General features: G+C 39.0%; 3 protein-coding genes and 1 non-coding gene across 17 annotated transcripts in view; 1 reads left to right on the top strand and 3 right to left on the bottom strand.

The window, feature by feature from the left end:
- The window catches only part of mark3.L (microtubule affinity regulating kinase 3 L homeolog), a 46,131-nt gene extending 18,059 nt beyond the window's left edge, over positions 1 to 28,072 (bottom strand). For 3 of the 10 annotated variants that reach the window (XM_041571969.1, XM_041571970.1, XM_041571977.1), the window contains exons 1-15: positions 27,385 to 28,072; positions 18,960 to 19,151; positions 18,327 to 18,380; positions 14,041 to 14,089; positions 13,231 to 13,296; positions 10,059 to 10,129; positions 9,703 to 9,759; positions 8,929 to 9,165; positions 6,642 to 6,761; positions 5,702 to 5,801; positions 5,417 to 5,529; positions 3,582 to 3,732; positions 2,758 to 2,966; positions 1,245 to 1,348; positions 224 to 385 (exon numbers count right to left, since the gene is read on the bottom strand). In XM_041571969.1, the coding sequence (XP_041427903.1) occupies positions 224 to 385; positions 1,245 to 1,348; positions 2,758 to 2,966; positions 3,582 to 3,732; positions 5,417 to 5,529; positions 5,702 to 5,801; positions 6,642 to 6,761; positions 8,929 to 9,165; positions 9,703 to 9,759; positions 10,059 to 10,129; positions 13,231 to 13,296; positions 14,041 to 14,089; positions 18,327 to 18,380; positions 18,960 to 19,151; positions 27,385 to 27,435 (1,736 nt within the window). In that variant the 5' untranslated portion in view covers positions 27,436 to 28,072. 10 annotated transcript variants of the gene reach the window in all.
- A 14,992-nt stretch (positions 28,073 to 43,064) lies between these two features.
- Positions 43,065 to 51,393, bottom strand: eif5.L (eukaryotic translation initiation factor 5 L homeolog). 3 transcript variants are annotated; one of them, XM_018230579.2, is made up of 12 exons: positions 51,260 to 51,393; positions 50,878 to 51,089; positions 48,655 to 48,934; positions 48,484 to 48,565; positions 47,998 to 48,170; positions 47,256 to 47,367; positions 46,262 to 46,386; positions 45,984 to 46,151; positions 45,334 to 45,495; positions 45,057 to 45,221; positions 44,729 to 44,869; positions 43,065 to 44,173 (listed from the first exon to the last, which is right to left on the bottom strand). In XM_018230579.2, exons 3-12 carry the CDS (start codon positions 48,724 to 48,726, stop codon positions 44,081 to 44,083), a joined length of 1,293 nt encoding a protein of 430 aa, XP_018086068.1. In that variant the 5' UTR covers positions 48,727 to 48,934; positions 50,878 to 51,089; positions 51,260 to 51,393; the 3' UTR covers positions 43,065 to 44,080. The 3 variants fall into 3 exon arrangements, with proteins under 3 accessions (XP_018086068.1, XP_018086070.1, XP_018086069.1); XM_018230581.2 differs by lacking the exons at positions 50,878 to 51,089; positions 51,260 to 51,393 and adding an exon at positions 50,478 to 50,616; XM_018230580.2 differs by lacking the exons at positions 50,878 to 51,089; positions 51,260 to 51,393 and adding an exon at positions 50,303 to 50,452.
- LOC121397462 lies at positions 46,431 to 46,553 on the bottom strand. The gene has a single exon (XR_005963687.1). It is a non-coding gene; the product is annotated as a small nucleolar RNA SNORA28 (small nucleolar RNA).
- A 25,765-nt stretch (positions 51,394 to 77,158) lies between the features above and the next one.
- LOC108698791 lies at positions 77,159 to 111,339 on the top strand. Of its 3 annotated transcripts, XM_018230577.2 has the most exons (12): positions 77,159 to 77,824; positions 79,131 to 79,407; positions 82,108 to 82,660; positions 89,179 to 89,275; positions 90,744 to 90,845; positions 93,898 to 93,998; positions 95,175 to 95,270; positions 96,410 to 96,542; positions 97,861 to 97,962; positions 99,506 to 99,631; positions 106,664 to 106,785; positions 110,051 to 111,339. In XM_018230577.2, exons 2-12 carry the CDS (start codon positions 79,230 to 79,232, stop codon positions 110,232 to 110,234), a joined length of 1,794 nt encoding a protein of 597 aa, XP_018086066.1. In that variant the 5' UTR covers positions 77,159 to 77,824; positions 79,131 to 79,229; the 3' UTR covers positions 110,235 to 111,339. The 3 variants fall into 3 exon arrangements, with proteins under 3 accessions (XP_018086066.1, XP_041429017.1, XP_041429018.1); XM_041573083.1 differs by lacking the exon at positions 77,159 to 77,824 and having other exon boundaries at positions 78,979 to 79,407; XM_041573084.1 differs by lacking the exons at positions 77,159 to 77,824; positions 79,131 to 79,407 and adding an exon at positions 80,080 to 80,231 and having other exon boundaries at positions 110,051 to 111,338.
- The last annotated feature ends 18,765 nt before the right edge of the window (positions 111,340 to 130,104 follow it).

Here is a 130,104-nt window from a genome sequence, read left to right as displayed (position 1 = left end):
ATAGTAGTGGCATTATTACATAAGAATATATCTAGTATGACATTTTAGATTTCACAACGGAAAGTATTACTATGGAGGACATACATTAACTTCAATTACAAAAATAAAACAAACAAATGAACCTTGAGAGCGATAAGACATTGGACTTTTTTTGGCACAACTGGTGACAGTACAACATTGAAGAGCGGGAGGGGGTACATGTGAATTCCACAGTTTTTCTTACTCAGGGCCGAAGTTATCCCCTTCACTGGCTATTGGTGGTAACATCTCGGAGTGCCTGGAGGCTGACATGGACATCGACTTCGGATGCCGCAGCCGAGCAAAGATGGAAGATATGGCACAAACTGATGCAGGACTAGTTGCATAAGTGAAAATTCCTGTCAGGCTGTGATGGGAGGGTTGGGGGAAAATAGGTTTGGGCAGACAGAACAGTATAATGCACCAATAACAGAGATGCAAACTACAAGTTAGAGCAAAATCTGTTAATGAATAATCCCTGTGAGTGCCAGTTGGATTTGAAATCATTAAGAGACTTGCTAATTAGAACTGTTGTCTGACATTCTAAAAACTCATTACTAAACAAGTATAAAAATATATATATATATAATTGCTCCTAAACAAAACCCAAACATCTATTTTTCGGATGTTCTAAAATCTCATAAAAGCACAGCAATTGTATCTAACTAGAACTTGAATGAGAAAGTTTAATGCCTGTTTCAATAACACCACTGTGCAATATCAAATGGCATGATAATTTTTTTTTTTTTACTTTACTATGCACTTGGATCAATAACATTTAAAAAAAAAAAAATGACTTGCCAAAGAAAAAAAAAAATGACTTGCCAAAAACCTGGCATAAGGAGACTAAATTATATGGGGAAGTTCACAGCTTTACATTAAATACACAAATAAAAGTTATCATTTGGAATAAAAAAAAATCCCAACTTTTCCAAAATGGTTTGCAATAATAAAGCACACAATACCTCCACTCAGCCTGATGAAGGTCTGATTATGCTTTTCAGTTGCTAGGGTCTGTGCCCAATAAAAGGCCACAGAGTGCACAGCTCTGTCCAGCAGTTTGTGTGTGATATTTCAGGGAAAGGATGATACACACATCTCTATTCACTCACAGCCAAATCAGATTTTCTGTAAAATATGTCACTCACCATGCTGTACAGAGTTTCAAATTAACTTTTTTTTTTTTTACATGTGGCTTTGAAAAAAAAATAAATCATGTTTTGTACCTATTTTCTTTGCCATTCTGAATCACTGAATGGCGGTCTGTAGGGGCTCGCTCATTGCAAACATATGTATTCCGACGAGTCATACCACTGGATGTAGAATTAGTCTGCAACAAAAACATCCCAAACAGTATTTTACAGCTTTATCTGCACATATGGTAGCATTTAAAAAATTTGGAAAATTGTTCTGAGCCTTGTTGAACAGTAATGCTTTGCTAGAATTCCTCATGAAGTTAGCTAGCTTTTCACCCTTGACATTTACAGTTTAGAAAACAGACATATTCAGAAACAATTAAGAGAAGCATATGGGTACCACCTAAAATCCTTAAAGGAGAAGGAAAAGCTAAAATGTACTAAGCTTTATCAGAAAGGTCTATATAAATACACCAGTAAACCCTCAACGTAATGCTGCTCCAAGTCTTCTGTCAAATGAAACACAGCATTTCTTTCCTTCTATCATGTACACATGGGCTTCTGTATCAGACTTCCTGTTTTCAGCTTAAACCTCAAGGGCTAGGGCTTAAGCATGCTCAGTTTGTTCCTCTCTCCCCTCCCTTTCCCTCCTCCCTGCTGTAATCTGAGCCTAGAGCTATGAGTGAACAGGGAGAGACTCAGGCAGGAATGTCACAACAAGCTAATATGGCAGCTGCTATCCTAAACAAACCACTTCTAGAGCTGCTTACTCAGATATGGTAAAGCATTCTGCAGAATAAATATAGTGTTATAGCTTGCATTATTGTGGCTAATCTATTGGCAATAAACTGCTTCAGTAGCTTTCCTTCTCCTTTAAGGCCATATCAATTTGTAAAGGTTTAGGGCAGCTGCATGCAATTACTTTAGGAACTACAGAACAGCTTAGTTATAAAAACTGTATCAAATGAATTTAGAGATAAATGTGTACAGTAAAAACATATGGTCATGATAGATAACCACAGGCAGAGCTCCAAAGAGGCTGACCCTTTTGATTATAAATATACCAGAATATATGGCAATATAATGTTACTAATATTTGTACAGAGATGGCTATTGAACATTATTAAATACCGTAAATCAAAATGTTATATGAACTGCACATAGACCAGAAGTAAACTCCTAAAGAAAAGAGTGCGTGTCCATTGTGCTGGTATCTTCATTGGATAATAGCCTCTGGGCTCAGTGATACAAGTGAGTCAATTTGTCATTTTTGGCTAAATGTTCATCATATTATCACCTTGAGTTTGTGTCTGTCAGATGGTTACAGTAGGGAAAAATGTCAGGTTAAGGGCACATGAGAGTCACTGATTATCCCTTAGACAACAAATAAACTGCAGGAAGCAGAGTAGTAAAAGAAAGAAATAATGTATGTTTCATAATTAATACACACACCCAAAATGTACCTGTGCAAACTGCAACACTACAATTTAGCTCTCTGTGCAAGGGTCAGTGTAGACCACAACTTCTCAAGCCTTCTACATCCTACCAATTTTACATACAGGTTCCAGTGATCACAAAAGTTAACTCGTTTAAGCGCACTTACTGTGGGAACAACAGAACTCTTCTTTCGATCTGGAATATCTGCCTTATTTGGATTGTTAGCATTTCCAAGCATAGGACTTGGTGGTGTCACTCCTCTTCCAATGCTACTTGATTTTCGAGACTGCCCAACTTCTTCTTTGAGATCGTTGTCTGTTGTACTAGTTTGACTTCTTTTTGGGTAGGCGGTAACTGCAGGAACTGCGGGACCAGCTAAAACAACATACATGTTTGGGTCTTTTTTTTACGGCAGTGTACCAGGCTAGTTTTAAATATGCTACTTTGTAATAAACACTATTAAAAAGCAGGGTTATCTTCTATTTGAAAGTGAAGTAGGAGTACATAATGGTATCTTGCCTACATAGGATTTTAAGCTTCAACAAGAAAGTCAGTATTAGTTTAACACCATGCCAACTACTCATTACTTACCTGTGTGATTCTCCAGACAAAAACATGCTTGCTGCAATAGTGACCATGGGTTTGAGGGTGGGCCATCAGCCCTAGCCCAAGAGGTTGCAGTAATTGCCGTAGTGTTACTGACATGATTCGCATCATTACAGAAGCAAGTAAAACAAATGACTTGAGACTACTATAATACAACATAAATTATTGGTAATGATGGAGGAACATGTTCTATTAATTAAATGTCTGTTAACATGAGCACTATAACTGTTCTTAAGGCTTCTGAGCCCAATCATAACCAGGAATTATTACAACACTTTAATAGGTAGCACCAATTTAAATTCAAGGATCATTATGATAATGCCTAAAATACATTAATATCATGTTTGAAAGCCATTTTTTTTTTTTAACTAAAAAAACACTTACCATGGTCACTGTACCGTCTCTGTTTTTGGCTAGATGAAATACTGCGTCCTTTGTGATGAGGGGATTGTCCACTGCTGTTGTTCAAATCGCTGTTCGGTCTGACTTTTGCAAGTGACAGGTTACTACTAGAACTTGAATCACTTGCGTCCAGCTGCATTAAAGTCAAAACAGTTTACATCACCATTACTATTGTATTTATTTTGATAGAACCACAAAATGTACTCTGTGCTTTACAAGGTGTAAGCACAAATTGGTATACATATTATAAATTATACACATACATAAATAAGAGCTAGGTGTTTCAATACACAGTTGGGATAAGTTCCATGCCTCAAAGAGTTTACTATCTACTCTACTATATAAAATACTTGTTCAACAGCTAACCAGAGTATTATGCTGCATGAACAGGGACAGCTGCCAATAACCATTACTAGTCCCAAAAAAACTGACTTTGCTGGGTTCTTGGTTTTCAGTGTCATGTCTAGCATTAAATCATGCTTTGACAACTATGATTCAAGCGACTACTACTGCTTATTTTTATGAAAGCTGATGGCATAGTTGTGCTAAAAAAAATCACAAGACCCCTGTCTCAATAGCTACTAGTTTAGCTTCAGTCATTTTTGTCTACCCCAGAAAATCTTATTGAAGATGGCTCATTTTCCACAATTTATACCTTCATTTGCTATAGAACTACATAGGAAAGCTATGTATTTTTCAAATAAATAGCTAGTTTGGCCAATCTGTTCCCCGGAACCTGCAAATTAGCAATATCTGCTGATGGTTTGGAACAGCTGCCATCTTTCCCACTGCTATACTAGACCACCATTATGTGTATTGCTGTACTTGTGTATTGCAATGGGGGTTTTAGCCGTTTCTTTCATGGTTTTCAAATGTAAAATGTGGAATGGTGCAATAAGGGCTTCCTTATCACATATACTTGTGTTGCAAAGACTCGAAATCTCAAACATCATTTATTTCCTTCCGACCACCACTGTAATTGATAGAATGTCAATCATTACGCAGCACAAATCTTATTTTATATAAAAATAAGTTTTCACGCAATATAAGTTGAGTCATGAACTATATTTATCCATTCAGCAAGTACACAATGCATGGAATTCTGAATAGCTAATGCTAATAGCTAATGCTAATGCAGCATTCTCCCTTACAGCCCTACGTAGCTCCCTTCAGTGCTGTAAAGAAAACACAATTCTCTTGATAAGATCAGGTTAATAGCACTTTATTTTCAAATGTATAATGAGGGTGCTTTTTGCTGCTACTGGCACTTTAAAAAAAACAAAAAAAACAACAACTTCAAATTTCAAGTTAAACTTGTATTGTCTAATGGAAATATGGAGTAGTAAATATGCAGCAATTCGCACTTCATTTTTTATATCCCTAACTTATATGAATTGTTACTGGCTCAATTTGCAGTGTTAGGATAATGGCACATCAGGTGTTTTCTCTGAGAGAGCATTTAGACTAAAGGAGAAACACTGGATATCCCTGTGCTGCCTGCAAAGGACTTACATAAAAATCCCATCAGTCATAATTGACCATTATTCCTCTCTCTCGGGTTGGTTAGCCACAACCTTTCTTATGATTTTGTTTAACAGCTACAATCCACTAAAAAGTCAGAAAGAGGCATGGTATGATAAGTGGAAAATCAACCAGCAGAACAGGCCATAACATGTACAACAACTTTTTAATTGTATGGAGCAAAAAACTTAAGGTGCAGGTGTTACCAGGTGCAAAGGAAAGCAATATATATTCCAATATATACACGTGCTGACAATTTGACATGTATAACACACTTGTAGTCTTTCAATACATACCTCTGATGATTTCCTCCCAAGAAGCAAATATGTTGCAGTGATTTCATCATATTTCATCTTGCTAAGGGATTCTTGGATTTCTTCTTTAGAATATCCCATTCCTATCATAATGTCTACAAACAAAAAAATGTAAACAATTATTCATTATCCAATTTATTTTCGCATTGGCATCCCAACTAGTCAAAGCCAAATGCTAAATTCCGAAAAATCAAACAACTTGCGAACAGGTTAGAAATGCAAAACTGAAGACTTTTTTTTAAATAACCACTTAATATATATCTTTACCAATTCTCTTCTGATCTGCAATATCTAGTTCAGGCTCCAAAAATGGTTTCAGTTCATCCTCTTCATGTCCTGCATTGATCCATCTGTCCTTCATAATTTGCTTTAGCAAAAATAAAATTAAAAAAAAAAAACAATTGGATTCAATGGGCAACAGCATTTTCGTTAAAAATAATAATAATAATAATGCAATAATATAGGTTGAATACATAAATTAAAAGAAATTATTCAAAAACGAACTTTATAAATGAAATGTCAATAGCCATTTCTCCTAAAATGTTTATGGCAACCCACACGCAAGGTCATAATGTTGACTAAACACTGCTTCCCCCAACAATTCAGCTCTCTCCATTCCCACTCAATTCATCCTACTTTCTTGCAGGATATGCCCCTTTGTACTTTACATACTGTAGATACATACTTTACATACACATACTTTACATACTGTAGATACATACAAGTAGCCCATTTTTTTAAAAGAAGGGAAACATCTGCTCCAACATCCATTAAAACCAATACGACAAATAAGTGAAAAACAGAGACAACATTTTAGAATTATTCCTACATATTCTTCAGCACTTTACAGATATCCTACATGATCACACTAGTTCCTGGAGGAGTGGGATTAATAATCTACGGTCACCATCATTCACATAGAGCAGTCAATGTTATCAGTAGTGAATTAACTACGGTATGCTGTGAGGAAACCAAACAAAGCACATAGTAATGACGCAGTGTGTAGACAGACCCATATAAACTAAACCTATACTGACCTCACTGCTGTAACTAGATGTATATAGAAATCAGCAGTGCAAATTTAATAAGGGCAGTCCTAATATAGCTCCTTATCTCAACTGCAGCCTGCACAAGAGCAGCAACAACATACATTTTTACGAAATGTAATAGCCAAGTCAAGGTTAGTGAACATATTAGAAAAGCATACCTCTAGAGTGCCTCTTTTGCTTGGGTTCAGAACTAGGAAGCGCTTGAGAAGGTTTTCACAGTCTGTTGACATGTAAAAAGGAATTCTGTATTTCCCCCTTAATACACGTTCCCTTAATTCCTAGAAAAAGAAAACAGATTTGAACTGATTTTCATATACAACACAAATAAAAAGTGTCAAATAAATATATAGTATATTTCAATTACCTAGTACAGTGTTGGTTCCCTCTTTAAAACAGAACAATTTTACTCTTTTTGTGCAGCTATCAAATAAGTTCTGATGGTAAAAAAGTGGTAAATAAACCAAGTAGATGATGGGATGGCAAAAAACAAATCTGCTTGAGAACTTCCCACAGATGTGCTGACTTGGAGGCCATCAAATATCAGATCACAAGGATAAGCCTTTTCACCAGAGTGCACCTAGCTCCGTAGGAGGGCCTAACATTTCTTTGCCACGTCACTAAATGTAACCATTGAGAGCAACCACCAAAACTTAACATTATTGTTCTGCTGCCATGTTTGACCATAAGCAACAAAGTCTGGAGGCTGGGTGTGACACAGACCTGATGAAAGATCAATGGGGACCCAAATGACATTTGCTACATGCACATTAGAATAAAACACATTTTGGAAATAAAAAGTTTTGGGTGATGAACATCTTAGAAGTTCAAATGGTTTCAATTTCAGAGTTGGCTAGATTCTTATATTTTATACAAATTTGCATTTTGTTCTTAGGAGGGTTGGAATACAGAATACAGAATATATTTGAAATGCTTGCGACCTGGGGTTTTACAGATAATGGCTCTTTCTTTAATTTGGTTATCCATTCATTAAGCCTGCTAAAAATCATTTGAACATTAAAGGAAAACTAACACTGTTCCTTCAATGAAACATGTTTTAAAGCCATTAAAATATAATGTACTGTTGCCCAGCACTGGTAAAAAGCATGTTTGCTTTACAAAGCCTACAATAGTTTACAACAACAAGCTGTTGAACAGTCAACTGAGAAAAGGCACAGGAAATTTGCACTTTTTTGGTGTTACGTTTTTTTTTTAAATAAGCCCAAAAGGATTCATGCAGCTTTGTTACCCACAAGTACAAAATACTGCTATTATTACAAGGAAAAAGGACATTGTTTTTCAAAATTAGAATTATTTGTTTAAAACTGACTTTCTGGAAGATCGCCCTCCAGTATTTTAGAGCTTTCTGGATAATGGATTTCCAGATAGCTGTTTCACATTCTTCCAGTTTGACATTTCTATAGTAATTTGGGCGCCATCTATTAACTTATTACAATTGCCAAGTTGCTATATGAATTCTCATTTTGCATCATTTCTTGTAAACTAGCATGCGCTTTTTCTTTGGTGTTCATTACAAAATTTCCTTTACTCAAAGTGATACAAAATACTACTTTCAAAATATTAATGTACATTAAAAGTTACCTATAGGTCATGTTGATCAATTTTCTGTGATAGGTCTGCTTCTGTAAGTGTTACCTGAAGTTCCTAAGACTGACAGTTTTGCCAACCTGACTGTCCATTTACAACCGGTCAGTTTCTAATGGTAACAGTATTATGCTGAGCCCCCTCACTGATTAACTTGGAGGATCAGATAGGTAATTTAAAAGTTTTGCACAAAAACTTATGGTAAAATTATAAACAGCATGCAAAGCCAATTCTATGATCTATGTAAAAAAAATTAAATTTCTGGTGTCTGTATCTTTTGTAATGGCATCTGTTACCCCTGTTGACTACAAAACACTTAATGACTCTAAGCTTTAGAGAAGGTTAAAAAAAGTTTGCTTACAGCTTCTGCTGTCAAGTGATGGCAGGTCAGACTGCCTTGTTAATTTTGTCTCTGCTAGAGGGCGTCCAGACACCTCCATATGACATTAGAATTTTAGGAGGAGTAAAGCAAACTACCAGACCAGCATTTTATTAAAAGATTAAGAATCTCTACATCCCCCCCCATGTTTTTCATCGCAACTGAGCTGAATGTTTAAATTGTTATTGAAATGTTTATATTTGATATCATAATCACTACAATCTCTGCTCCGTGAAAACATGTCAGAATATATCTTGTGATTTTGCTTTATCACCTCAAATAAAAACAAGTTATAAAAAAAAAAAAAAAAAAAAAAAAAAAAGATTAAGAATCTGAAACTTCACATTTGTATAACTTCTAACAACAGGTAAAACCATATGATACATACTGAGCAACAGTAATTCTTTTCTTTTTGCAATCCAGTAATACGGAAGAGGTGTGTAAGCTTTAGAATAGAAACTCACCTTTAAATTTTGTCCATCGAAGGGTAAAGACCCACTTACTAGGGTATACAGAATAACACCAAGACTCCAAACATCTACTTCGGGACCATCATATTTCTTTCCTTGGAAGAGCTCTGGAGCAGCATATGGAGGGCTACCACAAAAAGTGTCCAGTTTGTTGCCAACAGTAAATTCATTGCTAAAGCCAAAATCGGCTATTTTAATGTTCATATCTGCATCCAGTAGAAGATTTTCTGCCTGCAGAGTTCATTGGAAAATTGTAAAGGGACATGATCAGCACATAATATTCTCTGTAAATGTGCATTAAAAATATACAACATTAAAAAGTAAATCTACAGTACAGATTCTCCCGTTTGCACCAGATTGGTCATACGCTAGTCACTATTAGCAGCTTAATTGCCCTAGTATGAGGTCAATGGTAGATGCTCTTGTGAGCAAGGCCCCCATATCCCATTTTTATTCTGTAATCCTTGTATGTTAAATTATTCTAAGATTCTTGTTTGTTGAAAATTAAAGTAAATAGCTGCGTAAGTTGCTGGCGCTAGATCAATAAGTGATAACAGATCATCTGCCCAATTAAGATCTGTGTTGAGATCAGATGTCTACAGGACAGGTTTAAAAACCCATTCATGCAAGGAAAAGGAAGACCTTTTGTTAACTATTTACTAATAAAGTCACCAAACAAGTAAATGTTTAAAATAAACTTATACAAGGAGTTTCCTTTGCTTTTACATTCACTGGCATTCAGTTGATAAAAATAACTTTCTTGCTTACCTTGAGGTCTCTGTGAACAATGTGTTTCTGGTGACAATACTGCACAGCAGACACAATCTAAAAATTAAAAAAAAAAAAAAATATGGTTAGCTGAAGATATGCTTCTGCATTACCTACATTTTATAGGTGAAACATAAATATATATGAATTCAGAGATTTCTCACCATTTCTACAAGAGTTACAAATTCTTTTAAAAATCTTGACATTTATGTAAAAAAAAAAAAAAGTATGAAATTGTACTTTACTAATGCACTGTTAAAAATACTTTAAGATGTTTTTAAGAAGAGATTCCTGTATTAATCCCTATTACATTATTGCAGACTCCGATGTTTATAATTGTTTACATCAGTTCTCACCTGTCGAAATTTAGCTCTTGCTTCTTTTTCCTTCATTCGTCCATGTGCAACCAAGTAGTCAAAAACCTCACCTAAAAAAAACAAGTTAAAGGAACTGTGTGACTCAGAGAACTAAAAAGTTCAAAGTAACTAGTAAAAATAACCAGACATCTAGTAATTTTACATCAGAAGGTTGCTGTGCTGGAAGAGTCCTCAGGGCAGCCATAACATACCTTCTAGTTTCAACCGGAAAAGTATGTTTCCTCCCATTTTTGTTCCACTTCTATGAGTGATAACAGATGCACACAGACGATGCATATCATGTACCCCAAATCCTGAAGCAGCACACAGTCCGTCCACTAAGTCTAAAACTTGGAAGAGGAATGCTGCAAAGGGGGCTCTATGATATGCAGCATATGGCTGTTGGATGTGGGGAAACTAAACAACAGTGCAATTACTTTAATACTAGCTAAGAAAGATAATTCGGGACTTTAATTCACAAAGCTATGTTCTTAATATTTTTAGAAGTCTTATTTTATAAAAACAACCTATCTAGACCCTTATTTTGCTGTGTATAATTTAGCATTTGTTTTATGAAAGAGAACCAACTATTTTCAAATGTGTTGCTGGCATCACATTAAAACTTGGTACATTTTACAGAAAAGAATAACATTTATCAATTCAACACTTGTTACGTTGTCTTTGTGATATTTGCAATTAGTATCTAGGGTGTATAGGGTGATTTGCAAATCTCTTTACATTTTACACAGAGAGACAAGGGGCAGAGGTGGTGGTTTCAATAGTAATAATAAAGCTAAATAATCTGAATGGACACATCTCACATAGCTACATGAATATGTTGTCATAGTAATGGATATACTATGTGTAATCAAAGTATACATGCTACTATGCATTGCCCACTCAAGTGGCTCTTAGTATGTGCTAGTTAGCACAGTAAGACATGAAATGACATTAAAAAAAAAAAAGGTGAATACAACACAAATTCAGAATATCACTCATTTATAGAAAGGGTGTACTCATACAAGTTTCTGATTTACAAATACAAGAATGAATAGAGACCTCTTGGGAATCACATTGGGGTATATTTATCAAAGAGTGATAGAGATCACCTTTAAAAATCCCATAGAAATGAAAGGAGAGAGGCGGTATTTAACTCTAGAGGACTGTGCCAATCTCTAACTTCACTCTTTGATAAATATACCCCATTGACTGGATGTTTTTGAAATAAATACACCTTCTATGGTTAATTGTTCAATGTACAGAACATATTTATTATGTTTTTTGTAATGTAATAGCCATGTTTTATTGTTCTGGACCATGCAGTACATAATCAATAAGGAAGGGTGGAGCTGGTGAGAAGTCACTAACTACCACTCTGTTGCAGAATCTGTCACCTTGCTCTACAGACTTATAGCTACCAGACAAGCCCTGAAACAACGTGGGAAAACCATGCAGCCACATACTAATAGACAAGACTACTTTTAATTTGAAACAGACCAATAATTATTTGCAGTCTCTCTCAAGCAAAGACAAGCATTTCTGTTGTCTTTTTTTCTCCCTGTAACACGGTTGGGATGAAAATGTCCTGCAAAAAGTTCCCGAACAATTCCTTAAGATATGTTGCTGCTACTTTTCTCATGTCATGTTGTAGGGATACGTCATGAGCCTTACAGATAACCTGCAGTGGTCTGATATTATAACAAAATACCAGAACTGTAGAGAAGGGCAGTGACGTAACTAGAGGGGGGCGGGCCCTGGCGCGGGACGCACTGCCGGGCCCCCTGCCCCCTCCGTACACCCGGAGTTTTGGTTACTAGGAGTTGTCTGCAAAAATTTACCAAATTCTAATAAATTTGGATATAATAAAGTAAATCTCTGCTGTATAGTATCTTGTACTTGATACAAACCAGGATATAAATGAATCCTTATTGGAAGTAAAACAAGTCTTTTGGGGTTATTTAATGTTTACATGATTTTCTAGGTATAAAAAGCCAAATTATGGAAAGATCCATAAGAATTAAAATGAATCGGTTAATAGTGCTGCTCCAGCAGAATTCTGCACTGAAATCCATTTCTCAAAAGAGCAAACAGATTTTTTTATATTCAATTTTGAAATCTGACATGGGGCTAGACATATTGTCAATTTCCCAGCTGCCCCAAGTCATGTGACTTGTGCTCTGATAAACTTCAATCACTCTTTACTGCTGTACTGCAAGTTGGAGTGATATCACCCCGTCCCTTTCCCCCTCAGCAGCCAAACAAAAGAACAATGGGAAGGTAACCAGATAACAGCTCCCTAATACAAGATAACAGCTGCCTGGTAGATCTAAGAACAACACTCAATAGTAAAAACCCATGTCCCACTGAGACACATTCAGTTACATTGAGAAGGAAAAACAGCAGCCTGCCAGAAAGCATTTCTCTCCTAAAGTGCAGGCACAAGTCACATGACATGGGGCAGCTGGGAAACTGATAAAATGTCTAGCCCCATGTCAGATTTCAAAATTGAATATTAAAAAAATCTGTTTGCTCTTTTGAGAAATGGATTTCAGTGCAGAATTCTGCTCGAATAGCACTATTAACTGATGCATTTTAAAAAAAAAACATGTTTTCCGATGACAGGATCCCTTTAAGGAGGAGTTGAAGGTACCCTAAACTGAGGAGTTTGTGTCGAAGAATTTATGCAACGAGTCCACAGCACTACTAAATATGGTGACAGAGATTAGATAAAGTAAAGTGTTTTGATACCATCAAATGGGGCCAACTAACCAGGGTTATGTCAGTGAACAACCTTGGCCCTAAATATCTATAAAATAAAAAATATTTTTATACAATATAAAAAATTAATGCCTATAAGTAATTAAACACACCTAAAACAGGCAAAAGGCATGTTTTATTGAACTTGGGCTAAAAAGGGGGTATACAGCCCCTTTATTCACTCTTCTTCTGAAATCAACTTAAAACAGCCCCCTCTTTTTTTTTTTTTTAAACATCTCTTCTGCAGGCCTTTTTGTTCCTTGGCAACTAACTGCCTTATTAGCTATCTGTTTTGCTTGCAACATCCATCTACTGTATATCTAAATGTTTTGATGTTTTAAGAATTTAAATTTGCCAATAAAAAACAAAATTACTGTATATGACGGGTTTTTAAATTTACAAAATAAATACTTACCTCCACTTGCATACTCCATTATCAAATAGAGTGTTTTTTCGGTTTCAATTACTTCAAATAATTTAACTGCAGAGAAAAAAAAAATGTAATTTAAAAAAAAAATTGCAGTTGTGTTCCTTAATACCATCAGTTTCATACAAATTACAGATCTGGAATAGGACACACAATATCTGAATATTCTAAAATGGTAAGGTCACGTCTAGAGGGGCATATTTATAATTCATCAATATTTATTAAAAGGGCACAATCTGAAAAATTGAGTAGGGATTCCCACCGTTACTCTAAATGCTTCTGCTCTCGGACCTTGAAACATGGCTTTCTTTCAACCTTTGGAGTGACTAACATGCAGTCATCATAGGAAGTCCAGCATTGGACAGCCGTCAATCCATAACGATCATCACTTTCGGCATTTAAATTTCATGAAAAAAAATCGGACACATTCTGCTTTTAACAGTGATCACCTGAGAAGCTGACATTTGCAACAGGGCCTCCCCTCAGCTATTCAGTGATTTACAATAACAAAAAGTCTGCCTATAAAGTCAGTGAAAGGCAGAGGAGGTGGGTGATCTGGTTATAAATGACAAGGGATTAGAACAAAAAACAAACTGCAGCTGTTGGTGGAGTACCACAGGGCTGAAAATAACTAACTGCTTCACCCCCAAAATGTTCATATAAATATTCTTAAAATAACTTTTTTTTAGCAAACAATCAAAAAGTTAGAAAACGGATATTTTTAGTTAATGCTGCAGAAGTTAATAGTTGATCTTCACATATCTTGGTAATAATATTGTCTATCTGATAATTAATTACCTATATTTGGATGATTCAAAATCTTCATTATTCTTACTTCCCTGAAAAGCTGAAAGATAATTAAGATTAAAATAAGAAATATCATATACACAAAACAGTGCTTAAAAGCCCTGCCCATTAAGGATTTTACATCAAACATTATATATATATATATATATATATATATATATATATATATATATATATATATATATATATATATATATATATATATATATATATATATATATATATATATATTTTTTTTTTTAAGATAGGCAAACACTATAAATACTTGAGACATGTAGAAAATGAATTTGTAAGTTTAAAAAAAAAAATGCATAGTAAACAAGAATTCTATAAATTTTGAACGTAGGGCTGACAACCAAAGGAATATTTAAACAGCTTGTACTAAATACACAGTTATTCCGTTGGTAGGGCCATAGTTTTGCTCTGTACACTGACCAATAAGTCGACAATGGGAGTTTTGATTACCAGCTACTACTGAAAGGAAGGGTTAGAAAAAATAAACCCTATATTTGTAGGGAAAAAAAAGTAGATTAAAAAAATAAAATAAAGTACAGCAATGCTCACGCAGGGACTTGTCTCTTGTTTAATTAAATCAAATACCTTTTTCCTTTTTAACAAAAGGAACAGGATGTTAATCCAAGGCACTGCTGAGCAAGCAGAAAATGTTACATTATAAACAAGCTTTCTGTAACAAGTCATAGGGGGTGTTCATACTGTATGTAACGAGACACTAAAAAGTTTGTTAAATGGCCTTAGGCACCAGCATGACAAAATCAGCCTGTGGTTAGATGGAGCGGATATTACTTTAGAAAAAGGGTACGAGAAAATACATAAATCAGTTACAATGTGTAATATAAAATGTTTATGTTGAGGTTTTTCACCTTTCAACACTTTTTCAGTTCAGCTGGTTTCTATTTTCTATGTGTGAAATATTTTCTAGTAGGGTAGGACTGCACCGGCGATTTCCGCGCGATCCGACGCACTGTGCAAAAATGCAGGCATCACGTCGGATGCGACCAGAATAAGGTAAGTAATAGCATTGTCGGATGGTGTCGTAGCGTTGATCCGACGCAACACGACTGTTGATGCAGACGCTGCATCTGCATCGACAGTCGTGTTGCGTCGGATCAACGCTACACCATCCAACAATGCTATTACTTACCTTATTCTGGTCGCATCCGATGTGATGCCTGCGTTTTTGCGCAGCGTGTCGGATCGCGTGGAAATCGCCCGTGGCATCCTACCCATATTGAAGTGTAAAGTGTAATTTTCACCTTCTAAAGCAGCTCTGGGAAAGGGCGGTCGCCGACCCTGTAAACTGTTCTAAATTGATACATTTGGTGGATACATTTTTTATCTTTGTCCCTGCCGAGCAGAATCCCTGAGTTTCATTAAAGGCAGCTGTTGAATTGCTGCAAATATTCCAGACATGCTGTGAAAAATGTATCCACTACCAGTAAATGTTGCAAAATTGTAACAGATAAGAGTCTGCACCTGAATTACTGAGCTGCCAGACTGAAACACCAGAGACAGGGACATTAAACTTAGATTTTGGAATAACGGTAAAAAATAAAAAAAGCAATTGAAAAGTCTATTTCTGGAGAACAATCTGAAAACGTGTTAGGAAGATGAACAACCCTTTTAAAATGTCCATGTTTTAAAAAAAATATTTGCATTGCTTTCAAAGAGATACTAAGCTCAATAAATTTATCATAAAAAATGTGGCCACTGTATGACAATGTAATTTTATGTATACTGGTCTGTACACTCAGTATGAAAGCCTGTGTATTACTAAAAATATATGTTACCAAATTGTGGGTCTCCCTGTTGAGGAAGACTGTGGAAAGGGGACACAGCTTGAAAGTAACAAATGGGGTGCGTACAGATCAGCCTATTAAGAGGCTTCTTGAATTTTGAAAGTTGTCACATATTAGTAACCTTCTTATGATCTTGGTGGGATGCCTTTTTGTATAACAAAGTTGCTTATTCAACTCCAGAGCAATACCCAATATCTTTAAATACTTGAATAAATAATTGAATACACCTACTTATAAATAAAGAGCATGTTCAGTGCAAGTATAAAAATACCAAATAATTGTTTTAACCAATTAACATGATTCATTTTAATAACCGTTATCGCAAAGTATGATGTTGCTTATTGGTGCAGTGGCTCAGAAAAATGTTTTGTTCAATGACTTGTTGCATTTCTCCCAGCATTCCACTACAACTTAAAAGTATATGTACTGTTGCCCTAAGTTGGTAAAAGTTGTGTGTTTGCTTCAGAAAGAGTGCTACAATTTATATAAACCAGCTGCTGTGTAGCCACAGGAGCAGCCATTCAAGCTAGAAAAAAGGACAAAAAAGGCACAGGTTACATAGGAGATAACAGATAAGGTCTGTAGAACACCATTGTCTGTATGAACTTTATTAGAGTTCTGAAGTAATCACACAACTTTTACCAATGTAGGACTGTCCATAATACTGTAATTACTTTTTGACGCTGCTGTTCTTTTAAAATGCAAGAACTAGTTATGTATGTAATGTCTATTTCAAAGGGCTTGAAGATCTGTCTGATCTGAAGATTTGTCACATTACTTTACAAATTAAATGCAAATAGATCAGAACAATATTTTAAGCATTGTTCACAATTCAATAAAAACGAAAGCCTGAGAAGAACCCTATCCCCCTTCGTTGGCATGCCTCCCACACTTTGCCTCCAGACACTCCCCCCAAACAGCAGCTGTATCTTTTCCCAGCTACAAAAATCATATATAGAGCAGCAGGGGCTGTTGAGCACATCTAGCTCTACTTTGCCTCCTCTCCTAAGCAATATTCCTACTGGAGCATGCACAATTACAGAAACATCAAAAAATGAAAATGTTTTAAAGGAACGACAATATAATGTACTGGTGAGCTGCACTGTTAAAACTGGTGTGTGCTTCAGAAAGACAACCATAGTTTATATAAATAAGCTGCTGTGCAGCCATAGGGGCAGCCATTCAAGCACAGAACACATAGTACATAGCAGAGAAGTTCTGAAGAATCCTATTGTATACTAAAGTTTCTGTATCTGTTGTATATCCTGTGCTTTTTCTCCTTTTTCAGCTTTCAATGGCTACCCCCATGGCTACACAGCAGCTTGTTTATATAAACTATAGTAGTCTTTCTGAAGCAAACACGCCAGTTTTACCAGTGTAGCACAACAGTACATTATATTTTCATTACTTAAGGATAGTTTAATTTTTTGGGGTTAGTGTTCCTCTAAATCCAATCAAGGACTGGGTTCAACTGAAGATGCTCTGTGTTGGCATTCTGTGTAGCAAAGTGGCAAAAAACAGCACTTGCAAATCCTGCTGTGCTACTGTGGAGCATACTGGGGTTCTACATAGGCATTGGTTCTCCTCTAACATTTTTCCAAGCATATTGAAATGCTGCAAACAATCATCATCATCAAAAGCAATGTAGTTCAATAACAATAGTTCTTTTAATCTGTGCTTACAAATAAACCCTGTTTTTTATCCATAGCAACTCCTATACAGACTATTGCCCTCCATTACTCTGTATAATTCTATGCAACTCCAACTTAACTGTTCACAATAAAATATAAAGTATATAATTTGCTCCTTGCTAAATAGTGAAAAATGTCTGGTCATCTGGAAACATTTTTAGGGTACACTGGGAGCAGTTGTTATTGGGCCACGGCATAAACAATGAGGCATTAAAAATTAGTAAAGTGACACATTTTAGGTACCACCCACTGCATCAGCCATGAAAAACAAAAACAACCCCTATTCAGGCATCCTCAGCTTGGCCAAACGCAGTAAAGTTTCCAATTTTTCCTGAATTGATCTTTTTAATATTTCCACATCATACATGCTACTGTAACTGTAAGGGGATTTAAACCACTATAATCATTGATGTAAACATTGTACAGACTTTACAATGTTTTCTGTTTTTAGCAGTTTAAGATTAGACGGTTTTTCACTGCTAATACCAAGCTTTTTGCAGATCTCTGAAAGTCAGAAAACTGGTTGCAAGTATTGCAATTTCATTATATTAGTGGTGTAAAAATTGCGAATATCTTGAAATCTGGAAAAAAAACTATGTAAATTGCAAAAGAGCTTAGAAGCGTACTCCGACCATTTTTAAATACATTTGTTTTAAGGGTTTACATTTCATTTTAAAAAATCCATTATATTAAATAAATAACAGCAAACTTTAAGGACATGCCGGATATCTCGACTAATTATAAACAAAGAACAAGAGTCTGGTCTTACCTTTTGTAGACTAGTGGGGTTTAACTGAGTTTTGTCAATAATCTTTATTGCCACCTACAGAAAAAGATTAGGATATTCTATGTTAAAATATGCTGTCCAATTTTGACCCAAACATAAAATACAAAGCGACGAAACAATAAACTTTGTGTTTAATGGCAATGATAGATAACTGTGGTACTATTGTGGCTTGTAATTGACAAAAATGAATGTTATGGGGCAGGGTTTAACTAAAAAAAAGTTTCAAATATTTGGTTGAGGCATCACACTTTTTTTTTGTTTCTTAAACTGCAAAGCTTACTCTTTGATAAATCTCCTTTACACAATAATTTCTGTGACCTTATTAATTGTGGCCATATTTACATTATCACTGTTAAAAAGGCCCTATTTCTAAGTTATACATGGTCAAGCGAGGCTGGACCACCGCACAAAGGTTTTATTCCATATTGCTGCTTTAATAAGTGGAATAAGATAGCTGTGTGCAGGATGGCTGTCTGCACATTATATTTGGTTGTTGCTGGTAGCCCGACCTACCCTTGGTGATTTGTAACTTTTATACTGATTGGAAGCATACAGGACACCACAAAGCAAGAGCTAGGAATTATAAAAAGCTGCAGATTTTGGAAAATGTCATACCTCTCTGCCTGTAAGGATGTGCCGAGCAAGTTTAACTTTCGCAAAGTTTCCTTTGCCTATTGTTTTAAGAAGTCGATAATTCCCAATATGTGGTTGTTCATCAGCACATGATGCAATTGAATTTCTAGCGCGTGCTCCCTGACGCCCAGAGCGGGTGGGTACATCTTGCCGTCCATCTCCATGAGAAGTGTGCTATATTACAAGAAAGAATGGAAGACGTATTAAACACCTGTGCAAAGCCCAAACAACAAGACATCAATAGATATTTATGGTGTCTGCACTGAAACACAAGACTACACTATTTACCACTGGCTTGTAAGAAGGAAATAGTAAAGTCGCAAAGAATAATCACTGCTACCAAGTGTTCATACAATTTTATCAAATACAAAATGTATTTAAATCAGACAAGAACAAGCTATTTGTGGTTTTTAACCTTCACCCACACAACTATGTTTTGGGGATAACAAAGATGAATACTCTTTGAGACTACCTTCTGGTAGTGATGCCACAATTTGCTAAAAGAACTAGGAGGCATTGCTTACAGTCAGTTATGCCATGGAGTTCTTTGACACTCCAGGGATGAAAAATGTAGTTATACATGACAACAAGTACCATCATTAGTTAGATCCCTGAATAAAACAGGTTTGCAGTTAAATATGGCATTTAATTTACAGAGATAAAGGATATGAAGCTGAAAATATATATGGTTGCATAACAATCCTCTCTCATTTAACTCTCATTGCTTTGGGTTACGTTACAAGTGACTACTTTAATTCATTGGGGCCTATTACCAAACTGTTTGCATAACCCTCATTGAATGAGTTGGCCATCAGCATCAACCCTTTTCGAATTACAAATGGAGGTTAACTCAAAATCCTGAAAGCCTCTGTACGAAGCCATCATCAGACGTCGTTTTAAGAAAAACAAAAACTCATCATGTCTGGAAGCACTATGACTATCATATTCCATTATCTATGTTTTAAAGAGAATCATGCTGCTGATGAAAATGGCGAAATCATCCTTTTTACGGATATCATTGCTCCAGAGTGCCTTAAGTGAAATGAGATCTCAATACAAAAGCATATGAAACACACAAGATAAATGATTTGCAGCGCTCCAAATACCTTGTGCAACAGTAACTGGATGTCTGTTGCTGCCTGCAGCAGAATTTAAATTACTAGCAGCTTTGTCCCTGTCGTGGTCTGACTGTTCCAAAACATGAGTCAAATGTGTTATAAGCAATGGATCTGCTTTTTTTCCTCTCTTAACAAATCTCCCAAACATTATAAGCAAACCGTCATCTTTCCACAAAGAGAGAAGTTTTCCAGTAGAGTTCAACAACTACCCCCATTATTATTGCATCTGCAGTATGATATTAGTAAATTTGCCAGTCCCAAAAGCAACTATCAACAGGTTTGCTGAAAGGAATCTTTTTCTGGTCGTGTAATAAAGCAGCAGCCCCTGACTACAATGCATACAGCCTCAGGTTGAAAGCAAAGCCATCTCAGATTTACCATTTTACTGAAATGACTGCTTGTCTTAAGCAAATTGAAATCTAGAAAGAAGTATTGGAAAAGCAAAATATAATGCAGACTGATGGAAGAGAAAGGTTTTCACAGGACCACAACATGTCAGGTACATGATGAGTGTAATGAAAGTGTGTCCACAAAAGTTTGAGGTTAAAGCAAAAAACATTGATAGGATCTCAGTACACCTCCTAAAGCAGTAGGACCCACAAAATCCATTGGGCTTTCTGGCTTTTGCAGAAGTTTTTTTGTGGGCTGACGATGTATTTATATATGATATGTTGTGATTCTATCAACCTTGAGCATTTTTGATGGTTGTTATAAACAGCACTTCCCTATGTAAGGATATCCATGTTTACCTGCTACCACATCACCAATGGGGATCCCAATGATGAGTTTCTGGAGTTGCTTCAGGAATGTCTATAAATTCCTGTTAGATGCACGGGTACCCTTTATCACTTGTGAGCACCCACTTTGCCCACATGTGGTTTACCAACACACACAACTTAGGTGTTTATGTTGCATTTGGGCTTCTGAGGGCCTGGAGAAGTATATTTTATATTGGCCTTTCTTGTGCTTCTTCAGTGATGTTATGTGAATAGTGGATTTCAGAGAATGAGCTACCTTGGAAGCAGGACTATGACATCTTCCTTGTGTTTTGCGCTTGCTCTAAGGGACTACTTTTTCAATCTCTTGATAAAAAGAGTATAATACTCCTTTATATATGACATTACTCATGAGAAGTACATGCCAGATGAAGACTAGCCCCCAAGGTAGGAATGATCTAGACCGATTATAAGAATATATTAACATTTCCTATTCGTTTTTATTTCTACAAGAGGACATTCCTATACAAATTACCCTGCAGAGTAGATTTGAAACTGAAATTATGATTGGCTGCTGTATGATTACTGCATTCCATGCTGTTAAGGATACTACAAATTGAAAGCTACAGATTCACTCATGTGACTGGATCACAAACAGTGGGCTATGCGTATATAAGTGAATATACTTCATGCTTTTGCTTAGTTTCTGCCAAATATGAAATGGAGTCATGCGTATCTGTTCTCATATTAATTGCATAATAAACCTTTAGGTTATTAATGCCTTCTGGTTTTGTCTCCTATGCACCCGAGTTATAGGGTAGGGGCTGCTTGTTTTCATTGCGGAAACACAATGTTTGTATACAGTCTTTATGTGAAATTTTATAAAACATCTTTATTTAATTGATAAAGACAAACAAGCATTCTTCCATTTACTTAAATAATTGTCTATAGTTAAAAAAATAGGTAAAAGTGCTGCATTCACCGATGGGAAACGGCGCTTTCCCATTCATTAAAAAAATGCAAATTCCAAAGGCTCTCTGTGTAGAACAACAAAAACCATTACCTGTTGCTAAACATTTTTAGAAAGCGTGGAATGTAAACTTTGCAGTCAACTCTATACTTACAAATAAGAGGATTTCATTTTTGACAGCCTGAACTTTATTTACCGAAAACCAAATTCACTGTTGCAAATTCAACAACACGAGTGACTTTCAAATGTCACTGTTTGGAATGTCATTAAAGGGGAACTACTACAAATATGTAAATTTAATACAAGTTTAGTCTCATGGCAATAACAAACCATCCAAATATAATCAATTATTAACGGTTTCTGAAATAATCAAGTTATACCCCTTAGGCCTAACAATCGGTGGAGGGGGACCCCTAGGCCTAGAATATGTATTAGAGCTCAGACTTTTAAAATAATAGACTCCGACATAAATCCTTCATGTAGGGAGAGATAGGATTTGAGCCAGGCAGTTATCTGAAAGTGTTAATTCTTATATATTTTCTAGGTAATGTGAGTCTCCCCTCCCACTGATTGTTTTGGGGATTTGACCTGCCAACTTAAATTGACAAATTATTATATTTACAAAGGTTCTTATATCTCAAAGATGAAGGTGACACTGTTTTTTTCATTTTCATTCTCAGTTCCCCTTTAAGTCTTCACATAATAAACATATTTGTTGTGGCAGAAGAGCTTCATCTAGCTTCCATGACTTCCGTTCTTTTATAGCTTTCCTCTACAGCGGGCTCTCATTGACTGCTAGTCTGTCTGAAGCACATGCTGTGAAACAAAGCAGGGTGGGGGAGAACATTATTAAACCCGTGCTTACTTTAGACTGCATGAAGCATAACCGACATTGTCATCTGCATTGCTCTACCCACAAAACATTTTTTGCATTTCCTGTCAGCTCTTGTGAAATACAGGACATTAGCAACTAGAGATCTCTGTAAAGCACCCACACCAGAAAAAAGCAATCTTACTAGTCATATTACTCTAGCAGTACTGTACATGCCATTATAGGCATATTTATAAATGGGAGAAGAAAACCAATCTCCCCTGAGTTCTCCAAAACACAAGTCTGATTAAAGGGGCAGTGCACAGTTAAATGAACTAGTAGGATTTATTTTTCAGTTCGCTTTTACTTCAGCCGCTGTCCCATTTGGTATTTCAGTCGCTATCTGGTTGCTAGTATCTTATTTATCCAAGCAACAAGGCCATGGTTTGAATGACTGGAATATGAAATGACAATGTTAATTAACAAAGTGCCACTCCAGGAGTGTATGTGTGTTTCCGTCACGTCAAGTAAACCAGTTCAAGTACAAAGGATTATAACAATGGCTTCTGAAACTTAACTTTTATTAAATATTTCTATTAAAAGCCAAAGAGCACCTCACTTTTAAATCAAACTGCGGTTACTGAAGTTCAACCTTCCATGCAGTGTGAGAAATTGCACTTAAAAGCATTTTAGAATTGCATTTGGTAGACTTTAGGTTAGTGTGGCTGTCTCCTTGACACACAGTGTGCATGGACACAAACTATACTAGTTTTCAGAACCACTACTCAAGGCCGCCACCCTTCTGCATTCCCCACTTTGGCAACTTCTACCTGCCTACATAGGGAGCGGATTAATGTTAGCCACATCACCGCATGACAGTTTATGTCCTACAATTATGGGAGGAGAGGTAGGCAAATGTAACTTCCTTATTTTGATATGTGTACTCAGTAAAACCAAGGAGATGGATCAAGTGTTAAATGGAGGTACTCATGTCACGGCTGTGCTGTCTAGCTAAACAAACTATAGCAAATTTTAATTAAAATGCGCAGATTTATTTCAACAAACGTTCTATGCATTTTGCTTACACTGAATACAATAGCATACTGACCCCTTTAAGAATTAATTGGGGGGGGAGCAAATGCATATAGTAATGTAATATTCTCCATCTGCATTATAGCCAAGTTGTACTAACAATACACAGAGTATAGTACTAAACTAAATTTGTACAAAACAGACTGCAAGCACCAATGTTATATATGTACATACACATCAGCTAAAGAAAAGCCACAAACTAAAAGCTGCAGTTTGAAGAAAACATAATTCTAAGCAACTTTCCAATACACATTTATTAAAAAATGTCAGTACTTTTCAAGTTTTGTAAAAACGTTGCAATTGAAAGCAGCATTTGCTTAACTTCTGCTTGCTTCTTTTTAAACAATGTTGCAAAAGTATTGGTTCCCCAGCAAAGTCAGGTCTGTCAATCACCAGTGTGATGCTCCCCAATTGGCTCCAGACAACCATGTGGACAAAATCCTGCTCCCTGGCAACGGAGCCTCCTCAGAACATTTCCAATAAACGATTATCTTAGCTCGTGTAATCGTGATTAATAAAAGTTACTTTATTTTGTATATTTTATTAATAGCATGCCAGGTATGGCTTAGTGCATAAAGTCACTACCGACGCGTTTCGTGCCCCATGGCACACTTAGGGTTTATATTTTTCCTCTATTAATAACATTGGGATCAACCCTCATTTGTACCGGCTAGGCCGGTAAAATACCGACCAGGTGGCAACCCTAGGCACGATGGGGCATGAAACGCGTCAGTAGCAACTTTATGCACTGAGCCATAGCGGACATTCTATTAAAATATATGAAATAAAGTAATTTTATCCATCACGATTACACGAGTCAAGATAATAGTTTATTGGAAATGTTCTGTTAATCAGCTGCTTGTCTTACATTGTATCAACAGTCTTAAACATAAGGATAGAAAACGACAAACACCGATTTCAACAGCAATACATATACAAATAAATTAAAAACCATAGAAAATTTGTAATGAATGTATACTGCAAAATTGCTTAGAATAATATTTTCTTTTAGTAGGCAAATTTTTATTTTGGGGTTGACTTGCCCTTTAAGTACTTTAAATCTTTACAGCTGCCAAAAAATCAAAGCACAATATTGAGAAATAATCAACACAAACCTTTAGACTAGTCTTTTTACACAATTCAGTTGTAAACTCCCAATGACCTACTGATGCAAGAAGACTACCCACCAAAAAGGAGCCTTCTTTTCTAAATTTACATTGAGGCATTACAAACAGGTCAGATAACAGATAATGAATTCTCATGAAGGCAAAAGTGATTCAAAGCAAGGAAATGTTTCCAAAACATGCAGAATACCACTACGCCAACAAAGCAATCAACATTTGTCTTGAAATTATGCCATTAAGATTAAGGATTCAAGGACATTTAAGGTTTCAGATTAAAGAGCAACCAAAACCCTACTGCATGTTTTAATTAAGGCACAGTGTTACTGTACCATTCCCCATGGACAGCAGGCCCTGTGCAGCTTATGTTTCAGTCATTTTGAGTACCTCTGGTGAAACCAGAAACAGAAGTGCAGTGCATTGTCACAGGGTGCAAGATTCAGATGCACATGCATTGGCACATGACATTTTGTTACTTGGAAAATACTGGGTTTTAATTGCAGTGAAGCCACGTGAGTAGGCTCGACCAAATACTGCCTCAAATTTGTGTAAATGCCTTTCATGGCTCACAGCATACACAGTGCAAAGGATACTCAATACTTTTCATTGCTGTCAACAGAAACAGGTACATGCCAGCTTCTTGCCTATTTTTTTGTTAGTCAATACTGAGAGAGTGGAAGCAACCACAAGGTCTTGTCCATAAGCATTAGACAGAATGATCGAGTATAACACTAGATTTCACTGAACATACATACAGCCTTAGCCATTAAGCATGGATGCTTTAGGTTGCATGTAGAGATTGACTTTGATGGGCAATTTGTGCAGTTTTCTGATATAACAGTAATTACCATTAGAAATGTATATATAGCATTGAAAGTCAACAGACCAGTGGTGGGGGCACTGTAATGCACTGCACGTTTGAGTGCCCTAATATACAGTACTTATATTTGTGCCTATATAAAAACATGCAAAACATGTACAAGAAAGCTACAAACTAACACAACACTTAATAATAGAACGCAAATGGCCATATTTGACATATTAATTGGCTGGGTCTTCCCCGTGCTAAAGAGCCCACAAATAATAAAGCCCAGATGTTTGACTTAAAAATCTACTATAATGATCACATTCCACACATGGGAATATCCATAGCAATGAGCTAACTAAACTGGAACACATTAAAAATAAAAAAAAATATTTAAAAATCAACAAATCACACTGGTGCAGTAACCAATAAAACACCTTAATCTGGTCAGCCCTGAGACATGACATTTTATATACATTATTCTTACAAAAGGGATGTCCAATGATTGCCCTCCATCTGCTCTTTATTTTAATTTACTGCCTCCTGAGTGCTGCTTCCCACCCCCTCCAATAATGACACAAAAGGCAAGGGCATTCAGTTTTGTTGCTTCAGGCTGTATCACTGGGGAAAAAAGGCAACACAACATTAGCAACTACCTCCAATCCCTTCTCATTTTAGATAGCAGTGCTTATTTCTCATTACCAACTGTATTCAATCGCAGTTGCTCCTGGAGTACAATACTATCCCCCAACAGCCTGTTCCTTTTCAGAGACACAAAAACCTACTAAAATCAAGTTACTCAGTAGCTCCTAAACTGTATGGCTGGGCTGGGGGGCTGAAAGTAAAGCTGGCCATAGACGCAAAGATCCGATCGTTCGAATCGTCAAACGATTGGTCTTCCCCATCTCCCGACCTGCCACTAACCATTCGGATCAAATAAAGTAGAAAAGAACAGATCAGCCAATGTTCTGCCACAGTAATCGTACAAAAGTTATGTCCGACAAAGCTGGAGACAGTCTCCCACTGAAAATCGTATGATCGGCAATGCATGCAGAGATATTATCGGCAGCCGACAGAAATCTTTTAACTAAACGACCGATCTCCGCCAGATGAAAAATGTCGGGACTCTCCACACACTGTCCGAAAATCGTAGAAATCGGGGATTCGTACGATCGGATTTTTGCGTCTATGGACAGCTTATGTATGACTGATAATTGGGAATGAAAACGTTACTGCCCTACGTATTCCTGAGAATGTGACTGAATGGGGGATGGAGTGATATTCACTTTGGTTATTAAAGATGAATTTAACCCTTAATTTAAAAAAAAAAAACCCTACCCCCAAGCCTGCATAGACCCCCCTCCCCATGGAATTTGCCTTAGTGAAGGAATACCTGAAGATTACCTAAGTGCCGGAAGATGATGCCCGTGAAATCTGATGCCCTGAATGTGCACTGAGGGGTAAGTAAAGAGTTAGGGCATTTACCAGGGGTAGCAGCTAGGCTGGGGGAGCAGGGGTGGGGTCTATGTAGGGTAGGGGCAGTAGGGTTTTTTTTTTTCAATAAGAGTTTAGTTCTTCTTTAAGGGAACCCCAAACAAATATTTCATCTCAAAGTGAAAAAAATCTGAAAAGAACTAGATGAGTTTCTGACAGGCTCTGTTCATGTCTCTGGTGAAAAAGGCTTCTTTCCCAGGGTGCATGATGGTAGTGTAAGTGTCCTGCTGAGAGAACAAGCAACACATCCCAATGCTACTCAGGCTGAAGGCACACTTACGTTCTCCGTGTCCCGTTCATTCACTGTGGGGAGTGGGGTTCGCGTGGACATGGTCCCCTCGTGCAAGAACCCTATTAGTCACAGAGGAAGAGGGCAGGATCTAGATGCAGGCCGGATCTAGCGGCTGGGGCGATAGCCAATCCTTATATGGGATATTAAGAGTTCGTATTCCAGTCTCATTTACCACTGCAAAGCCCCACAGCAGCCCGCTTGCTTCATTATAAACAGATAGCTTATGGTTCCTTCTGGGGGGTAGCAAAGGGCTCAAATAACGGTCTCCATTCTCTAAATAAAGTGCAAACATGTAACCAAAAAGAAACGAGCAGAGGGCTACGAAAGATGCGTACAGCAGCGCGGCAACGGACGCTGAAAGACAAGAGCCACCGATCAGCCCGTCACACAGGCCCCGAGTGGGAAGAGATGTCACCGGGGCGAGGCTCACAGACGAGAGACGCTTCACTTTCTCCGCCTGTGCCGCTCCCGTGGCCCGCAGCTACCGTTAGAGATTGTGGCCGGCGACTTGGCAGGACTCCGTTTAGCATCTGGGAGGTTTTGAGGTGTCTTTTCACCCCCTCTCGCTCACCAATAGCGCTCTACCCCCTCCGTAATGCTCCTACACCATCCAAGATGGCCGACCCGCTTCCTCCGGACGGATCCTAATAGCCTAGCCCCTCCAGCCGCCGGACATGACGTCATCACAGCCAGTGGGTCTGATTGGGGCGGAGAGAAAGCAGGCAGTGGTTGTTGTTGCTAAGGGCGATTTGAACTCCGGATACGAGTTGATTCTTTGCCGGGGCTTCTGTAATTCGCAGCAGGGCAGGTACATAAGCGCTGATAAGGCCTTTACTTTAACTCATTTGGGTATTGCTCTGGGGTAGTTCTTTTAAAGGACCAGTAACATAAAAAATGTAATTGTTTTAAAGTAATAAAAATGTAATGCAGTGTTGCCCTGCACTAGTAAAACTGCTGTGTTTGCTTCAGAAACACTACTATTGTTTATATAAATAAGCTGCTGTGTAGCAATGGGGGCAGCCATTCAAAGGAGAAAAGGCTCAGGTTACACAGCAGATAGCAAATAAGCTCTGTAGAACATAATGGTGTTATCTGTTATCCACTATTTAACCTGTGCCATACAGCCTCTTTTCCATTTCCGCCATTGCTACTCAGCAGCTTCTTTATATGAACTATAGTAGTGTTTCTGAAGCAAACACACCAGTTTTACCAGTGCAGGGCAACATTACATGATATTTTCATTGCTTTAAAACACTTTCAGTTTTTGGTGTTACTGTTCCTTTAATAATGTAAGCTCTTTTGAGCCGGGCTCAAACTTATATACATCATCGGTAGTATTTCTGTACAGCGCTGCCCAATGTGATGTTGCTTAGATGTAATCATAATAAAGAAGCTCTAGTGTGACTGATTCTTTAGTACCTACTCGTCATAATGCTCTGTTTGTTGATGTGATTGATATATATATGTATAGATATATATGTGTGTGTGTATATATAGATAAAGATGTAGATATATAAATATAGATGTAGATATATATGTGTGCTCTCTCTCTCTCCCCCCTCCGGCACTCACGATAATGGAGTCAAGTATGCCTGGGTGCAGTCCTCGATGAAAATGAATGTAAAATAGATGACAGAGATCGCACTCGCAGGTCTTAGAAGAAATAAATGTATTTTTATTAGTGGACAATTAGCGATTGTTATTATATATTAGTATCATATATTAGTATATATATTAGTATCGTTCTTTGAGTCATGTTTAGAATGAACAGGGACCTATCCTTACCAATTTTTATGTTACAAGATGATTCTTGTATGCAACATTAACCCCACAGCATGGCTTAGTTTCCCCTTATGTATGTTTTTTAAAACTCCTGGAACTTTTCTGTATCACGCTAGCAGCTGTTGGTCACACCAATACCACATATCCAGCATCGTCTGCACCCTATCACTGCTCTTTCGGTAACACCCTGTCAGCACCTCTCCATGACACTAGTCACTGAATATACACATGTATAGCTCTGCAAACTTTGGTTACCCACCCATAATCACTCATAAGAATGTTCTAATAATGGTGAATGAACTAATTAACCAAAACTAAGTTTGGTAACTACATACCTACTTAACTAATTAACCCCCTTAATAGTACAAATCAATAAATATATAAGTGCACAAAAAACTATATATACAATATCTCAGTAAGAACATGTACAATTCAAGCTTGGTAGTAGTATTATACTAGCAGATCTGTTAGTGTTTAGTCACTATGATGAAATCACTGTATGCAGTACTGTATTTAGGTCCAGTGCCACTCTAGGACCTCACTACACCCCCATCAGCTTTTTACAGGCAGGTGTGCTCATACTTTTGCCCATATTGTGTATATTTAAATACACAAAACACGTACACACATACAAAGCCATGAACTAAACCGAAGCTATGTTAAGACTCGAAGATCTGAATAGGGATGCACTGAATCCACAATGTTGGATTAGCCAAACGCCCGAATCGTTCGCTATAGATTAGAATGAATACTGAACTAAATCTGAATCCTGATTTGCATATGCTAATTAAGGGCGGAAAGGGGAAAAACATTTTTACTTCCTTGTATTATGTGACAAAAAGTCACGAGATTTCCCTCCCCGTCCCTAATTTGCATATGCAAATTTGGATTCGGTTCGGCCGGGCAGAAGGATTCGGCTTTATCCGAATCCTGCTGAAAAAGGCAGAATTCCGAACCGAATCCTGGATTCGGTGCATCCCTAGTCCTGAAGCCATGAAAAGACCCAAAGCCACAAAACGAGGCTAAGGTAAGTTCCAGTGAACGCCAATGTGTTTTTTTTATTTAAACCCCTGGCCACCAATGTAATATTTTTATACTATATAGGCCCTATAAATATTCTATGGGGCCCCTGGCACCAATGTTTTTTCTTTTAATTTATAGGGGGGGGGCCTAGCCACCAATGTTTTTTTGTAAACATTTATGGGGGGGCCATGGTGCCAACTTTTTTTTAACTTTTAGAAGGCCCTTATCACCAGTGATTTTTTTTAACTTGTATGGGGGCCCTGACCTAAGCTTACCATTTGTCCCCATTTCACAGGGACCAACCCTGTTTCAGGAGTTAGGTCCCCATGAAGAAATGACGCTAGGAACCGTCCCCACCTTGTGCATTCACAGTTAAAAGTCCCCGTGAGTTTGTGTGCAGAGCGTGGAGAAGTTCGTAAAGCAGGGCCCGTAATAAAGCTTTCTACCACTAGGGGGAGCAAGGGCACAGCAGCAGAATTGAGCCGGAAGCTTAAAGGGATCCTGTCATCGGAAAACATGCTTTTTTTCAAAACACATCAGTTAATAGTGCTACTCCAGCAGAATTCTGCACTGAAATCCATTTCTCAAAAGAGCAAACAGATTTTTTTTATATTCAATTTAGAAATCTGACATGGGGCTAGACATTTTGTCAATTTCCCAGCTGCCCCCAGTCATGTGACTTGTGCCTGCACTTTAGGAGAAAAATGCTTTCTGGCAGGCTGGTGTTTTTCCTTCTCAATGTAACTGAATGTGTCTCAGTGGAACAGTGGGTTTTTACTATTGAGTGCTGGTCTTAGATCTACCTGGCAGCTTTTATCTTGTGTTAGGGAGCTGCTATCTGGTTACCTTCCCATTGTTCTTTTGTTTGGCTGCTGGGGGGAAAAGGGAGGGGGGTGATATCACTCTAACTTGCAGTACAGCAGTAAAGAGTGATTGAAGTTTATCAGAGCACAAGTCACATGACATGACTATTTAATTGTTCGATCGAACGATTTTTATTTTATCGTAGGATTGCCAAATTCAGTGAAAAAACGTTGAATTCGATATTCGAAGTTTTTCAATTCAATGGTCGAATTTCAAAGTGTCTATCACTCAAAATAATTTACTTAGTCAGTTCTGTCTTGGAACATTATAAATGAAATTAACATGGTGCCATCCTACTATATGAGTTCTGGTGGTATTTATACATGAAATAATCTCTGTGCCAACCTACTATGAATTCTGGGCTATTTATACATAGAATTTTCTTCTGTGCCATCTTGCTATGAATTCTTGTGGTATTTATACATGAAATAATCTTTGTGCCAACCTACTATGAATTCTGGGCTATTTATACATGGAATTTTCTTCTGTGCCATCTTGCTATGAATTCTGGTGGTATATTTACATGAAATAATCTCTGTGCCAACCTACTATGAGTTCTGGGCTATTTATACATGGAATTTTCTTCTGTGCCATCTTGCTATGAATTCTGGTGGTATTTATACATGGAATTCCCTCTGTCCCATCTTGCTATGAGTTCTGCGGTATTTTTACATGAAATAATCTCTGTGCCAACCTATTATGAGTTCTGTGGTATTATACACAGAATTGCCATTGCATAATTTATATATTCACAGAGGGTGTAATTGTAAAATGGGGAGTGGTTAGTGGAGGGGTGTCTTGCACAGTGGGCATGGTCAGTGGGGGGGCAGAAAATTAGTTGTACAGGGCCCCATGATTTCATTGCCCTAAACTGCACTGTATATTCTAAGTTAGTCCTTACCAATGATGTATAGGTTCTGAAATCTCTAAGTTTAATGTTCATAAATTACTGGACACAAAATTAAAATTTGGCTCAGTTTAAATGAAAACAAAGACACTGACTGTAATGAAAGTTCTGAATTATGGAAAGGCAGTCTCACATAGACTCCATTATAATCTAACAATTCAAATTTGTTTAAATTATTTCTTTTTTCTCTGTAGTAATGAAACTACTTTGTACTGGATCCCAACTAAGATATAATTTATCCTACTTGGATGCAAAAAAATACTATTGGGTTTAATGTGCAAATAATTTTTTAGTTAAGTTAAGGTATGGGGATCCAAATTACAGAAATATCCCATATCTGGAAAACCCCAGGTCCCGAGCATTCTGGATAACAGGTCCCATACCTGTACTGTTTAGCCAGGTGTGTAAAACCCTGGTCGCAACTCACCGGTCAGCAATCACTCAAGAAATTCAAAATTGCTCACCTGCTCACCCTTGGTCCCATTTTTTTTGGCCAACCAAGGCTTGATATAGGACCCATCATCATGCATTTGTCCAACTAATGTGAAATTACGTGAACTCCCAAAGGAAGAAACCACACTCACCAATTTCTCCAAGTGGCCCAGGTGCAGTGCCCCAAACATGTAGCTTGAGTATGTGTAAGATAAAGATGACATACACTCCTTTTGCCACTACTGACTTTAAAACACATGTCCTGACACATTTTGTATAAGAGTCTTCTATACTGCTTAAAAGTATTAGAGTTGAAGCTACAGTTGAAGTGTAATGGCTGCATGAACCTGCTAATAAAGCAGCGTTATACTCTACTCATCCTCGTCTACCAAAACATAACACCCTTTGAACATTTTTGTTAGGGGGCCCTAAGGTGTTTAATCATGGGGGGTGTTTAAATAACTGGGGGGTGCTGTGTTATCCACAGGGGAGGAGGCATATGGATTTAAGGGTAGGTCTTAAAGGAACAGTTCGATGTAAAAATAAAAACAGGGAAAATAGGCTGTGCAAAATAAAACATGTTTCTAATATAGTCAGTTAGCCAAAATGTAATGGATAAAGGCTGGAGTGAGTGGATGTCTAACAGACACAGAACACTACTTCCTGCTTTTCAGATTTCTAACTCTGAATTAGTCAGTGATTATAAGGGAGGCCACATGGGACATAACTGTTCAGTGAGTTTGAAATTGACCCTCAGCATTCAGCTCGGATTTAAAAGCAACAGTTATGACCCATGTGGCCCCCATCAAGTCACTGATTGATTAATGCCTTGTAACCAATCAGTGGAAACCAAGAGAGCTGCAAAGTAGTGTTCTGGCTATTATGTTACACATCCAGCCACTCCAGCCTTTATACATTACATTTTTGGCTAACTAACTATATTAGAATTTTTTTTATTTTGTATAGCCTATCTCTTTGCCCAGTTTTTATTTTTATACTGAACAATTCCTTTAATATGACAACTTTTTTCTCATATGAGTGATAAATGATATCCCTTCAGTGAGCACCAATAATTTGGTCTTTTGTGTGCTACCACCATTAATGTGGACACGGTCTTGTGGTAACATGGGTGTAGTTTAAAATGGATGTGGTTTAAAAACGGAATGGTCATCACTGGCTTCCATTATCGGCCCTCGGTACCACAGAAGTTGGACAGCACTGCCCTAAACCATGATATTGAACAATCTTTGTTCTTTTCAGATATTTTGAGAGTTGCTTTGAGGATCCCATGCTGTCACTCTTCAGAGGAGAATCAAGCAGAAACACAACTTGCAATTGGCCACCTTAAATACTTTTCTCATGACTAGACACACGAGCTAACAAGCTAATCCAACCAATTTGATGTTGCCAGTAATCAGTATTGAGCAGTTACATGCATTCAAATTAGCAAAATTACAAGGGTACCCACATTTTTGGACAGCCAGTTTTTCACATTTGATTTAATGCTTCACTAAAAATCTTTGTTCAGAAAGCACCCCAGTACTATTTTCTCCAGTTTCTTTTAGTGTCCTCAGAAGGAGAACATGGACACTCTGTGGCTGGAGCAAATGATCCTACTACGGTGTGGGTCATGCCACACCAGGGGCCAGTGAGTACATTCTACAGTGCCTCTTCAGCCAGAAGGTTGTCAGCAACTGAAGAAGAGATGCCCTCCTGCCTTATGGCTCTATGGAGGCTGCAGGCAAAGCACCTTTTCCCCTGAGGCTGCCGTTCCCACTCCACGGAGGCCTGCACCAGCCTTTACTACATGGGAGACTATTCTGGGTACAGAACACTGGCTGCACAGGTAGTGAACTTCCTACCCCCCATCCTGCTTGCCTCACTCCTCTCACCTGCCCAACTCACGCCGCATTCTCAGGAAGCTGTTGTCAGGGATAGGGGCCCTCTCCCAAGCTGCAAGATCTCCATCCTCCCCTCTTGGTTCACTGCAGCGGTACTTAGCCACTCCATTCTGGCCCCCAGCCATCCTCTGGTTAGTGTTCCTGCCATCTCCCCGACTTGGCGCCTTTTTTATGTCATACGACACTCCGTCGCCAGCGCCAATTCGCCATGCCCCCGTTGCCATCGTGAGGGACAGACGCATTTTTACAAGGTGCCAAACATATCCGTGAGGCAAGTACTTAATCTATTCATCACAGGGATACCTAATATAGCAGTTTGCTTCTTCCAGGCACGTGTGAAGCACCGCACATACCCTAATCTGACTGATCAGTGGGTTCCCACCATCCGCCCCGCCTCCATGACCATTACATCATACCTATATAGACATAGAAAGATAGGGGAAGAACACCATGGCAGACAAAGCAGAGCAGACTTAGCCAAATCCTCAGCACCTGCAAGCATGACACCTCGAGTGTCTTAATTTGTATGCGCAGGTTGCAGAGCTAAATTTTCAGTCGCTTCAAACTATTATCTTAACTTGGAAGTTGCTCACCTCACCCACCCTAAAGAAATGAAAATCTATAATAAATCAAGCACTCCCCCTCTACAAATGAACTTATGTTTGTATAGGCTGCCCAGATACATTTGAGAAAGTCTGGGGTGTATGGTTTGCTATGACTGCTACGAAGACACCCCAAAAATCTAACTAGCAAAATCACCTACATACTTGGGAAGAGATGCCAACGCAAGCTCACGCAGCCCAAACCCCCCTCCCCATGTAACTCCTAACAGACATAGGACCTAACAGACCCTGTGGTAGAAGGCTTAATACAGGCTGTTCTCAAAACCCTTAATGTTGAGGATACAACCTCTACTGCGGAGACTGGGAAGAATATTTTCAAAAGACAGAAGAAGACCTCCTGTGTCTTTCCCGCTTACGAACATTTAGAAGAAATCATTACATCCCAGTGGAAGACCCAAGACCATAGTGTACAAATATCCAAAGCTTTTCTCTAACATGCCCCTTCCCACAAGAATGCATAGATCTGTGGTCCTCCCCTCCTACAGTCAATCCACCAGTTTCCAGACTGTCAAAGGCTACCATGATCCCAGTAGCAGATGCAGCATCCTTCAAGGATCCAATAGATAAGAGGTTAGAAGGTCTTTGCAAGAACAATCTTCACCGTAGCAGGAACACCATTCAGAACAATGTTCGCCATCGCATGGGTGGCAAAAGCCATGGAGGTCTGGGTGGAAGAAGTAGCACAACTGCTGGGATCAGAGGACCCATCACTGAGGAAGGGCCATGCGGTCCCGAAAAGTTAAATCACTTGAAAAGTGTTGTATAGCACCATTGAATACATTAGGGATCATCCCGTTTCACAGCCGAGTAGTCATCTTACATTGGGGGGCACAGCCCTTCCCTCCCTGTTAAAAATCAACTGTACATGGTTTGGTGATCATATGGATGCCTACGTTTAGTTCTCCCGGTTGGGAGCGTTTTCTCATGGGTAAAACCGATTACAATATTATTAAGGGGAGACTCCTCTGTTTTGGGTGATATGGTGTGCTACTTTAACGCCATGGGGCAGATTTATCAAGGGTCGAAGTGAATTCGAGGGAATTTTCGAAGTAAAAAAATTCAAAATTCCAGTCTAGTCAGAAAGGTGAAAGATTGACATTCACTTAGCAGGACACATGAGTTGCTCACCTTTTCCTCCTAGCCCGAGCAAGTCGAGAAAAACCTAGCACTCTGACTTTTTTGGGGTCTTATGTATTCCTTAAATTTATGGCTGACCTGCCTGCTGCCTTTACTGCTCACAGCTCTTACAGAGATAAATCAGTCAGACAAAACAAAAAATCCTCCTCCATACAGCCACAACTGTCGACTTCTGTTTTTCCTCTACTTGCTCAGGCTAGGAGGAGAATTTCAGCACCGCATGTTGAATCCTGCACAGTGAATGTCACCCTTTTGCCTTTCTGAGTAGACCAAAAGCAGAGTTTTAGTAAGGCATTTTAAATAAAGCATTTAAAATATTAAACATGGTGCAGAGTAGAATTGATTTTTTACTTAAATTTTTTTTGTTACTATTCCTTTAAGAAAGTTTCCCTTCTAGAAATTAGGACCACACTTAGGTGTCCATAATTCGAAATTAGCCAAAACCTTAGGGGAATGCCTGTGAATAAAGGGTAACTATATACAGTTCTATTCAGTTCCTAAATGTGACCACTAGGTATCCGTACTTAGGAAACCTATTTATTAATTTGTTACCGGTTGCAGCGTATGACTGTGCATCCTTTATTTTCTGCTTCTCTGGTGCAGAAGGGTTGGTATGATTTGTACAATTACATTACATACAAATACATTCTTATGGTAGTTTTCAATACACAAGCCTAATCCACAGGCACCACTTGGCTCCAACCTCATACAGAATGCTTTTTAAATAGGCTGTTACGAACCTCAATTGTGATGGCTGGAAAGATCAGAATACCCCATAGCACAGATCATATACCGTATATACTCGTGTATAAGCCGACCCGTGTATAAGCCGAGGTACCTAATTTACCTAAGAAAACTGGAAAAATGTATTGACTCGTGTATAAGCCTAGGGGCCCCATGTCAGATTTCAAAATGTGAATGTGACCCAGCCGCAACAATTGGGGGACACTGGGCAGGTACCTGTTACTGTCTGTGACTGACTGTGTCGCCGACCGGATTTCATGTTTGCTTCCCTCTGCCACCCCTATTTCATGTTTGCTTCCCTCTGCCACTTCCCCCCCCATCTGTCGCTCTCCCCACCCTGGCTGCTCTTCCCTCTGTCACCTCTGCTCTTCCCTCTGTCCTTCCCTCTGTCACCTCTGCTCTTCCCTCTGTCCTTCCCTCTGTCACCTCTGCTCTTCCCTCTGTCCTTCCCTCTGTCACCTCTGCCCCAGCCGGACTGCCTGTGACTGCCTGTGTCGCCGCCCGGAGCAGGTCCAGGAGCTCCGGGCGGCGCGTCCTTCCCTGCCGGCGTTCGCTTTCAAAATGGCGGCGCCCATGGCCGCCACGTGGGTAGCGGCCGGCGCCGCTACCCACGTGGCGGCCATGGGCGCCGCCATTTTGAAAGCGAACGCCGGCAGGGAAGGACGCGCCGCCCGGAGCTCCTGGACCTGCTCCGGGCGGCGACACAGGCAGTCACAGGCAGTCCGGCTGGGGCAGAGGTGACAGAGGGAAGGACAGAGGGAAGAGCAGAGGTATGACCCGCGTATAAGCCGAGTTTGAGTTTTTCAGCACATTTTGGGTGCTGAAAAACTCGGCTTATACGCGAGTATATACGGTACAATGCTTGCAGTTGTATGTTATACAACTGTTTTGAAATGAAAAATCAAAACCCCTCTACACCCAAATGGGATAATTTCCTATGCAAGTGATTATCACATCTTTAAACTAACACACCTCTCCACAGATATGAACCTCTAGTCTCTGGTGTTGTCATGTCCTCAACACCTGATGCTTGTGTGTTTGCTAAAGTAGGATGTACTGGAACATCAAATACACTAGGCCTGCTGATCTAGCATCAGTGTCCAGCCTCAATAATGCACATGACTGAATAAAAGCACACATCTAGCAAACTGCCCAAAATTAGAGAAGCTGTTGTAGCAGCTAAGATGCCTTCCCTCAAACTAAGCCTTCCCACAAAGTTAAGGACTGTTGTAGAATAACACTAGCTTGAGAACCAGGTGCATCTTTCAAAATTTGAGATACAGGACCAAACATACTGTCTTTCTCTAGACTCGCCCTCCTGTCCACCTCCGAAGAAATAATCTGTTTTTGGCTCCACCCTCCTCATATAATGCCAGGCTTTTTTTTCCTGTTCTGCTGGAGGTTAGGACAGTAAATGTATTTTTTTTTCTCTTTATTATTATTTACAAAAGAATTTTATTTCAGGGAAGACACCTAACATCTGGTTGTCATTTACCTACATCTCAGGAGAGATTACTATTACTGTATTTACTGTATATGGCTGAAATGATAATAAAATCCACTTGACTTGAGATGTCCGTTGGGCCTGATACCACTCCAGAGGACTGGTAGGCTTGGGGAGAAATTGGGAAGCAGCAGTCTTTTAGAAATAAGCACTGCTGCCCGTTATAAGACCGCGCTCCCTGCTTTGACTCCTTCACAGCAACTGGCTCCCTCGACTCTTCTGCAGCTCAGGTGCCGAACGCCAAACATCACACAGCTTCCAAACCCGCACTTCCGGGTTGCGCATTGGCGCCAACACGCTGCGTTCCACTTAGCTGGGCCATGGGCGCCATTTTGTTTCTCATTGGCTCACAGTTTTTGGAAGCAACGGAGTGGAGCCTGCTACAGACCGCAAGTCAGGTCAGATGCTCTTTTAAGAGCCAGTTATATCTGGGACCTATAGATTAAGGGATATATCATCAAACATTAATCTCCAGGGAAATGCATAACAGGGGGGTTAAGTCACCAGATCAAGGGCCAGTATCAATAGTAAGGGCATATAGGTACTACTTTATGGTACTAAGACAAACTCTTTATCCACAGTATCATTATGGAAATAGCCTTGGATAGAAAAGACATGTCAAACGCCACTACAACTCCTAGGAGGAAGGCAGCAGACAAGAGATAACACAGGAAAAGTAAAATCTGCAAGCACACCTTACGCAAAGTGAGTAAGGGACATGCCAACAATGCTATGAACCTGATTCAGCTCCAACACTATCCCCGCACCCAATCCCACATGGTACACAGGATAGCCCCCTGATTACTGATGCACAGGATCAAAATCCCTCCACATAAGCAAAACCACCACAGCTAGAGGAGTTATTTGATTGGATTAAAACCACTATTCAATCATCCATTGGAAAAACCCCAGTTCGCAGTAAGAAACTGAAGGCCCATTTAAGCATAGAGTCCAGCTCCTCTAATTCTAATGGGGTCAGTGATCAGGATAGTGGTCTCGAGCCAGGAGAACTTTCGGTGAGTGAAATCTCCTCTGATGATTCAGACACCGAACACCAATACCGCTCTCTTAAACTCCTATTGCGTGAGATGCTGGCCACACTAGAAATCAAAGACGAAACAACTACTGCCTCAAAGGCCGACAGTTTTGGGGGTTCAACCCAGGAAATCCAGGTCTTTTCCTATTTTTAAATCAGTCTCTCAAATAATAGAGAAGGAGTGGTCCAAACCAGATCGCAGATCCTTACTGACCCAGGGGTTCCTTAATACTTACCCTATTCCAGAAGAGCAAAAGAAAGTCTATTATAAGGCTCCCAAAATAGATGCATTTGTAGCTCATCTCTCCCGAAATACCACACTACCAATGGAGGAAGCAGCATTTAAGGAATCAATGGATAAGAAGATTGAGGTGTCTCTAAAAAAAGGGTACACTCACTCCACAGCAATTCCGTTTCTGGTGCCAGGAATTATTAAAAAATCCTATGTCGCCAGAGCAATTACAGGAGGAACTACAATGGATTTCTTCAGCCTTAGCATTCCTATCCGACGCAGCCATGGACACTGTAAGACTGGCAGCCAAGGCCAGTATGGCCGACGGGCTCTATGGCTACGTCACTGGTCGGGAGATACAGCGTCCAAAACCAAATTACTTAACCTTAGGTTCACAGGTGACACACTGTTTGGCCCAGACCTCTAACAAATTATAAGAAGGTCACAAGTCACACATTATAAGGAGGTCACAAAATAGACCCTACAAAAGACAATGGCACTCACAAGGTAGGCCATTTCGCTCTTTCAGAAACACTTCCTTTCGTCCATCACAATCCAGCGGGGAGCAAAAGAAAGGCAGACCATCCTGGTCGGCTTAATCATGACAAACCAGGAAGTCAGGCCCCCCTACTAAGTCCTCCTCAGCCTGACTTGCTCAGGCCACGTGGGGGGGGGGGTGGTCAGTCATCTTCAAACATTCTACCCTATCTGGCAGACCCACACTCAAGACAATTGTGTACTCTCCATTATCAAGGACGGGTACAGAATTCCATTCAACACATCACCCCCTCATATGTTCAGAAGATCGTCAGTCCCAAAAAATCCAGACAAATTAAAAAATCTCTGGTCCATGGTCACAGACATGTTGGAAAATGGAGTAATCAAGGAAGTCCCCCCTCAACAACAGTTCAAAGGGTTTTACTCAAATCTATTTGTGGTCTCAAAGAAAAAAGGAAAGTTCAGACTGGTATTAAATTTGAAAACATTAAACCCATTTGTATCCACGCAAAAATTCTGCATGGAATCAATACGATCAGTGGTAATGGCAATGTCAGAGAACTGCTAAATGACAAAAATAGACTTTCAGGACGCTTACTTGCACGTCCCAATCAGGGAAGAATCTCAAAATTACCTCAGATTTACAATCCAACATCATCATTACCAGTTCAAAGCCATGCCCTTCGGTCTCTGCACGGCACCAAGAGTATTCTCCAAGGTACTCAGCCCACTAATTGCGCACCTCAGGCGCAGGGGCATCGCACTCACACCTTACCTAGACAACTTGCTCATCAGGTCAACAACATACGAGCAGTGTCTAGAGGATACCCAAACTTGTGTCAGAACTCTCAACCAACACAGGTGGCTCATAAATCACAAAAAGAGCCAGCTTAGACTCTGCTCTACAGAAAATATCACTGACAGCCGAAAAGATTCAAACAATCAGGTGCACGGCCCAGCACATCTGTCTTCAACCGACAATATCGGCGGAGTTGTGCCACCGAATGCTGGGCTACATGGTGGCAGCGCTAGAGGCTCTACAATTCGGCAGGTTCCACATGAGACACCTTCAAAATCACTTTCTACAACACTGGAACAAAGATTACTTCAATCTGACACAGCAGATTCAGGTGACTGGTCCTGCCATTACGATGGTGGGAGGCGGACTACCTCAGCCTGCAACAGCTAGACCAGGGAGAATGGGCACTACACGCAGAAGTCTTCGACGAGATAGTGTACAGATGGGGAACTCCAGACATAGACATGGCGCCAAAACACAATTACAAAGTAACTACATACTGCGCCAGGTCACAGGACCCAGGGGCAGCGTATGTAGACGCCTTAGTGATTCCGTGGAATTTCAGCAAGGTCTATGCCTTTCCCTCGCCAGCTCTCCTACAAAGAGTAATTTGCAAGATCAAACAAGAGGGGACACTAACTATTCTCATCTAGGAGGGCATGGATCTAGTAAATATGTCAGTACCTCCTCCGTGGAGACTACCTTTACGCCCACAAAAGGTCAGATCAACCACGACAATCTACCAATACTGTATTTAATGGCGTGGCTATTGAAACCGAAATTTGTCTCTCAAAAGTTTTCTCGACAGGGGCCACTGACATTTTAATGAAAGCCAGAAAACCAGCCACCACAAAGATCTACATAACTAGATAAAGTTTTCCTCAAGTGGTGCAACTCAAATGGGGTAGAGTGGCAACAGGCTTCCATTCAAACTATAGTGGAATTCCTTATGCAAGGTTTCCAACTGGGGCTATCTCTCAAGGGCCAGATTTCAGCACTTTCGCTCCTACTCCAACATCAGTGGGTGAGGGAACCAGACCTAGTGCATTTACCAAGGGGTGGGTAAGGTTAGGCCCCCTTATAGGGATCCCACTCCACCTTGGGACCTCACTACAGTTCTTACAGCACTACAGGGACCCCCATTTCAGCCCTTACCATCTTGCCCTCTCAAGTTTCTCACCTGGAAAATCAAGTTCCTTCTTGCAATTACTTCAGCAAAATGGGTGTCAGACATGGCAGCTTTATCCCACAAAGAACCATGGCTTATACTACACCAGGACAGTGCAGTGTTTAGGACGATTCCATCGTTTACACCCAAAATAGTCTCCGCATTTTATATTAATGAAGAGATTAACTTTCCGTCTCTATGTCCAAGTCCCTCTAATGTCAAGAAGTCCCTAAACAAACTAGACTTAGTTAGGGCAATCAGATGCTACGTAGACAGATCCAAGGCATATAGGAAGGCGGATACTTTTCTAGTCACTTATGGTAATAATAAAGGGTCAGAAGCATCTAAACGCACGATAGCGAGATGGCTGGTGGAAACCATCAATTGTGCATGTGACCTTAGCAAGAAAGACAGGCCCTTTAATATAAAGACACATTCCAATGAAAGCAATGAGTACATCCTGGGCATAATTCAGCTACCCCCGAGCTAATTTGTAAAGCGGCCACTTGGGCCTCTATCTACTTTCGCAAAATTTTACAAACGACGTGTATTTCACTCTGCCCCTGCAGCGTTTGGGAGAAAGTTCTTACAGGCCGCAGTACAGCAACATACCCTCCCTAGTCTTGGGACAGCTTTAGAACGTCCCCATAGTGTCTGCAAAGACAGGAGGGCCAGTCTAGAAAAAGGAAGATTTTACTTACAGAAAAATCCTTTTCTAGATGGCCCGAACTGTCAGTGCAGTAAGCCCCACCCTTCAGATAGTTAGGTTCAGGTCAGCTATACTAAAGGTAGCGGACAAGTTACTGATGTAGTTGTACAGTTGAGTCCAGTCATGATATGTTATGGTACTGTATGTTGCATGCATCTCCTCTAATTGTTGGCCTCAAGTTTGCGTACACTTTTGGCATTACCCAACATATAATTTGGACAGACCCCTATTAGGCAAAAGGCAGGGTATAACCAAGAAGTTCAAGGAATAGGACTACTTAAAATGAATTCAAACTCCTCTAGAAGTACATCTCATTAAAAAAAAAAATTATTGGACATAAGGTATACATCCAGGCTGCTTATAACTACATTACCAACTGGTGGACTTGGGTACAATTTGATTAGGGGAAAAGCCACATGAAGACATTTTGTCATTGCATGGAAAGTACACAAATGCTAGAAATCTACCCCAATTGTCCAAAGCCAGCAGGAATAAACTAAATGTGCTCTGTTTTGCCTAGTGACAGATGTATTTCATATATATATATATATATATATATAAAAAAATTGCCGGGCTGCACCTTGTATGCCAACCCCCCCCCATAGTGCTTCAGCACAAAAAGCAAGCATGTTTCTTTTTAAAGGGCTTCAATTGCATATATTTTAACACATAAAACACGTGGAACAGTAATTCACTGGTTACAATTGTTGTCAGCGGGAAGCACTGGCCACCAGAGAGACTACAAAAAGAAAAAGTCTAATATTTATGATAAATGCCACTGGTAACAATATAAAAGTTAGGGGCTGCAATTCTGAACATTTTTAAATAAATCAGTTAAGACTTATTGCATAGTTTGGAAATATTTACATGACATTTTCATTGCTTTCAAAATTAACAGAATGCCATTATAAGAAGTTCTCAGCGGCCAGTTATGGTATTAAAAAAAAAAATTAAGCCAGGTTTATTGGAGAGACTAGTAAAGCAAGTTCAGCCATTTGTATATGTATTTTCAAGGTTCAGACAAATTTACAGCATGTAAATGAATCAGAACTGCAATGAACCAAAAAAGCCCAAAAAAAACTTTATTCACAACTGTATCAATGTGCACCAAACACTAAATTTAAAAAGAATTAAATGCTTAGGACAAAACTAAGTCTGTTCAATTCCGTATGCACCCTTTTTAATAACCGTGACTGGAGACTGATGTAGTAGAAATATTTTCAGCAAAAAAAAAAAAAATTGTAGCACGGTGTTAAGCCATCACATAAACATGTTGCATAAAATGCAGAAGCATACACTGAACCAATGCTTTAAGATTATTCACGCTAAATGGCATCAATATCAATGTCGTCATCTTTATCAACAGGCGACTTTACAGTCTCCACTTTAGGAACGCTTACAGTCTTTGAATATACAACCTATTGAGGTGGGGGAAAAAAAAAAAAAATTAGTACAGATGTATATTTAGGCCAAGCCCTTTTAGGACAGGTACTCTTAATTTGTCTAACACTCCGCACTTAAAACAGGAATATTTTGTAACTATATGTATTGACCAATTGTTTCATTAAATGAGACTGTTGTCAGTCAGGCTGATTTAGTGAAATTTTTTGCAAAAAACCCCATTAGCCTAGCCCATTGTTCAACTTCCTGCTGACTCCTTTCCCAGGCTGTGCAGGGGAGCTGGAGGTACTGTGCACACTGCACTGTAGGGTAGGAACCAATCAGCAACTAGACTATTAGCTATCTCCACTCCTACAGAGTTTCTGGCAGGGACCGTTAGGACACACCTAAGGGGAGCTCCAATAAAGGGGCCATTATTAAAAGATACTAGTATGTCAACTTCATATATTATCTAATATTACTTACAATATTAAGATGGGTTTTTAGCTATGCTATGTGTCTAATTCTGCTGTACAGTGCTGCATGAAAAAATGTTTCTATATAAAAATATACATGGGAAACCATATACTTGCCTCTATATTCTCATCATCTTCCTCATCCTCCTCCTCACCACCAGAAGACTCTTCTTCAGCCTCCTTGAGCCATTTGATGAATGGGTCTGCTTTTGCACGTATATCTTTGGCAAGTTCTTTAGAAACATACTTTTTTGAAGGCTGAAAGTGGAGGAGTCAAGTTTATAGGATGTTGGAGATCACATCATAAAACCATTATTAACTAAACAAGCAACACAATCCCTTAAATTTCCTTTTCCACTAATCCATCTTTTACCCAAGCCATGGCAGTCACAGAGAAGGGAGACTAATTGGACTGTACTTTTGAGGGGCAGGAGGAATGCCTTACCTTGTCGGCCCAGCTGACTATAACCTCCTCTTCAAGGAGATCTGCATCATACATTTCCTTCAAGATATGTGGTATTTTTGAAAGAAGGTGTGACTGGTGTATATCTACAACGCACTCAAATCCATGTAGTAGGTACTTCTGTGCTTTTTTGTTGTTGTGGCAAAACTGTAGTGACAAAACAAAAAAATAAGAAACCTTTTAATGTGTTATACTCTTAGGCTTTCATAAAATAGCTTTGCTTAAGACCATCTTGCTCACTACATTTCATAATACTGACCCGGAGGAAATGACGCCTGTATTTCTTGATCTGTTCTCTGATCTTGTCATCAAAAAGAACTTCAGATAAAACCAAAGGTCCCATTGCTTTAACATCAAGCCTTTCAGCTTCAGCCAAAATGTCCTTATCAGAGGAATCAATTACACCCTCTTCCTTCTTTTTCTATGGATAAAAAAACCTCAAATGTTTGTAAATATGTTTACGAATACCATCATATAGTTGGAAACATTTCATGTTCTTTTGTAAATAATTTTACTTGAGTATTAGATACATTGCTTCCTTCTGCCAAGAAACTGTCCTTTAAAGGGATCTGTACCCAAAAGTTAATTCACAATGACATGCTTTTGTAATTGTAAGCATCCTTCCAAAATCAATTTTCAATGTTTTTAATGTTATTTATAAATAAGAGCCGTTTTAGTTACCAATTCTATCACTTTCTGTTCTCTGGTTCTAACTCTTGACACAGCAAAATAGAAGTGCCAAACTGTTTAACAAAGCCTCTTACACAGGCTTTTTAATTTAATTCCCAAACACTTCACAGCGGCCCCAGTGGGTCAGATGAGTTAGAACAGTTAATATAAAAGGCACATTAACCTCAGTTTCATGCAGACTAAGGTTTAGTACTCATATTAGCTTCTCTAAACATTTACCTTAACAAAGTCAAATAATACGTTAACTCTGTGTTCAATAGGTTTTTCCAAGTCTTCACTAAGAGTAAGATTTTTTGCATGATCGCTTATTTCTTCCATTCTGCGTCTCTGAGCCTCTGCTGTTGTATCCTCTCCCCAGTCTTCATCATCATCTTCCTCATCTGCATCCTTAAGGAAATGTTATTTATAAGGGCATTGAGGTTAGAGGAACATGCTTCATTCCATATTAAAACATTATTGCAACACAAAAATAGTAAGATTACAGAAAAATGGCTTACCCTACGTGGAGGACTGAGCTCTGTTAGATCTTGGGACTCGTTTGCTGCAGAACCATTTTCTTTCTCTTTGCCCTTTCTGTTTTTCTTGTCCTTTTCCCTTTTTCCTGCATTGCTGTCTACATTCTCTGAAAGGAAAAGAAATGTTGAGCATTTACATTTACAGCTACAAGATGTTCAAGCTTATACAACAGTGCATCTCACAAAAAGATTACTGCAATAGGTTACGCTTGTTTTATTTAGCAAGCGAAAATTGGGGCAAAAGACTAATAACATTTGCCACAGAGTGTTGCTTGCAATATAGTGTAACTTAAAAGGGAACTATTGTGAAAATGAAAGTGTAATATGATTCCTCATACTGAAATAAACCTTCTAAATAATCAATTAAAAATTCTGCATAGTTTCTGAAATAATCAAGTTCATATTCACTATCCCTCTTTAAGCATCGGTTTCTCTTCATTCTGTCTTCATGCAGGAGTTGGGTGTCAGATAATGATCAAATATATTTTATGGGGGGGGGGGGGGCCTGCTTCCAATTATCAAAATCTAACAAAATAACTTTTGCACAAATTCGACGTGTAGTGCTACAGGATTTTTGGCGATTTTAATAAGAGTGAGTTCTAAAACATCTTCTAGGCAAAAGGACCCACCTATAACATATATTGGTCTAACCTTTAATGAATATCAGACACCCAACTGCTGCATGAAGAGAAACAGATGCTGAGAGATGAATAGTGAAGATTAACTTGTTTTCTGAAACGGTACAGAATCTTAGAAAATTCTATTTTCAGTATGCTGAAGCCAATATTACATTCATTTTCGCAATAATTCCCCTTTAATATGGCCTGAGGTAACAAACCTATTGGGGTAACTTTATTATAACAAAACTACTTAAAATATAATAATAATAATTTTTCCCCTTTAGAATAATCAGCTGTAGGATACAAGATATGTCAGTGCATTAAAAAATACAATGTGCTTGGAAAAAAACCTTTACCTGGTGGATTTTTGAGTATGAATGTACAGAGCTTATGTTTAGTGTCCAGCATGCCTCGGTAGCCACAGGCTTTACAGGAATTGCCTATTGTTTGCTTCTTGGGATTGACATGCTGAAAAATACAACATATTTCAAATGAGATTTCAGAAAAACAAAGGACACCCCAAACCACTCTTCAATCTACAAATTTAAAGAGTCGGCATTCATTTTCTGCATTTCTATGCATTCATATAAATGTTAGTGGCAATTTTCAGTTAGCATTTACACAAAAATCAGCACTACATATTTTCCAGTTATATTCCAACTACTGAAAGTCAGTGTTCAAATGAATGTCTTCTTGCTTAACTGTTCCACCTCAGAATCTATGAATTATTTTATTCTTTTAGTGTTCTAATCCAGCAGGGCCACTAAATACGAAGAGATCCATAGGTTTTATCATGCAGTGCATGTAGAGAACCTTTGACTATACTGACAACAGAAAATACTGATGTGGTTTGAATAATACAATTATATTACAAGTTAGCATAAAAGGGGATACCAGGATATTCATTTGAAGTAAAAATTGTATTAAAACACATACAAAAATATTATAATGTTGACTGTTCAGGATTTTGACCTCATTAGGGCGAATAGTTTTAAATGGCCAGGGGACTTAATGCTTCATGAAATAATAGGCTTCATACAAACATCACAAATAGCAGACAGTCGAAATTTGAAATGAAAAACAAAAATAAAATCGTACCAGATCAGTTTCAGGATTGTCACATTCAGGACACAGAACAAACTTTTTAATAAATCCATCCAACATATCTTGCAGTTTATTTGCCTCGTGAGATCCATTGACAATGAAACGGTCATTCTTAACATCAAACTGGGTCTGTGCTCCCAGCTCACAACCAAAATATTTGGTGGGATCTGCAATAAAATAAACACACACACACACATATATATATATATATATAATAAATGTATTTAATACAGGATAGCTGTGCCCCTCCAGGGTATTAAGGCCCCAGTTGACCCACAGTGTCAACTAAACTTTATATACATGTAGCTCACACCTGCCCAACACTTGTGTGATAAAAACATCAAATCTGGTATCTTCAACCCACTGACGTGTCCTCAGTCAAAAACAAAACCCGAGACAGTCCATTTTAAGTACTGGAAACAGATCTGTAGGGTATGCATTAGTATTAAACATTTTAAGGACAAGACAAATTCTACTTACAGGTTGGAGGCCGATTAAGCGCCTTTGCAACATCAACCATGTTGACTATTACTGTCTTTATTCCATTTCCTTTGCCCTCTACCTGTAAAATAAATAAGGAACCCAATGAGCAGAGTTAAGTGAAAGCATTATTTTAGAGTATTGCTGTAGAATATAGAGGGGCTACATTACCTTGGCAATCAAACGGGGCATTTTGTACCGATAGAACTGATCGGAAACACTTCGGTTGACATTGACAGACATTTTGGTTTATTATTAGCTCTTTCAGTAAGAGGAAATTGTCTTGGATTGCAACTTTTTGGTATCTTCTGTCTGGAGAAGACTGGATGACATAAACGACTGCAAGAGTTCTCGGTCTCTGACATGAAAATAATTTCGCCACCGAGGCTGCAAGCGTCTTGCTTGTATGCTATGTTCCCCCAATACAGGTACCAATGGCTGCGCAACAGCTCTACAGGAGAGACACAGGAACATTACCATTAGATTCAATTAAGCAAAAACAAGTTTGGCACTGTAGAATATCAAGGGACAGTAGACCCAGTTTTAACAGGGGTTGAATGAACAGGGCTTCTGCTGAACATATTATTAATTTCTTTATCTTAACAAGGAAGTTTAACCTACTCTAGGTTTGGTCCTTAAGGGTAAATAGAAAAATAACAACGAAATCGGGAATAGATACTCCCAACGCAGGAAGTGTGCTGCTACTTTCTTTATTAACATGACATGTTTCGAGCTGTGGGCTCTTTTTCAAGTGTTACCGGTGTACATTCCCCATATTTAAAAGCTGTGTAGACAGTTGGGACTGTCCAAACAAAAAAAACTTTATCTGCCTGTGCCCCTTTCAATTGGGTTGTTAGGGAAATGGCAATGAGAAACAGAAGTTAGCTGCAGTTTCCAGTCACTCCCTGTTAGATCCCATTGTTTGGGACAAATGCGGGCCACCTGTGTGGATATCCAATCACAAAATATTTGCTCAACTGGTCTGTAGATATTCTCCTAAACAACTTCACACATCAAATATTAATGACAACTATTATCAAAGGCGGAAAGTGCCAGTCTCATACAACAAAATCAGGGTCACAGCTAAAATGCAAGGCTGCTCCAAGCAGAGAAGATTAGGGCACGAACACACATGTTTTTTAAAAGACCGACCGCCGCGTAAATGCTCTAACCTATTGCCATTGCTCCAAGCACGAAAACTTACTGCCAGAAATGTGCACTAGGTTTACGTGGTCTACCTTTCTTTAAATAAAATGCATGTGTGTCCATGAATAATGAAAACCAACGATGTTCCAGCTGTATGGACCCAAGTAAAGGTCTAGGCTTTGTCATTTGCACTTTAAGTGCATCCAGTACTAGTTTGTTTGAGGAACAACTTCAGAAACACTTTCTTTAACAGTGAGCCCTCCAGATCTCTCTGAGATAGCTTATGGGTATGTTTATGACCCTGTACAGGAAAGGCAATATAAACCAAGCAGTAGATAAGGGTGTCTGTTTTATCAATGTCTTCAAATTATATATATATTTGTAGAAATATTTACATACACACACAAGCTATGTGTGTAGATTGATGCAAATCATTCACTAGTGCAACCCGATAATACAAATACAGTAAAAGACAACTCAAAACTTCAGAAGTGGATTACCAAGTGAAAAGAAAAGCCTTTCCTCAACTCTAACGTGCATAAATGAAGTTTCAATATGCTGCGTCTGGATACTGGTTATAAAGAGTTAACACTGTTTACTTGGGGCCAGATAAGGATAATTATAGGAGGTGAGCATTTAGCCCTTGGGAGGCGTCAGAAAACAGGTAACTCACCAAGGACTATGGGGGTTAGACAAACAAGAGTGAAAAGACAGCTCTCAGGGAGCTCAGGGCCAGCTGCTCATGATGACTCACAACTGCAGCACTGAGTCAGGAGTGGTATCGCGGCCACGCATGCGCAGACAGGCCAAACGCTCCCACCCCCTTATCTTTTATACCCGCAACCCACCTTGGCAATATCGGCTTTCCGCCGCCAAAAGCACCTATTCATCCCGCCCACTTATAAACACCCCGCTTCAATTTGCCCGGGACGCCCCGTATCCGCCGGCCTGCAAAATGCGTCACGTCTGAAGTCACGAGGCACGGCAGCCATTTTACAACAATATCCCCGCTGCGGCCTAGATTAGGACGAACGTTCAACCCCATTAGCCTTCCGGTCGGTGCGGACACAGCCGGCTCGATAAAGTTAAAGTCACGTGCTGTAAGCCCTAATGCTTTAGGTACTGATGTATTATACTAAATAGGGAACTTTCCACATTCGGCCCTGAGTGTTAATAGACTTGCCTCACACTGTTGCGGAGAGTATTGATTCTTACACTGTTGTAGCAAGATTAGCCGCAGGTACTCACCGTTTTCGTCCAATAAAGACATAAACACAACGCTGCTCGCCCTGGGTGCGATGAACGGGAAGGCAGGAGGAAACGTCTTTACGATGTACACACACTACGTGCGTTTGTCGGGGGCGGTGGTGGAGACGGCACAGCACAACGCTGGCCAACACACCAGCTCAAAGCTCCGAGGTATAAACTGCAAAACAGGAGACACCCTCCAGCCGGGGGATCTAGAGAAAACGACACATGATGATTACCGACTTGGAACTAGCGCGAACCATCTGCGCAGCGAATGGGTTAAAGGCGTTGTTAATGAATAATTAAGTCTTTGGTTAATTAAATGGCGGCAGCTGTTTCGATGCAGCGCATAAACTTAGGGCCACACTGACTCATCACTCACCTCAGAAAGCTTCTAGCTGTCTCTAGCACGAAAGCGCAGAGAGCGACTGTGGGTGTGGCGCAGAATCTTCGAGCAGCCAATAGGCTATGCGCTCGGGACACTTCCCCAAGCACCGATTGGTCGCTGAACGTGCTTATCAATAGCTTTAACAAATAGGAGCAACTATGTAGGCGGAGAGCTCGCGATAATTTTAAGTGGGAGGAGGTGAGGAAGACTTGATCACGAGGGAGTGAGGGACATGTTTGCAATGGCGGTTGGTAGGGACCTGTGGCACTCTTGGGTTTACATTTCCCAAAAGGGCTGTGTGCTAGAGAGCAGAAGGACATGCGGCTTTCGTGTATATTTAAGTTCTAGTACTTCGTTCATGTAGCCACGCTTTGCCTTCTGTCTTATGGGATAGGTCACTGTTGATATCTGCTCTTTTTGTATGGAGTTCATACCACTTTTTTGTTGTTTGCTTTTTTTTTAGTCTGCAAATGCTTTCTGACTATTTGGGCTAGTACAGCAGAGTGGGGTACATCAAACATAAATAGCATTCAAAAATTTAGGGCACCAGGCAACAATGGAATTGTTGAGTCCCCATCACATTTGTGTCGGTGCAGCCCCCGACGCATTTGTGTTGGCGCAGCCCCCCGACACATTTGAATCCGCGCAGCTTTTTTCAAAATGATTTCATTAATAGAATTCTGCACTGAAATACATTTCTTAAAAGAGCAAACAGATTTTTTATATTCAATTTTAAAATCTGACATGGGGCTAGACATATTGTCAATTTCCCAGCTGCCCCAAGTCATGTGACTAGTGCTCTGATAAACTTTAATCACTCTTTACTGCTGTACTGCAAGTTAAGGTGGCCATAGACTCCAAGATCCGCTCGTTTGGCGACATCGCCAAACGAGCGGATCTTTCCCCGATATGCCACTAAACTGCGTGGCTATATCGGGGGTAATTCGAACGTTCGGCCGTATGGCCGAACGATCGAATTACGATGCGTCAAGCGGCTCCGACGGGTCGGTCGGGTAAAAGTCCAACCTTCACGATCGATATCGTGGCCAGATATCGATCGGGAAGACCCGTCGGAAGCCCCCTACACGGGCGGATAAGCTGTCAAATCGGTCCAAACGACCGATATCGGCAGCTTTATCTGCCTGTGTATGGCCACCTTTAGAGTGATATCACCCCTCCCTTTTTCCCCTCAGCAGCCAAACAAAAGAACAATGGGAAGGTAACCAGATAGCAGCTCCCTAACACAAGATAACAGCTGCCTGGTAGATCTAAGAACAGAGCTCAATAGTAAAAACCCATGTCCCACTGAGACACTTTTAGTTACATTGAGAAGGAAAAACAGCAGCCTGCCAGAAAGCATTTCTCTCCTAAAGTCCTGGCACAAGTCACATGACCAGGGGCAGCTGGGGAATTGACAAAATGTCTAGCCCCATGTCAGATTTCAAAATTGAATATAAAAAAATCTGTTTGCTCTTTTGAGAAATGGATTTCAGTGCAGAATTCTGCTGGAGTAGCACTATTAACTGATGTGTTTTGAAAAAAACATGTTTTCCGATGACAGGATCCCATTTAACTATTTAATGTAATTGCAACAAGAGCAATTATTGTGCTGGATGACTAGTAGCATAATAGACTGCTTCTATGAAAACACGGAAAAGGAAAAAATGGAAACTTAATTATCTACCTTGCAAGGACTTAAAATGGAATGGCTTAAATTTCCCCTTTTAAATTCTATTATTCTCAGACAAACCCCACTTAATGTTTTGCTAAGGATATTGAAAGGTGTAGTAGAACACCAGCTTTGGGCTGCAAAATGAATCCTGGAAGTAGCTGAAATGTAAGGGTTGGGTAGGATCCAGTGCACAATGAGGATGAAGGCATATCATCCCCACCACTTAAAAGGGTGGTTCACCTTTGAGATAACTTTTAGTATGACATAGAGAGTGAAATTCTGAGACAATTTGCAATTGGTTTTAAATTTTTTGTGGTTTTTGAGTTATTTAGATTTTTATTCAGCAGTTCTTCAAATTGCATTTTAAGCAGTCTAGTTGCTAGGGTGCAAATTCCCCTCACAATCATGCACTGATTTGAATAGGAGAGGCCTGAATAGAAAGATCAGGATTATCAAGTAACAATAACAATACATTTGTATCTTTACAGAGCATTTGTTTTTTAGAAGGGGCCAGTGACACCCCTTTTGAAAGCTGGAAAGAGTCAGAAGAAAAAGGCAAATAACTATAAAAAATAGTAATGAAAACCAATTGAAAAGTTGCCTTAAAGGTGAACCACCCCTTTAATGTAATGTGAGTTAGCATTTCTAGTACATTCAACAAAAGCACAGGGTAAAGGGACCATAGGCACAGTGGGTACTGACTGCCCAAGGGCATTGTATAGGGGGAGACATTGGGGCATATTTATCAAAGAGAGAAGTTAGAGATCACCACAGTCCAGTAGAGTGAAAATCCGCCACTCTTCATTCATTTCTATGGGATTTTTAAAAGAGTATTTATCAATAGGTGCAAGTTCGGTGCCTACTTTTTTCCTGCTTGCTACCTGGGGCCAGGAGGGAGGTCAGGGGGCCCACTGGGTTTTTCCCAGTGTTCCGCAGGCCCAGTCTGACCCTGTACAGAAGGGGCTGAACTTGGAGTTGGAAGAAGAAGATTGCTCTGTGGTGTTTGCTCAGAAGTATCCCCGCCAGTGCAGTTTTAACAAGGTATCAGGTATGTAATTATAATAAATGGGGGTGCATAACATTTGGCACCCCTACTGATTTCACCTTTCCTTCCCTTTTAACTAGTCTTATTGCTTTTTGGTAATAATGACACTGATTCCATTATACAAGACCATTTACAGTATCAAGCTTAAAATTGGCCATTTAGCAACACTATTAAAAAAAAAAAATAATAACAAAAAAAAAATCAGGATCAGCACACTGTTAGTAGGGAAAATGTGATTGTTTATTCCACAAAAAGAAGCATTTTATCCGACGTCTCGCTCCGACATGGGGACCAAGGATATGGTGCAACTTAAATACCCTCCCCACATTTTCATTATGGTGCCGGGATGACATTACCAGTCCATATATAGTTCGTAGGTTAAAGGTCCATTTTTTGTTTGCCTTTTAAAAAAAAATGTGCAATGTTGGTGTCCATATTAAAAAAGAAAAAAAGCACAATCTATATATAGAAACAATGAAACCATATTACTTACAGATTTGGAAATTATTCTTATCAAATGCAGAGATACATTGTATATATTCCTGTCAAAATGAAACAAGTCGTATTAATTGCCTTCCTTTTCATGTACAATAAAGACTTATCAGCTGATCTCTGCGATGTTTTATTTAATTTCAAGTTAGGAAACAGTTCAATTGCAATTATCAATTTAACCCTTTAGGGATAACACAGTCCCATTCATCAATCCAAAATGCTTCGCGTTTTAACAGTAATTTTTCAAGATCACCACATCTTGGTACATGAAAAGGTACCAGGCAAGCCAGCAAAGCAGATCCGGCAGCAGCAGCATTTAAGAGGAGACAAGCCTTGCTATGCAGTAGACAAGTGGCCTGCTTATTGCACCAATTTACCCAGCATGATTGAGTAACCAGGACAATTTTCTCTTAACATTTGATACATTTGAGATGCTCTCTGTTTAGAAATAAAATTCAAATGTTGCAGGGTTTAGAATTAAAAAAACAAACAAACTATGGTTTACTTTTCAGAACAACCTAAGCTTTCTAAATCTTCCTGCATGTTTGTGTAATTCTACTTCTGTAACAAAAATTCAGAGTACTTAAAAAGAAAAAAAAACAATATTTCAGAGAATCTCGAGAAATAACGTTTTATTATGTGCGCAAAACTATTACTGACCTGAAAAGGCCTGTATGTCCTAACTGCCAATGCAAAGTGTGTTTAACTGTAAGGAGACTGCTTACGTTTAAATATCAAATACCCACAGAAGTACAATACCCAAGTTTGAATGCTCAGCACCAAAATGATACATAAGATGACTCCAGGAAACAATATATTTTTGGAAACTATATATTCTGCCAAATTCAAGTAGTATTGTCACTTGTTATTTTCATACTTTTCGTCTACTTTCCATCTTTCATTTTGATTTCAAAACTGCTACCTGCAGAAAAAAATATAAATAATTAAAAAAATTAATACAATTGCAAATTGTTAAATAATTCTGCTGCCTACAGCATAGTAAAAGATACTTTGATCCCATTCAGGGGTCACTGTATAATCTATAGGAAAGAAAGGAAATCTATGACCAACAAATTGGAGACCATGTAATCTAAGCAAGTCAGCTAAGATAGTAAAATATCATTCAAAGGTATTATGTTTGGGCAAGCAGTACAATAATTATGCATAATGTTATCAACACTTCTATTAAATAAATTAAAAGGGAAACAATAATTGTAATGCAGGTAGAATGATTCAAAATAAAAAATTGTCCGCGCAGGTCATGTGATACAGAGGCACATTTAAAGGGGGTTGTTCACTTTTGAGAAAACTGTTAGTATGATGTAGAGTGATATTCTGAGATAATTTACAATTGGTTCTCATTTTTTTATTATTTGTGTTTTTTGAGTTATTTAGCTTTATTTCAGCAGCTCTTCCATTTGCATTTTAACAGTCTGGTAGCTAGGGTCCGAATTACTCAATGCAAAACTCAAATGCAAAACCATGCATTGATTTTAATAAGAGACTGTGATGTGAATAGGAGAGACCTGAATAGAAAGATGAGTTATAAAAATTAGCAATAACAATACATCTGTAGCCTTACAGAGTATTTGATTTCAGAAGGGGTCAGCGATGCCCATTTGAAAGCTGCAAAAAGTAAGAAAAAACAGGCAAATAACTATAAAATTATTCAAAATAAATAATGAAAACCAAATTCAAAAGTTGCTTAGAAATGGGCATTCTATAACATAATAAAAGTTACTTTAAAGGTGAACCACCCCTTTAATGAAGATCAAATTCAGTTACAGAAGTCTTTTGGAAATGAAGATCCTCCAACTTTTCCCTATAGGTTTTGTATTCCTGTGTCATCAATCTCCTGGTTGCAATGTCATCATGTACAGTTAAAGTGTTCTTAGAAAAACTCAGTGTATGCAGAGCTTGCTATGCGTCGCTGGTATAATGGATGTTGCCAGCCAAGAAAATGCTAAAGCAATGCTATATAAAACTTCAAGGGATAAGCATGGAGGTAGAGATATTCTCTATTGTAATGGTGATGAACCTCCTGGATGAATTAATTGGCTTTGATGTTTACAGTATTTCATCAATCCAGGGGACTGGTTTTGGGCTCATGTTTGAACATTTTGTTTAGTTAATGGTCACCAAAACGATTTCCTGTTAACTTTAGCTGCTGTAGCCTCACTTTTCTTTTCCAATACAAAAATAGGGATATGCATACTGTACCTGGTTTTGTGTAAATGTTGCAATGACCTTTGTTTTCCCTGACACTGCTGAAAATACTACTCTATTCCTGGAACAAACTCCCTGATCTCATGCTTTTGTTGTTTTGTGTTTTAGCCATGCTGACATCAGGTCCCTCCTTTTACAAAAGGCTGAGCTTATTCAGTTTCAGTTGATTAAGCTTCTCTTGCTTTCTAATATTTACATGGCACATTTTGTCACTTAACACCTGGGCAAACTTGGTGCCTTTTATAACATAATCTCATAAGAGTAGTCATTTCATTTGGAAGCTAACTTATTTTTCCAGTACAACTATATATTAACTTTCGTGAATCTATATGCTACTAATAAAAGCCAATACCTTGATGGTTTGTGCTTTTACTGATTGTTATTGCTTGCTATAGCTAGAAGTACTTCAAAGTCCTTCTTCATAAGTATTTGGCAATCTTAGTCCTATGTGGGACTTAAGTAGTCGTCTGCATATTTTCTAACCATCTCATTTGCTACTTAACTTTCCAAATCACCATTCTCTCAAGATCTAATTGCGAGGCTTACATCTACTGGACAAATTCATTTGTTTTGTAATCTTTTTTGTCAATCCCAAAAAACATGATATTTTTCTTTAAGTGGCTTTCTCCAAGTCATTAATGATGAAATAAAAGTGAACACGATACAGAACCATGCAACTCACCACTTTGAATGCTAGTCAATATACCATTGACAACTATTCTCTATATACCACTTTTTAGCCAGTTCTCTATGTGCACTACAGACTTTAGTTTAGAAAGCAAATACTATAATAAAAACCTTGGCATAATTGAAGTGGACCACATCTACTACACTACTACATTACAAAAAGCAAGTTTATTTTTTAAGCATAATTGCTCCTTCATAAAGCCATGCCCTGCTAACTACTTACAGTGCCATTCTAGACAATATTGCTTATCTTGGAATTGCATCAGCTTTCTTCCAATCCATTAGTGCCATACAAGATGAGAAGTTCTTTAGATACTCCTGTGTTTATTTCATCAAGGCCCTGGAGTTGTGTTCTTATTAACTCTGCTTAAATGCTGGCTACGTTGAGTTCCTACATTTTGATTAACAACACATAACAAGGAAAGAATTAGAGGTAGCTCAAAGTAAGAGAAGTAAGAAGAAGAGGACAGGGAGCATTAGACAATGTTCCACCTCCAGTTGTGTCCAAGGTGCCTTGATTAAGGAAATGTAGGTACACCATACATATGCCTTGCCGGCATCCCAGACTTGGTGGGGAGGTCCCCTATCTTTGTGATTTTTTCCAGGATTAATTGTAGAATTTAGATTTTACCCAGTGGCAGAATCGACATTTACTAAGACAAAGGTGTGGGTAGCAATTGTCACCTTGAAGATGAAATACTGTCCTTCCCTATCTAAGATTATTGTTTCACTTGTCGGCCTAATGGATTTCCTGAAAAAAATGGATACTCCCCTAGAGTATGTGGAATATTCTGCATGTTGTATATGTACTGGATTAACCGTATATCTGCTTTGAGTTTCCTGACGTAGTCTAGAATTAATCCCCCTGACATTCCAAGAGATTAATCTGAAAGTATTAGTTTGCATGTTGTACCAGGTTATGGACCATTGGGCCTTTCACACAGAGACCCACAGCTGGCAAAGTAGACGTATGAAGATTATGAAGGGAACCCATCCATAGAAAGAGACAGTACAAGAAAAGAAGAGAAATGGAAAAAGAAAAGAATCATACAAAATTCAAATATGTTTTGGTTATAACACATTCTTAACATGGGCCAGATTTAGTCTGTCTACACCAGGCGATTCGGCGCTTCATTTTCCGAAGTTGCTCGAAGTTGACTCACAAGGAAACGTCAAGCAACTTTGGAAAACGAAGCGCCGTGTGTGTCATAACGCAGGCGACTCTCATTACAGCCGGCGCAGAAGAGGAAGCGGTTCGGGGAGATTAGTCGCCTCGAGGCGATTCATTGCCAGGCGCTAAATCCCCCCGAATCACCTGGTGTGGACTGAAGAGGCGATTAGTCACCAGGCTCTAAATTTACCCAAATCACCTGGTGCGGACTTAGCCTTATTAACTCTCCATGTTTGTGCTTGTGTAACTTCCATTAACTATAGCATTACTTAAAGATAACAGATAGCATTTTGGAATCTCACCCTCGTCATGTAGGCAGTGATGAATAATATTTGGTACTTGATTTCAGTTTGAACTAAAAAAGGATTGCTACCTTTAAAAACAACACCTTTATTGGAGATTCCTATTGATCTTTCCTGGTACATATCTGTGTTACGGATAAATGTTACACATGGGTTTTAAACAAGTCCCAACGGTCCAGCCCCACAAGCACAGTATGTTGTGAATTACCATATGCCTTGCTAGTAAGTAGCTGTCATTCTATTGTACAAGAGCTTCAGTCTCTCCTGCACAGCTTGGGAAATGAGCCAACGTGAAGTGGAATGGCTTGCTTCTGCTGTCAAAGTTTTCAATGAAAAAAGTACAAATAGCCACGTTTTAAAAAATTCACCTTTTATTTTTATAGTTGTACATTTAAATGGCAAATAATTGTTCTTAAAATATGTCACAAAAAGCCTCATTTTACAGCTTACACAGTCATTGTGTTGTTTTCTGTGAGCTGTCCTCACACTTGCATGGCTAAAATTGAACTAATTAACTACACCTCTTAATTACTCAGAGGGCCCACATCGTTTTTATAATCTACAGTGTGCAATTTTCTCTCAAACCTATCAAACTATTTTCTGGTATCTTCTTCATGTATGGTGAGACCTTTGTAAAGCCAAAGGGTGATGGCAAATAGTAATTTATGGTGGTTTTGTTGCAGTGCTCCACCAGCACGGATGATAAAATGTCCAAAATATTTCTTTTTGTTGAATGCCAATGTGAAATATTTGAATTTTTAATCGTATTTCTAGCATTTTCACACAGTATGATTCAAATATGTTTATAGCAGAGATTCACAGTAACAAAATACTTCTGGATATGCGTTTTTCTTACCTGTGGATATTCACAATGACATACAAAGGTTTTTTTTTAACTTTTTGTCACCCACATTGGACAAATTTTATCACAAGTGACAAAATGCAGTATCGGACTGGGGTGTCCAGATCCCACTGAGGCTCAGGGGTCCGCCCACCTCCCGTGTGTACCTTATACTTTCTGCTGTGGCTGCAATCGGTGGGAGGTCAGGGGCAAATAACATTCGTTTTTGTTGGTCTAATCAGGTGGGGCCCATGAGGGCTGATGTCCCACGGGACTAGTCCAGTTATTAACAAGTGGGCCTCAAAGGTAGCTGAACCAGTCTGTAGGCCAAATATATATGTTGTGTGCACATCAACTGATATGGCCAAATACTGTTGTTGCCCAAAGCTGATATACATCCCTGAAATATGGTTCAAATTAGCCAAACTTACTTTGGCTTGAGACTCCGTTTGAGTTGCTGGTGTTTAACAAGTTTCATTTTCTATTCCATGTTTATCAGCTAGGGCTGCCACCTGTATGGTTTTGACCCGGTAATTTGAAGGGCCCCCCTTGACCCGCTCCTGCACAAAAAAAGGTAAAAGTTTGGGAGCAAGAGGGGCGGTATTGCAGGAGCCACCTCAGGAGGCATAGGGGCATATTTATCAAAAAGTGAAGTTAGAGATTGCCACAGTCCTCTGGAGTGACATTCCTCCACTCATTTCTATGGGATTTTGAAAGGTGTATTTATCAAAGGATAAACTTTCACTTTCTCCAATTGATAAATACTCTTTTAAAAATCCAATCGAAATGAATGGAGAGTGGCGGAATTTCACTCTAGAGGACTGTGAGGAACTCTAACTGCACTCTGATAAATATACCCCATAGAATCGCCCCTGGAACTATACAAATCTTATTTTAAGGACAAAATCTTTTAAAATTGAGAGTATTGAAGGAAAGCTGAAATTAAGATATTGCTATTGAACGATTTTGCTTGCTATGTTTGCAATATATAATACATTGTTGTATATAAATACTTTATGTAGCATTTGGATTCTGGTGGCATGGTGCAGGGAATGGTGGAGAGAAGCAGAAGTTTGGGCTGTTCTTTACTGAATAATATCTTTTAAAGGACAAGTGAAATCAAAATGACCAATTTGTTAGACACCCCACAGTTAATATAATTGCTTACCTTGGGAGCAATTGCATAACTTTTATGGGAAAACCAAGCTTCCACTTAATTTCCTGGTGGGTCCTTGTGCCAGCCCAGGACTGGTATATGTGCAGTTGAGGAAAGTCGAACATTTTCCTATACACCGGGCCAGTGTGTTATTTAGGGAAGGCTGGTGAGCACCAGTTGGAGAATTAACCCCAGAGCTTCAGAAGTGCTTGAAGGCATATCGAACACTCATTCAGTCGAATGTATAATTCCTTTATGTGCCACATTTTCAGTCTTATTATAGGTAGCAAGCTCCACAGCACATCCTCCTCAATGTTCCAGAATGTATCAATTATAACCATGTTATCAATTTTCTATTTGGCCGTTTATTTTAAAATAGCATAACAAACTGTGTATCAGTGTATTCTATTTTTGTCAGGGTAGTATGTCAGATGAAAAATTTGCATTCTAATTGTTTTTTAATATCTAACTTTTTTATCGCATGTACAGCTTGTCAATGAATACAAAATGATGAGAAAATGTGTCAGCTCCTACGTATAATACATTCAGTACAGAATTAAACAACATTAAATGAATTTGCATTCTTGCTTTGGCTGACACTGCTAAAATTTATGAAGCATTTCAATCTGTCATCAATTTTTTCTCTGTTTACAGGATCAGAAGAAAACTGTAGGTCAACTTTCATGTAGTTTTTGTCCAAAGGATTGAAGAAGTTGGAGACAGTTGCCTGGCTTCTTCACATAATTCCACTTAAGTAATGACAATTTCAATTTTGTTTTAATAATATTTGTGGTAACATAGAGATATCTTCATCATGCAATCTATCTTCTGCAATAGCTATGCTTGTACAGAACACGAAAAACAGCTAAAAGAAGACAGAACCTATTCAAATATAACTTGATTTTTTTGCCATCCCTATTCAAAGTAAAGAAGTTGCTTGGGGTCTTGAGTTTTCTATTTGCTAATTTATTTGCCACCTAAGATACAAACTACGGTAAGTATTTGTGTCTTTAAAAAAAGTCTATTATGTATTAACTACTAGACACTATGTTTATGGCTAATTTTAAGTAAAAAGTATAAAGAAACATTTATCTCCACCTGCTTTATAGTTATATGTATAGCATGAGCTAGGATGCCAGCATACAAGGGTGTACTGTACCTAATGGCAGTCTGGAGCTAGCAGTAATTACAGGACTGAAGATGCCTCTGTTTTCAGTGGTTATGTGTAATACAGCAGATGCATTCATGTGGATAGCCAACTCACCCACTCACAACATAGATACATAGTTACATAGTTAAATCGGGTTGAAAAAAGACAAAGTCCATCAAGTTCAACCCCTCCAAATGAAAACCCAGCATCCATACACACTCCCCTCCGTACCTTCACATAAATGAAATATACCCATTTCTTCTAGTCTGAAGGGGTGGCCTCTGGTACGGTGATCCTCTTTATGGGTAAAAAGGTCCCCTGCTATTTGTCTATAATGTCCTGTAATGTACTTATAAAGTGTAATCATGTCCGCTCGCAAGCGCAAGAAAATTTCTTGGATGCAAGAAGCAGGATAGTTAGGGTCATATTTAAAGGGGTAGAATACCTTTCATTTAAAGTTTATTATAGAATGGACAATTCTTATCAACTTTAAAGTTGGCCTTTTTTTAACCTTGTATAGTTTTTGAATTATCTGCCCTCTTCTTCTGGCCTTTTTCAGCTTTCAAATGAGGGTCCCTGACCCCAGCAGCCTAAAGCTATTGCTCTGAGAGACTACATTTTTATTGTTACTATTTTCTATTATCATCTTTCTATTAATTCCCTCTCCTTTTTATATTACAGACTCTCATTTAAACCACTGCCTTGTTGTTAGGGTAATTTGGACCCTAGCAACCAGATAGCTGCTGAAATTGCAAACTGGTGAGATGTTACAAAAAAACTTAAATAATTCAAAAATTCCAAATAATAGTACAATTAAACTTCCTGAGTAATGGTTCCCATAACTGTGTAAGGTTTTAGCATGATTTTTCATACAATAGTAGGTTAAGGTTGCTATGATTATAGCTTAGAACTGCTTTGTACTCGACTGACATCTTTTATTTAAACCAGCAAAGTTCATATTAGAGAGATCTGGAACTTATTGTACAGTTATAAGTCCTTTTAAAATGCCAAACATGTACCCTGACAACCAAAGTATCATATGGGGCAGACTCAGAGGCCACAGCTAAGAACATTGTACAAAGAAGTGCAAAATGCCTTCATTGTTCATGGAAAATCATGAACCACAGTTCATGGGAGAAATGATAAAGGGACTGAAACTTGGCCTGCAACTTGGCCTGCAATACAAAAATGGTATTTGTTAGTTTGGCAAGTATTTGTTGTGCTGTGCACTATAGACTTCACTTTCCTGTTTGTATGATATTCTATAAACAACAGGATTTAGTAACCAGAAAATAATCCATAATGTTTTTAATATACCCTGCAGCATATCAAGCAGTTTACTTTATACAGTGCAGTGCAAAATATTCATGCCCATGACTAGTTATCTCATTTTACTGAAATACAAATACTACACTAAAGCTGTAAAAACCATAGCCGTGTCTCTATGATATACTGTATCTGTTTCAAAGCACTGAAACCCAATTCTGATAACCTTTATGCAGATCTTATGTTCCTGTCCTTATTGTCGTAGCATCTTGGATGGCTACTTGCCACCTGAAACGTAACATGTCCAAAATTGAACTAATCGTGTTCCCACCTTAACCTGGTTCACCTCCCTCCATTTAACATTATAGCTGACAATGACACCCTCTCCCAAGACAGGCGTCTCAGTGTCACTTTAGACCCCTCCCTCACTTTCTCAGACCACAATGGATCTATCCATCATCAGGACATGCAGCTTCTTTCTAAATAACTTCAGAAAATATGTCCCTTCCATTGTTCCTCTACTGCTAAAACATTGATCCATAATCTCCAGCATGGACTACCCCAACATTTCAGTAGCTGGTGTCCTAGAATCTAATCTCCATCCACTGCATTCAAGCCTCACTGCTGCTGCTACCAACATCATCTTACCTGCATCTATGGAGTAGATTTACTAAGGAGCGAAGTGGCTAACGCTAGCGACTTTTCGCCAGCATTGCCACCCGCAGGGACATCGCCAATTTACTAGCAGGCGCCAATTCGCTAGAGAACAGGACTGTCGCTAGCGGTCATTCTCACTCTATCGCCAGGCGACTTTTCACTCTGGCGAATGGACTAACTCCACATCATTCATCATCATCAAATTTTACTGAACGTCACTTCTTTCGCCAGAGTTGCCTTCACCACCTCAGACCAGACGAAGTGCTATAAAGCAGCTAGATCTTCCTCAGTCCTGTGTCACTTACATCATATCCTATGAGCCAAAAATGCATCAAAGTTCAAAAACCGCTGGCGACTTTTCCTTTTTTGAAGCGGAATTGCCTGAAAAAAAAAAAAAATCCTGATTTGAACTTTTTTTGGCTGACAAACTTTTTTTGGATAACTGGTTTTCTCCACACATTTCATAACATATGGAACATTAATTTTACAGTGGGCTCATGTGTAGGGCATTATATTAACTCTCTTGTCTATTAAGGTTCCATGGACATGTATAAGAAAAAGTGATAACTTCAAGCATTTGCTCCAACATTTATAATAAAGACGTCCATAAAACTTTAAATTACCCGCCGTAGCCAAATTGACCTAAACGCAAGATCACTAGCAAATTTTTGCTAGAAATGAACGATAGTGCTTGTTCTCTATGAAATTCTGCATTTTGGTGAAATAGCGTATTTGTAGTGCATTTGCGGCTAACTATATTATAAACATTTCTTATTTTGTACAGCCTATTTTTTTTAAACTGTTCCTTTTAGCAAAGATGTATTTATTTTTCCTCTGTAATAGCTATACCCTTGTTTGTATGCCTTTTACAGCACTACATACATTTGTGATGTGATACAAATAAATATATATATAAATAAACAAAATGTCAGTTTGACTATTCAAGCGCTCACCATTTTGCAATGATGCAAAGGCGTCACTAAAGTGTACAGAGTGCCATCTATTGATCAAACCTAAGTATTGCTACCTAACGTTATAATAGTTAACTGGATATTATGTTGTTTGTGAAGATTCTAATTCATCCAGGTCATGGTATATCTGTAGAAATAATTCATATCAACTGGACTTGCTGTGTTTTTTTCCTTGAAGACGTTTCACCAATCATCCAACTGGCTTTCTCAATTCAGAATAACTTGTATATAGGATCTTTTTTCTGTATAGATCCTCTGAAATGTTGCTCCAATCAGCATAATCTGTTTATAATACACAAAAGCCATGAATATCTCGTAAATTATATCCTTATAAACGGTGAGTTCTGATGTCATCAGTTATAAACGGTGAGTTCTGATGTCATTTCTGTCAAATGACTCACTCAAACTTGTGTATTATAATAAATAAAGTACCCCCAGTTGCAAAATATGAGGATATTAGAAGTTACCTCGGAGTTTCATGACCTGTATAAAAACACTCGGCCTTCGGCCTCGTGTTTTTATATGGTCATGAAACTCCTCAGTAACTTATAATATCCTTATATTTTACAATAGTGGGTACTTTATTCACTATATCATTTTAAGTTAGGTGTTGATTATATTAGCAAAATTTGAGCTTTGATGTGTTATTAAACCTTCCAGGGAGAAGTGGCAGACAATAGATGTCACCTCTATTCAAACTTGGTTTTTCAGTTTTTACATAAATGGCTTCGCCTCTTTTGAACCAGTCGCTCTCCCGGTCTAGAATCTGGACTTGGCAGTCTTCAAACGTGTGTATATTATGTTGCTCAGTAACAAATGCAAGGTACGGTGTATCACAGTGTGTCACTGTATCTATATGCTATCCGTGAAGTTATTTTATGATATTAATAAAATAAAAACTTTTAATGTACAGGTTTTCCAACAAAATTAATTGAATGAGGGATCCCTGCACCTCCAAATTAATACCATCATATAAAAAAAGCATTCTAACTAGGCCCAGATTTGTGGGCTGACCACAAAGGCCCGGGCCACACTGCATTATGGGTAAAAAACATGGTGGTTTTCATTCATGGGAATGAATGGGAAGGTAACCAGATAGCAGCTCCCTAACACAAGATAACAGCTGCCTGGTAGATCTAAGAACAGCACTCAATAGTAAAAACCCATGTCTCACTGAGACACATTCAGTTACATTGAGAAGGAAAAACAGCAGTCTGCCAGAAAGCATTTCTCTCCTAAAGTGCAGGCACAAGTCACACGACTGGGGGCAGCTGGGAAATTGACAAAATGTCTAGCCCCATGTCAGATTTCAAAATTGAATATAAAAAAATCTGTTTGCTCTTTTGAGAAATGGATTTCAGTGCAGAATTCTGGAGTAGCACTATTAACTGATGCGTTTTGAAAAAAACATGTTTTCCGATGACAGGATCCCTTTAATATATATCAGCTATGACTTAGGTGCAAAGAATTTTTATATAATTTGTCAGGGTGAATGTTCATATATGTATTGCCTGTTTTGCCACTAGATGTCTCCAGTTTCTGTGACAAATTTTAATACTGTTAGTCTTCCATTTAGAATATATAGTTGTATATGGCATATGTGTTGACCTGTGTTTGGCAATGAAGTATCCTGCTTAAAACTTGTTAGATTGTAAGGAGGTTATTTACTAAAATCCGAATTTATCTCATTCTCCCAATAAAAAAAGCTCAACCAAACTCCCTTGCCTGATTGTGCCTTATTTATTAATAAATTAATCCGATTTAATTAGGTAAAAAATGTGAAGAAATCGTGCAGATTGTAAGTTTTCAGGCTTTTCTCCTGCGAAGGTCGAGTTTTTGCCTGAAAACCCCCAAAAAGTCAGATTTTTGGGCTACACCCAGCACAGACTACAATAACTTCAAATTGGAATAGATGCCTCTCCCACTGACTCATACAGGACCTCAACAGGTCTGAGTTGACGGATTTTTGGACTCAGGCTCTTTGCAGCATTGGGGTTTAATAAAACTCTAAAAATCCAATTTTGTTTGAGTTTTTGCCCCAAAAAGCCCCACCAGATAAATTTGAGGTTTAGTACATAACCCCTAAATGTAGAAGAAGGGAACTTTATTTTGCAGAGGGCACTACATTTTATATAGTTGCAAAATTAGGGCATGGAATCTGATAGCAAACAAAGTATATTGTCCTTTGGTATAGTTCAGCCCCTATTCACTTGAATGTGAAATTAATGACAGCTGTGATACTCAGGTATCCTGGGATGTAAAATTCTAAATGTCTTGGTGGATTGGTGTATATCTTATTATAGCTGTACAATAGTGATCGACGAAAACCTCAAATTATTCGGTTGGGGCTTTTTGGGGAAAAAAACTTGAAAAAAAAAACCTCAAATTTTGGGAACCAAAAGTTATCTCATGGTTTATCACGTGAAAACTCAGGGACAAGATTCAATGCGAGGAGGAAAAACTTTGCTAATAATTCCCTTCCATTTTTTCTCCCATAGACTTCAATAGAGTTTTCACTTGGTAAACTGATTAGTTTTTCTGAATTGAATTACATCTCAGATTGAATCTCGTGATGAAGTTTTTTTTTCACTGAATTGAATCGGCCCAGAGTGCTTTTATAGAAATGTTTAGACTTGCCCTATCTTTGAACTGACAAATATCTTATAGATATTGGTCGGCGTGAGTGGGTCAGCAGACATGGGCATGAAATATAAAATGTGCAATATAAAATATATAGTTTTATTGGTACACGTGTGGTTGGCTTTACAGATGCATGGTGGGTATGTCCTAACAACCCACTCCCCCCAGAAGCACAGTAAAATGTAAGTAGCAATCAGAACTGTACCTTCTGCCCATTAGTGTAACTAGAAATCATTGGGCCCCACGTGCACAGCAACCCCTACCAACAAGAAGAGGGGCTGGAAAGGGGGGATTCCTATACAGCAGGCCCCTTGTTCCTGGCCCCCTATGCCCTGGGTCCCCAGTGATCCGGGGCCCCCTGTGATTCCATGGTTGGCTGCATAGTAGTTAAACCACTGTTTCTACCACAGGCTCTCCTGCACAACCGGGCAAAACTACCAGTAGGGAATGCAATGGCTGGGCTGTGCTAGCAAGGTTTTTGGCAAATTGTATTAAAAGAGTACAAAAATCAGCTTTTTAAGCCACTTTTGTTGTGTATTGTAAGATGTATAATACGATGGCAGATACTTTTTATTGACTCTATATGATCCCTATAATAAAATACTGATGAAGGTGGCAGGAAAATTATTTACTCTGTAGCAACAGTACCAGAACACCATTACCACGCTCTTGCACCCCTTCTTCTGTGGAATAATAAATGACCCCTTAAGTCTTTTTACATAGTATGTGCCAGTCAGAGAATCCCTGTAAGAACAGAAATAAATCACAAAAAGATAGATGGGTTCTTTTGTCAACATGTCATACATGTGACCCAGCAAAGTAACCTATTAGCAAATTAGTATTTCTTATTCTACCTACTCTAGACTATACAATGCTGATGACTAATAGTTGTTCTTGGCCTGTCAGACCTGTGTTTTACAGCAACTGTACCTGTGGCCTTCCATTTCCTGATTACATTCCTTCTCCTAACCATGATACTGAACAATCTTTGTTTTTAGACCTTTTGAGCGTTGCTTTGAGAATCCCATGCTGTCATTAGGAGAGTCAAACAGAAGCACAACTTGCAATTGGCCACCTTAAATACTGTTTCTCTATGAAGTTCAAGGCTTAACGAGCTAATAAAACCAATTTGGTGTTGCCAGTAATCAGTATTGAGCAGTTACATGCACATTTGATTTAATTTCATACAACTGAATACTGCTTCACTAAAAATCTTTGTTCAGAAAACACCCCAGTACTCAAATGTTCCTGGGAAATGTAAGACATACCACTGTTATCTTTTTTGTTGAAGTGGAGTAAATTATTATGCAGGCTGAGGGGGGTTCCCAAACTTTTTCATTTGACTGTAAGGGTAAATAAAAGGCATATAAACATTGACCTACATGGAAATATTTTATAGTGCCCCTCTGCTTACATTCCTGATTGCCCACTGGTACTCTGTACTTGGAGTGATGCACATGTCCTACACCCTTGCAAAAGAGAGGAAGGTGTCCCACACTAGAAGAACCTGAAAGTTAAGTGCAAGTTGAATTAACACATATGGCTCCTGGCCATATACTAATTTAACAGCCAACTATGCCCTTTAAACACTGTATGTTCCAGAGCAAGTGTAAAACAAAAGTAGATCTTGTTCCTCAGTGTTTTTACTAAATTGAGAATTTGAGACATGTTGGCTGAGTCCAAGGGACTCTGAGAAAGTGAAAGTGGGATTTTCTCCTGGAAATTCCTAACCATAGATATCTGGAATGCTCTCTTAGCTAAGAGCTAAAAATGTATCATGAAGTGTTTATTCATCATTTTGATGAAAGTTTCCTTGGCTTCAAAAATGTCCTGCACAAGATAATATTTGGAGGTTGCATAATATAGTACATATTAATGTTATATTAAAATGGACTACTGGATACAATATAATTTTACCATGAAGCTAATATTCATGTTTATAAAATGGAGGCATATACTGCGGAATAACCAAAATCAACTTTATAACATAGTATGCCCAATGCATAACTGCATTATCAAAAATAGTTGATGGTATCTTTATCATGTTTGTAATAAGGAGAAAAATGAACACAAACTTATAAATGAATATACAGGTGAATATGAGTAAGTGACCCTGATCACTGGAGTTTGTTTATAACAAAAAAAAGGTGGTGTAAAAGTGAAAAAGTTGATTAGGAGATGATACCTAAGTGAAATGTCCTACATTGTACTGTGTTTCAGCCACATAGTGCTTTATAAGATTGTATATTAGAAAGTGCTAACAAGCCACTGAATAAGTGTTAAAATGAATGCAAATTCCTGCACTGGGCAGTTGTTTGGGCCTCTGTGTACTTGCATTGCCAGGGCTTATTCTGAATCTGAGTCAGGACCTGATTTGTCCTCAAAAAATTGTTGCAAGTCTCTGTCTTCTAAAACAGAGACCTGCACCCCCATGAATACATTCATGATGGGTGGGAGGAGGTATTTGTGTGTGTGTCCCCTAATTTGCACATGATTCATACACACAAATTAAGGATTACACGCAGGTGCAGTTCGTAACAGAGCCCCTATAGATAAATAGATTGGGCTTGTTTACTTCACATATAGGTGGTTGCGCAGTGTATTCATTAAGGAGGGCGAAAAGGGTGCGCTTTGCACTTCCATATAGTTGAGCTTGGTCTTGCTAAGTCCTTCCTGCCTTCCGTGCTTAAACAAACTCAGTCGTGCTTATGTAGGTGAACCCTGGAGTTACTGCCATCACTGATTCAAGTGGTAGCTCAAGGGTTTCCACAGCATCCTGCATCAATTGCCACAGCGCAGTTGAGCAAAAAGAATAGGGTACACATGTCACCCGCATGGCAAATGCACTAATCTTAACACATCATTCGCAACTGCATACAGAGCAGCGTCCCTTGCAAGCACAATCACACTGGAGTTGTGGGAAAATATGACACATGGCGATTGCGGTGAAAAATTGTACCTTTCACGCTGCAGTGCAGTAAATAAATGAGCCCTATACTATGCATTGATACAATTTACATACTGTTTTATATGAACAAGTATCGTTGATTGGTTTTTCTGCTGGTCTGTGTTGGGATATATACTCTTATCATTCTCAGTCTGTCTTATTCGCCTGGTTACCTTGATTTGTGTGTACCACATCTATGGGACTTAGATGGCCTCATTAATTTCCTATTGTCTTACTGTTTTGCAACCCTCACAGTGACAGTGTTAAACAGTGACACACTAGATTAAAAAATAGATCATTGTTAATATAAGGGCACCTTTGTTATAGGAATCTAGTAGCACCTGGAAATGGACAGTAATTGACACATACTTTCTACTTCCTCTTAGTATAATTTTTGGAAAAAAACAGGGAATTTCTGGCTTTTGTTAACAAGTACAGTAGACGCAGTGATTCCACTCTTGCATTAGTGCATTCTGGGTGAATGGCAATGTTTTTTGGCTCGGGTATATTCAGCTACTTCCGTAAGGATTATAGCCATAATCATATTACCCATGTTTCAGAACTGTTCCTCACAACAATGATGCTCTGCATTATGCTTTCTTGTTTGTTACCTTTTTACAATGACAGTATTGTAATCTTATCTTATTATACAGCTAATAAGCTAAAACAGGGAATCTATATTGAAATTGCAAGCACAGAAAAGGCCAAAGGTAACCATTTCAGCATTATAAATTTCTTGTCCAAAACTCTACATCAGAACTCTGCATACAGTCATATGAAAAAGTTTGGGAACCCTTCTTAATTCTTTCGAGTTTTGTTTATCATTGGCTGAGCTTTCAAAGTAGCAACTTCCTTTCAATATATAACATGCCTTATGGAAACAGTACTATTTCAGCAGTGACATAAAGTTTACTGGATTAACACAAAATATGCAATATGCATCATTAAAAAATTAGACTGGTGCATAAATGTGGGCACCCCAACAGATGTTACATCCATACTAAGTTGAGCCTCCTTTTGAAAATGTAACAGCCTCTAGACGCCTCCTATAGTCTTTGATGAGTCTGGATTCTGGATGGCAGTATTTTTGACCATTCGTTCATAAAAAATCTATCCAGTTCAGTTAAATTTGATGGCTGCCAAGCATGGACAACCTGCTTCAAATCATCTCATAGATTTTTTATAATATTTAAGTCGGGGGACTGTGACGGCCATTCCTGAATATTGTACTTCTCCCTCTGCATAAATGGCTTTGTAGATTTCAAAGTATGTTTAGGGTCATTGTCTTGTTGGAATATCCAACCGTAACTTCAACTTTGTGACTGATGCTTGAATATTATCCTGAAGAATTTGTTGATATTGGGTTGAATTAATCCGACCCTCGACTTTAACAAGGGCCCCAGTCCCTGAACAAGCCACACAGCCCCACAGCATGATGGAAACTCCACCAAATTTGACAGTTGGAAGCAGGTGTTTTTCTTGGAATGAGGTGTTCTTCTGCCATGCAAAGCGCTTTTTCTCATGACCAAATAAGTAAATTTTTGTCTCCAAAATGACTATGGCTTGTCTAAATGAGCTTTTGCATACAACAAGCAACTCTGTTTGTGGCATGAGTGCAGTAAGGGCTTCTTTCTCACCCTGTCATACAGATGTTCTTTGTGCAAATTGTGCTGAATTGTAGAATGATGTACAGATACACCATCTGCAGCAAGATGTTCTTGCAGGTCTTTGGGGGTGATCTTTGGGTTGACTGTAACATTTCAAACAATCCTCCGCATATGCCGCTCCTGTATTTTTCTTGGCCTGCCAGACCTGGGTTTTACAGCAACTGTGCCCGTGACCTTCCATTTCCTGATTACATTCCTTACAGTTGACATTGACAGTTTAAACCTTTGAGATAGCTTTATGTAGCCTTCCCCTAACCATGATACTGAACAATCTTTGTTTTCAGATCTTTTAAAAGTTACTTTGAGGATCCCATACTGTCACTCTTCGGAGGAGAGTCAAACAGAAGCACAGCTTGCAATTGGCCACCTTAAATACCGTTTCTCATAATTGGACACACCTGTCTATGAAGTTCAAGGCTTAACGAGCTAATACAACCAATTTGGTGTTGCCAGTTATCAGTATTGAGCAGTTACATGCATTCAAATTAGCAAAACTACAAGGGTACCCACATTTTTGCACAGCCAGTTTTTCACATGTGATTTAATTTCATACATCTGAATACTGTTTCAATAAAAATCTTTGTTCAGAAAACACCCCAGTACTCAGATGTTCCTGGGAAATGAAAGACATACCACTGTTATCTTTTTTGTTAAAAGTGGAGCCAATTATTATGCAGGCTGAGAGGGGTTCCCAAACTTTTTTATATGACTGTAATTAGACATCATAAGTCTGTCATCTGATTTACAACAGCGCTGAACATAGCAAATGTTCAAAAGTCTACTGGTAATCTGCAGAGAAATCTTGTGATACATCTGGCAAAAAATTTTTTTGAGTGTATGTAGAATGCACCTGCAGTTTTATTCCAGTATATCTGTGCCAACTATCGACAGCCCCATGTGACCTGCTCATTCTGTCTTTGGGACAACAATTGCTCCAGCCTAATCTGCCCACATTCTCAGTTTCTTTCACCTGCAGGCCACAGGATTGAAAGGGAATTGGCCTGGGGCTGCCTTATGCTCTGTTATCATTTACTTTTTTTAGACTGTGGCCTTTAAAAACAACTTAAAATATGTTAAAATAGACTGGAAGACTGATTTTATAATTATTATTACTTATTTATAATCCTCAGTGATGTACAATAGAAATGTGTATGCATTGATCATACAGATTACATACAAAAATACAACCAGATGTGTAAAGTCATCCTGGAATCTTGATTGTTGTGCTGAGATGTAAGGGCTCATTTAATGACAAGAGGGCCGGGTGCAAAGTGCAAAAAGGCAGACACAATCTAACATGTTTTTTGGAGCTCAATCACTTGTGCTTCTCTAATAAATACCTGAAGTGAAGCCAGCGGTCTACAGCTTTAAATTCATGTATAATATTTTATTTTAAGGCAGTACGTCAGCACCCAAACATAGCAATAAATACAAGTTCAAGTTTTAAATTAATATTATAACCCTGGCAAGACACTTATTTAGTCAGTCTGTATCTGTAATACCCCCACATAGCCAACCAGACAGTGACCAACACATTCTTTGTAGGTTAGTCACTGGGGCTCATTTTTTTACACTGGGCAAATGTGCCCATTGCTAGTAACCCATAGCAACCAGTTAGTGATTGGATTTTTCATTCAGCTGCAGCTATAACAATGAATGCAACAGGGTTTGGTTGATTGGTTGCTATGGGTTACTGCCCACAGGTATTACCCATTGTTGATAAATGACCCCCACTGTATTTGTACAAATTCACATTGGAAACAGGAGGACTCACTAGAAAATGTGTGTGTTTCTGGGGTGGGTTCCTATATGAGCAATATAAAACAATAAGCTGTTTCATATAGCTCAGCGCATGGGAAAACCCGACAGGCAGTTCAGACTTTAACCACTTCCCCTGGGGAAAGTATGTGCTGGAGGACTTTCTGACAGTGTCTAACCTACTAGGGGGAAGCTTAAAGGAAAACTATACCCCCAAAATGAACACTTAAGCAACAGATAGTTCATATCATATTAAGTGGCATATTAAAGAATCTTACCAAACTGGAATATATATTTAAGTAAATCTTGCCCTTTTACATCTCTTGCCTTGAGCCACCATTTCGTGATGGTCTCTGTGCTGTCTCAGAGATCACCTGACCAGAAAAACTCTAACTGTAACAGGAAGAAGTTTGGAAGCAAAAGACACAACTCTGTCTGTTAATTGGCTCATGTGACCTAACATGTATGGTTTGTTGGTATGTTTGTGAGTACAGTGAATCCTACGATCCCAGGGGGCGGCCCTTATTTTTTAAAATGGCAATTTTCTATTTATGATTACCCAATGGCACATACTACTAGAAAAGTATATTATTATGAAAACGGTTTATTTACATGAAGCAGGGTTTTACATATGAGCTGTTTTATACAATATCTTTTTATAGAGACCTACATTGTTTGGGGGGTATAGTTTTCCTTTAAGAACCAAGGCAAACCTATAACCCTGAACATTGCAGGTGTTGATAAAAATATGTCACATGTCACAGCACTTATTTAAAGCATACAAGTAAAGCCTTTTATGAAAAATATGCTTTTTTAACAAAATAGTCTATATTCCAGATATCCCCATAGACTTGTGTTATTATAAACCATGAGATTTGTTTTTCCTGTTGAACTGAATCATTTTAAAGGAGAAGGAAAGGTTAAAACTAAGTAAGCCTTATCAGAAAGGTCCATCTAAATATACCAGTAAATCCCCAAAGTAATGTTGCTCTGAGTCCCCTGTCAAAAGAAACACTGCATTTCTTTCCTTCTATTGTGTACACATGGGCTTCTCTATCAGACTTCCTGCCTTCAGCTAAAACCTCATTGCCCTGGGCAAGAGCATGCTCAGTTTGCTCCTCTCCCCCCACCCCTCCCTACTCTACTGTAATCTGAGCCCAGAGCAGGGAGAGACTCAGGCAGGAAGTGATGTCACACCACATTAATATTGCAGCTCCTATCCTAAACAAACAGAGAGTTTCTAGAGCTTTTTACTCAGGTATGGTAAAATATTCTACAGAATAAATATAGCATTCTAGCTTGCACTATTGCAGCTAATCTATTGGCAATAAAATGCCTCCATAGCTTTCCTTCTCCTTTAAAGGGATAGTCCATCTTTACCTAAATTATAAGTCTGTTATATATATTTTTATAGTTTTGAATTATTTTCTCTTAGCTTTCAAATGGGGGTCACTGCCCCAGTGGTCATTGTTTTGTGAGGCTACAGTATTATTGTTATTGTTACACTGTATTGCTTATCTTTCTATTCAGGTCCTCTCCTGTACATATTCCAGTCTTCCATTCAAACCTCTGTCTGGTTGCTAGGGTAAATAAGAATCTAGCAAACTGTTGAGCTAATGAAGTTATTGCTAAATAATTCATACACCACAAAAAAATAACAAAAAAAGACTAATTACAAATTGACTCATAATATCCCTGTATCCTAAAAGTAGATTTTTAGGTACTTCAGTCCATTTATTGGGCTTAAGAACATACCAAGGACATGCATACAAGATATGTTACATCAGCCAGTCAGTAAAGCAGTAAGTTTTGATTTGAAGGAAGGTTGGGGTTATCTTTCTTTACACCTTTCCTCCTCTCTGTGTCTGTGATGAATAAGTTGTGTTACTTCATGAACTAAGCATAATTGATAGCATTGCCTTTTAAAGATTTAGCCTGCCCAAAGGTTTTTATATAATAGTACTGTCCTGAAATGACTTCCCAGATTTTTTGAGAAAACAGAATTAAAAAATTGGAAATAATGGGGGAATGCACAGAGATTGAACATAAATGTCCTTTACTCTGACTCTATCCCAATTAGAATATATCCCAGAAACATAATAGCAGCTTTATAAAAGTACATTAATGTAGTAAGGATGCAAGTGGTTGTTCACCAACACTTTTTAGGATATAGACATTCTGTGGCAAAACCATCTCCCCTTAGTCAGATAAGACTTTGAAAAGAGGCAAAGGAATTACAGACATAGGAGACAGGCAAATATTAGGGCAATCTCCATCAGGATTGAAGATCTGCAGGATAAGCTGGATATACTGGAAAGGACAAGGACACAGGGGGCAATAATGTATTCTGGGTGGGGAGCATCAGACTCTTCACAAGTTAAGGCCCTAGTCATTTTCAAGCCAGGATGAATGAAAAATACATATTGGACCTTGGAGTTTCCAACGAGCCTGACAAAGTCTTTTAGGAGTTGCAGATCAATATAGTTTGTAAAAATTGTAATGGGTTCCCAGAGCCTTCCAAAGGTAAACACCATCCTTGTAGTGCAAATTTGATGGCAAACACCTCTGCAAGTGCAGATATAAAGAGAGCACTGACATTCAGTTTGCTGGGAATGGAAGTACTGGTCATGTTTAGGTTGGGAGCAGGAGGGCGCAGGTCAGGTGTGGGCTGACTTTTTGTTGACCCTCACATAACTAGTGTGCAACTCTTGTTTCAAGACAGGGAATCTTCAGGATCAGAGGAGGAGTCTACTACCCCAGTCACAAAACCCCAGCCTACAATGGCCACTCAAATTTCAACCCAAAACTGCCCAAACCCATGGGTCAACCCACAGGTCCTGGGGGTTTTGGGTCAACATCCATATCACTACTTTGAAGGTGTCTGTAACAGATGCACACACATTGTACTAGCAGATGCAGTGCTATACTAGCCCCTTTCCTGTTATTGCTAGGGACAGGTAAAGGGCCCTATTGCTAAAATATTAATTTGGCAACAGGACATGGAGGAGGGCAGATAACAAATCATGAACTTCCCCTTTTAATCCATGCTTAGGAGCATTTTTTATTGGGCTTTCTGATAAAAACACACTTCTGTCTTAACAGCCACTCTGCAGTCTGCTGAAATGGTACACTTCATTGTATAATTGAGCATTTCTATAATCACTTCATGTCCAGTAGAGTATTAAACCATATGAAGGCAAGGGGGAGGAGGGAGAGAGAGAGAGAGAGAGAGAGAGAGGTAGGTCTGTATTTTGATATACTGAGTTAAGGTTTTTTGAAGATTTAAAAAAAAAACAAAACAAAAAAAACCCCAATAAAAAAAGTTTAGTCTTTCAAAGATCATGCGCCAGTCTGTATGATTTGGGGCAGGTAACATGGGAAGCAGTGTAGGGCAAGTGTGACGTGTTTAAAAGAGGTTCAATGGTTATTGGATGGAAATGAAGATGCTAGTCATAAAAAGAATGGGCAGAGTGAAAGTGAAACCTAATCTTTTGTGTTTATTGTTTCAGTGCTACAGTTTTCCAATCTCTGTGGTACAAAGAAATGATAGACATCACAGTGTCAGTGGAAAAGCATGGTGTGCCGAGGGCTGCTATGAAGCATGGCTATGTAGCTGAAAGGAGAAGGAAAGATTAAATCACCAGTGACTGTAATCCGCCCAGTGAGCACCACAGAGCAATGGTTTTCTTCTGCTTTTTCTTTTTCAACGTTCTGAGCAAATGTATGTGCAGCTGAGTGAAAAAGACAACTTTTATGTTAAAGTTTGGCTTTTCACTCTACTGTGCATGGGCACCCGCCCCAGTAAAGAAGAAGCAGGAAGATGATCGCTCCAAGAGTCCATAGTGATTGCTGAAAAGTACCCTGGGATGGTGCAGTTTCCTGTTAACAGGAGTATTGGCCCAGGTTATCAGGTATGTGATTACAATTAGTGGGGGGGGGGGTGTCTAACATTTGGCACCCCCAGTGAATTATACTTTCCTTCTCTTTTAAAAAAGTTCAGTTATTAAAGGTGAAACATAATTGTAATAAACAGATAGTGTTTAGAATACTCGATATTGGTCGGCTCTTCGATCAGGCAGGACCGTAAATTGTGATCGGGTGCCTTTAAAGGTACCCAAACATCGCCCATTGTTAGTGTTGAATCATCAGATACAGGTAGAATTCTATTGTTTCTACTTGTAAATCTGACGATTCAGCTCTACACGTGTCTATTGAAAGAATGATCTTTCTTGGAGAGATCTTTTCCAAGAAAGGTTGTAATTGTTACATCTATGGCCACCTTTAGTGGTCTACAAAAATCTGCAGAGAGCAACAATCTGAATTTCCCAACAGATGTGTTTCCCCAAACTTTTTTGTTCAGTATTTAATTCAGGTTTGTATGTAATTCTATCTCAAAGATTTATACAACATTATCATGCCCCATAGCAACAAACTCTACTCTGAGTTAAATTGTTAACTGATATTTTGCTCTTCTTTAAGGTATGGTGATCCAAATTACAGGAAAAAAACAACCCCTATCTGGAAAACACAGGGTCCCAAGCATTCTGGATAATAGATCTCATACCTGTCTTGTGTTTTCATATTATGGCATACTTGGTGTTTTTTTTAGAAAGAACAGCGGTAGTCAAAACACCCTTCCTCTACAATTTCCTGTTCATTTGAACACTATGTGAAAATATCAGCCCTGCAGTAGGAATATTTTATGTGGGATGGCTCTTGCAATAATAATGATAAGGCACAGGATTCAGCACCTGCTGCCTCTGGCAGGGTTTACAACTCATTTATTTATCTATATAAAACAGCAAAACTGCCAGTATGTTATACACTTTCAGAAAAGAATCTGTTCAAAGGCTGAATGCGCTTTTATACTTGGATATAAATGGCATTAATGAGGGATCATGCCAGAGATCACTGACTAAAATGAATTTTGTACTTTCTGCTGATGACTAAAGTTTAGGCAGTAGGTAAAGAAATAACATGTACGATAACTGCTATTAAGGAAAGCATTTTATTGATTATATATTCATATGCACCCATAAACACGGATATGCATGAGTCAGAAGCATTAGCAAGTTGTTTATTTTTTGTTGAAATGAGCATCCTTCCATTTGGACTTCTGAAATTCCCATTTGCTAACTGCTCAGCAGAAGGTGTGGCATTGAAATGTAGAACGGCATTTAGTCATAACATTTCTGTGATCATTCTGACTCCACACAGCTGCAGATTAAACACAAGCGGGAAACCTCTAGCAGTGAGTAGGTGAATTGTTCCACCCAGAAAATATCAAGGAAACTCACCGTTTTCTTCAGCGTACCAATGAAGATGTTCAGGAAGAAAAGCATACAGAAAAGTACTACTTATGAAGAACGAGACCCTCTTCTATCCAAAAAGCAACAGAAAGGACTAAAAAATGTAAAGGGCCTGAGGCAAATAAAAGAGAAGTTTGGGAATCCTCTGCACATTTTGCACAGCAAACCAGCAGTAAATTCAAATGGTGAGCACAGAGACAAAAGGTTACTTTTATATATATCCTGTATAAAATGTTTTCATTTTCATCTGTCATTAATTGTTATCCAATAATTATGTTATTACTATTACTACTAATAATAATATTATGATTATTGTTAATATTATTATAACTATGTATATTACAATTATTATTATCAAATAGTAACAACATGTTATGCAGCTTTGCAGTGCTCATTCATTCATACAAGGCACTACACCAGTGGAGATGGCAGAGACACACACACAGATGGCAGAGAGAGAGACATACACCCACAGAGATGACAGAGAGTGGGAGAGACACACACAGAGAAGGCAGAAAGAGAGAGACACACACACTATTTTTACGTTGGTAAAACTGTATTGTCAATATCTAACATGGGGTTATTTAAAGGCTTGTGTGCTGCCAGCAGGGGCCAGGTTCTCCCGTATCAAATCTTTTCTGCATAGGCTTGCCAATTCTTTTATAGTTGAAAGTCTAGGGACGAGGCAGGCGATGTCAGGGGCAGAGCTGATGATGCCAATGATGGAATGATAACATTTAGGGGTGTGCTTATGACATCAGAGCATGGCTATGATGCAGCAGCCAGTTATTGGCTGACTGGCTCATCAGTCAGTTCAGAGTCCAGTTTTCAGACTGAGCAAAGTGAGCCTCAAAAGATGGTCTAACAAGATCAGAAGAGGGAGAGCTGCTGTGGGTAGATTTGAAGGCATGGATCAATAATGTTAACAGCAGTGAGGTTTCTGTATCTTCTGCCACATAATGCAAGAGATCCGATTCCACTCTCTACACTGAAGAATCTAAGTTAAAGGGTATGTAAAGTCTAAAATAGAATAAGGCTAGAAATTCTGTATTTTGTATACTAAATATAAACATGAACTTACTGCACCACAAGCCTAATCAAACAAATAATTTATGCTTTCAAAGTTGGCTACAGAGGGTCACCATCTTGTAACTTTGTTAAACATCTTTGCAAGACTAAGACTGTGCACTGTGCTCAGTGTGGTCTGGGCTGCTTAGGGATAGTCATAAACAAAGCTGCTTGAGTTCTGCATGGCTGGGAAGTAAGGCGGGGGCTCCCCCTGCTGTTCATAAGTTTGATTGTTTCCCTGCTCAGCAGTTAGGGACCATCTGACAATTCCTATCCACAGCAGTAAATGAACGGAGAATTTTGCTGCATACAGTCAGGTTTCTTATAAAAACGGTACACATTTTTTAATTAAAGTATATTGGAGATAGGTTTCTTTTTCATTAAAGAAAGTAAAAATGGGATTTTATTTTTTTGCCTTTACATGCCCTTTAAAGGTTAGGTTTTCAACTTGCCTCATGACAATAATGACACTGGTTGAATGACATGCATGGTGCAGTCATTTCAGCTTATACAAGACCACATTTCTAATTAATTCTTTTTAAGGATTCAATTATTCTTGTACTTTGACATGCTTTGCACATGTGCTAGTACATGAAAAATCATTACAAAGTAGCTGACATATAAGGGCTTTCAGTTTTGAGTTTTGGCAATGGTTGCTGTCAACATTCGAGTGAGTCAGTGCTAGGAAATTAGGAATGGTTGCCAGCGTCTGCTGTAGAAGGATCAGATACATCTCATTTCCTTTATACAGGAAAATGTGTTTTGTTGTGGCACATGTAAAAATATAATTTCCTTTATACTTCCTAATGATGCATTGTTGTTTTTCACAATAGCCTGGGAAAGGTGGGGCACCATATTTTAAAGGTTTGGCAGGAGAAGATATGTTAGCATGATTATTACTGAGATAGCATGCAGCATTACATTTATTTAAAGTGGACCTGTCATCCAGACACAAAAATCTGTATAATAAAAGTCCTTTTTAAATTAAACATGAAATCCAATTTCTAATTTTTATTAAAGCATTCATAGCTGTTGTAAGCTCATTTAAAAATCTCAGCTGTCAATCAAATATTGTCTGCTCCTCCTCTATGCCAGTGGCATAGAGGCGGGGCAGACAATTACTTTCACTTTCCATTCAGCACTTCCTAGATGTCACTGCTCTCCCCACATTCCCCCGTTCTCTTTACCGTTTAATTGTGTAGCCAGGGCAAGGAAATGGACATCAGGTCCCCCATTGATGATGCAAGGCTTGCCTTAATAAAACTGTCCACAAAATGGCTGCTTCCTGCTTGCTATAATTATGAATTCCCAGACTGAAGGAAACAAGACTCAAATAATTTATATAGTGTAATTAAAGTTCATTTTGCTTGCTAATGTGATAAAATAGAATTTGGAATGTTTTTTTTTGGGTGACGGGTCCCCTTTAAACAAAGACGAAGGGAATATTATGATATCTTCATAAAGCATGAACATCTGCAGATAATCTTACATTATAATATAATAAAGTAGTTTAATACAAGCCTTCCTAATACTTGCTGATTTATTACCTAGAAGCTGGGAACATGACCTGCTATAAAACTGGCGATTGTACATAGCATTATAGGTAAAATTAAGCAGTATCACACAACTCAATTATGTTAGCCTCTGATTAATTCTTAAAGAAGCTGATGCTTCTCGTCAGAGTCCAGTAGTACAGTAAATACAATTACCAATAATTATTTATTTACAGACCTATAGATATTGAAAAACCAAGAACTTTGCTAACAAGATAGGAGATTCATTCTTGATTTGTGTATTCATCTCCTTTTCTGTTCCAGAGACAAAATCTAGAAAACTGATTGACAAAAAGCAATTTCTGGAAGCTTGTGAGTATATTTCTAAAATGAATTCAACTGATAAGGAGGCTGATAAGGAAGCCCTTCTCTTGTATAATGAGGTTGCTAAAGAAATGTGGAAGACAACAACCTTGGCCCTCGGTGGTGATACGAAACTCCATAGCCAAATGAATGCAGTTGCAGCCTGCGTGAAGTGGGCAAAAACTCAAACATTCAAAGATGAGTTACAACAAAGTCCAAAAATATGGGATAAGGAATTGGAGAAACTAATCACAAATCACATAGAACAAGAACACTTTTCCACTTGTGTATATTTGAAGGGTAAAATAAACCTTAAACATTATTTACAGGAACTGGAAACAAAAACTGAACAGAATATAGAAGTGCATAGATCACTTCTAGGAGACTTATTCACTATTTATTTGAAAAGTTTAATAGAGTGTATGCACCGCCACCTGTCATCACTGGCTATGAATGACTTTACATATGAAGAATGGGTGCAGCTCTACAAATGGGTTTATGAAGAACGCAAACGGTGAGGCATGCATTCAATATTTTTGTTTTTGTTACAAAACTCTTGTTTGTCTCTCTGGACTGCACATGATTTTGCCGCATTCATCATGCATACGGTGTGCTGCTTTGTGGTGGTCACTCACAGAAGGTAGTAGCTTTCACTGATTTTGCAAGGTTGCATGTTTGCTTAAAATCTTCAGCATAGCCAGCATTTTTGTTGTCACTATGACTCTGGCATTGTATCAGGTTAGACAGATCCCAAATATTGCACAGATATAGCAAAAATAGTTCATTCGATTCTGAATGGCTCAGATGTATGAGAAAGAAGGTGCTGTGCCTCAATTTTTTAACTACTAGTCCCATTAATCCCCCCCAAACACATTCGTGGGACTGCTTAATAGTTCATTGTTCCACAATATCTGCTGCTGAAATGTGGGCCGTGCAGCTGGGTAAGTGGTGCAATGTTTGGCTTCATAGATTTGGGTCCCATAGTTCACAGCTCCAAGCACATAGCCTAGAATACAGGTCAGCGTCTGGTCAGTGATCACTGATGTGGAGCCTAGAAACATAAGTTACAAGGACAATTGTGATAGCACAATTCGACTCTGCAGTACTGCATTATGCTATCAGGTATTGGGGAAAAGGTTCTTCTTTATGCAGTTGGAAAGCCAGCAGGTGGGACTGTGGAGGGGGCTACTAGTCAAAAAATTGTTATGTTTCATCCAATATTTTTTACTACTAGTGCCATTGCTACACCGTCTGTGAGATCTCTCACCTTGATCGTGCTTGCCCTTGCAATGTTCTTGTTGGTTCCAACTAGGACACTGTACTGTCTTGTCAAGCCTGAATTATTTCTGTCCTGACTAGCTCTGTCAAGTGACATACTAGAATCTTTCAAGACAAATCCCATTGAGTTGCTTTTTTTCACCCAATCGACTGCCTTGTCCATTAATTGTATATATTACCTATGGCTCATTCTGTTTTACCCAGTTCACCCTGTTTCTGTCTGACCTGCCCTAGGCCAGCTGGGTGGTCATGGAGAAATTATCTGCAGCTCTGTCACTGTAATAAATACATATTGTATTGCTATTTAGGCAAGCAGGACAGAACAAATGAAACTGCTACACTGTTACTGAAATGGCATTCTGTTCATTGCTGCCATCTCTGCCTCAGATGGGGAATGCATCCAATGTAATGCATTCTCTAACCAAGAATATCTACAGTTTGCATGACTAAGAGCCTCAATATTAAATCTTTCTTGGAGAGTGGTGCTGATTAAAGGGAAAGTCAACCCAAAAAAAATGTTTTGCCTAATAAAAGAAAACATAATTCTAAGCAACTTTAGAATATACAATCATTACAATCTTTCTATGGTTTTTACCGTATATACTCGAGTATAAGCCGAGTTTTTCATACCCCAAAATATGCTGAAAAACTCGGCTTATACTCGGGTCAAGCGCAAAAACGGTCGCCGGCGTCTAAAAATAGTCGCCGGCGTCCAAGAAAAGTTGCCGGCGTCCAAGAAAAGTCGCCGGCGTCCAAGAATAGTCTCCAAGAATAGTCGCTGGCATCCAAGAATAGTCTCCAAGAATAGTGGCCGGCATCCAAGAATGGTCGTCGGCGTCCAAAAACGAGATGCCGGCTTCTCCAATGGGAGCAGAAACCCTCAACTTTTTGATTGAAACTTACCAGAAGCTGCTGTATTTCTCACCCTAGGCTTATACTCGGCTTATACTCGAGTCAATAAGCTTTCCCAGTTTTTGGAGGTAAAATTAGGTATACTCGGGACGGCTTATACTCGAGTATATACGGTAAGTTATTTCTATATGTATTTATATTGAAAGCAGTATTTGTACCTTTCTGTTCTTTGCTCCAGTGGCTCAGATTGCTAAAAAAATGTAAGACAAGGCAGCTCATTAATGGGGTGCGTCACTTTTAAGGTAACTTTTAGTAGGTTATAGAATGGCCACTTCTAAGCAACTTTTCAATTGGTTTTCATTATTTATTTTTTATAGTTTTATAGTTTGCCTTTGTCTTCTGAGTCTTTGCAGATTTGAAATGGGCGTCGCTGACCCCTTCTATAAAGCAAAATGCTAAATAACTAAAAAACCTTACACAATAAAAAAAAAGGAAAACCCAATTACAAATTGTCTCAGAATATCACTCTCTACATCATATTGAAAGTTATCTCAAAGGTGAACAACCCTTTTAACAGACCTATCTTTGCTGGGGAAATAAGACTTTTGCAACATTGTTTAATGAGTAACAACTAGGAGTAAAACAAATGCTGCTTTCAATAGCAACTGTTTTTACAAATAATTGTCAAAGCACTGAGCATTTTTAATAAATGTATGTTGGAAAGTTGCTTAGAATAATGTTTTCTTTTATTAGGCAAATTTTTATTTTCAGGTTGATTTGCCCTTTAATGGTAGATAAGGGGACAAAGGACAGGAAAACATCTGGACACCTGCTAAATCACAGTTTTCACATATTCCTTCTACTTAACCTGACCCAGTCACATCAGATCAACATACTAACTGAAGAGCTAAAAAAACAGCTCCTGTTATGCTTTAAAATAAGGAAGAAAGCAAAAAACCATGTAGTAGTACCTTCAAGAACACTTCCCCTTAATTATTTCAGTTTTAACACATCACGTTTCATTTCTGTTAGCTACACACACAGCAGATGCTACCCCCCCCCCCCCGATGTATATCCACTGACAATGGTCATGTTCCTGGAAACAAAACTGTAACACCTTTTTAAACTTATTTTACTGTCACATGCTCAGCCACAATGAATAATACTGCGTCTTTCACATCCATTTACCGCTTGCTTCTCACAGGTTTTTTTAATTTATAAACAATTGACATTTGCTGTGGGAATATCAATCATGTTGGTCTGCAAATATTACTATAATACATATTTATACAAGTGAAGATATGCAATCCTCAGAGATGTCAGCTAAATATAGGTAATGGGGATGATAATGATCCACAGGTATTTCTGAGACCTTACTTCATGTTTTTGGAATTAAATATCCCAGAATCATTATGGATTGAGCCATACCAATCCTTTGTAAATCTGCTTTGTAGTGTCTCATCTGCAGCTCCAATTAATCTCTGGTGTTGTTCTGTAGCTAGTGGCTAGGTTTCAATAAATAAAGCATGCTTCTGAAATGAAAATGCCTGCATTGTAAATTAAATGGGTTGTATCTCCTTCTATAATAAAATTATAAAAATTGTACTCTATAACATCTATTTAATATTTAGGTTTATGTACACACACACACAGACAGACAGACACGCACATGCGCGCGCGAGCGTTTAGGATTACAGTCCAGGTTTATGTTCTAATTTACAAATACATACGTGGGGGTCACTGACACAGACACACACAGACAGACACAGACACACACACACTATTTTGAATTTATAATAGTTCCTGGTTTTAGCTGGTTTTAGAATGTGAAATGTTTTGGAATTCCTTGCAAGGACTTTCTGCAACTCGGGGTTTTCCCTGCACATTAATTTGATTTTGTTACATGGTGCCAGAGCAGCTGATTAGGTAATGATTTTCATAAGCAAATAGACAATGACCTTATTCAATTACATGATTTATGCTGTGTATTTTTATTAAAGGAGTGAAGCATATAATTTAGTGGATAAGGGTAAGAATGTGTTTGCCTTGGCTGGACTGCAAGTGTGGGATGACAAAGAGTTGGATGACAAAGAGTTGGATGACAAAGAGTTGGATAATGGATTTATAGCATGTATGAGCATCGTCATTTTCACTTGGATAAATTATATAGATTTACCCCTCAAATAAAAATCTAACACCATAAAGCATGTAACAAATGAGGCTACTGTCAGTTAGTCTAATATCAAAGCTGAATTGTTTTAGCTGTGATATCCTTTTGACTGCTTTGATGTGGGAGAAAAGCAGCATATATTATTATTTATTATTAACATTTTTTTATATAGCACGGGCATATTTCGCAGCGCTGTAAAGTAAATGTGTTTATACAACTAATTCAGATTAATTAGAACATATGAAGTTCACATACATTGCATTGGATGCAGGTACAAAAGGTGAGGAAGGTCCTGTCCAAAGGAGCTTACAATCTAAAGGGAAGGGAATAAGACACAAGGTGTGGTAGTGGGCAGGATCAGAATTAAGTGACTGAGAGATGTAGTACTGTATGTGGTATTGCGTTTGGTAGTTAAGGAGAGTGAAGGTAGGCTTCTCTAGAGAAGTGCGTTTTTAGAGATCTTTTGAAAGTAAAAGGGTTGGGAGAAAGTCGGACAGTTCGTGGTAGAGAATTCTAGAGTAGGGGTGCAGCCTTTGCAAAGTCTTGTGAGGAAGTAAGAGGTAAGCGGTTACTGAGGTTTATGAGCCTGACAACAGTGTTCTTTATGGACTGGAGAGGTGATAGTCTCTGGAGGGGAAGAGAAGACCAATTAAAAGAGAGTAGTCTAGACGTGATATGACGAGAGAGTGAATAAGAATTTTAGCAGCATTGGGTGATAAATGATCGTATTTTGGATATGTTCCTTAGGTGGAAGAGACATGATTTAATAAGTGACTAGATATGAGGAGTGAAGGACAGGGCAGAATCTAGGATAACCCCAAGGCACCAGGCCTGGGGAGATGGGGTGATAGTGGATTTGCTAGCTATGATGGAAACTTGTTAGTTGGAGGGAAGAGAACCATTTATGATCTAGAGAGGTTTAGTTTAAGGTAGTGTTGTGACATCCAAGTAGTGGACAAGCAGGAGGAGACTTGCGTTAGGAGTTCTGGGTTGAGATCTGGAGAGAAGAGATAGATCTGAGTGTCATCAGCATAGAGGTGGTAGTGGAAACCATACGAGTTGATTTGTTTGCCGAGGGCGGAAGTATAGAGGGAGAATAATAAGGGGCCCAGGACAGAGCCTTGAGGAACACCAACAGAAAGAGGAAGGAGGGGGAAGATGCTACTCTATTGTAGGAGACACTGAAGGAACGATTAGTGAGGTAAGGAGAGAACCAGGACAGGGCCATGTCACAAAGGCCAAATGAATGGAGGGACTGGAGAAGAAGCTGTTAAAAGGTCATAGTTAGTCGGTTAGGGCAGTTTTAGTGAAGTGTTGTGAGAAGGAAACCCCCTGGGTGCAAAAAAAGTTTAGACACAGAAAAGTTGTTAATGTTTTTAACCGGTATATTAAATTCACCTAATATGATAGATGGGGTGTTAGATGAAAGAAACTAAGGAAGCCAGGCAGCAAAGTTGTCCAAAAATTGTGTGGTTGTTCCTGGAGGTCAATATATGACAGCAATGCAAAGTGAAACAGGAGAAAAGAGCCTAATGCAGTGAGCCTCAAATGAGGAGAATTATAAGGAAGGAACAAGTGGAAGAACTTTAAAAGTACAGTAGGGGAGAAGCAAACCTACCCTACCCCAGGTCTGTTTCCAGGCCTTGGAGTATGAGTAAGGTGTAGGCCCCCATAGGACAGGGCAGCAGGTGAAGCAGGGTCAGTAGCAGAAAGCCAGGTTTCAGTAAGTGTGAGAAGGTTGAAGGAATTGGCAATGAAATGGGCGTGTATAGCGGTGAGTTTGTTGAAAGCGGATCTGACGTTCCACGAGCACAGGAAAGATTAACTGGGTTTTTGGGTATAGGTTATAGTTCTGTACTGGTGGAATTTGCACCTAAGAGAAGAAGCTCGTGATATAACTGGAATGGGGTTATATATATATATATATATATATATAATATAATATAATATAGTGTGTATTGAATAAACACGTTTGATTGAAGAAAACGGTGTGCTGGTCCATTCTATGCATATATATATATATATATATATATATATATATATATATATATAAACTTCATGTGTGGAGAGGGAAGGAGAGGAATGCAGAAAGGCTGAGATTTGTATCGATTTGTGACTATATATGAGCATATAATTGGCAAAAATATTAAACAACATTTATTTAGTATTATCATTTTTGTAATATATAATAAAATTATAATATAATTACTATTTACTTATTTAAAAAGCCTTGGGGCACTCAGCTACAGTATTAAGGAAAAGGGAAAATGAAAGTTAAATTCACATGCAGCACTTTTAAAAAAAATATTCAGCATGGCTGATTTCCAGCAATGCAGAAATATAGGGGTACATTTATGAAAGGGTGAAGGGACTCCACCAAAACTTCAGCAAAAACATACTGTATAATTCACAGTGATATTTTGTGGAATTTCTAAGAGAATTGTTTTTTTAACCTTTTACAAGCATATCCTTTTAATGGAGTAAGTGATTCCAAAGCATGGTATTTGCACTGGGCTTTAGATTTAATTTTCTTTCCTCAAATTCACAATGCTGTCAGTGCTAGGTTTTAAACATGAAGAAATTCCTTTTAGTCTTCTTATATGTCGATTTCTGTCATACACACAATACTACACAACATTTTTGTACATTTCTAACAAGGAAGTGAAGAATACTTTTAATTATAAAAAATATATTTTATTTAAATTATACTAATGCATTTTTTTTAATTGCAGGGTGTGCAGATACCAACGGGAACTAGAGGACTACGATCCTCAGTTGTATGAGTGGTGGTTCAGTGACATGGGAGAAAAGCTAATTATCGCTGGCAAGGTAAGTTAAAGCTCTGAAAGACATGTCAGTCTCAATAGATTCCAAAATAATGATGTGCACACACAATAAGTGGTTACTAACATATTTAATCTGTGTCATGTAATCGGTATTCCTATTGTGGATGTTAGTTGACCTACACTGGAAGCCTTAAGCTGGCCATAGATGTTGAGATTTTTAAAAGATCCGATCATCATCGTGAGACCACGATTATCTTGGTACGATCGTACGAATTGTCCATCAACTGAAAATACCAATTTGCCAGGAAAACAAAGGGGAGCTGCCTGCTTGGCCCTGCAGATTGCACTGGGACTATACAAGGTAGTCAGCACAGCCTCCTGGCTTTTTCTTTCTTGTGGTGCAAGTTATCCAGTGGCCACTTTTCCACGGGTATACACTTAGTAGTACAAGACGAAACAGCACCACCTTCTTTTTAGAAATTAAAACGCCTTTATTGGAACCCTTTAGGGCATTACAGCTGTAATGCCCTAAAGGGTTCCAATAAAGGCGTTTTAATTTCTAAAAAGAAGGTGGTGCTGTTTCGTCTTGTACTACTGATTGCACTGGGACTGACAAAGATTTTTTAACCTGGCCGATCAATTTCCTGACAGATGGTTGAAAAATCGTAAAATGTTCGATCATCCGAATCCCACTAACCGCACGATAATTTTGAAGGATTATTTGGACTTTGCTAAAATCGGTCGTTCAGCAAGAGAAATCTTTGCATCTATGGGGAGCTTTATAAGGATTTTAGCTCCAGCTCTCTATATAAAAGTGTGTTCTTTTGTGTCTTTTATTATTTGGAAAGTATAAAGTTCAGTACCAAGGGTCAAGCAAATGATTATTCAGAAAATCTGTCTAAGGGCAGGCAGCAGAGGTTCACAGATAATAATTTAGTCACTGGAAACAGATGCTCAGAAATATGCAAGGAAATGCTAGGGTAAGCTTTGACTAAACTTCAATCGATAAGACACGTGAGACATCTGCTCTCCATTTTGTGCATGCACACTGTGGTGGAGGAAGCACAAGATTTGCAGTGCTCCTGTAAGGAGCAAGGTTACTTGGATTGTGGGATGGGATTGGAGTAGCTGGAGGAAACCCATGCAAGTGGCAGATAGTGCCCTTATTGGAGTTAGACCTAGGACCTAGGAGTGCTGCTAATCAGCAATGCTAACTGAGCAATTAAGCACCCCTACTCCAAAAAGGGTGCTTATAAAGGAAATGCAGCCACATAATAGCATTACTGTCTGTTAGCTGAATATCCCTGATACTTGACACTGACACAATATTTTAACTTCAGGTTACAAAAAATAAACGCAAATCATTTTAAAAATGCCCAGAAAAAAGAAGACTGCTTGCAAATTGACTCATGTGTACATTGTGCCTTTTTTATCTTTACATTTTAACAAAAAAAAGTCACCCCATTCAATGTAATATACATCCTGTAAAACTGTATACTTGTGTTATTCAGGAAACAATAAAGAAGGCATTGCGGGAAATACTTGAGAAGGAAATTGGATGGAATACTTATCCAGAGCCTAAGCATGACTACTATTTTTGGGATATCCTGAAGGTACTAGTTGTATAATGTGATATTTTAATATAGTAAAAGCTGTTAACTGAGATCTCCTCTAGGTCTGGAACAGTGATTGTCCATCCAGTGCCCGTACATAAATAAGTGTAAATGTTTGCTTTAGGATATACTCTGGTGTGTAAATAATCATGAGTTCCATTGGCAGTACAAAGGGTTAATATGATAAGAGGTCAAACATTAGCTGAAGTCTGAGGATTTGACACAGGTGACTGATGCAGCGGAGAAGCACAAGGGTTAAAAATGTCCTTTACTACCTTTCATCACCTCCCATAGATGGTAAATGCTCTGTCCATGGCAGGCACTAGAAATGATAGAAGGACACAAGACAAGACCTATAAATACTCATTAATTTATGAGCACTGTGACTGTCTACATGTCTCTGCCCTCTCATGTTGTCATGTTTTCCTGTGAGAAGCAATTAAAGGTTGTATGATCTCTACACTTCTCCAGGAGAGCATCACAAACAGTGTCAATAACAGAGATTTTATTGGAGTTTCCCAAATTCAACCCTAACTTTTAGTATGTTATAGAACAATGCTAAGTAACTTTTCAATTGGTCTTCCTTATTTATTTTTTATAGCTTTTGGATTGTTTGCCTTCTTCTTCTGACTCTCTCCAGCTTTCAAACAATTAATGCTCTGAAAGGCTAAAAATATATTGTTACTGTTACTTTGTATTACTCATACTCCTATTCAGCCCCCCTCCTATTCATATTCCAGTCTCTCATTTAAATCAATGCATGGTTGCTAGGGTTTGGAGCCTAGCAAAATAGCTGAAACAGCATACTGGAGAGCTGCTGAAAAAAAGATAAAAAAAACCTCAAAAGCCACAAATAATAAAAAATGCAAACCAATTGCAAATTGTCCCAGAATATCACACTCTACGTCATACTAAAAGCTAATTTAAAGGTGAACAACGACTTTAAGAAAACCAATAGGGTACAGTGCCGGTTATTCTGGCAGTTGTTTAAAGTAATATTAGGACTTGCAGTACAGTTTAATTATTAAATGTAATTTTAGATAGGCTATGCAAAATAAAAAATATTTCTAATATAGTTAGTTAGCCAAAAATGTAATGTATAAAGTCTGGAGTAACTAGATGTCTAACATAACAGCACATAACACTACTTCCTGCTTTTCAGCTCTCTAAAGTCAACGACTTTAAGGGGGGTCAAATGGAACATAACTATTCAATGAGTTTGCAATTGATCCTTAGCATTCAGCTGAGATTCAAAAGCAACAGTTATGATCCACTTGCCCTTCCCTCAAGTCTCTGATTGGTTACTGCTTGGTAACCAATCAGTGGAAACCAAGAGAGCCGCTAAGCAGGAAGTAGTGTTCTGTTCTGTTATTTTAGACATCCAGTCACTCCAGCCTTTATACATTTTTGGCTAATTATATTAAAGACTTTTTTTTATTTTGAACAGCGTATCTATTTACCCAGTTTTTATTTTTAAACTGAACAATTCCTTTACATCCTGTATCTGTACTGCTGGAACACTGTGTCCTTTACAGCTGGAATACTATGATATATTAATCTATAATGCTTTATACAATTTATTCAAGAAAAATCTATCTAGCACAATATCCCTTTAATACTGCAAAAACTAGAATATGGTACTGCAGATAGGGCCCCAAATCAGCATCAAGGCTGAATTCACTTTAATGTTAGTATACTTGTTAGTATTATCAGTATATTCTCTGATTTAAAAATGTGTTCATTCAGCCCCAAGCACCAATGTAGTTCTAACTGTATGTAAAATATTGGGAATCTTCCAAGGCACATCAGTGGTCATTTATTATCTACAGGGTAGGGTGCAATGTGCAAAAAACAGGTGCAATCTGTAGGTCTTTGCACTTCAAAACATGTGCAGAGACCTGCATCCCCTCCAATAATACAGTGTGTTTGACAACAGTACATTCATAAAGGATGGGCAGGAAAGACATATAGTCAAATGGGAAAATTGAGCAGTAACAGAGTGCTTTGGCAGGTGGTAAAGAAAGGACACTCATTGGTGCAGCGTTCTGCACCTAGCCCCAGATTTCTAATCTGGGAGTGTGATTAATGTTGAGCAATAGACACCTCATGTCTGTCACGGCCTGCACCCAATACCAGAACAGGTGCCAAGTACCCTGGTCTCGGCTCGGCTTCACCAGTAGTGTGACCACCGTTGGGCTTCGGGAGGAGCCCTCAGCTTACTTGGGTGCCACCTGGACTTAACGAGGGGTATAAGGCAAGATGTTCTGGCTAGCAGAGGGGCACGGCAGGTAGATAGTCTTTTGGGCCGAAGGTCACGGTACAAATGGAGTAGGCAAGAGAATCGTCAGACAGGCTGGGTCGAGGCAGGCAGATATCAAGAATTGTCAGGCAGGCAAGGGTCAAACCGGGTTGTCAATCAAATGGGTTGAGGCAGATTCGTAGTCAAATAACAGGTGGAGGTCAAACCAGAACGTCAAACAGGAGGGTTAAGCAGAGTCGAGGTCGGTTTCAGGCAAGGGTCAGGTTCCAGAGATCAGAATAGTCAAACGGGCAGGCAAGGGCAAAACAGATATTCAGGATCAGATTCAAACAGAATAGCAACAGCTAATAGTACCAGGAACAAATCCTATCACGGGCAAGGTGCTGTGGAAAAAATGGCCTTAAATACTTTTTGAATTTCACGCCTTTGCGCGCTGAGGTATGAGGTCAGCGCGCCTTTAAATATGAAGGGACGCGCCGCGCGCGCCCTTAGGGAAGAGCCGGCTCCAGCGGATACACGCTGGCGTGGCTAGAGAACAGGATGGTGCGGCGGACGACCCCGCCGCACAGGTATTATTACAATGTCTCTGTAAGTATAAATAATAAGCTCAATACAAATGTTTTGGCAACATAGTAAAGTTTCCCTGTTCTGTAACCTATAGTATCTAATCCTAATAATGTCTGGTTCTACCTGTGCTAGACAAGAAAAACAAATTGCTGTGAACTAATGCACTATATACTCTTTGCTTAAAATAGGCTTCAGCACTAATCCATGCCTCATTTATTCTTTCAGGCACTAACTGTAGTAACCAAGGCTGTTGAGCCTGTCAGCCCTACACTGGTATCTAAACTTGAATCACTCTGTTGGGATGAGGTCCATTATTTTGTGACCAGGTAAGGTGGGTGACATGTTTAATAATGTATATGGATATATACAAATGGATATGGATTTAATTTAAAGGAATACTAGCTTCTCATATTAAGCCTTGTTATCATTCTACTTATACTGTACCAATTTGCTTGTAGGCCTTAAGGTGGTCTAATGTTAATTCCCTATGCAGAAGGCAACTCCATTTAGATGCCCCATGCAAAGAGTGTCCTTGGTCCCTCACTGTCATATCACTGTGCTGAGGGATGAATCAGCATCCCCTAGCCAGGCGTAACCCTAGAACTCCTATACAAGTTTCCAGAGGACTTTGGAAGGACTTTAAATAAAAAGGCAAATTTGGAGAGTTTGAGAAAGTTTACAAAAAATTAAATCCACATTAGATTACATGACAAGACATGACCCAGTGTATTCTGCATATTCTGATTATTAATCAGTCTTGCTGTACCTGCTTCTATGGCAGCTATTATTTGACTTGTGCATGATTTGACTATCCCAAAGCAGCAGCCCAGACCACACTGAGCTTGTGCATGGTCTTGCAAAGATGTTTAACAAAGTTTCAAGATGATGACCCCCTGTGGCCAACTTTGAAAGCATAAATCATTTGTTTGATTAGGCTTCTGGTGCAGTAAATTCATGTTTATGTTTAGTATGCAGTATGGATGGGAGTTAAGTCGAGTTTGTTTCTGGTAAAATATGAGAAAAAAAACGTGTTTTAGTAAATAATAATATATAACAGATAATATAAGACGCACCGATTATATTGTAAATAATTAATTTTCGGACAATATTTGGTGCGTGTATGGCGGGAAAAGAGCCGACCGATACCAGCAGTAGACTCGTCGATTGGGCTGGACAGAAAATTCTGATTCTGAGGCATAATTATGCACAATTCATCAGAGCAGACCGACCCAACACAATAGTCCTTTTCACAACTAAGAAGTTCAAGAAGTGTGATTAGATGCAAGTATCTTTAATGAAGGCATCAATACATACAACATTTTTATCCATTTTAGTGCAACCACACTTCATAAATGACCCTTTGACATATTTACTCTACAAGAAGCTTATGAAACAGAACAACTTTATCATCATGAGCAGAGATTTTGCTGCCTTTGAAAAACACAGGAGCAAATATTTGAATTACTAAGTATTTAAATTAATATATTTTTTTCTCTAAACAGATATGATTCCTTTATTCAAAAAAAGGTTAATGAAAGCAGCTTGGGAAATCAAGTTTACATTGCACTGAGGATTGTAAAGAACTGCCATATTCTAAGGTAATAATAAACTTTTAGCCTTTAAAGAGCTTATTTGGATGTAACGCCAACCATGGTGGTGATAGCTCCAGGGTTCCCCTGCATCAATAAGTGCATTGCTTGTGATTCATCTGAACAAATTGGTAGGGCACAAAATGTGCAAGCACAAGCGCAAGGAGTGGCTTTAGACGCAAGTACCTTCAATGAATGGCTCTGATTCACACAATGACTGCAACAAAAGTTGATCAACCACAACCGCAGTAATGCATTTGTACATGGGTCTTTATATCTTGTCTGAACAACAGACAGGAATTTATGTTGTTTGGGTTGATATACCTAAAATGAATGCAGGTTTGGTCTGTTTCAAAAAACAGGAAGCAAATTGTACTAATTTCACACTCATTTTGGGTCTGTATGGGAGCAGATACTGCCTTAATTACTACTCTATTTACAAAGTTTATTTTGTTTAACTGTTGATCTTTTTCTTTTCTTAAAATTAAGGCATACCTAGTCACTTTGTGTTGGTAACAAAGCAACATAGTAAGTTAGGTTGAAAAAAAGATACATGTCCAAGTTCAACCTTTTAAGTCTATATATATATAACCTGCCTAAGTCCTAGTTGATCCAGAGGAAGAAAAAAACCCCATTTAAAGCCTCTGGAATTTGCCTCAGAGGGGGACAAAATTCCTTCCTGACTCCAGATGGCAATCGGACTAGTCCCTGGATCATCTTGCACTATGAACTATCTTCCATAATATCATCTTCTGTATTCCTTCACTTGCTAAAAAGCCATCCAACCCCTTCTTAAAGCTTTATATTGTATCAGCCAGTATGACTGATTCACAATTTAGAAACCAAGGGTGTATTCCATGTAGCCCTGGCATCTTGTTCACATTCATTTTTAGTAAAGCTCTATGAGCCATATCCTGAGCTAGCTTCTGACTAGATTGAGCTGAGCCAAAAGCGCAGCTATGATGTGAGTCTGGGAACTCTGACTCCTCTATTGTATACACTGAAGAAAATAACTGATTTAGCACATTTGGCTTTTGTTTATTTGTTACAACCATACTTGTACCATTATTTAAAGGTGCCACACTCTCAACCTGCATTATTTATTTATTATTCTGCGCTAACCTGAATATGTATTTGCTTTACTACAGGAATACCATTGAAAATATAGATATAGCACCTGAAAATAAAAATAATCTCAATACTGAAATGAAGAATTGTATAAGCCGCTGTGAAGCTAAAGGTCTTCAACTTTCATGTGCAACTTTGAAATCAAAATTGAAGGTACTGATTGCTAAACAAGGGGCTATAGTGTTAACATTAAAAAAAACATACTGACAAATCTTACTTTATACAAAGATGTAAACATTTCCATAATTTAACAGTTTGAGCTTAACAAATGTTGTTGCATTGTTTCGTGGACCACATTAAATTATTAAATAGGGAGTATAGTATGACTAACCTATAGGTCAGTTTCCCTGCTGAAAATTACCATTTTCCCCTGAGAGTAGCTTTTTCCCATACATACAAATGTACTTTCTACTTTGCCCTCTCCAGCAAATGATATGTATAGTCCTTCATCCCATATCATCCAATTTTTAGATGTTTTTAGTTAAACAGGTGACTAATAAATATTATCAGCTTATATGCAGTACAATCTCTCTGGGTCCCAAACTATTTTCCAGTATTATACTGATATTTTCAGGAAGAAAATATTGAACTTTTGCTGTCATTTGCAGTGACTATGATCAGGGACGCTTCGCCAGTGGGGCGAGTTGAGAAACAAAAATGCCGCTCCTGGTACTTTAAAGGAATTGTTCAGTGTAAAAATAAAAACTGAGTAAATGGATAGGCTGTGCAAAATAAAAAATGTTTCTAATATAGTTAGTTAACCAAAAATGTAATGTATAAAGGCTGGAGTGATTTGATGTATAACATGTCAGTCAGAACACTTCTTCCTGCGTTTCAGCTCTCTTGGTTTACACTGACTTGTTACCCTGGCTACCAGGCAGTAACCAATCAGAGACTTGAGGGGGGGCCACATGGGTCATATCTGTTGCTTTTGAATCTGAGCTGAATGCTGAGGATCAATTACAAACTCACTGAACAGAAATGTACCATGTGGCCCCCCTTCAAGTCGCTGACTAGCTCAGAGTTATAGAGCTGAAAAGCAGGAAGTTGGATTCTGGCTGTTTTATTAGACATCTGTTCACTCCAGTCGTTATTATTAAATTTTTGGCTAACTAACTATATTAGAAACATTTTTTATTTTGCACAGCCTATCTATTTATACAGTTTTTATTTTCACACTGAACTATTCCTTTAAGAGACAAATTTCCGGTTTTCAAACCATAAATTTGGCTCGTCTAGTGCAGAGAGTGCAATTATGCTCTCTGCGCTAGCGTCCTGACCCTCTCCGCTGCCCTCGTGGACCCCCCAGACCCCATTCAGCACAAAAAGGTGAGCGCACGGGGAGGGGGGGGGCGGCAGAAACTGCAAGCTGCCTCAGGCGGTGGAGGGGCCAGGATCGCCCCTGACTGTGATACATGTTAAAATTAACTGTGTACTTCTTGTCACTTAAAGTATCATTATTTTATTTAAGGAGACATTTCAGAATCACTTTACAAAAAACTGCAGCGAATTTGAAAATGTCTTTAAGCATCTGCAGAGCGGCTTGGAAGATGCAGACATTCATAAAAATGAGGTAAGCAGGCTTTGCTTTTTTAATTTTTTGACTTTTTAGACAATAGGCATTTTTTGCCATTATTTAGAGGTGGGAGAAAAGAAAATATAAAGTTGGCCATATATAGGTTGTTAAAAGCTACCACATCAACCCCTCCAGATTGACTTTGCAGCTTATCTGCATATGTATGGGGCCCCCAGGAGGTCCTGATAATTGGGCAAATTTTGAAATTTCACATTGATGTTTTGATGCAGTTCTGACTTGATGGATCTCCATTAGGGATGCACCAAATCCACTATTTGGGATTCGGCTGAATCCCCAAATCCTTCATGAAAGCTTTGGCAGAACACCGAACCGAATCCTAATTTACATATGCAAATTAGGGACCAAAGTGGAAAAAACTTTTTTTACTTCCTAGTTTTGTTACAAAAAGTTACGTGATTTCCCTTCCCACCCCTAATTTGCCTATGCAAATTAGGATTCAGTTTGGCCAGGCACGAAGATTCGTCCGAATCCTGGATTCAGGGCATCCCTAGTCTCCATAGACTCCAGTTAGGATCTAATCATTGCTTTGGGGGGGGGGCAAATGATCAGATTATCCTGATTTGGCCCATTGCTTACAGGCCATAACTTTCCCATCCTGGCAGCCAGCTGTGGAAGTCACATGCAATGGATCTCTAGCTGAGAAGTCTTTCATGAATATATGCCTTCTCTGTTAATTTTATCAGGTCCGGACTGAGAATAAAAATAGGCCCTGGCATTTCAGGTACACAGAGGCCCAAACAGCCCCCACCAGCCCACTAAATACTGACTTTCTATGGCACCATATAGCAGCACCTCTGGCATTTGCCAGAACCCACAGATTGCCAGTCCGGGCCTGAATTCTATCCTTTATTTATTGAGTTACACCATTCTATGCTTCACTTTACAGAAATTGCTTAATCATTCATGTAATCTTAACCCACACACACAAGGATTTGGTTGCAGAGTTCATTTAACAAGATGTCGAACTGCTAGCTCTGCTCCACATGGCCGTCTCAAAAGTAGTATCTAGGATACAATTGGACGTGCTATAGAGAATGTCCTCTAATGTCAGCAGTGCTGCATAGCAATAACATTAAAAAAGGGCTGTTGTTAACAATACAATTAGCATCAGTCCCTTCCCCAGCGGAGCATATAATCTAGTTTCTCTATCAATCATCAAGATGCCATAAATTCTGCTGTATTTCTGACTTTTTAGATGCAAATCCCCTGTGTGTATTTATGCAGGCATTTGTGGGAACCCTGGAATCACCACCAATTTGAAGATGGCAATAGGGTTCCCCTGCAACAATACAGTCGATTACGATTCAGAACAGAAAGCGGGATGAACACACCAGCACAACTATACGAAAGTGCAAAGTTACACAAGTGTAGGCTCACAAGTATTTTTAATAAATAGTGTCAGTGCATTGACTGCGCCATTTTTTTGAGACCACATCTGTGGTTGCAGTCATAAAAGTATGCTATGCTAGCATATTGTATAAAGGCATGTGTGATAAAACTTTTCTATTACTCATGACAGATGCATCTCAAGACCATCCATCATACAGCTGTGACTTTATACATTCAATACTTTTTTGTTCATCCAAAAACTGTGGGAATCTTTTTAGTGGGGAGTAAAACACTACAGGAAACCTTTGAGTATCTGGTAAGTGTTCAAGGTATGCATGTTAATGCAGTACTTAGTACTATAGCTTCTTTTATTTAGGTAATCTAAATCGTATCCTTCATTTAACTTGGCTCTGAAGATATAATTAAACAGCATCTTCCAGATTGAGTGTGAAGTGGTAGCTGCTAAGGGAACTGAAAAAATTTCAGTCTTCTTCCGCTTCTTCAATGGTCACTGGGTGCAGACACATAGAGCAGATTTCGATGCCAAATATGTACAAGTATGCATTTTGGGTACAAAAAAGGAGGGTTGTGGGTGCACTCCTAACATATTTAAATACAATATTCCCCTGTCTAAAAAAAGGAAAACAGGGTTTTTTGTTACAAAGTTAATCATAAAATTGGTAAGCCGCCATACCATGTCAAGGTAAACCCCATATGGCGGTAAACCAATCCTTGGTTTGGGCAATTTCTCTCCCTCAAAAGCCACAAATGCTAGCGGTAGGGGAAGCTTTAGCCTTTTTATTTGAAACCAACGCCTGTTAGACACTTATTATGTCTGCTGCACTTATCACTAGGTAACACTTTGCATTGATTCGCAGGTGGTGGGGGAGGATCTAGTCCACAGATTGAAACCAAGCTTTTATATTTCCCAAGCCACCCATGGCAGCGCTTCACCAACGTGAGTATTCCCCGCCCCTCAGGTCACTGGACAGGAACGGGTTAATTCAACCCCCTATAATATCCGCCCTCCACCGCTTCCTCCTTGTCTTTTTCCTGTCCAGGTCACTACAGGATGGCTTACCGATTTTCCAGGGGTAGTAATCTCCCTCTATTCCCTGATGCCTCCCGAATGCTCCCCGGAGGGGATAGCTGAGGAGAAGGACCGTAGGCTGGGTCAACATTCCACCTGTTTGGCGTATAGCTGAAGCTTGCCGGTGTTTTGGTGGTAGTATGCGGCTTCTAGTTTAACCGCTAGCTTCCGAGCGCACTACAGCAGTGGATAATGGCGCAGATGCGTGTCAATTCCCGGAAGTGCGTCACAGGAAGTCCCCCTCCCAGAGCCAGAAGATGGACGCGTACGTTGCGTTCCAACGATCGGATGTTCCTTCCGCTCACCCTATTTACATGCGACGGTTAGGTCGCACTGACGTCATACGCGCGTCCCAGATTGAACAAGGAGCGGTGGATTTTGCTGGTGAGCGGATATAGGAGAGAAATTCTTTTGCTTTCAGGTGCAGTTGCTGATTATTTATTTTGGATTAATAGGTTACAGGCAAAGATGGATCAGCCCGGCTCTGGGAAGGGTGTGCAGCCTAAAAGTTCTAGGTAAGCTGAAGAATGCTTAAGCTAGTATGGGAGAGAGAGTTTAAAGCTTATGGTGTTTATTTTCCATTTTAGCCTCTCTGCCTCTACGGAAACACAGAAAGGGGAAGGTCAGCAATCAAGAAAACAGTCAGTGACTGAACAATCTTCTGCGGAGCCTCAAGCCCCTCCTTCACCTCAACTAGATGCTTTGGTGTCATTGATAAAACAGGCTGTTGTGCAGGGAATGCAGGAAGCATCATCTTCAGTCAAAAGACCTAAGAGGTCTAGGGAAATGATTTATGAATCATTGTCAGAGATCTCAGAAGAGGAATTCTATGATCCGGCAGATGGTCAGTCTGATCTGTCTGAAGAAGGAGAGGTTCTTTCTGAGGAGGAATCTACTTTTGATTCTTCTACTGTGGATGGCTTAGTTAAAGCAGTAAGGAAAACATTAAGCTTGACTGAAGAATTGCCTAGAAGTTCTTCGGCTGACAAATTGTTTCCGTCAGTAAAGAAACGTTTATCTACTTTTCCGGTCCATGGTTCGATTAAGGAGCTAATCAATTCAGAATGGAAAAAACCAGAAAAAAGAGTTTTTATACAAGGGAAGTTTGCAAAGAAATATCCAACGGATGAAGTGAACTCAAAGCTGTGGGATAACCCACCGAAGGTGGATGCAGCGGTAGTGCGGTTAGCCCGTAAGACGACTTTACCGGTTGATGACGCAGTAGCATTTAAAGACCCCATGGAAAAACGCATGGAGTTTGATCTAAAAAAATCTTTTGTCTCGGCAGGGGCATCTTGTAGGTCGGCAGTTGCATTAACGTCAACCTCGAGAGCAATGAAAATCTGGGTGAATAATCTTGAAGAGGCTATTTCCACAAATGTGAAAAGGTCGACGTTACGAGAGATGTTAACGGATATGAAAGTAGCAACTGATTTTGTGGCCGAAGCATCCCTTGATCTTGTTCGCTTGGCGGCCAGGTCCATGTATCTGTCAGTGGCGGCTAGAAGGGCATTATGGCTGAAACCTTGGCTGGCTGATTCTGCTTCCAAAGCAAATTTGTGTCAGTTGCCTTTTGAAGGGGGCAGACTGTTTGGTGAGAATCTGGATTCTATAATTAAAAAAGTGTCCGGTGGTAAGAGTGTTTTTCTTCCACAAGAGAGAAGGTTCAGACGACAGGGGTCGAGAGCAGAATCACCGAGAAATAGAAATTTTCGAGGCTCAAGACAGTACAGACCTGGAAGAACACAAAGTAGACAATCATCTTGGAGACCCGCAAAAGGAGAGCCGCGCCAGGTGCCGAGAAAGACAACTTCTTTTGGTGCCACCTCTTCAGGTAGAACACAATGAGATTTGGCCGGCCCAACCCTGTGGTGTAGGAGCGCGTCTGGCACTCTTCAAAAAGGTTTGGGTCGAGAATATACGGGATTGCTGGGTCCTAGGGGTTATAACAGAAGGTTATCGTTTAGAGTTTTCCAGAATCCCAAGACACGATGTATTTCAGATATCTTCACTTCCAAGAATTCAAGGGGTGAAAGAAATATTTCAAGAATACATAGATCAATTGTTAGAGATTGGAGCAGTAGAACCTGTACCTCTAGCACAGCAGCGAAAAGGGTTCTACTCCAAGCTTTTTCTCGTCAAGAAAGCCTCGGGAATGTACAGACCAGTATTGGATCTGCGACCCTTGAATCGCTTCATTCACTGCAGGAAGTTCAAAATGGAGTCCCTGGCCTCGATAATTGCAGCAATTCCTCCTCAGGCATGGCTAGTAAATCTGGATCTCAAGGATGCATACTTCCATGTTCCAGTGTACAGCCCGCACAGGAAATATCTCCGGTTTGTATTTCAAGGGCAACACGTGCAGTTCACTTGTCTCCCATTCGGTCTGTCCACCTCCCCAAGAACTTTCTCAAAGGTCTTAGTGACAGTGATAGCCTTCTTGAGAGTGGAAGGAGTAGCAGCCTTTCACTATCTGGACGATATACTTCTGGTATCCAGCTCAGAGGAGGAGGCAATAAGGAGCAGGGACAAAACCATGGCAGTGCTACAACAATTCGGATGGGTAGTGAATTGGCAGAAAAGTCACTTGATTCCGACACAGGAGCTCGTTTTTCTGGGGGCCGTTTTGAACACTGTTCAGGGGACAGTGTCTCTGCCAGAACGGAAGATATCTCAGATTATAGATCGAGTGAATTCCTTCCGAAAGTTACCCAGTGTTCCCGTCAGAGATTGCATGTCGCTCCTGAGATTGTTCTCCTCCACCATACAGATGGTGCGTTGGGCAACGTGGCATATGAGGCCTCTCCAAATCTTCTTCCTAAAGTCAGGAGCAGCCAACGCTTTGAATCTCAAGAAACACCTTCATGTTCCGGAGCAGGTTATCTTGAGTCTAGATTGGTGGCTAGTTCCAGAAAATTTGTCAAGGGGAATGCCGTTAACAGAGCCGGATTATGTGACAATAACAACAGATGCCTCACAAACAGGTTGGGGAGCAATGTTGGACGAGTCGTCTGCCCAAGGACAATGGGACTTGTCTCTTCTCCCTACCAATGTGTTGGAGCTGAGAGCTATAAAAATGGCCCTGTTAGTGTTCGCAGAGAGAATAGACCACAGATGGGTAAAGATCAGATCGGACAATGCCACGGCGGTGGCTTACATACGCAAGCAAGGAGGCACCAGAAGTGGACAGCTGATCGAGGAGGTGTCGACAATCATGGCATGGGCAGAAATAAACCTAGAGGGTTTAGTAGCCTTTCATGTGCCAGGCAAATTAAATGTGCAAGCAGATTTTCTAAGCAGAAATGCGTTAGATCCAGGAGAGTGGTGTCTAAACGCCGCTGTGTTCCATACCATAACTCAAAGATTTGGCAGTCCAGAAATAGACCTTATGGCTTCGGATCACAATCACAAGTGTGAAAAGTTTTTCTCAAGGTACCCCTCTCGAATGTCCAGCGGAGTAGATGCTCTGAATCAGAATTGGAGGCAGATATTTGGTTATGTCTTTCCACCCTTTCCATTAATTTGGAGAGTGCTAAAGAAGATAGACAAAGAGGGGGCACAAGTAATTGCCATAATTCCATTTTGGCCCAGACGTCCCTGGTTTCCTCTCTTGAGACATATGGCGGTAGAAGCGCCAATGAAGCTACCTGCAGTCAAGGACCTTCTGATGCAGGGTCCAGTACCGTTTCAAGATGTCTTCCACCTGTCGCTGACGGCATGGAAACTGAGAGGCAGAGGCTTTCAGATGTAGGTCTGGGGAAGGAGTTGGTGGATTTTTTATTAAAATCCAGGAAGAGGTCGACATCGACTCAATACTACCGTGTATGGTCGTGTTTTGCCAAGTTTGCAGAAGATCAAGGGTTTGACCCTAGGAGTCCTTGTGCGACAGCGGTAGTGCAGTTTTTGTTTGCTGGTTATCAAAGGAAACTCAGTGTTAGTACCCTGAGAGGACAAGTGTCCGCTCTGTCAGCATTGACGTGCAAGTCTTGGGCAGAAGAACCTCTGGTGATACGTTTATTCAATGCCCTAAAGAGAGAGTGTCCAACGAAACGATTGAGAGTACCTCCCTGGGATCTGCCTTTGGTTCTTAATGTTTTGGCATCAGCTCCTTTCGAACCTCTGGAAAGTGCCTCAGACTGGCATGCTACTTTGAAAGTCCTATTCCTTGTGGCAATAACTTCTGCATGTAGAGTGGGCGAGATTCAGTCTCTCTCGGCGAGGGAACCCAATACAGTCCTTTTTACTGATAAAGTTGTGTTAAGACCAGCGTTTGAATTTCTGCCGAAAGTGGTGTCCAAATTTCACCTAGATTTGGAAATAACTTTGCCCTCATTTTGTCCGAATCCTAAAACTAAGCAAGAACGTCAATGGCACACATTGGACTTAGTAAGAGCTATTTCGCACTATCTGGATCGGACACAGTCATGGAGGAAGACAGAAAGACTTTTTGTCATACCGAAGGGCCCAAGAAGAGGTTTGGCTCCTTCAAAGACAACCATTAGTCTTTGGATTGTTGGCTGCATAGTGTTAGCCTATCACAAGGCAGGCAGAGAGGTACCAAGGAACCTAAAGGCTCATTCTACCAGAGCATTGGCTGCCTCCTGGGCGGCAGAAGCCAGAGCTCCGCCTGATGCAATTTGTAAGACTGCAAGATGGTCTTCCTTACATACCTTCATTAGACATTATAAATTGAATGTCTTTCTTTCCCAGGATGCTAGATTTGGGAGAAAGGTGTTGCAAGCTGTATTGCATTCACAATAAAATATATAAGCAGTAATTGTGTCCCTCCCTTCTTTTTGGCTTTGGAAGTTCTCACGTTGGTGAAGCGCTGCCATGGGTGGCTTGGGAAATAGAGAAATTTTATTTACTTACCGTAATTTCTATTTCCAAGTCACCTTCCATGGCAGCATTCACCAACTTCCCTCCCTTTTAGAGCTTGGATACATAGACAAGGAGGAAGCGGTGGAGGGCGGATATTATAGGGGGTTGAATTAACCCGTTCCTGTCCAGTGACCTGAGGGGCGGGGAATACTCACGTTGATGAATGCTGCCATGGAAGGTGACTTGGAAATAGAAATTACGGTAAGTAAATAAAATTTCTCTATTTTGATCACAGGTAAACAAGTTAGGGACCGCGGTATGGGGTTTACCTTGACGTGGTATGGCGGCTTATCAATTTTATGATCATAACTTTGTAACAAAAAACCCTGTTTTTCTTTTTTTTAGACAGGGGATTATTGTATTTAAATAGGTTTTTATATGGCCTTAGGAGTTCACCCACAACCCTCCTTTTTTGTACCAAGTATGCATTTTGGCAACTGAATCCTCTCTAAATGTGTACACCGGTGGGCGGATCATCAGATTCTTGGCTTTAGGTTATACCCACATATGGCCTTACCCTAGGAGTATAGCAGGGGCCTTAACACTCTGGGACACATTTAATAATCATGGCCAGATAATTATTCTTGCAGATGTTTAAGTAAAGTTAATCACTGATTGGTTGATATGGGTTAATTTCAGGTAATGATGAGCCCAAGTACTGTGTGCCATCGCTCTCAGAATTTTATAAACACACAATCTGTAGAAGAGCGTGATAAGAACTCTGAGGGGACTGCTTTCATTATTTAAAATATCTATATATCTATATATATAATAAATCAATTAAAGAATGTAGCTTTTTGTTTGTGTGTGTGGGAGTTGGACACACTAGAGCTGATTTACTAGTGAGGGGTAAAATGCTAAGTGCAAATCTGCCATTTTGTGCACAATATAACAAGTTCTGTGGTAAACGTCTCTAATTTGGTGCATGTTTAGATACTAGAACATGGGTGCAAATCTTGCTCCTGTTTGTCAGTCAATAGCAAGTATAAAAAACAGCATTTTTTTAAAACTTTCAATGCTGGATATTATATGCCTTAGTGACAGTAGTAAGCAGAAATACACAAGCAAGCACTTTATTATATAATATTGACATGTGCAAATGTACACATTTTTGACAGACTATGCAAAAAAAATAGCGACTAAATGGCAACAAATGGCTAAACAATTCTTGGGTTAACACATTTTTGCACTAGAACGCCAGACTGAAAATCCCAACATCTTTTGTCAAATTAATTCCAAGACAGCAACCATTATGGGCATAAATAGGGAGACATTGAAGGGTTTTCTTACTATGAATGGGGACAACAAGTGTCTTATATTCAACAATGCTGTTATTATTGTGGTATTTTGTATGATGGCATTTTTTCTCATATAAAGGTTTCAGGCAAGATTCAGCTTGATAACCCATTGGAATATATGTCGGATATACTGAGTGGGAAAGACCTTGAATCTACAAAAACAACGATCATGTATTTCAGTCACATCCATCCAGATATAAGGTGAAGCATGTCTCCTTTGAGTCTGTGTTTTGTTTATGTAAAAGTCTTAAGCCAAATTTGGATAAGGTAGTTTCTGAAAAATATAGCACAGATTCACATCCAGTTTCTTGATTTCAGATACTTTTGTTCTGTATTAGGAATTTCCCAAAGTAGGAAATGAAACACTTATAGAAATGCTCTTCTAACTTCTGGTGTGTTAGTACCTACTGGCTGAATTTGCCAAGTGTCTAACTGTCTTCTTGTTGGAAAAGTGGCATGTGGCTGTCTACCCCTTTACACAAGTCCTGTGTAACCATTTATCTCTTTATCAGAGTTTGTTTAGCCTGATAATCACACCTCGGCCCTAAAAGTTAAAGGGGTCAGCACCAGCGCAATATTAAAATACTATAATTATTATTTTATTCATTGCTGTAAAGCATATCTGTGTTTCAAATACCTACAAATAGGGCTTATGGTGAACATAACTTTCGCCTATTGTTTAATAAAGAAAAAAATGTAAGGGTTTTGTTATTTATCAGTTTTATCATAGTAAGGGTTTTGTTATTTATTGTTTTATTCACAATAGCACCTATGTTTTTGTTATATCTTGAGCTGAGCAGAACAAACAGGGAGATTCATGTTTGTGAAAAATGTGAAAAGATGGATAATTAAAGGAAAACTATACCCCCAAAATGAACACTTAAGCAACAGAGAGTTCATATCATATTAAGTGGCATATTAAAGAATCTTACCAAACTGGAATATATATTTAAGTAAATATTGCCCTTTTACATCTCTTGCCTTGAGCCACCATTCCGTGATGGTCTCTGTGCTGTCTCAGAGATCACCTGACCAGAAATACTTCAACTCTAACTGTAACTGGAAGAAGTGTGGAAGCAAAAGGCACAACTCTGTCTGTTAATTGGCTCATGTGACCTAACATGTATAGTTTGTTGGTATGTTTGTGAGTACAGTGAATCCTACGATCCCAGGGGGCGGCCCTTATTTTTTAAAATGGCAATTTTCTATTTATGATTACCCAATGGCACATACTACTAGAAAAGTATATTATTATGAAAATGGTTTATTTACATGAAGCAGGGTTTACATATGAGCTGTTTTATTCAATATATTTTTATAGAGACCTACATTGTTTGGGGGGTATAGTTTTCCTTTAAAATACCAATACACAACCCCCTGCTTTCGCCCATTGTTTTGACTGTTTTGCTGGTATGAGTATATTATGCAGGGGGATTATCTTTGTATTGAGAATCTAATTATCTACCTTGTGAGGACCAAATGTGGAGTAGCTTCAGTATCTCAGTTTGCCCTGTTTAGCAAAAAAACATAAAATAAAACAAAAAAATAAAACAATATGAAAGAAGTATGTCTGGCACAATCCCTATTCATTTCACTCATGTGGAAAAGGGGAAATACTGCCCCTATAACATTTTGTATGCATAGATTATATAGTAGTAGTATAGTATAGTAGTATGCCAAAACATATTAATAAAATACTCTCATTATCAAGTCTTGTTTCACATATTTTACAATTATAAATATCTGCAGATCTGCTTTTTTTGTTTTCTTCCTGTATGTCAGTGCTTGGTGCTCACACTGTAGGCAAGCAACAGAAAGGCAGGGTTCCACAGATGTATTGCTGACATCTCAGGAAGGCTCACTACATTTGACTGCCATGGCAAGAAACACAGTACAGTCAACCAGTCATATGATGATGTACACTGTTGGCCAACGGTGAAACTCATCTGGCAGCAGCATAGCTGTAACTACTGCTTAACACTGCAGGGCATTCATGCTTATAGGGCACCTATAACATCAATATTGTATGCCCACTCTGTAGCCTGAGGGCAACAATTGCAGATTAAAAACTAGGATTTCACACAACAACAACCCTTTATCAAATATTATGGTGTTTCAGCATGCCCCTGTGCTGTTACTGCAAATGGGCACATATTAATGTGAAGGGGATATCCCCTTGTGCACATAATGAATTAGTATCCCAGAATGTTCATAATATGCATGAATCAGGGGATTTGTTGACTATTCCTATGTCACATGCATGCGCATACAGTATTAAGTGAGCTGGAGCATTCACTTATTATGCACGTGTGTACTCCAACAGTTCCATCCAAATAGGAAGCTCCTTTCTGGTGCAGGGAGGGGGCAGAGTGGGGTAAACAATTGTTATGTTATAGGTGCCCATAAATAATGGATGGAAGTCATTTAAATAAACTCCAAAAAAGTAATTAATAACTTCCTGAAATGTCTAGTTATCATAACTAAATATACCTAAGATAAGGCTATGATAGGATATTTTTGTCCAAGATACTGCAGTGCACTGTTCTGAACCTATCTGTGTCCTAAAATGTCTGATAAAAGCTCTCTTTGAAATTTATTGCGTGGTTAAATATTGTACAATGTCAACTACCTCTGTTAAGGTTTATATAAATATATATATATTTGTAACGATAATGGTAGATGGGGTAATTGATGACAATTTGACTAATTTTAAAGTAGGCCAAAAATATAATCCGATAATGACCCCAACTGACTTACAAAGGAATTGCCTTGTGAGTTTGTCAGATGAGTCCCTTGCAAGTCAATCAGAATGGTGTTGTGAACTTTGGCACCATTTTTTGGGCAACCTAAAAATATGATACTCAGAGGAAACAAAACTGCCTTGTGTGCCTTTACCCCAAACAGAGAAGTTACCTCACATTTTCTGTTGGAGCCCCACTTGAAGGTCCAACCTTTGGTCATGGCCTCCCTTAGCTCATCACGATTACATATACATATAAAAAAAATATCAGTGTGCTGGACATTCTGGCATAACACCAAGAATGTTAAGGACATGCATTGTCAACCCATCTCACCAAAATTGACATTCAAGCTTGGCATCAAACCAAAAAAATATTTCAAACCAAGCTTGGCATCTATGGTGTAGAGTATCTATGAGCCAATCTTTTCAAATAAGTTTCCAAATAATAAATTACAAATAAAATAGTAAATTACAAATTAATTTTTTTTAGCCTCAGTCTCCCTGCCACTCACAGTGGGATCAGCCCAACAGTTTGGGAACTGCTGCCCTAACAGAACAGATATTGAAATGTTGGGCAATCTAGTTGCCTTGTGTCATATTCTGATAGATCCATAAAAAGAGACAAAGATTAGAAAACAGAATTGATTGCGTGGACTGACAAAATTACATTGTGGCTGAAATGATGGGTCCTTAGCGTCACTGATGACTTTGACTGTGTATTTGAAGGAATGAACATTTGAAAGTGCTCCTGGACCTGAATGGAAATCTAAGCTCTAAAGACAAAACTCACCTCCTAAACTGCATCGAAAGCAGAAAGGCAGATGTGAATGAAGAAAAGATGTGCTTCTTTAAGGATATCAAGGTGAAAATGTTTGGAGGTACTCTTAGATATCTGTGCTGTAGTGGATAAAGATTTCTTCACTTTCCTTGTTATCAACAACTACTACTAACAAGGATATGGAATAAGGAAAGACTAGAACATTGTTACATTTGCACTTCCAGCACTTGTCAGAGATTGCTATTATTTAGAACCATTCATATGTCCACCACAATTCCTATATGCATTCCATAATGACTACTTTATGAAGTGTTTGCTTGCCAGTTCTGTTAAATATCAAAATAAAGACGCTGAACAAACAGGAGCTTTATAATAGTGAAAGGTTAGTTGAAAATCTTTAAATGAAACATCTCCACTAGACACTAAAATGCACTTACAAAAAACGCCAGTGTTTTGATATTCTGGTCAACATTCATCCCATGATGTGTCAGTGATCATTGATAGAAGTCAGAATTTTAATGGGGATGATAAGATTAGATCACTTTGATATATGAAACAGATTATTATGGGGCAGATTTTGCAATGCTCAGTGATTTAATCAAAATGTTTGTTTGGTATAACATAGTACCATATAGCTGACTACAAATATTCTAATATTCAAGTAACCTTTTGTGCTGTCTTGTTAAGTTTGTGTTCATTGTAACCTGGGACCTTCGCCCAAACCATGAAAATGAGCCCCGGACCATTGTTCATCCAAACTGTGCAGTCAAAAGTAAACATTTAGGCATGTAGTATTCTACTGCCATCTGCCCAACCCAGACGTGCTCATCAAACTCTCAGATAGGGAAGCATTTATCGCTCTAGAAAATGCATTTTCACTGCTCCAAGGACCAATAGTGACAACCTTACCCCATTCCAGATGACTCTTGGTATTGTATTTGATTAGGTTACATGTGCTCCCTATTAGAAAAACCTATACTCCCCAAAATAATTCTTGTGCTTATCCCCCTCGAGCAGTGTTGGACTGGGACATCAGGGGCCCACCCAAAAACCTTTGACTAGGGGCCCACTAATTAATCTTACACACAAGAATGAAGCGCTCACCTCCGTTTCTTATCCCTTGAGGACCAGGTGCTTAGCAGTCAAAATCCCACTCTGCCATGGGTATCAATCATATGCAAATGTCCAACAAACCGCAGCACACTGACACGTTGTTTCTTGTGAAAAAATCTTTTGTGATTTATTGGCTCAGTAGACAAAAAAATGCAACGTTTCGAGTCTCACAGGACCCTTTATCAAGCTTGATAAAGGGTCCTGTGAGACTCGAAACGTTGCATTTTTTTGTCTACTGAGCCAATAAATCACAAAAGATTTTTTCACAAGAAACAACGTGTCAGTGTGCTGCGGTTTGTTGGACATTTGCACTAATTAATCTTAGACCAGGGGCCCACTCTTATTCGTACTCATACTATTATTATTCCTCTTCTCACTCAACCTCTATTCTCCTAGTCTCTTTTCTTTACATACTATAATCTAATATTCCATCTATTTAGCCACTTTGTTCTCATAGAAATAGGGAATGGCAATGAAATAGGCCAAATGTCTAGCAGCATATGGGCCCACTGACACCGTGGCCCACCGGGACTTTTCCAGGTATCCCGGTGGGCCAGTCCGACACTGCCCTCGAGACAATTTGTAGCTTGGCAGTAGGTGTTACTGAATCCACAGGTGTAAAATATGTGTCTGAATTTTTTTTACCATATAGTATATGCTGAGGAAATGTGTGGGAGACCTGTGAAATGCATATAAGAATTCTAAAGGAATTTATGAATTGCTCAAACAAATTAAAAGCAATATCAAAGGTTAGCCTGGCAAACCAAGGGATGCAGCATTCCCTTCTGGAACTCTGGTGTTGACTACTTCTTTCATATAGAAATAAGTCACACGGAGATGTATAATAATAGTAATGCATAAATGCAGTTATAATATTACATTATGAAATTTACCGTGGTTGGATCCTTTGAAGAAAAGCAATTGATTGTATTTCAACTTTACAATTCATGAATGTAATATGTTAAATAAAATATATATTTTTGTTATGGCTCTATTTATGATTATTTCAAACAGGTATATTCAACATGCAGCCTCCTTAACTCTCAGTATCTTCAAATAATAGATTACAAAGAGTGGTGGTAAATGCAAGGTTATGCACTGTGTCAAAAATAATATGAATGCAAGTTATTCAATAAATGGCAGTGTGTTGGGGTTTCCTTAACTAAGAAGGCTCTAGGTGTATTTGTAGATAACAAGTTGTCTAATTCTGAGCAGTGTCATTCTGTGGCCACTAAAGCAAATAAAGTTCTGTCTAACATAAAAAAGGGCATTAACTCAAGGGATGAAAACATAATTATGCCTCTTTATAGGTCCCTGGTGCGGCCTCATCTGGAGTATGCAGTTCAGTTTTGGACTCCAATCCTTATGAGGGATATAAATGAGCTGGAGAGAGTGCAGAGATGTGCAACTATACTGGTTAGTGGGATGGAAGACTTTATTTAATAGGGTAGACTGTCAAGGTTGGTGTTGTTGTCTCTGGAAAAAAGGTGCTTGCGAGGGGACATGATTACACTACAGGTACATTAGAGGATATTATAGACAAATAGCAGGGGACCTTTTTACCCATAAAGAAGATCACCGCACAAGAAGCCACCCCTTCAGAATATAAGAAAAGATTTTTCATTTGAAGCAAAGTAGGTGGTTCTTCACAGTCAGGACAGTGAGGTTGTGGAATGCACTGCCGGTTGATGTTGTGATGGCTGATTCAGTTAATGCTTTTAAGAGTCGCTTGAATGATTTCTTGGACAGACAAAATATCAAAGGCTGTTGTGATTCTAAGCTCTGTAGTTAGTATAGATATGGGTATATATATAATTTATGTGACGGTATGGAGGGGTGTGTGTATGGATGCTGGGTTTTCATTTGGAGGGGTTGAACTTGATTAACTTTTTTCAACCCGATGTAACTATGTAATAGAAGGGTGTGTGGGGGATGTGAAAGCATTAACTTCTTGTACTGTGTCCCATGGAGATATCCTATGCCCCATGGGAAGGTGGCATTCCCATTAGTCCAGGTGTATAATGGGTATTCCATATCCAATAAAACAAGGGGGATCATATAGTTCTCTCTCCTTGGACACCACTGCTGCAAGGGGGTTGGTTAATCTGCTAGAAGGTCTGAGACAAGAGGAGGCCTCTGTACTGGTGAAAAGGACTGTTTACAACTTTAATGAAATTCATTGCCTTACTGAAGTGGGGAAGCAGGGGTCTTGTGCTCAAAGTTTAGATAGATCGACTAGATCCTTTTGTAGCGCACACACTAGCAGTAGTAGACACCTAGGAATAGCTAGCTTGAATGTTTCTCTGGTCCATGGAGGTTGAGGCTAAAATCCCCATTTGACATTGCAGATGACAGCAGTCAATGTAGGAAATAAAGTGGAAAGGGACCCATGCTAGTGTTTTTATAGCTGGGAGTGATACCCTGAGGACTAAGGTGTTGCACCATATGGTTAGAACTTCACAGGATTCTATTTTCTACTCCAGCTACCCAGTTGGAGTATTAATTGGAGTAGAACTGGTGTCTGAGTATCTTGAATAGTGTCACATCATTATCAAATGACATTTTCCTCAGTAAAGTACCATATTTGTCTTTAACTAGATATTCAATACAATATTTTCTATTTGTGATACTAAATCCCTTCAATAGTTTATTAAATATACATATACATTCATTAATAATAAAAACTGACCAGTCTATCACTTAAAAACTAGTTATCAGCTTAATCATAAATTCAAATCCATAAACTGCTAAAATATTTGATCATAGTTTATGTGAGTTCATCAAAACCCTAAAATCACTGATTCATGAATTCATTTAATGTAAAGTCCCAATTGATCACAATGGCAAGTTTACATTAAGATATTCCCTCATGCATAAGAATGTGGTGCTGCACAATAATCACATTATCTGCAAGTGTGCCCAGGGGTGCAAATAATCTGTATACAAATTAATGGGGATGATTACAAGCGGTTTGTTATCTGCTGAGCTGGAAACACCTGAGCAACAAAATGCTTGAAATCTCCCTGGGTGCCATTGCCCTAAGCAATTACCTGTTTAAAGCTATTACAAATACATATACATGCAGCTACTGCTGAACAGGGCTACTGCCACAGGGAGGGCTAGATACAGTAGATATAGGGCTGGTTAGGTTGGAAAAAAAACACATGTCCATCAAGTTCAACCTTTTAACTCTATATAAAAACTGTCTAACTGCTAGTTTATCCAGAAGGGAAAAAAACTAATTTGAAGTCTCTCTAATTTGCCTCAGATGGGGAAAAAATCCTTCCTGACTCCAAGATGGAAATCGGATCAATCCCTGGATCAACAGATCAACTAGTTTAGAATTAGTTTAATGTATTTTGCATATTTACCCATAATACTAATACCAGCAATGGCAATGGCACACAGACTGGTTTGGGCTATTTCATCCACCACATTTTTCTGTCCAGCATTACACATTCAGCCAGGTAGTATGCATCTGCCAAACATATACTCATTAGTTATACCGACAATACATCGTCTTGAAAATTCCCTGAAACAAAATATTATGTTTAATAAACAAAAACCACCACTACCTGTAACTTAGATACATATCACATTACATGCTTTGAAGGTGTAGTTCACCGTTATATTAACCTCATTTAAAAAAAAGTAACAACAAAATTTGATGGTTTAGAGCCAGAGGGCATTGACTTGAAAGTATAAACATACTTTAAACCTAACCCTGGAAATCCCCACTCTGGGCCTTTTTTAATGACCTTCCTTAAATTATGAAATAACTTGGATCAGATTTGTGATGCTTCATGATTTGAAAAGAATGTTAAAATATTTGTTTAGGATAACATAGTACTTTGTATTTGACTACTAATATTCTGATTGCAAGGTCAAAACTCTGGAGCTACATTCAGTTGTAACTAAAAATTTTAGACAGCCAGAGGCTGGGCAGCTGTGATAGACCTTGAGATTAAACCTCAAAAAGGCATCCATAAATGTGATTTCTTAGAGCAGGTTTAATCTTTACTTATTGAATAAAGAACTCTTCCCTGTTGCTTCTCCTGTAGAGTTAAAGTGGAACTATCGTGAAAATTTATTTAAGCTTCGGCATACTGAAATAAGACGTTTTCTAAATATAATCAATTACAAATTCTGTACCATTTCTAAAATAATCAAGTTTATCTTCACTATTCCTCTCTTAGCATCTGTTTCTCTTCATTCTGTCTTCATGCAGGAGCTGGGTGTCATATAATCTTTGACAGTTAATTTCAATATATCTTATAGGGGGGCTCATTTTGCCAAATGATGTATTAGAGCTCACTCTATTAAAATCACCAGACAGCATGTCTCTCTACCTGCAGGATTTGTGCAAAAGGCCATATCAGTTATTTGAGTGAGCTCTAATTCATCTGCTAAGAAAGGAAGCCCCCTATAAGAAATCTTGGATCTGTCGATGAATATCTGACACCCAACTGCTACAAGAACACAGAATGAAGAGAAACAGATGCTGAGAGAGGGATAGTGAAGATAAATTGATTCTTTCAGAAATGGTACAGAATATTTATTTGACTGTAATTAGAAAGTTTCTTATTTCAGTATGATGAAGCTTATATTACATTATCATTTTCGCAATACTTGCCCTTTAAAAAGCAATCGCCTAGAAGTACCAGCACTCTAATCATCTACAATTCTAGAATGTAGAGCTTATACGATCCTGTGAGGATAGTGTTGATCCATGGCATATGGGAGCATCACGTTGCATGATTCCCAGGTAGTTGGAAAGTCCTTAGTGCTAGTTCCATGGGAGGATAATTTAAAAGATTCCACAGTAGTGTATGAAGAGGTAAAAATGTGCTACTGAACTATGTTCTTAATACTCTGCAAGGATAAAATCACAGAGCAATGGATCAGCAGTGAACTGTGATTATTCTGGCCTACACTGGTGCACAAGGTCTTTTAGGGCTCTTACTATTGATGAGCGAATGTTTTTGCCTGGCACGGATTCACAGTGAAGTTCTGCATATTGGCATCTGCAAATTTTTCACAAAACTGTGGCGAAAATTTGCTGTGAAAAATCTTGCTTTGACAAAAAAGACGCAGAGACAAAAAAGTTGCCAAAACAAAAGAATCAACACAAGAAGAAACAGCCATTGACTGTAACGCACGTGGATCGGAAATAAAAGTCTCACGGGTAAAAAAAATTGTGCCAAGTCATAAAAAAAATTGTAGTCTATTGACTTCAATGTGAATTTTTCACAGTTTTGCAAACTTTACGTGAATTTTTTGGAAAAGCGAAATTGGACAGATTCACCCATCACTAGCTTTCACATGGGTGTTTTGTTATGGGTTTAGAAAAGCTAAGTAGATAAAACCGTACATTTATATAGCACATTTATACTGTATGTGTTTTCTTAAAACGCATATAAGTCCTTTTTTCATCAATTTTTAAATGCAGTGTTCTATTCTATTGGCTTCTGAACAAGCGGCAGGTGCAAGATAATGCAACACATGGATTCTTAAAAAAAAATGCAATGAAACTTAATTATTAACACTTACAACCAGATAGAATATAATGGAATCAGTTAGCTGATGCGTTTAGGTGCACCCAGGCTGGTGGCAACAAATTTCCTATTCTTCGGCAACTAATCTCCCGAAATGCCTAAGAATGTGCATGTGCCTAAGGGCAATGGTCCACAAGGAGATTAATCACCTGCTAAAAATCTCCTCTTTTGCGGGCTACCAATCTCCTTCAAATGCCTTTCCACTGATGATAACATGAATCACTGCCTTTAAGGGAGAAGGAAAGTCTGGTTGCACTTGGGGTGCCAAATGTTAGGCACCCCCAAGTAATTGAATTGATTTACCTGAAACCCCGGGCCGGTGCTCCTATTGGCAGAAAACTGCACCGGGCCGGGTTTATACCAGCGAGCACCATGGAGAAATCTGTTCCTTGCTTCCTCTTTCTTTGCGCGGTTTCGCATGCGCAGTAGAACAAAAAGCCGAACTTAAACTAAAAAGTCGGCTATTTCATTCCACTGCGCATGCGTTTGCCTGGGGAAATTTGAAGAAAGAAGACGCCGGAAGAGGATCGCTCCGTGGTGCTCACTAGAGAAACCCTGGGCCGTTGCAGTTTTCTGCTGATAGGAGCACCAGCCCGGGGTTTCAGGTAAGTCAATACAATCACTTGGGGATGCCTAACATTTGGCATCCCCAAGTGCAAACAGACATTCCTTCTCCTTTAAAACCCATGTGTCGCTTCTGCCTGCCAAAATTGCATTTTGGGTCACTATATATATTTACTGCTGTAATTTATTGAAATGAACATGGCTACCAAAGAATTAAGAGTCGGTCGGTACATTAAATCTCTCACACCTGTCATCATTTTGTCATTGAAGCACCACCCCAAACATGTGCATTTTCCAAATTGTTCAGCAATCAAAATCTGTCAATCCCATTAACAGACAAATTACATTGTCTAAAGATGAAGATTTTCAAACCTGCCCAATTAATTTTCTGACCAATGTCGGAAGAAAGATCGCCAGATGTACAATCGTTCGGTGCACACCAACCTTACAACAATTCAACTATTTTGTTGGATTGCATCAAAATTGTTTGGCCAGCTTTAGTCTGTGCTTATACAATATACTGTATGTTTATATAATATACAGTGTTAGAATTTAACTGAGCTAAACTGGAGTTAAAAGAACATCAGATACACAAAAGCCCCAATACCCCATTTAGCGAATATGTATATTTTCTACACTCTGGAGTATTGTTGTTCCAGAACCTCAAATGCATTTGAAGCACCAAATGTCTCCATACAATTCTAGAGTTCAATTTATACCTGAAGTTGGTGTAAGTTTTTTTTTAATAATTAGGAAGATAAAGTTAAAAAAAAAAACATTTTGGAGCAGAATGGTGTAGAACAAATAAAACTGATGTTCAGTGGATTGTGAGTTTGCAGTTTAGTGAATTTCTGACATAAACAAACTTTTAATTCACTCCAAATGTAATTTTAATTTACTCCACAAATTGTCTTAACACTACTTTTGTGAATTATCCCCAGGGATGTGTAAATGGTAATCTTTTGATCCAGAGACATACCCTCTTCCAAATTATTAAGTAAAAGTTATTCCTTAATATGTTTAAAAGGTGTAGTTCTCTAATAACCACTAGAGTGAGCCCTTTGAACAGAAATTACACTATTTTAAGGATTTGGAAAGCTAGAAGACACTTTTTTTAAAATATGTTCCCAAAGTGGCATTTTTATCATAATAGGCTTAAAGAGGTTGTTCACCTTTGAGTTAACTTTTGGTATGATGTAGAGATGGATATTCTGAGACAATTTTCAATTGGTTTTCATTTTTTGTTATTTGTGGTTTTTGAGTTATTTAGCTTTTTATTCAACAAACAGCTCTCCAGTTTGCAATTTCACCAATCTTGTTGCTAGGGTAATTTGGACCCTATGCATTGATTTGAATAGGAGCCTGGAATATAAATAGTAGAGGACCTGAATAGAACGCTGAGTAAAAAGTAGCAATAACAATAAATGTGTAGCCTTACAGAGCATTTGTTTATTAAATGGGATCAGTGAAAGTTGGAAAGACTCAGAAGAAAAAGGCAAATAGTTCAAAAAGTATAAAAAAAAATAGACCAATAAAAAAGTTGCTTAGAACTGGCCATTCTATAACATAATAAAAGTTATTGTAAAGGTGAACCACCCCTTTAATAATAATAGGCAGAATAGACAGAATGGCTTGATATCTTGATACTGGAGAACAATTTAATTACCACGGGTACCAATCAAATTTACTGACACTTGACAGTTGTTGCAGGTGTGGATTAATGCACAGGCTTCACTTGGCTATAGCCTAGGGGTGCAAAACAAAGTACTCCAGCACACGTAATCTGCTTGAGGGTTACTACCCGTGTTTAATGTCAATCCAACAGGTTGTGTAACCTTTTGGTTTGACATTAAACACGGGTAGTAACCCTCAAGCAGATTATGTGTGCTGGAGTACTTTGTTTTGTATTACTTGTTGGAGGTGCCGTCCTCCTATGCCCCACGCACCGTGTACGTTACAGAGGGACCAGGTTTGCACCTGCATTTCGTTGGCTATAGCCTAGGGGCCTAGTGTGATCAGTGGCCCATCTTGCTTTTTTAAATTATTATTTGCATTATCATTTCTATTAATATCTCTTTTTATTAGCGCTGCTGGGTCTGGTTGGGTGCACTTGCTGAGTGAAGAGGACAGGTGCACGCCTGCATGTGTGCAGATCCAGTGACTCATAGAGAGCCCGGGGCATGCATGCCTGGATCTGCATGCACCAAACCCAGCAGTAGCCTAGAAGGGGGGCCTGTGGATGTAGCCTAGGGGCCTCACATCTCCTTAATCTGCCTCTAAGTACCCTGCACTTGGGGGTGATTTCCTTTCACACTGAATGGGTGAGGTTTTCTTGCAGCAAAATAACTGGTTCATTGACAATATAATAGTATTTCCCTCTTTCAAGGCAAGTGTACAAAGACTAACAAATCTCTCCCAGAGATGAAGCAAGCAATATTTATTAATTACCACTTTCTTGATGCAATTCCAGCCCTGAGGGCAGAACACTGAGGGTCTTATATCTTGGCACCGTACCTGGTCCTCAACTTACCCACTGAAATCCCTTCACTAGTGGTTTACACACCACAGGGTCCTAACCCCACTATTTCTCCTCCTTGGAGCGGAAGCTGCTCACTATCTTCCCTGAGCCTGCCTCATGCTCCTAGAGCAACTATGACAAAACTAGCACTAGATAATTCTATCTTTTACCAAAAACTGCAAGGCCTGTGAAACCTCCCAGAGAGGTGAGGTCCCAGGAAAGATCTTGAGCACATGGGTTAATTCAAGGACCACTTTAGTCATCCAAAACTACAAAGGGGGACATGCCTGAGAAATGTCTAACCCCAGGGTCCCTACATTATTATTATTATATTAACAATAAAGAGGTTATAAAGGGAAAAAAGTCTTCCTTTTTCTGAGTATCCACCTAAAGAGAAACCTATTCACAATATATCTGCCTGTAGACAATCCTTTGACGGAGACTGAGCCAAGGTTAGGGCTGGTATTAAAAAACGGCTATGTACTTACCACATTGTGTGCTTGGGGGTCCAATGTGGAGCCTGCCGTTTGTATCTGCTCCTCCAAACCCTGCCTACTCACCAAATCTGAAGCACTTCAGTCTTCATGATCTCTGAAATATCACACCACCACCTCCAAAACAACACAATTATGTCCCCAAAACATCTCACTGCCACCCTCGCTTTGTCCCATCATCATCTGGTAAGGCCTGAAAAAAAGTGGCAACCCTAAGGTGGTGGCTTTTTTTCACAGAGGTTAGCCTGGGTAAGAAACAAATACACAAAACAACACCCTCTGCTGCATCCCAGACACTCAGAATGCAGAGCATTTCTGATTGTTACCCCAGCCAGCAGCCATCAAGGGATTTCTGCAGGCAGTTTGGGAGTAAGGGAAAAGAAGGAGAATTGAGTAGTAGAAGATTGATTATTTCATTAGAATTTACTAATTTTGTAATGAAATATATTGCAAATAAGCTTCTTTGTAGGTGAAGACCCAAAGGTGTTTTTGCCTTCACAACCCCTTCAACAACATGCATTTATGAAGCCCCTACATATTGAGTAGTACTGTGCATTAAAAAGGTGTATACATAAAACAATACAGTAATGGCTCAATACAAGAGTTAAATAAGCCCCTGCTCAAAACAGTTTACAATCAGTAGGGAAGGGAATATGAAACATAAAAGGAGTAATTTACATTGACCTTGGACAGAAGAAGCACAATAGCATTTCTGTCCTAGGCCTGGCTGCGCTCTGCGCCTTGCACTGGATAAAAAAATCTAGCACACGGTATAGAGCACATCGCCAGCAGCTGCAGGTTAGTCCTGTCCTTAATTAACATAGGGCAGGTGTAAATACATACAGAGCCCTTGATGATTTGCCTCCCCCTTCCACTTTCTAAAGGCAGGCAGTGCTGTATTCATGGGGGTGGCTGCAGGTTTCAAATAGAGTGAAAAGCAGGGTGCAAAGTGTAAAAAATGTTGGATTATGCCTGTTGTATGAACTTTGCACACTTTAGTTTTAATTGCAAAATACCCATTGTATCTGTGTTTAAACTTCTTGGTTTTTCTACTTTTGCTCTTCAATCTTCCTTTTGAAGGGATGGTTCACCTTCAAACAACTAGTTGTTTTCGGATAGATCAGCAGAAATAATGACTTTTTCCAATGACTTTCTATTTTCTATGTGTGACCGTTTTTCTAATATTGAAGTGAAGTGTAAAGTGTCATTTTTTTACCTGTAAATTGTTCTAAATTGATACATTTAGTTGGTACATTTCTTATCTTTGTCCCTGCTGAGCAGAATCTCTGGTTTTCATTACAGGCAGATGTTAGAATTGATACAATAGTTGCTAATACTCCAGAGATGCTGCTGAAAAATGTTGCAAAATTGTTTAGAGTCTGCACCTGAATTACTGAGCTGCCAGACTCAAATACCAGAGACAGGGACATTCAACTTTAAACTTAGATTTTGGAAAAACAGTAAAAAATAAATAATGGAAAGTAATTGAAAAAAGTATTTATTTCTGGGGAACAATCTAAAAACAACTGAACTAAAAAAAGTGTTTGGATAAAATGCAAGTCAGCATCAGTCTGCTCTCTTTGTGTAAAAATAAAAGTTATAAAATCACTAACTACATGTTCCTGGTGATTGAATGTAAAGCTTGTCCTTGATCTGCCCACAGAGTTTCGTAATGACAGCTGCTGTAAGGGAATTAAATCACGCAATATGCCATCTGCAGGCAAAGACACAGGCACACCCATTCATACGGAAATAAACAGGCACACTGGTAGAGTCTGCACGCTGGGAAATGAGCACACAACACTGAACCTTCCTGACCTACAGATGTGACAAGTAACAAGATAAAGTTTACACAGGATTTGTATTCCACAGGGAATATGAACAAAGCAAAATAACCAAAAAAACGTATAGCCAGCATGCAATTGGCAGGAAGATTGGCCAGCAGAGATTTTTGCTAGAGACCTGATATTCACAAGGCCACATTTACATAGTGGGCACCCCTAGGCCTTCTGACGGTCGTCACCCCAGACTCTCCCTGTTATTTGTGCAAAATTTCATCATCGGGACCGGAGAAATGGGGATTGGCGAACCGAAAATTAAAAAAAAATATTGTATCTCCTGTGCATCCCCAGTGTTTTTGAACCAATGTGGGTGTGGTTGGAGAGCATGCCGCCCCCTAAAATCTTGCTGCCCTAGGCCCGGGACTTGGTGGCCTTTCCACAAATCCTGGCCTGGATATTCACATCTTGCAAAATGGACAGATAATCTGAAGCTGACTGCTCACAGAACATGGAGTCCATTCTTCCCTGGCCCCCTGAATAAGGCTATGCTTTTGCATGCAACATCACTTCCTGTTTACTAGATTCACTTTACACTTTAGAGAAAATGACAAAAGGTGTTTATTTCAGGGACACCCTATTTGTGAGCTTCCTGCAATTGTGAATCCCAATCTTTCTTATACTTCTATGTGACATCTTCTTTATGAAATAAAATGAACTTTTACTAGTACAGGTTAGTCCTTGAGTTTGTGTTTGTGCACCTGGAATGTTTTTTTTAAAAAGATAAAACTTTTATTCACTTCAAAATGAAAATAGCAGGTCACCGTTTTGGTCTCTTTCTGAGACTTTTTACAACATGTAGCATTAAAATCGCCATTATATAAATAGATAAAAAGTACATTCACCCAGCAGCATATGTCATCATGTGGCAGGAAGAGCAACCATGTAGAACCCTGTACCAGCAATCATTCGCCAAACCCTGGTACCAGTATACATAAACCATATATCAAAATCTTAATAAAAGCAAAGTTATACAAAAACAACAGTACAACAAGTTATATAGATACAAAGTATATTTATCACTTTCACCCTTTGATGAATACGCCTTTAAAAATCCCATAGAAATGAATGGAAGGAGGCGGTATTTCATTCTAGTGGACTGTGGTGATCTCTAACTTCACTCTTTGATAAATGTACCCCAAAGTATCTGAATTGTAGACAGGCAATCTAACTAAGTAACAGAATATTACTGATCCTAAAGGAAGTATTAAATGGCAGTGTTGGTTAGGAATACAAAGGAAAAAATATTATTTATTAAACTGAGTCAACGTGTTCAATGTATTAATCCACATTACCTCTCTTTGTAACAAAAATGTTGATCTATCTCCACCTCTCCTCAGAGGGGCAATATAGACAATCAGGGTCAGGAAAGACCCGGTTGGCCCCATTCTTTGTTGGCCCCGCCGGCCAGAACCAACTCCCTGTATGAAGCCATTGCTGCTGCCCTTGACCTCTCTACTTGGCCCCTGTTGCAGCGGTGAGAAGAAAAAGGTAAGCGGGGGGGATGAAGGAGGACTGCACCTTGGGTGGGGGGGGGGTTTGTGGCTGGACCCCCCCCTGGACAATTGCTATATACCGAAATGTGGTTCACCTATGTCCACATTCCAAAACTGCTCAGCTACCATTTTATTGGTCACGCCATCTCTAAAGGCAGTACTAATTACAGACCGATGCCCATCCATCTGAAGTCATGAAATTCGGTCTGCCTTGCCCACATATGACAGGCCACATGGAGGTTATTAAATGTGATACAATTAGTTGTGTGGTGGTGCAAGTAATATGCAAGTAAAATGTAAAAAAGCAGCAACTTTTACTTGGGAGGGTTTTGGAAATGTCCTAAATTCCTGGGTCGGACTTGTAGTAACGGTGTAGTGATTAAACACCATAAACAGGTAAAGTAACAAGTCACCTTCACTCAGGGCCACCATCAGAAATTGTGGGCCCCGTACAACATAATTTTCCGTACCCCTGGGCTCCACCCACCCCAGGTCAGCCACAGGCTCCACCCAGACGATACGAGCGCTAAAACAGTAAAATCACTTCTGGCAAAAGGATTATAAAGCCTGCCACCACCTCAAGGTAGACTCTTTAAGCAGGTACCTACTCTATCCTAAATTGTACTTTGTTTTACATTTCTAATGTACAAATAAGAGTCATTTGGATTAATAAAATTGTCGAAATAAAAAAAATCCACTAGTAAAAAAACTTACACAAGTAAAAAGCCATGGGTGGTCAGCCCCCCCCACACTTTAAAAACAAATTGGTGGCCAAGGCCCCCCACATGTTAAAAAAGCATTGGTGGCCAACCCCCCCCCACGAGTTAAAAAAAATCATTGGTGGTCAAGGCCCCTCCCTACAAGTTATGAAAAAATCATTGGTGGCCAGGCCCCCCCCACAAGGGGGCCAGGGTTCCCCCATACTTTACTTACTTGATTAACATCCCCTCAGTGCTGTCAGGGAAATGCAGACTTTAGAAGGTGCATGTATATTCTTTCTGTACTGCCAATTGGTACAGCAGCACAGGGATTAGATGAGTCTAGATTGAACTTCCCCTCCAGCCTATCCAATCCCCATGCAGCTTTCCTATGACTTAGACTTCAGTGACCAATCAGCAGTAAAGAAAAGCTGCTAGTGTGAAGATAAAGCCGCCGTGAGAGCTCCCATCCTCCCTTCCGTAGCCTGCATCTTATTTGAGCAAATCTTTGAGCGGGTCTTTCCCCTGAGATGCCTACTAAAGGTGGGCAATTTTGGTCTAATCTGATCGTTTGGTCCTAGAGTCAGGTTACAATGACTGGCATAGGGGCTGTCGGTAATGATGTATAGTTAAGAAAAAAATCAACCTGCCCCAGACCATAAACTGCAAAACCTCAACCCACAAAACATTGCCATTGTAGGACCCGTACCTGTGGCATCTTGTTCTTTACTGTACTTCTGTGCGTGCCACCGCCTGGACAGGGAATGCTTAGGAGCAGTATAGGAGTGTACTTCCCCAGTCTGACCGGCCAACTGGCGTTCATTTTGTGAGCCACAGCCAGTTTCTGGTTAACCCGCACATCAGTAGGTATTGGGGTGATCCAACGTGAAAATCAAACCTGCCCGACTGACATCTGGCCAACAAAAAATCCCTACAGGTGTGAACGAAACCAAAGCAAACCTAATAGTGTAACTGCCACAATTTCTGTGTTATTAAGTAAGAAAAGAGAAGTGCAATGTGTTTCCCTGAATATAAAATCTAAGAATAGTGAATTCTCTAAACTGGCATTTGTCTTTCCCCATAATGCCTGACAAAAGGTAGCCAACTCCCAAGTGCAAAACATTGTATTACCTCTAGTCTATAATCAATGCATAATAAATGGTGTGAACCCCCTTTGAAGACTAATGAGCAGATCAGTATTTTCGACATGCTGAACTGCCCTATTTTTGCTGGGGCCCCCCGTCTGCCTCCTGAAAAAGAAAAGTGGCGAGAGGCAGATTTGTGGAAGATATCTAGAAAACAAATCATTGTATTTAATAATACAACAGACAAAGATTCCACACCTTTATAGTAAAAACTGTATGAAACCATAACAGTGGTGATTTACTATGTGTAGGACAGGGTACAAAGTGCAAAAATAGCTTGCAATCTTAGTTTTTTGCAATTTGTGCCCTTTCCTGCATTGTAGAATAATCACTGTAGGTCTCTGTGCTCCAGAATGGAGAACCTGCTTTCACGCCGTGAGTACGGCACTGTCCCCTAACATTCCATGAGTTGTGTATCATTTAGACTTTGGGAGTTAGGGAGTGCAGGTGGGTGCAGGCCAGATCACATCCCTGTACTTATTGCCTTCCCTGTGGTTAATCAAAATGAGGCTTAAAGTGTTTTAATTTAATCACAGCCCTTTCCAAGTTTATAGACTTAACCCATCAGGAGTCACTCATTTCCCCATGCATTGCTGGAAAAGCTAATTTCCTTAGCAGTAGGGTCTTGAAACAATTCAATGAGTCTTACTCATACTATTTAATTTAGAGAAATGCTGGTGTTGGGAAATTATGCAGTCTAAATGGCATAGCCTGGAGTTTCCCGAAGTTTCTCTAGGAAACTGTTTAATTACTCCTGGTCCTTAAGAAGGGACTTTAATAACATAACAACAAGTAGAGGAAGTCTTGTTTCTTCCTTCCATCTGAGAAATTCTATTGCTTTAACAGTTTATATAAAGATTGTTGACAGCTACAAGCTTTTGCAGGTGATTGGCACTTGTATTCTTTTAACAAATTCTCCAAATTTAGTAAAAAAAAAAGTACAAATTTGTATGAGCCTTGTGTAGACACACTCTTAATAATATTCATAATTGAGAAACACTGTGTCACTTTGGCATTGGTATATGCTTATTGTAGTTTTTTTTATAAAGAAGTATAGGGCTGATTTATTTGGCAAATTTTCACAGAAAGGTGCTATTATTATTTTACCTGCAGTAGAATGATTGCAAATCTGCCAAATGCTATTGCATAAGCCTCTCATAATGTCTCTTATAGACATATTTGTTTGATGCTACAACAGATGCCACAAATGTATTTTACTGCAATGCTTGGGACCAGGGATGGAACTAGGGATAGATATGGTAGGAAGGTGCCTTGGGTGCAACTGATGTGTGTGTGTGTGTGGGGGGGGGGTGATTCCAAATGAAAAAAAAAATCCACTGTTCCAATCTGCTTCTGCTGCCCTGGATTTAGGGGGGCCGGCAGTGAGAGATTGGGAGGCAGAAAATGAGGAGGGTCTCATAGTTCCCTATATAACTCAGCCTGCAGCCTTGTGCCTTTATATGGTCACAGAATAACCCCTCAATGACTTCTAATATCCTTATCATTTACAGTAGGGGGTACATTATGCCTTATATCAGTATAATACAGTGAAACCTCCATTTTACATGTCCTTTTTACATGTAATGTTTGGATTAACTTTTATTATGTTATATAATGGCTAATTATAAGCAACTTTTCAATTGGTCTTCATTATTTATATTATTTATTTTTTATTGTTTTTGAATGATTTTCCTTGCTCTTCTACATCTTTTCAGCTTTTAAATGGGGTTTATTGACCGCTTCTAATAACAAATGCTTTGTAAAGGTAGACATTTATTCTTGCTACTTTTTAATGACTTATTTGTGTATATTGACCCTCTTCTATTCATATTTCAGTCTCTTATTCAAATCAGTGCATGGTTGTTGCTGCTGCTGAATAAAAAGCTAAATAAGTCAAAAACCACAAATAATAAAAAATGAAAACCAATTGTAAATTGTCTCAGAATATCCCTCTCTACATCATACTAAAAGTTAACTGATAGGTGAACAACCCCTTTAGGGGGGCCCAGTTGTAAATTTCTGTACCGGGGCCCTTAGGGGTCTAGTTACGCCACTGCTTCCACTAATCCAATCACAATAGATCTACCTATAATAGATATAACATGACCTGGATGAATGAAAATCTTCATAGTCTTATCTCACAATTATTTCTATTATGGGGGTATATTTCATAGACAGGCTTGTGGTATAGTGATATCATCTATCACTATTTGTGGGCCTTTGGGAGGACATATACATTTGAACTGAGATACTTATGGAGCCCAAAACAGGGTTTGCATCTGATTCACTGGGAGCATGTTGGGTGCCCCTATCAATGTCAGACTAGGGGGTCCGGGCCCACCAGGGCTCCGTCATCAGGGGCCCACAATCGACCACCCCGGGAGAGGGACAAGGAGCTTTAAGCAGGCAGGTGGGGGAGGATCTGGGCTGGTGGAGCCCACGAGGGCTGGGGCCCATTGGTTTTATCCCGTTGTCCCGCTGGTCCAGTCTGAACCTGGCCCCTATTAATGCATTTTTATAAAGACTAAGGGCCCTATTTATGATTGCTCGAGTCTTTGGGCTTGAACAATCATAATTGATATTTCTTCAGAGTTTGATAACAATGGATTTATGTCCAGATTCCCGGGCTATACTCATGCTGTTAAAATAATAAAGAATGAATGAAAATTGTTAGGGCTTTTATTCACAGCATTTTGCCCTGCGTTCCACTGCAGTGGATCTCTCCTGCATTCCACCGCAAGCAAACACAGAACTGAATTGGGTTATACTCATTTAGATGTATGCAAGCAGTTAACGCAGGTGAAACGCAACTTGATGATCTACCACAGGGGAACACAGGGCTAAACACCCATGTATAAGAGTCCTAAGTGTGCACAATCTACAGAATAGCTTGCAGTAATTACAGTGCACCTTTAGTTATCACCTTCTAGGCTAGCAAAAAAGCAGGCGGCAGTTCCCCAGACAGAGAATATTATTTGTACATAAAACTCTGAAATCACACAACCCCTCCCCAAATTTTAGTTTTTTTTGTAAAAAAAAAATTATAAACACGGGAATAAACACAGGGTTAAAGGGGATTTCTTTTTTATATCTCACCTCATTATTTCCACTATTTTTCAGACATAAAAGAGAACTATATATATTCATATGGATATTTTTTATTATACAAAAAGAAAATGATGTTCTATAGTAAATGTACTGTAACCAGCTAGAAGAAGAAAGCAGTTTTTCATTGTGTAACTTCCTCTCAGGATGCAGCTAGTGTAGATGATGAACTGATGCAGGAAGCTATCATTAATTTATTGTGCCATGTGTTTCTGGACTTTTCCTTGTGTCCCTAACAATCTAATTATGTTTCTGGCTGCTAATGTGTGCTATAGATGCTGACACCTTTGATAAGATTCACATGCAAGATATGTGGGCCTTGGTATAAAGAATGTGAATACCTTCTATATTTTAGCCCTCCTCACATTTAACTTTTGATGTCAGGGCTGTATTGCTGCTTGGTGTTTCCCTCAGCCCTCCTCCTCAGCTCGTGATCCATGCACCAAAGGACCTAGTATAATGTGTATGCACTTGTCAGGTACCCCCGGTAGTTAGACAGCAAGTATCTGGAGGCCACTAGGGTTGCCACCTTTTCTGGAAAAAAATACCGGTCTTCCTACAGTATATATTTATCTTTTTTCCCTATTAATAACATTGGGATCAACCATCATTTTTACCGGCCAGGCCAGGTGGCAACCCTAGAGGCCACAGTAGAGATTACCCTTATATAGGTACCCAAGAGCAGCCCCTCTAAAGCTATTACCCTAGGCACAGGCCCTTGTGTCAGGCCTGTGTGGCATTTCCATAAGTTCAGGCCTGGCAACAGTAACATTTTATATCTGTGTTGTCCAACCTGCTGCACTTCACTTTTGTTTTTTAAATGCAATTCCCAGCACTTAATTTGAGTTGAAGGCTGTTAGGGGTGCTAGGAGATGTAATTAAGCAACTGAATGGCCACAGACCTTCTACTTCATTTAAATAATGGGCCTGCAAATTATATTTTGACCTGTTCCCCACAACAGCCTACATGCTCTAATGAGCAACGTCCTGTTTGACTGACTGACCCTTTACTGATGCATGCATGCGCTTGTGACATCAGCAACCGACACCCTACTGCAGGGTGTCCAAACTGCCGCCCGAGGGCCACATGAGGCCCAAGATGCATATGAATGCGGCCCAGCTTGACTCTGCCCATTGCCCAGTTAGTAATAATAATATGATAATATGTCTATTTATAATCCAGGTTTCCAATATTCCAGTGTATAGCTCCATCTGGTTATCCAACTGGCATTGTAGTTCTTTTCTGTGTATGTCCTTTACTTTTACAAAACGTGTTTGTGTATTTCATGTGTGGCCCCCTGATAATTTTTCTTTTTCCAATGTGGCCCGGCGAGCCAAAAGTTTGGACACCCCTGCCCTACTGGCTGTTTAGTCCTGGCGACTGCAACTAAGAGGGACATTGGTAACTGACAGCCTACTGATTGACTGACCTTGTGGTGGTGCTTGCATGTGCCTATGACATCAGTAACTGACACC

The sequence above is a fragment of the Xenopus laevis genome, chromosome 8L (genome assembly GCF_017654675.1).
Source record: "Xenopus laevis strain J_2021 chromosome 8L, Xenopus_laevis_v10.1, whole genome shotgun sequence".
NCBI classification, from domain to species: Eukaryota; Metazoa; Chordata; class Amphibia; order Anura; family Pipidae; genus Xenopus; species Xenopus laevis.
The sequence above is the reverse complement of the archived record's forward strand: the minus strand, read 5'-3'. Positions and strand labels throughout refer to the sequence as shown.

Coding starts and splice junctions, on each gene's coding strand:
- LOC108698791 (XM_018230577.2), top strand. CDS start 79,230: ATGAAGATGTTCAGGAAGAAAAGCATACAGAAAAGTACTACTTATGAA. Junction 82,661..89,178: donor GTTTATGAAGAACGCAAACG/GTGAGGCATGCA, acceptor TTTTAATTGCAG/GGTGTGCAGATACCAACGGG. Junction 89,276..90,743: donor AGCTAATTATCGCTGGCAAG/GTAAGTTAAAGC, acceptor TGTGTTATTCAG/GAAACAATAAAGAAGGCATT.
- eif5.L (XM_018230579.2), bottom strand. CDS start 48,726: ATGTCTGTCAATGTCAACCGAAGTGTTTCCGATCAGTTCTATCGGTAC. Junction 48,566..48,654: donor TGCCCCGTTTGATTGCCAAG/GTAATGTAGCCC, acceptor TTTATTTTACAG/GTAGAGGGCAAAGGAAATGG. Junction 46,387..47,255: donor CATACTCAAAAATCCACCAG/GTAAAGGTTTTT, acceptor TTTTCCTTTCAG/AGAATGTAGACAGCAATGCA.